The sequence below is a fragment of the Crocodylus siamensis genome, chromosome 2 (assembly GCF_052110815.1).
Source record: "Crocodylus siamensis isolate JL-2025a chromosome 2, ASM5211081v1, whole genome shotgun sequence".
NCBI lineage: Eukaryota > Metazoa > Chordata > Crocodylia > Crocodylidae > Crocodylus > Crocodylus siamensis.
In genome coordinates, this window is record NC_143396.1 from 260,515,587 (window position 1) to 260,659,765 (window position 144,179).

A 144,179-nucleotide genomic window follows, 5' to 3' on the forward strand; every position below is an offset into this window, starting at 1 on the left:
TTAACATGGAAAGAGAGAACTCCATGGACATCGTAGACACTAGTGAGGATGTCAAACTAGGAGAATAAAGACCATGACTGGAGGAGCACTTGTTTTCTCTGACAGATTTATACAGCTCCAAACACCATTTTGTTTTGGCTCTGAACATAACCAGAGGACGTAAAATATGGCTTCAGAAGCCTATTGGCATAATACCACTGAAGTTCATAATGTTATACTAACAGAGATTTTGTCCCACATCCTCTTGGGAATGAAACAATTAAGAAGGAAAATTCTGGAATGCATCCTTTCATGGTTCTGAGTTAAAAAACATCTTGAGCCTGTTTTACAAGCTTTAACTTATTTCTAGAATAAGTAAACTGGATGGACATTATGGACCAAAGTGGGGGGAAATTACTTTTATTTTCAAACATTTGAAGTTTATGGTTGTGATGTCTAGTAATTTCCACAGTGTTCAGCAAGGCACAATTTGACAGAGATGCTATAATAAAAAGGAATAGGGACAATTCCTCTGATGAATTTGACAGACATACAAATATTAAAAGATGTCTCATAAAAAGAAGATATTCAACAACTAATAACAAGACTTTGTGAAGTGTGCATCTCAGAGCAAAGGCTTTCAGGGCATTAAACACTAACAACCAAAAGCTCATGAACAGATCTATATAACACACATTTCTGTTTTTTCATTACATACCTGTAAAGCAATAAGTATTGCCTTTATACTACAGATTACTGAGTAGAGGTACATAGAGGTTAAATTAGTTTTTACCTTGGAGTGAATCAACGGCATTCTGAAAGGGAGTCCAGCACTGCTGATGTCCAGTGTGCTGCTGTCTTCATTTCACAATAATCCCTTCTGCCCTCTCCAGAATTAATTACCATCTGCTGCTTCTTCAGAGTTTCTTAGCTGGCAGCAAAATAACAGTAGTAACATGGAGGCTTCAGTGCTACCTACCAGGAAATTTCACTGGGCTGCCGCCAAACTGATGGGATCCCATCTGCTTGTTTGAGCCATGTTGCATCAAATTCAGGTGTTCCCTTAATGACCTGACATATCTATTTAAACAGATATTTATGGTTATAATATATTGCTGTTTTAATTATATCAGTAAGGATTTGCTCATTGTGATTTACTCCGTCATGTTGGTTGCTCTTGCTGCAACCTTCTTAGTGTTTCTGTAAGTAAATTATAGCAGTTTAGGATCCTTTAAATTCAGCAGGCCTAACGCAGAGACAATGTTTAATAGGGTTACGTTTGATCATAAACTTGTGGGCATGAATCTATGAGGGGGTCTAGTAGCTGAAAGTTGATTAAAGAGTGCTCCATGGAACCCAGTTATTGCTTCCGGATATTTTGTCCAGCTTAGTTCTTGGTCTGGGCCCAAGTAATTTTGGGGCAGTTGCCAACCCAGTTGATAAAGATCCACAAAGGTCCTCCTGTTAGCTGAGAATGCTCATCAGCATTCTGCCCATTCTTACAGGTCTCCTTCAGTGTGGCCCAAAGCAAGGGCTTGGCCCATAAGAGGATTATACTAGTTCAATTTTAATTAAGAATGCCTCCACTCTCTGGAAGTTTTCACCTGTTCATGAAATTCTAGACACTGTGTCAATAGAGTCGGAATTTAGTCCAAAGTCAATGACTGAGCTGAGTGACTCATATGGGTTTAAGATAGAATAACATGGACAATAAGGTGTTAGGGAAAGAAATACTCACACCTAAATATTGTTCTATCTATTTCACCATAATAACATAGCAGAATTTATGTCCTATTTAGATCAAGGGAGGACAATTCCACAGGCAACCTGTATGGAAAGTGGCTTTCTCCAACAGCATAGACTCAGCTCTCAGGAAGTAAAGGGAAGGGAGTATTTGCTCCCTGCCTTTAAAAAAAAAAGTGCTTTGAATTCAGCAAAACAGGCAGATGGAGGAGAACGTTCTACACACTCTCTTCCAATAATAAATATATGTTCTGCTATTTCCTGATCTTATGCTAATACCCTCTTCCCAGAGAGTCTCTCTTTTTGTGCTAACCCACCAAGAAGGAGATTGGGAAATCTTGCATCAATATCTGAACATATTTGTAATGGCCAAGCATGCCAGGCACATCAGTCTGCTTCTCCCAATGATTATTAATTAGGTACTTATGGTGTATTGGAGAAATAGATAACTACTACATCATAGCAGTTTCAGCTGTCCTATAATTTGCTTGCAGGTAACTATTAACATAATAATGCATGGATGTCTAGAAGAAAGGAAAAATCCAGTAACATTAATTTCAGGAATCTGTCTATATATATGATATTGCTTGCATACATAAAACAGTGGTTAAATTAGGATACTCCAGTTCTGTCACAAGTACAAGTTTCATTCAGAGCATAAATATGCAATGAATCCTCAAGAATAAATGAAAGGAAACTTCAACAGGAAGAAAAGGATGAAAACTGCTTGGTTGTTCGGTGTCACATAATGATCTATCTTTACGGCGAGTACATTTTCCTAAAAATGAATAAATAAACATGCATTGTGACAGTGAGCACAAGGCTTCTTTAGAGGAATCCTAAGGGACATAGATGTATGTGTGGACAAGAGTAGAGCTATATTTTGTAAAGGAGACAGAATAACAACCAACTAGTCTCTCAGGTACTCAAGAGAAAATATTACCAAAAAACCCACTAAAATACAAATCTTCATGCCTTACTACTAAAACTTCCCTTAAAATCAAGAAGCCTTAAATACATGATACAAGCCAATATTGCATTTTCACAACCTTTCCTAGCATGCCTCCTCCTTACAATACTTTCCTGGCCTTAAGCAAACAGAATAACATTTGAGGGAATAAAAAGGCCAATGATGAGATGATATGGCTTCAAAAGAACACTTTCCATGTTCAGGGGTGTATTTGCTAGCCGTGTTGGTCTGAGACAAAAAACATACAAAAAACTAAAACTCTTGGTTCCAAAATGATACGTTTTATTAGACCAACCAGAGAATGACAAGAAAATTGCCCTTTTCTGCACGCTTTCAGGATAAAAGTCCCTTCTTCAGGCTCTGGGAAAAGTCTAGATGGTACAAGATGGTAAAAAGTCCCCATAGGTAGGAAATAAACTTCATTTTTGCACAGAGGGAGCTGAAGATGGAAGGCTGTCCCTCTGGGTCCATGAGAGTGTCTTGTGAGCTGTGTTGAGTAGCTCTTTGATGTGTTGGTCAGGTAGAAATCCTTCCCTGGAGGTGTCAGATGGCACGCAGGGAGGTAAAAAAAAACTTCATTGTTGTTCTGCAATGAAGTTTAAAATTCAAAACCGGCTAAAATTCGGTGTCTTCCAAAATGTGCAAAAATGTGCAAAAATGAAGTTTATTTCCTACCTATGGGGACTTTTTACAATCTTGTATCATCTACACTTTTCCCAGAGCCTGATGAAGGGACTTTGATCCCGAAAGCTTACAGAAAAGGGCAAGTTTCTAATAAAATGTATCATTTTGGAACCAAGAGTTTTAGTTTTTTGTATGTCTCTTCATGTTCAAACATTTTGATCTCTCTGACCCAATGCTACCATGGTATTTGTTCACTTGTAGCCATTTTTGGCCATGTTTCATTGCTCAAAGAACAACCAAAATTATTAGAGGCCTGGGACACATGACTTTGGAGGAAAAGTTGGAAGAATTCATTTTCTTTTCATCTAGAGAAGAGAAGATCTTGAGGTGATTTGATAACAATCTTCTAATACCTGAAGGGTGGTTATGAAGTGGATAGATATAAATTTTTCCTTGTGGCTTCAGTGGGCAGGACAAGAAGCATGGCCTTAAATTGCAGCAAGACAAATTTAGGATTGATATTAAGAATAACTTTCTAATTTTGAGAGTAGTTAAACACTTCAACAGGTGACTCAAACAGGTTACAGAATCTCTATCCTTAGAAATTATTAATAGCAGTTAACCAAATATTTGATTAGGATGGTTTAATCAGTGGTGATCATGCCTTGAGTGGGAGGTTGTACTACATCTTCTGAGTTCCCTTATATCCCTACTTTTCTGTGACTTTTTATTCTATGAAAGCCTCCAAGATGTGCTCAGATCATCAGTCTTTGAACCACAGAACCAACTGTAACACATGCTAAGAGCATTCATGAACTAGACCACTCTCCATGTTGTAATGTTTTATATTTTATTGTTAGTTCTGTTATATTTGATGAATTTGCTCAGCAGTTTTTTTAAGAATAAAAAATATGGATAACTAAGAAACAAAGGGGAAAAACCCCAGCCAAACCCAGTTATATTTCAAACATTTTAGAAGTGATGATAGGAGCATTGACAGTTAAGCAAAATCCTGGAATAATATTTGCCATTAAAAAGTCAGGCTATGTAATGGGAAGTGACTACTGGTTTTGCATTTTTGTACATTTGACTGCCCAACTTCATACATCTGAGTTATTTCTTTTAAGGCACTGGTGCTGATTTCTTTGAAATTCAAAACCTTACAAAGTGTTTTGAGTTGGGCAAAAATGCTCAACACACACACAGTCACTATTGGTTTTGAAAATGTTACCTAACATTTGTCAACATTTTCTTCTATACCTGCAATAGGCAATAACTGATAAGATTTAGAACTGACAGGAGGGTGACAGGTCCATTATGTGCTACATTTCAAAATGTCATACTTTGTTTTTCTTCTGAGTTGGACCAGATCGAAGCCTTCCTCCTTCTCTTCTTGCTCCTCATCCTCTTCTTCCATCATCTCCTGCTCCTTCTCCTCCATCTTCTTCATAAGAAGAAAATTATGTCAAACTATCTCTTTTTGATAAAATCTAAATATATTTATTCAAGAAGAGAATTGGAGATGTGAGCCTTGATGCCTGGGATGGTATAACAGCCACTTACAGGAACTTACCTGGAATGTAGGAAAAATAGACTCAAGACCCAGATCTGCCTGAGAAGAGTTTTTTACAGACCACTCTGAATCAGTTGGAGCAAAGCACTAAATTAGCTTCTCTTACCTAGATGATTGGCTGAACTACTGCATAACTTGGTTCTTTTGTCACAGAATACTCTTTATGCTGAAGCAACTAGATATTATTTTATTTAAATAACTCTAATAAAGATGTTGTGCTTGTTGGTAAAGGTGAGATTGTGATGGGGTCAGTGTTAGTATAATGTAATGTGAAAGTAATGTGTGTAACAGCAGGTGGAACCAGGGGTAGTCTGCAGAGCTGTCATGGCTGTATTTGGACTATGCAACCCTCAGGGGTTGGGTGGGGAGGGAAAAAGAAAGAGAAAGATTGAGGCTGGAGTATGGTGAAGAGAGAGCAGTGTGCAGGTGGAATCTGGTCAGCCCTACACGGAGGAGTGCACAGTGGAGCAGGAGATTTTACTGGCTCAGCCAGCTGGGACTCTGAACTAAAGGAACTGAACTCAGACTGTTTCACTTCTCCAGGGACTAAAGACTTATTTGGGGACACATCCAGGCATGTGGGGGGAAAATAAACTGCTGAGTATGTTACCACACTGTTGATGTTTCTTTATCTTTACCAGTTCCCTCCCTTTGGCCTGTTGCTTGTGACCCTAACCTAGGGATGGTTAAAGTCTGGGCTATAGGCTGGATCAGGCCCATGGGGGACTCCATTTCCCAGCAGCCCCTTCCCACATTGCTGCAGCTGGTTTTCATGGAAACCTCAGCGGCAGCCATGCTGTGACAGTGCAGGGATGGGGTTTCCATGGAAACCAGTCCAGCAGCACTGGGAGGGTACATGGCAAGGCAGGGAACTGTTCCAGGGCTGGGATCTTGTGGTGGTGACAGCTTGGTCTAGAGCTGGGGTACAGCTGTGATCCACTGCCTGCATAACCCAAACAAGGACATTCAGACAGCATAACGTGGCTCTGCCTCAGCTCCAGACCATGTTATCACCACCACAAGATCCCAGCCTTAGAGAAATTTCCTGCCCTGGCCACAGAGCATATCCCCATCCAGCTGTGTGCCCTACCAGCACTGAAGTGGCTGGTCCCCATGGAAACCCTGGTCCCATGTTGTCAGGGTGCTGCGACTGCTGGGGTTTACATGGAAACTGGCCACAGCAACATGGGTAGAGGCTGCTGGAAAATGGAGTGCGGTTGCTGGCTGGATCTGCCATTTTGCCCACCTGTGCCCTAACCCCTATATAAAAGTGGGAATTCCACCTTGTTTCTTGTGCCAGATTCTGGGGCTGCAGGGTTGGCATAAATTAGTGGTAGCTGTAGGATTCTGAAGGCAGTCTATCCCATAAGTAAGGCAAATGTGGATTGGTGGTCACAGGCCATCGGGTACAGGGCAAATTGTTGTAATGAATGTATAGATTTTGTTTGTTGTGTGTGCATGTGATTAGGGAAGGTGATGGCCATGAAGAAGGCCGTTAAAAGGTACTAGCCTAGGCCAGCTGAGCCTTAAACAAAACTGAATGCTAATATGCAACTACAAGAAAGTAACTGATTGCTATGGTGACCTTTACCAAACATTTTTGACACTTCCTCCTGTGGAGATGCTTCACATTAAGAACTAACTACCACTCTCTCAGGGAGCTACACAGTTTCCAACAACCCAGGGGACACCTAGCTAGATGGTTAGAACACCTGGTTGAGTTCAACTACCAAATAGTAAGTCACCCTGGGAGACAAAATGTCGATGTCTTGTTCTGTAGCCCTCACATAGTGGAAATTAAACCTAAAGCTTAAGCAGTGGGGATACAGCCACTGTGAGCAGTAGTGGCATCCAGGGCTGAACCAACCCTGAATACAGGAGAAGCCAGAAAGTTGGCAGATTGGTGTACAAGGCAATGAGAAGATGTTAACAGAGAAAAGCTAATAAAGTAGAAGAAAATCAATAGTGAGTGTTAGAGTAACTATATTTGGATCTTGGGGAGCACTAGATTTGCAGCTGAAACAAGGCTTTAATCTATGGCCCAGCAAAAGCTGCTGAGCACAAGGCAAAATAATATATTAAAAGTAACATTGTGAGATGCTTAGGCAAGTAGGTTTTAACCATATAGTAGTGTTCTAAAATATATAATTGTTATATAAAAGAACCAAGTTGTAAACCACTGGTTATTGTTAGATGGAAAAGTAGATTTTTTTTATGAATGCTTATGCTAAGTACCCATCTTAATTGTGTCAACCATTTTCTGGAAAAAGCAGCAAGTAAGTCTGTCCTGTGAACCAGCTACAATAAGGAACAAGATAAGATACAGGGGCCTAAGGAATGTGGAGATGGTACAACCTGGGACAGAAAAACAGATTGGAATGTGAAAGATAACACGTAACTGGTAACAGAATCCAAAATAAACAGATGGGAAAAGGTGAATGGTGATTGTTAAAAAAGCCTCCAAAGTCCACCCAGTGACTGAAAGAAGTAGGTTCATGGCCTTGGACATGTGCTGATAACAAAAAGACATGTAAATAAATTAAATGCATAGTCAATTCCATGCTAATGAAGCAAACAGTAAACAGAGGTAGAGCTTGAAAGGGGAGAAAACATGGGTGAAACTGAAAGAGGGGCGAAGGTGGAGTGAATATTAATGAGCATGAAGCAAAGTGTATAAAATGTGGAAAGAACTGTTGTTTAGGGCAGCTCCCCATGTTCACAGGCTGCATGCCTGTGAGGGAGCTAGTCTGAAGCTGTCTCCATTCTGAATAAAGCTGTTGCGAGCAATGTGTGCTGGTGTTTGCTCCCGGCTTGCTCTGACTAATGAGTAACAGGATTCATGAGCAATTGGGTTGTTGTCTTCCTAGTCATTGGGCACTGCATGGAGTCAGGGTCTAACCGTAAGGAGTTATCTAAAGAAGGGCAATACCATCCATGCTTGAAGAGCCACTAGGGACTGTGGCCTAAGTAAAGCAGTGGGCAAGGAGTACTGGTGCAAAAACTTCCAGAAGCTGCCCAAAGACCCAAGCTTGTTTAGATAGTGGTACCAGAGAAAAAAATACCCAAAATCTGGCAAGCTCTCCTTGATTCCAATACTGGGGATTATTTGGACCTGGAGGTCCAAGCAGGAGACCTGTAGGAAGCATAAGGCAGAGCAGGCAACAGGGGAGGCATCCTCAGTCTTTCTGAGAAAGTAAGGCAATCAACTACTTACCTCAGGTGTCTGTACATAAATGCATGGAGCCTGGGAAACAAGCTGGAAGAATTGGAAGTCCTCATACAGTCAAGGAATTATGACATATTGGAATAACAGAGACTTGGTGGGATAGCTCGCATGACTGGATCACTGTCATGGATGGATACAAACTGTTCAGGAAGGACAGGCAGGGGAGAAGAGTATGAGGCTTTGCTCTCTAAGTAAAAGAGCTTTATGATTGTTCGGTGCTTCAGAATGAAACTGGAAATAGGCTTAGTGAAAGTTTTTGGGTTAGTGACAGAGGGAAGAGCAATAAGGGTGATGCCATGGTGAGTGTCTGCTACAGACCACCAGACCAGAAGGATGAGATAGATGAGGCTTTCTTCAAACAGCCAGTGGAAGTTTCCTGATCACAGGCCCTGATTCTCACAGGCATCTACCATGATATACTTTGATCCCTTCAATTACCTTGGCATCTGCTGGGAGGGCAATGCAGCAGTGCACAGGCAATCCAGGAAGTTTTTGGAGAGTGTTGGAGACAACTTTGTGGTGCAAGTGCTGGAAAGAGCAATGAGTAAGGGGTTGGGGGGGGCTGGAAGAGGGGGAGGGAACCATGGGGGGGGGATCCCTGATGGTCCAGCCCGTTCCCCCAGCCCCAAGTTTGCAGTGAGGGGAACATTTTTTTTGTTCCTGCACATGCCTCTTGACCCACTTCAAAGGAGTTTGAGGCGGGGCAAGAGGCACATGTGCACTCATGTGTATGTGCCCATAATGTCCAGTATTTCATGTTAGGCTGGATAAAATGTGTTAAGGACTGGTGCAGGTCATGGAAGTGTGTAGTGGCCAAAGAGGAATGAAGAGCAATCCCAGAATCCCATGGTTTCCATGCAGGCTGTATGACCCCTGGAAAGAATAGCAATGGGTATCCTGAGTTCCCTGCCCATTATACCACATGGAACCAAATCTGCTTTTTTTAGTGGCTGACTATTTTTCCAAGTGGTCAGAAGTGTACCCTTCTCCTTATTGAGAGTCTCAGACTGTGGCAAAGGGGTTTGTTGAGATGTTTGTGTCCTACCATGATATCTTTGATCCCTGCCCATTGACTAAGGGAGAAATTTTGAATCTCAAATAGTTCATCATATATGTGAACTTTCGAAAACACCTGCACCACATCATATCACCCTCAATCTGCTGGATTAGTGGAACAATTCGATTGTACCCTGGTTGACATTCTGTCTTCCCTGATCAAAGACAATCAGATGGAGTGGGATGAGATATTCCCTTACGTCACGATTGCCTACCAGACCAGTGAGCAGTCATCTGCGGGATATACATCATATATGGTGTTGTTTGGATGGGAGATTTGCTTACTCATTGGTGTTGTCTCTGGAATAAATGTATCATAACATTTTAACAATTCATCTGACTATGTTACAGATATGGCAGGGAAATTAAGGTGGGCAGTGGAGAGGAGCCCATCCACTGCTGTAGACACAGAGGCTCACAGAAGAAGGTAGTGATTGTTGGTGTCTCAGGGTTGGTATACCACCTGGAGGGAAAGCTAGGAGAAGTTTCATGCTAATGCATTCAAATGAAAAGCCCAAACACTCTTCCTTTACTGTTAAGTATTGGCAAAAATGTGACTACAGAATCTTTTTTTAGGAAATAAAATCTTCTGGTTAGTATAGGAGGCCAAGCAACTGAGCTTGCTGGGAATCTGTTTTCCACTTCTGCCATGGTTAAATGCATTCACTTCTGTGTACTTCATCTTATCCATATGTAAAATAGTTCATATCCTACTTACCCCCTCAGCATGTTGTATTAGGCATAATTCATTCATATTTATAAAGTCTTTGGTGATTCTTGAAAGACAAGTAGTTTATAAGTGTAAATATTGTTAATTATGATAATAAATCTCCATACTAAATTGCCTCTTAGCTATGGATTTTGTAATCCTAGAGCCAAGGTGCTCAACTTCCTGTCCAAGGAGCAGATCCATCCCACAAAGCCATTTCCAGGCTGTGGGGTTCCCAAGGATCCAGAAAGTTGTCAGCTGGGGAGTGGTGGCAAAATTAATTGCCGCTGCTCTGCTGTCAAATGTCCAGCCCCATAGTGCTTGCCATGGGCTGGATGACATGGCCCGGCATTCTAGCTCACAGCTGGATCTGGGCATGCAGAGTCAGGTCAGCGCACAGATGGATCTAGGTGTTCAGGATCATGCCAGAGTGCAGGGTCAGGCTGGTGGTGGCTGGATATGGGTGCATGGTCAGGCTGGCATGCCATATTGCACCCATATTGCACCCAACACAAAGTGCGAACCCCATGGAATGACCCTAAACCACCCATCTAGCCTGTGGGGCCAGAAGATTGGGAGCACTGTCCTAGAAGCATTAGCTTTAGTGATGGAAAATATTTGTCATTACTTCACCTGGTCCATTTTCATATTGAAATTATACAATTTCTGTTTTCTTTCCAGGAGGCATAATTATTTCACAGCATTTACTTGGTATTTATGAATTACCATAATAGAAGAAGTTCTTGTTTCATGGTCATCATCGGCTTTCAAAGCAGGACCTCTAACTAATCTCTCTTTAGGAGAAAGAGGGAGGCAGGAATCACAATGATAACATTATTTATTAGGCCTCAAAGGGTCAATAGACTTACATACTGTGTACTTATGATTAACTTTTCTGACTGACATTTTAATCAAGAGAACCATTCTGCCACACCTTTGAGCATCCCTTTTTTCTGTTCTTAAATATTTTTTTGTTGGGAATACTGTAATTAATAATTCCATTGATAAAATGTTCTGATTTTGAATATACGGAGTGTTTTATGAATGGATGGAGGGAGGGATGGATGGACAAGCAGAACCGGTGTGTGTTCAGTTCATGTAACCATATCATCAGAAAAAAACTAATTAGCCACCAGAAAAAGGATCACTGTACAACATACATATATAAAGGCATTGCTATCTCATTAGAGGTTATTAGCTCACGGAAATGGAGCGTGAGAGAAAAGCACTGTTTTGTGGAGAGGAGGAAGTCAATCATTTATTATCCAAAGCCTTAGTCTAAAAATGTTTTCAATCTCAAATTCACCTTTTCTACACACTGAAACTCTATGAAATATGACATCATTTCACTGCTGTTTTAGTTCAAATGTTTCCCAGACCTCAGTGTCCTCCCTATAATTTTTCATGGAAGGAGGAAGCCATCACAGACCTTTGGAAAGAATGAGACTTTATCCAAGGGGAAAAGGTTTCTTGTCTCCATCCTCTTCTCTCTATTGTGTTTTCTAGAGGAGACTTCAGCATAAGCTTTGAAAAATTCTAGAAATGTTTAACTCTTTGCAGTCCATCTAGCTGCTGATCATATGCAGTACTACACTTAACCCAGAGTTCAGACGTCATGTGAATCAAATGAATCCATCATGCCCCAGAATGAATAAAATAACCCTTATTATTGAAATGCACCTTGAGGTGACTGACTGGGTGCATACTTGTATAAAATCAAACTTCATTTTTTGTGAAATCTGTTTTTGATTTTTGCCTTCATTGTTACTTTTATACGTAATTTCACTGTCCTTATTTAGATCAACAGCTAGTCCAATGACTGTATACTACATTTAACATCACATGCAACTTTTCCCTAGTATAAGGTGGACAGAGAGTATTTTAAAAGTGACAGCTGCTTTGAATTAGTAACAAAGCACTGCTACTGCAAAAAGACTACAGAAAAGGGTGAAAGAGAGGCAATCCTCAGAAGTGGAAGAAATCTAGGATTCACAGGAGGAATAAGATTAGATTTGGGAGGATTGTATTCAGGATTTTGTTTTGTTTCAAAGATCTGTAGCTGTCAAGTATGCTTCTCAAGAGTAAAGGATCTGTGGCTAAGAAATGTCTGTCCTGAGAGGCCAGCAAGTGTCTGCTCAGTACTCTAACTCAGGAGACTGAAAGTACATGAATCCAGTTTACCTCAACTAAAAACAAACTAAAATCCTTCCGGAAGACAGGACAGGAGAGTTTTGATACTTTGCTGATCATCTTAGTCCCTGAAAATTTAGCTGCCAAAGAACAGAACTCCCCATTCCCTGAAAATTATTGAAGACCAGTTTTCTTCAGTCTGCAGGAGCTTTTTTGTGTGTTAACTTTTAAAGAAATCCACCCAAGAAGGAGAAGGTCATGAAACGAGTAAACCCACACCTTACAGTTTAGTGATACAAGAACAAGAGTCTGGTAGGGAAGTGCTGAATCTCTGCCTTTCTGAGCCCAAATATCTGGGAAACAGACAGATTAATGCTATGAGGCAATTCATATGAGGATACACAGTATAATCTGAAATGCCTTTCTGAACATTAGCTTTTTTCTTTGCTTAAGTATTGACAACATTCCCTGAAACTATATCATGGTAAAGATAAATCATGTATTATATACTTACTTTTTAACTGACCCTTTGCCTTTCTCTCCACCCACTAGTGTCTTACGGTTTGCAGTATGCCTCCTAAATCTCTCCTAGTTTTGAATAAATTGTTCTGGACCACCTGAAGTCTCTACCACCCCCATAAGATAAATGCCACAGGATAAGAAGCTCATCTACTGGGGCTCCAACTTCCTTCCTAAGTCACCTATAGAATTATGGATTTCTGCTTTTTCAGGAGAGCAAACGTTCATGAACTGTATTACTCCTAGACTTTCAAGGGGGAATACACAACAGCTTACATGTACATAGAAATATAATAGGTGAAATGAACAAAAAGTTGGCTTAAAAGAATGAACTTCTTCCAAAGCAATGCATGGTTTAACTTTGCCCTCCAAATTTTACAGGCCTCATTTCTTAGATATACTGCTGCCTGCTGGATTGATTACACTAGACTAACCTAAGTTATATGATCTGTTTTTACATGTGACAAACAGCAAAGCTGAATTACTTTGGAGTCACTACCTTAGCTAGACTGTTATGCTACATGTCACAAAACAATTTCAACCTTGTGATACGATGAAAGAAATAATTGAATTTAATAATAAATTAGTACAAAACAAAACAGCATACTTAAAATAATAACATAGGATTTATTATAAACTACCTGCTCCATTCACTTTTCAATATGTATCCTTAGCATTCTGGTGACCTGAGTTATTTATGGGTATGTTAGCATCTCCAGTTCCAGAAAAAAAAAAATCATGTCCCTGCAGACACCAAAGCTTCAAGGGGTTGGACAAAGGGTCCTTTTTAAGTTTCATATCATCTTTAGCCTTTCATGCACCAGCTGTGAAAATCAATTAGCTTTGGTGGAAACTGAGCTGCTGTATGTTCTCAATAGCAAAAAATATCTACTGCACACTGGCAATTTTCTGTGTCTGCTGAAGAAGATAGATGGTGCCTTTGTATCCCTTTCGCTCTCCCTACTCCATAGAATTGCCTTTTTACTTATGTTTTGCAAATTACTAAGTGTGCCAGATAGATTAACAAAGGAGATTCTTTAGAGAGGCAGGGAAGTTATAGCACATCACACCAGTGACATTTGTGACTCCCCAAGGCTAGTCTGCAGCCAACTCTCAAAACAAATACCACCTGACTAGATACCAAAGCTGAACTTCCCCTAACTTGATAGAATTTCAATGTTCAATAGCTCCTTAGGGATTTCCAGGACAAACTATCTCCAAACAAATGACTTTTGCTTCTTTCTTTGAACTAAAGAAAGTGGGATAGCATCTTAGGGATTGCTTAACCTCGGGAAGTACACAGAAAAAAACTTGGGAGGAAGCTCTTGTTTTGCACCAGAAATTCCAAGGTACAAATATCTAGCTAGAAACTTAGATGTTTGGGTGGTGAAGATGGGTGGTACAATGCCCAGCACACTCTTCTTCTCCAGCTAGGTCTTTGATTCTGATTAAAATGGCATAATACACATTTGGAACAAAAGAGGAGGAAGAGTAGTGAGGTTTACTTAGTTGGAATTTAAAAACTACCAGCTCTCAAAGCAATCTCCTCATTTAGTTTTAAAGATTCCTAGTAGGGAGGTATCATGCTGTATTGATGGAGACTTATGTTACACTAATGACCCAGCTTGTGTTTGGACAGTCAGACCCCAGTATCCATCTTGGTTCTTATGTCATCCTTACTTGGACTTTGAGGGCATATATTGACATGAATGTATGTCCTGGATAAGAGTGACATACCACTTTCTTTCAGTTATCTGGATCTGAAGAAAAAAAGAAAGTAATGGGGCAGTTTAAACTTTATGCTACTGAGTCAGGACATTTAAAATCTCTTCAGCAACTCAGTGTCCTTTTTTTCTTAATTATAAGCCCTAGCAATCCCTATAGATATGACATAATGCTATTTCATTTGTTTGAGATCCACATATATCACCCCTAATTCATAGAATAGAATACTTTTGGTAAATAATTTTGATGTGACTACATTTATCACTCTTACTGATTAGTCAGTGAACAGTGTCATGGATTAAAGCTGGAACCAAATAAATGTAATAAGAGTATAGGGCTGGGAGGGGCCTCCCAACAATGGAGTCTGATCACCTGCATTCATAAGGAACCATTTTTCCAAATGGGAACACAATAGCTTCTACTCCAACTGATTCTGCACAGCCACAAAAAGAAATGCAATATTTTCATTCTATAATTTGCCACAGGTACTTGCATGATCAGGGGACAGCAGGGCAGGCCCTATGAGGAGAGGCTACGGGACCTGAACCTGTTCAGCCTCTAAAACAGAAGGCTGAGGGGGGATCTAGTGGCCTGTTATAAACTAGTCAGAGGGGATCAGCAGGCATTGGGGGAGTCACTGTTCCCCCGAGCACTGCCAGGAGTGACCAGGAATAATGGTCACAAGCTGGCAGAGAGTAGATTTAGGCTAGATATCAGGAGGCGCTACTTCACTGTCAGGGCGGCTAGGATCTGGAATGAACTTCCAAGAGAAGTTACCCTGGCGGGGTAAGAGGAGGCTAGATGAACACCTTGCTGGGGTCGTTTGACCCCAGTACTCTTTCCTGCCATAGCAGGGGGTCGGACTAGATGATCTACTCGGGTCCCTTCCGACCCTAGAAACTATGAAACTATGAAACTAGGTAGAAATCAGGGAAGACCAGAGCATCACAAGTGCCCTGCAATGGTAGTATTAAGAAATTAGGTAGATATAAATATGCTTAGATACTCTGAGAGGTAAAGATGAATCATACCCCATTACAAAATGGGTTCGTCTACACGAGACAATAACTGCACATTATCCTAGAAATACTGCACAGTAGTGTGTCACAGCACAGACACTGCTAATATGCTACTGTGCAGTAGCATCAAATAAAAAATGTTTGTTGGTGCTACTGAACAGCAGCTCCAAATACTGTACATTTATTTAGTACCTGCTAATACACATTCTAAATAAAAGTGCAGTAACAACTGCGCAGTAGTGTCTTGTGTAGACATGTGCAGTATAAGGTAAATATATATAAATAAAGAGCCCTCAGTGACCCTTGCCAATTTGACCTGTGTAAAAATGTGTTCCAGACTTCCAGTCTGATGATTGGCTTAAACCTGGGATAGTGAAAATGTTCTATGACATTTTGTCTAGACATTTTACTGGAAGGTTTTCATCCTTATACCAAGAGATTGCCAACAAAAGAGCAATCAAATGCCCTCTCAGTCTTCATTCCCATAAGCTAAATTACAAGTCAAGCCCCTTTAATCTCCTCTCCTAGTTTGGATTGCCCATTCTTCTAACCATTCTAGTAACCCTTCTATACCTGTTCTAGGTTAAACTAATTATTTTTGAGTATATATACCATTTGGAATAAAAGGAGAATTCCTGTTCACAAATGCAATATGCTGTAATATGTACAAAATGTATACTGAAGGAAACCATAACAATAACCAAAAGAAAAATAAAAAAAGAAGTTTATAAATGACATCATCTGATCCCCTCTTCTTGTTCAACTGCACCTTGCTTTTAATGGTTATTGTATGAAAGGGGTGGAGAGCAGGACAACAGTGAAGTTTATACCCCATGAGGAGCAAGTGTCTAGGCCAGAACCACTCTTTTACAAAGTCTCATCCATTTCAATGAGCCACACACTTTGTAGCTTATTTACTTCTGCCTAACCCCTCATATATCTCCATTTTGGCTGTATGATGGGGCCAGATTCCAAAATACATGGGGAGAAGTGACTTGATGATGCCTAACCTGTGGCCTGCTGGCTACAACACTGTATTGGGAAGTCAGAGATGCAGCTTTAATCTCTGTCTGAGTGAATGGGGCTTTCCTCCTGGGTCTCCTGTTTCTTTATCATGTACCCAGAGCTGCTAGGCTAGAGCGGTGGAAGCTCCCCAAGTTCAGCTGGGGAACAGGTTTGATGCCCTGGCAACTGTGACGGAGGAAGATGGTGGAATGGCCTCTGGCAAGGATGACCACTCCCCACACAACAGGGAATGGGCAGAGAGCGAACACCAGGAGGAAGAAACACCGGGTCCTGGTCATTGGAGACTCCATCCTATGAGGACTGGAAGGTCCCATCTGCCGGCCCGACCCCTGGACATGAAAGGTCTGCTTCATGCCTGAAGCTCGGGTCAGGGAGATCACGGAAAGGATCCCGGCCTACATCCGACCTGCAGACCAGTACCCCATGGTTGTTGTCCATGTGGGTATGAACGACATGGCCGGGGCAATCCTGACCGCATTATGAAGGATTTCAAGGCTCTGGGAGACAAGCTGAAGGAGATGGGGGCACAGGTGGTATTTTCCTCTCTTCTTCCGGTGAGTAGGCGGGGACAGCGACACGAGACCTGCATTGGCGTGGTCAACCGGTGTTTATGCAGCTGGTGCCGCCAGGCAGGCTTTGGGTTCCTTGATAATGACCCATGCTTTCGGGCGGGGGACTTGCTGAGGTGGGACGGGCTTCATCTCTCTCTTAAAGGCAAGCGTGTCTTCTTTTCCAGGTTGGCTGATCTCATACAGTGAGCTTTAAACCAGCCTCACCGGGGGAGGGGGCCGCAGGAAGATGCAGAGACGCCATCTGAGCAGGACAGGTGACAAAGGCAAAGAGTGCTAAGGTAACAAACAGGGGTCCAGACCATCTCCCTAAACGAGTGGTGGCACACACAGTCTTGCAAGGCCTTAAATGCCTATATACCAATGCTCGCAGCACGGCAAATAAACAGGAGGAACTCACCCTCAGAATAACTAGTTCAAACCCAGATGTCATAGGGCTAACAGAAACGTGGGATTCGTCCCATGACTGGGCAGTCAGCATTAGGGGCTATTGGCTTTACAGGTGGGATAGAGAAGGAAGGAAAGGTGGGGGTGTGGCACTCTATGTCAAGGCGCACTACACATCCTCTGCCAGCAGAATGGGGTCAGAGGAAGGGCAGATTGAAGTGCTCTGGGTTAAGATTCAAGGGGACCATGGGGAGAGCGATTTGACAGCGGGGGTCTCCTACAGACCCCCAACCAAGGGGAGGAGCTGGACCGGAAATTTTCGGGCCAACTTGCAGAGACACTTAAGGCAAGGGATGTAGTTGTCATGGGTGATTTTAACTACCCCGACATCTGCTGGGAGGAACAGTCAGCCAGGACAGACTGTTCCAGGAGGTTCCTAGCTGAGATACAGGACCTCCACTTAATCCAGGAGGTGCACAGTCCCACCAGAGGAAACGCCCTGTTGGACCTGGTCCTGGCCACAGGTGATGACCTGGTAAGGGGCCTCCAGATTCTTGACCACCTGGGTGATAGCGATCATTGATTGCTTGAATTCACCATCCAGCTCAGGGTGTCAAGGACCTGCAGCAAGATGGTAGCCCTAGACTTTAGGAGGGCCAACTTCAACAAGTTGAGGAGACTAGTGGGTGAGGCTCTAGGGTCCTTGAGGGCAGGGGAACTCAGTGTCCAGGACGAGTGGTTGTTCCTTAAGGAAACGATATTCAGGGCCCAAGGGGAGTCCATCCCAACAAGATGCAAGGGGGGCAAGAGTGCCCGAAAGCCCCTCTGGATCACCAAGGACGTCCAGGAATGCCTGCTTGCCAAAAAGGTGGTGGACACACCATGGAAGGGGGGTGCTATCTCCAAAGAGGAGTATACCTCCTCTGCTCGGGCCTGTAGGGGGGCTGTCAGGAAAGCTAAGGCGGACATAGAGCTAGGACTAGCATCCAAGATTGAGGATAATAAAAAGTCCTTTTTCAAATACATAGGGAGGATGAAGAAGGCACCGGGTAATGTAGGGCCCCTGAAAAGTACGCTGGGCAATCTGGTGGTTGTGCCAGAGGAGAAAGCGGAACCCTTTAACCAATTCTTCATGTCTGTTTTCTTATGCAGGGACCGGGACTTCCCTGCTGTGATGCCAGATGGACTCTAGGGGAACGCCTCCAGACCTCAGGTTGGGGAGGACCAGGTTAGAGAGCTTCTGGAGGGACTGGACGTGTTCAAGTCAGCGGGTCCAGATGCTCTCCACCCCAGGGTGTTGAGGGAGCTAGCTGGGGTTATTGCAGGGCCCTTGGCACGGCTCTACGAGCGTTCGTGGAGCTCGGGCCAGGTGCCAGATGACTGGAAGATAGCTAACGTGGTCCCCATCTTCAAAAAAGGGAAGAGAGAGGACCCAGGCAACTATAGGCCTGTCAGTCTTACCTCAATCCTAGGGAAACTCTTTGAGAAGATCCTCAAGGAGCACATCTGTGATGGGCCGGCTTCAGGGATGATGCTCAAGGGCAACCAGCACAGTTTCATTAGGGGCAGGTCATGTCAGACCAACCTGATTGCCTTTTATGATCAGGTCACAAAGGCAATGGATGCAGGTGTTGCCGTGGATGTAGTCTTTCTAGACTTCAGCAAGGCCTTTGACACCGTCTCCCACCCCATCCTCATTAAAAAACTAGGCGACTGTGGCATTGATGCCTACACAGTCAGATGTATTGCAGATTGGCTCAAGGGTCGTACTCAGAGGGTGGTGGTGGACGGGTCATATTCAACCTGGGGGGAAGTGGGCAGCAGAATCCCCCAGGGCTCGGTCCTGGGGCCTGCACTGTTCAATTTCTTCATCAGCGATTTGGATGACGGGGTGAAATGCAACCTGTTTAAATTTGCTGATGATACCAAAATTTGGGGTGAGGTGAGCATGCTAATAGGGAGGGAAAGACTGCAACAAGACCAGGATAGGTTACAGGAGTGGGCTGACATAAACAAGATGCCTTTCAATACTGACAAGTGCAGGGTGCTGCACCTAGGCAGTAGAAACCAGCAGCACACTTATAGAATGGGAAACTCCCTTCTTGAGAGCACGGAGGCAGAAATGGATCTTGGAGTCATTATTGACTCCAAGATGAACATGGGCCGACAATGCGAGGTCACGGTTGGCAGGGCTAACCGCACCTTGTCGTGCATCCACAGGTGCATCTCAAGTAGATCCAGGGAGGTGATCCTCCCCGCCTATGCAACGCTGGTCAGGCCACAGCTGGAGTACTGCATCCAGTTCTGTGTGCCTCATTTCAGGAGGGATGTGGACAACTTTGAAAGGGTCCAGAGGAGGGCCACCCGCATGATCCGGGGACTACAGGGCAGACCCTACATTGAAAGACTGCGGGACCTAAACCTATTCAACCTTCACAAGAGAAGGCTGAGGAAGGACCTGGTGACTGTCTCTAAACTCACTAGAGGGGACCAGAAGGGTTTAGGGGAGACACTGTTTCCTCTTGCACCCCCTGGCATAACAAGGAACAATGGACACAAATTATTGGAGAGTAGGTTTAGATTAGACATCCGCAAGAACTACTTCACAGTTAGGGCAGCTAGGAGCTGGAACCAACTTCCTAGGGAAGTGGTGCTGGCTCCTACCCTGGGGGTCTTTAAGAAGAGGCTTGATGACTACCTGGCTGGACTCATTTGAGTCCAGTCTTTTCTCCCACCCAGGCGGGGGGTCAGACTTGAAGATATACAAGGTCCCTTCCAACCCTACTTCTATGATTCTATGATTCTATAACCTAGCCCTAGGTTATTGGGCTAAACTAGACTTCTCCTCCTCCAGTGTCTAAGTAAAATAGGATTATTCCCTAAGCATATCCAGAATCAAGAACTACGTTTATAGAAAAGCTCTCCTCAGTATAGCAGACACCTATATGATTTAAAATAGCTTTTTTTTTTTAAGTCAGGGAAGGGCACTGTAGAACTGAGTTAAAAGTTCAGATCTTGGTGTAAAGAAAGCCAATAGACATTTGTGATGATTCAGTCATGAGAAATACCAGGGATAATGAATCAGAGCCATTCTTTGCTCAGTCCCAGACTATGTAACCTAGAAAACGTATCAAGTTAGCATCACTGGGTAACTATAGACATGCTCTGATACGTTCTAATTAGAACATGTTGGAGCGGACTCCAATCTAATTGGGACATTGCAGTGTGCCTCACTGTCATGCGTAATAAGTGTCCCACAGTTCAAAATGGCTCATGAAATGAGCTTTAGCTAAAGCACTCCCACAGCCATTTTGAAACACAGGATGCTTAATATAAGTGACAGTGAGGCTTTTTAATTAGAGCAGCTCTCCAGGAACTGTTCTAATCAAAACGTCGGTTGAGGCTAAATTATTATGCCCGACCACTTCTGAATTCCAAGCCTGAATAACCAGGTACATAACCTATTTACGTTTTATCTGATTTATGGCACCATGTTCCCAGACTAAGGCTTAAAGTTAAAGCCTCTTAGTACTTGCCTAAGCAAATGACTGAGCAGTAACCAGTGTTACTGTGCAATAGCTTATTACTATTGCACAGTAGCATCACCACACAGATCGTGGCTGGCAGTGCTACTGCATGGTAGCAATGAGCTACTGTGAAGTAATGTCTCATGTAGATACGCCCTATGGGGAATAAATTCCCCTAATTGTCCCTGTTCAAATTGTGATTCCAGATGTGGAGAGGACATCATGGTTGCTCTCATGGCCTACTGCACATCCAAGTATACAGGCCAAGGATTGTTATAATTACTCACACTCATAGTAGGCACCAAGGTACTCCATAAAGAAGGACCTTATGCCAAGAGAAAAGGGGGAAATAACTTATTCCCTCCTCAGATAAAGGAAGATGATAAGAAGAAGAATTGTAACGAAGAGTATGTCTACACTACTGTCACAGTGCTTAACATAGGTAACTGCTCATTTATATTCAGAATATAAAAACAACAATATTGTGCAAGAGTTTCCATCCAGAATGGAACTTAAAACATTCTGGCATAAAGCTTTCCTGCAAGATTTCCAGTTTTAAATTAGCTATACGTGCTGAAAAAAGACAGATTCTGCTCTTAATTGCAGTAGCGTAAATCAAGAGTAACTCCATGGAAGTCAGGTGCAGCATACCAGGGCAAAGTGGAAAGAAAAATCAGGCCTACAATTGAGAACAGTCCTTTCATGGTAATTTCACTTCTGTCTCAAATCAGGAAATCATAGAAGTGTGAAAATGTGATGATTTGTTTATCATCATTTAAATTCCTGTTGTTTTCCTGTTCTCCCTGGCACATGTTGCATCTATAATCCTTGATAAAATAAATTGAGCCAGAATCATCTATGAGGTTTATTCTAAAAAAATGGGATTATGTACAGTATTTACTGGAAGGGAGAGCAGGGGGGCAGGGTTAGAGACATATAAATTATATTCTGCTTCATCTACCAGCAGGTTAATAATAGGACTTTATTTTTGTTTTTATATGGGACTTAGTAAATACAGCGATGAGTGCATTAGAAACACAAAGATGATGTTTAGTTAGAAAGTTAAAATAAAGTGTATTAATATTAATTTCATTATTTTCTTTTAAAGAGGGAGACAGAATAATAATGTCCCAATATCTTCCCTTCAAAACAACCCATAAGAGCACAAATGCACATATCCCTTCTCCAAAGTTCAACAGGTACTAAAGGTCCTATAGATATGGGCAGTAGTTGAAATTCTGGAACAGCTGGACATTCTTTCTGGAGGGACAGTTTCTTACATACTACCAAAGTGTACTTTGCACAGGTCCATCTATGCTTCTGCATTTCAGTGTGCTGGCTATAACAGGAGCAAGGTACATATGGTGTATCTATGGGCCTTGTTACATGGTAATTTTAGGTGGCTTCTGGTGGACTTAATCCTTGGATTAGCTGTATTTGTTTGCATTTGCCCCAAAGTACATAATGGTTTAAAGCAAAATCACTCAGAAAAATCAGCAGAAAGAGCCGTATGGGGTTTTTTTTTAACATAATGAACTACAAAAGTAGTGAAATTAACCTCATTTGAAGTTATGCTCAAACTCAGTAAAGCATCTTTTGTTGACCACATTCTGTGCTGAGGCTCTAGAAAGGCTGTTGTGATTTTTAGGTGAAAATCTATTAATATCTCATGATTTTGAACCCGAACCAAGTAAAATTCAGTGGTTTCTGCTGCATTTCATTTTAAAGCCTTGGCTGGTTAAACCCAAAAGACAAGGTGGCACACAGATAAGGCAATCTTCATTAAAGTGAAACAGCATTTCTATATGCTCCTGATAACAGTAGTAGCATTAACATAAAGATAAAAGCCAGTCCAAATATTACAATTATTATTTATTATGCACTGTTATCCAGGGCTGAACTTTCATGAGGTTCCTGAGTATCCAGTAAGATAACATGGGCTGTGATTTTGAAAGGTAAATGTCCAGCTCTGACTGACTTAATAAAGATGCTTTGAAAATCCTAGTCATTGCCAATCCCATTAAATTTCCAGCTTACTTACACAACAAAGAATTAACAAAGGAGTGGGTAGACATTGTGAGGAGAAGGAGATTATGGTAAAACAATTACATTCTACCATTTGTCAGGCAAGGATTTTTGTGATAACTTTTATTGGGTCAACTCCATAGTTAGAAGAGCTGTTGGACAAGCTTTTAAGCACCAAGTGCCCTTCCTCAGTTTGTCAGCAGAGATCTGGACACAGCCTTGGGGCGAAAACCCAAATTAGTGGGCTAGGTTTTCTTCTGAGTTCCATGGAGTTGCATCAACATAGAATATGGACATCCTTCTTATTACCATCATCCTTATTACCTAAAAAAAAGACAGGCTGCAGTTGATATCCCTGCAATACAGGTTTTGTGCATCATGACTTAACAAGGTCTTAAGTACATAATGCCTCACAGCACATAATCTCATCTCTTTATCTGTCCCTATGTACCAGTCAAATAATATAATAATAGAGATTCCCCAAAAATATTTCACAGAAATGTTAGGCTCTTTACTGTTTCTCATGATCATGGTGACTAATGCAGAGGTGGCTGGGAGCCTAGGGAATTAAGTCTAAATAATTTTCATTTATTCTTGGATTTTTGCCTCTTCACAGAATTTAATAGTCCCAGTTAGTCACTTAGTCCGTCATTTACCTTGCTGTAGCATAAGAAGAAATTGCAATATAGCAATCTTCCCATCCCATTTTACCTTTCATTACTTTCTCCCTGCAAGTCACATAAAGTCATTTCTTGATTGCTTCCCGTCTAAACACACTGTTAATTTTGGGTTCCACTTTGTATCGTGGATCAAGACTTCTTTTGTTTTTCTGTTTTAATCTTCTTTTCGGAAACTGAAAACCAAACTTTAGTTTCTGTTGGCATAATCCAAAACCTATGGAAGCCAATGAAAAACTTTCTTTTGATTCAGGCTATTAAATTATACTACCTAGAACTGTGGACATTTGTTAACAGGGAAGTGACTGAAGATTATTACACACAACCCATATAAAACACTGAATAATCACATTTTGGTTACAGCTTTTGGGGATCAATGAACCACGCTGATTTGGACCTACATATGAAAGTCTGTATCTTTTCTTACTGAGCTACCTTATTCCCAATATTTGTTTTATTTTAAATGCATTCAGTGGCACGATGGCTAGGAAAAACTGTGCTTGCCTTTATGAGGGTGATACAGAAAGAAGGAATTCAATACTTTATTATTCACCTTATTAAATCATAAATTCAGACACCAACCCATTCCCACCTTTATGGAGGAACATCAATTACATCATTTGAAATTTTAGGTTTTTAGTTTTATTAGTTTTAGTTTTTTACCCTCTAATTGACAAAAGACCAACAAGCCACACAAAAATCAACTGAAGTGTGTATCACCTGTCATATTAGAAAGATGAGCAGTTCATTTAACTTTTTACTCTGTGCATATAGAGAAAGTTGTAGAATCTCAGCATACAATGAAAGCAACACTTCAATCAGAAAAGTGAAGAACCCAAAACATTGACTTATCCTTGCCATTTTTCTTAAAAAGTAAAACACATACAGAAGTTCACTATCTTACTCTAAGTTATTTCAACGCTAACTGTAAGGTTATGTTGGTAACTCTGTAAAACATTCTGAAAATGTAAAACAAAACAAACATGAATCAAAACACCTCTCTAAAACACATCCCTTCGTCTCTTCTAATACTTTCACTAAATATCCCTTCTTCTAATATGCAAACATGATCATAGAACTCAAAGGTAAGAAACAAGATTTGTTTGGTAATATCTTTTATTGGGCCTAGTTTATAGTTTTTTAGTTTACGGATAAATACAGACATTTGGAGAGATTAAAGGGGAGTTAGATCAAGTTAAAAATAGCCACTTGGTTTATAGGAAGTTGCATATTGGTGTGGTGGGGGGAGGGGTAGCTGTAGGGGTTGGGAAGATTGGGGGCCAACCAGGTCTGGGGGAGGTGATCAGGAGGTCCACAGGAAGATCAGGGGGCAGGCAGAGACTGTGGGGAGATCAAAGGAAGCAGGGCAAGTGATTATGTACTTTATTCGTATTGTGCATAATAATAGCAGGACAAGTGGAGTACATGGCAGGGGTGCAGGAATGAAAAAATGTTCCCCACACTATTAAACCACAGGTCAAAAAAAAAAACAAAAAACAGGGGAAAAAAGCGGGGACCATGCCCTGAGGCAACCAGAGGCTGGGACCTCCACAGAGATGCTCTGGTAGTCAGCCAGAGCATCTCTATGGTATGGCCCTCACCCCAGTCCTGAAGCAGGCTGCCTGCTGGTGCAGGGCAGGCAGTGTGCCAGGTACAGGGAGCTGGACCCAGGCTCCTGCTGGTAAGTAGGAGGTGGGGGGGCTGGAGGAGGGGGGAAGGGATCATGGGAGGTCCCCCACCAGCCCCACCCACTCCCCCAGCCCCCCGATCACTGCCTCACCTGGTCCCATCCCCTGCCCACTCCCCCAGCCTCCCCAATCACTGCCTGACCCAGTCCCAAGCCCCACTTGCCCCCAGAATCCCCTGATGGCTGCTCCACCTGGCCCCAGCCCCCACTTTCCCTCCAAGCCCCCCAATCCCTGTTCCCCCAGCCCCAACCCCTCCTTCCCTCTGAGCCCCCTGAGTCCTGCCCTACCTGGCCCCATCCCCCGCCTACCCCCTAGGCCCCCTGATCCCTGCCCTGCTCTGCCCTGCCCTGCCCCAGCCTGCATTCACTGGCAATACAAAGATGCCTTTGGGATTAACGGGGCCTAGTGGCAGAGCCCCCACAGGAGCACAGGACCAGGTGACAGCCAGAGCAGCCCCAGTTGGAGCTGCATGATGCCCTGTCACCTGAAGTCCCCCACGGCCCCTGCTACTGCCAGTGAATACAAGGAAATTTTTTTTGAGTGCTCTGATGCTGGGGATGGGTGGGTCAGCCATCAGGGGGGTTCAGGAGCAGGTACCTTGGCATGCATGCATTGTGCACAGTGGGGGATGGAGCCAGGCAGGGCAGCAATCCAGGTGGCTGAGGGAGCAAGCAAGGGTGGGACATGTGGGCCCTGCAGGGGGGTAGTAGCCCCTGCGGAAAGAATGTGGCCCCTGTTGGGGGAGCTGTAACCCCTGTGGGGGGCTGTAGCCCTGTAGTCACACCTGTGGGGGCACTGTGGCCCTGTGGGAGGGGGGGCAGTCTGTGAGCTATGGAGGAGGACTGCGCCCAGCAGGAGGCAGGGGATCTACCTCTCCTAACCATCCCCCCATACAGTCCTCCATAATCCACCCACACACTCTACAGTCCCCCATATCCCATCTTTTCACAGCCACCCACATCCCCCCACCTTCCTTCCCTCCCCACTCCGCAAAGCCCACATTCCCCCAGCACACACAATGCATGCCAAGGTACCAGACAGGATGAGACCTGCTGGCAGGACCTGTGGCTGCAGGGGCAGCTATTTCCACATCCTGGTTAGTGAAGCAGTCACAGGGAGCTGTAACTGCTCTATGGTAAGAAAACCAAAGGCAAACAGCAAAACCTATAGGTATTTAGAATTCATTGTATTATGATGATACAGACACTTCTAGGCTTCCAAATTGCTCCGTCTGTCACTCTCTCTCTTTATATATATAGTGGTCTTTGTTTTAATTGTGGAGCAACATGGATTTCAGGGTATTTTACACAGTGTTTTAGGGATTTTTTTTTATCAGGGATTTTTCTGTTTTCATATAGGGAACACTAGAATTACTACAAGGGAGGCAAGTGGCAGGACCCAGGCAGAGGAGCCTGCTTGGAGCTGGCACTTTGGACCCAGCTGAAGGTGGCTGACCTCCTGGCCAACTGGGGCCAGGAGGACATGCTCTGACAGTTCAAAGGAGGCCACCATACTGGAAACATCTTCCAGGCAATACCTTCCCAGATGGCTGGGGCACACTTGGCAGTAGTGCCGTACAAAGGCCAACTCTGTAGCCACAGCCCACTGGCAGCTGGCCTAGAGGGGGACCTGGTGCAGTCCCCATCCAGGTATGGCAGGTGCACATCAGGTTGCAGCCAGGTAGCAGGCCCCACTGTCAGACTGCTGCAGTGGGTAAAGGCTGCAAGGAACTCTCGGGGCTGCTCCAGCAGCCCAGCTGGCACAACCGGTAGTGTCCCCAGGTACAAATTGGCTGGGCCCCAGAAGCTCCTGAGAGTGAGTAGCCCTGAGCTACTTGACAGGGCAGCTTTTTATACTGCTGGGGACAAGATAGGTGCTAGCCCCTGGCTCTAGCTCCCTCTGGCTGCAGATCCAGGAAGAGTCAGGAAGGGTTATTTTGCCCCAAGTGGCACAATTTGCTCCACAACAAAGTGCATGCCTGAGCACGTGCACTGAGGCAAAAAAGCCCTGGCTCAAATTTCCACTGCTTCTATATGAGCTGCTGCAAGAGCACATGCTTGCATGTATGGACACTCCCTATTATCTAGTGTTCTGCATTCTCAGTTCTTATTTAAAAAAAGAAAATCCAGGAATTTTCAGGGTTTTCCAGTTCCAAATTATGAAAGTATTTATAAAAATGGTTAAACCTGAGACCAGACTCTTCTGATTTCCCCACCAGAATGATTACTTTGGGAAAACAGGAAAGTAGGGAATTCCTGGGAAGGGATGGCATCCATCTCACATAGAGGGGTAAGTCCCTGTTCTTGGCCAGGATGGTCAATCTTCTAGATAGAGTTTTAAATTAAGATTGCCAGGGGACGGGGAAACACTGACTGGAGCATGCCTGAAGACCAGCACAGAAGAACAGGCTGACACCCTCATATGCCAAGAATCAGTTCATCAGAGCAACAATAACTACAGTCAGACACAAGCACACAGCTAAACAGAATACTTCTGAATCTGGCTGGGTGTTCAGATGACACCCTCATGGGCCAGCATTCAGTTCATTAGGGCATGTCTGAGCCAAACTGGGTTAATCAGCCTGTAAAAGCTGATCCCCTCATGTGTTCCAAACTCAGTATGTTCCAATCTTTTAGCCTCTTGATGAGCAGACCCCACAGTATTTTTGGGCTACACAGGGATCTTTAGCTTAGGTAAAAGGAGCGTTGCTGCAGAGCAAGTGGGGAAAGAGAAGTAAAGAAGGAAAAATATACCCAATTACCAGCAGTTTGACTATAAAAGTTATTTATTGCTAAGTAGATGAAATATATATTGACACTAGTAGTAATAGACATGCAAAGGAAAAACAAACACAAACAGTCACAGTATACCCTGGTTTCACTAAGTATTTGGGGAAACTTAGCTCAAGCTTAACTAATACAGTTCAAGTTCAGAAATCTATGCCTAGAGAGAGAGAAGAGAAAAGAGAGAGGGAGCTGGGATCTCACCAGTCCAAGGCACTCGGGTTGCAAAGCCGACAGGTCAAAGTTCTCAGCACGATCCTTGAAGGGAGATGATCTGCCTCCTTTAGCCTCTCCAGATGAAAGCAGGTGGTGTCAGCACCCACACTGCTGGTTCTTTTACAGATTTTTATACCCTCAGTTCAGCTTCTTTCAAGCATTCTCAATAGTGTAAATCAAATTGTCTTTTCTATTGACAAGGGGTTATTTGGGTGGAACGTCTCAGGAAACTGATTGATACTCAGGAAACACATACTTAGGAGCCAGCTTGACATTCCTATGGTTACTTGATGGGATATCTCCTGGTGTCTTCAGAAACAATAAATATCTTGCAGCATCAGAGTTTTGGATTTTTACTTGGTATGACTTTTCCAGATCTTACTATAGTCTTTTAACAGACTTAAGGCAATTATTGGAGTGTTCATCATCTGTTGTGGAGAGGATTTCCACCAGTCATCCCGGGAAAAGTATGACAACACTTGTGGACAGGGCTCTAATGGGCTGGATGCTGTGATGAACCCTGTACCATTGTTCAAATGTTATCCATACCCCCTCTGACTCAGTCTATTTCCTCAACATTCCCTAACCCAGCAACCAAGTTTTAGCCAATTAAGTTTACATAGGCCTCCCATAGTGGGACCGGGGAATGTACGGCCCAAGATGCCTAGTAAACTTACTTTTGCTTAGAGGTGGGGGGGGGGGAAGGAAAAGTCCTTTGTAAATCCAGATTAGAACTGGTCTGATAACTGCTGAGCTGGGTGTGAGGGTTGATTAGCATTTGGAGCACAGATCCCCCATCATGCAGTGCTCCCCTGCTTCGCTGATCCCAGAATTCACTGCAGTCTCTGCTTCAGGCTTTCTGTTCTCCATCTCTCATGTAAATTAATGGTCAACTGTTCCCATCTCAGATGCAAATGAGATCTAGGACAGTTGTTGCACTTTTGTCACCCTTATCTGGAGGGTTTTAGGTGAGTCTCTCACTGCATCTTAATCAGTTTCTGTTTAGGTGGGGGCGGGGCAATTCTTTGTGAGTCAGATAGTCTGCATGCTGTGTCAGGGTTCCCCAAGAACATGGAGCTGACAGGTAACAGAGCTGTCAATGTGATGCTGTAGCCAGCAGGGCAAACAATACTCCAGCATGCATCAATCAGTGCATCTCAAGCAAAACCAAGGACTTGATTCTTCTACTTTACTCAGCATTGGTGAGACCACAGCTGGAATACTGCATCCACTACTGGATGCTGCACTTCAACAAGGATGTAGAAAAGCTTGAGAAAGTCCAGAGAAGAGCCAGCAGTATAACCAGACTTTCAAGGCAAGACATATGAGGAAAGGCTGAGGGACTTGGGCCTCTTCAGCCTAAAAAAGAGAAGGCTGAGAGGGGACTTTGTAGCAGTTTACTAAATCAAGGGTTCGCTGAACAATGGTTTACCAGGATACCCTTGGGGAAAACCAGGAGTAATGGCGGCAAACTCCTGGAAAACCATCTCAGGCTTAACACTAGGAAAAACTTCTTCACAGTTAGGGTGTCCAGACTGTGAAATAAACTCCCTCCAGAGGTGGTGCAGTCACCTACCCTGGAAATCTTCAAGAGGAGACTGGACAGTCACATGACCCCAGTTGTCTTTCCTCTTTAGTGCAGGGGAGCTGGACCTGATGATCTTGCAAGGTCTCTTCCAGCCCCTTAGAATCTATGAATCTATGAATAGCTTCCCTGTTTATAACAAAAGCCAATGCCACACTAATCAATATGATTTACAGCTGAACCAACTGCACAAGTAGAGATGGCAGTCCCTGGATATGAGGATGACAGAAGATAAAGATGTGTGAGGAAAAGGCTGATTACAGTCCTAGTTAGAGGATTCACTCAAATCTTTAGCTCATTATAAAATGTTTCTAGGGGAGTATGGCTTTGCCAGGCCACTATACTATTACTCTGTGGTCATTATGGACAAGTATTGCATTAATACAATAGAATAGTCATGTTTGCACATTTGTGAATATCTTGCTTCCACGTGGCAAGATATCCCACATTTCCTAAGACTATTCAAGTTTTATGAGTATATAAGGAAGTTTCCTTTCCTAGCAATAAGCATTTTAAGCACTGTTCTCAAATATAAGTACTGTTTGCTGGTTAGATCTCTTTTGTATTCAGTACATGGCTTTTAATTTTGTATGTTTCATGAACTCAAGATTTCTGGGCTTCACTACCTTTTCTCATCACCTTTCTTGGCTCAAGGAGGTGGGGGGGGGGAGGAAATTCAAGGCACCAAAGAAAATCAAATTCATCATTTCTTGAAAGTGCATTGAAACCCTAGACAGACTGCTTACTTCTTTAAAAATGAATTTAAATAAAAGTAATTAGTTTTATCTTAAGGAAAAAAAGACTATTTAGATCTGCAAAGTATTCCTTCTGGAGATTCAGAACTCATCAGCAATTGTCCCTGGAGGTGTTCCAATAATACAAGAATAAATGCACCATTAACCAATTATACATAATGACTCCAAGACCTGCCGATAGCGGTGTAGTTCAGGTGATTTATAAGACTTACTACAAATAGCTTACTTACAATTCACATTTCTTATAAAAACATTGTGTATGCTGTATTTGTACGCTGCTCAAATTTAACTCCATGTATAGTGATGAAATACATTACATTTCTTTATTATTTCCCATGCAAATGAAAAATACATGCCTTTTCAAACGAAAAGTGGAACCTTGAAAATGCTGTTCTCAGCTACCCAAATCTCATGATTCTTTAACCTGAAGGCTTGGTGAAAGCAGATTCAAGACTAATTGGTCTATTTCTAAAAGGAGAGGCTGAATACTTAGGCCTGTTAGCTAAATTTTGTCAATATTCTCTGTTCTTTTCTTCCTGCAGTTGGGCTTGAAATACCCTAGAAAAAGGTTCTGTCCCCCACCAAAAAAAACCTCTGAAAAGTGAGAGACATGAATTTTTCTTTGCTAAAAGAAAAAAAACCTATAATGCCATAAGAAAGCTGTTAAATTTTCAATTCTTCATACATATAGCGCTGTATATAAACTGCCTATATACCATGGCTTTATGAATCATTTTGCAAAAAACCGAGGAAATAGATACAAAAAGGCTATATCCAAAACAAGGCATGGTGATGATGATTTTATGTCATATGGGTAATACATTCTAAAATTAATATACTTTTGGTCTTCAGAAGACAACACAGAACAATCAGTCTTCAGCGAGTAGGAACTGCTGCAGAAGCAAACCAAAACAGTGGCTTTCAAACATTCAGAGAACATCCTAATGTTCTTTTGGGACAGTCTATGCCTTGTGCTGAATGACTGCTTGTTCCAGTCTTCTTTCTCTCTTCTGTATCCACTCTGATTTTCTGCATCTCAACTCCATGCTTCAGCTGGCCATTTTAGCTTCTTTTCCTCTGCCCTTTCTTTCCTTTCCCTTCCCTTTCCTTTTCTTTCCATTTAGCTTATGCCTTTCTTAATGAAGTACCACCTTCCCTCTCACAAAATTACAGAATTAACAGCCCATTCTTCTTGGAGCAATGTTCTATCCCATTCCCCTTTCTCTCTGTCTTGTCTATTTAAACTATAAGCTCCTCAGTGACAGAGACCATCAATAGATATTGCTATGGTCTTCAATGTAATAGAGTCCCATTCTTGGCTAGTGCTTGAGTATTACTGTATTAATTACAGTGGAACATTCTTTTATGTCACCTACCCTTGAATGAAGCTGTGATCTATAATACCTTTAATAAGTAATTCTGTTGCATTTCATAGATGTAACTGTGCTGAGAAACTAGCATTGTTTTTTGTTTGATTTTTTAAAAATTTTCTTTTAGTCCCTGAGAAACACTAATATTAGGCAGAGGAAGATCGCAAAGGAATGTCTAAGGGCTGAATTCTGGCCCCATTAATACTACTGGAAATTAAGACTAATTCATATAAATTAGGTGTCTATAATATTGAAGAAAAAAAGAGGAGAACTGGGCCCCATTTTTAAGATATATGAATTATTGGAGCTAATATGGACGTTCAAGTGAAAGCTACATTTCCTATTCCCCCTCTCTCACTGAGCCTCAGAACAAGTACAAAGAGAACAGACAAGGAATAGGTGGATCCTTGGCTTTCCTGCCAATGCATCAGCCAGTGAAAAAAGTGAGAAACTGGAGGAAAAGTTGCCTCTTAGGCCTTTGCTCCATGGGAAACTTATCATGACAGGCAACAACTTATTATGCTCCTTTTTAATTTTGGGACAATGGATGTGGAGGGAAGACTTGTAAGACAGAAGCAGTATAGCCACCTCTGTATGTACTTTATGTGGGCTAATTAGCAGTGATGTGTAACAATGTGAATTAGCCCATCCTCATGTTAATTATACTACTTCTGGTTTGAGGCAGCCTACCTAGAGCAGTGAGGTGTTCTTAAAGATGCTGCTACTAAAGAAAGTAAGCTTCATCTGCAGACATGAACTCAGGATACTCTGCCTACTCTTAGGATGCAACAGCCATGTGCCAACCTCACACACAGTATTTAAAATGTACTCCTGTCTTTTAGTAAATCACCATTGAAGTGATTCCTGAGTGATGTGAAAGCTTAATAACGTACCTCAAGATTTCGACAAAATGTAGGCTTTAACAGGAATATATCTAGACACTAATAAGTTTTAGAGTTTATTTAATAAAAATGATGTCCTGAATTCCCCAACAAAATTTTTCATAAGTGACATGTTGGGCACTCATCTAGTTTCACTGAGCTTGGAGCTTCTACTGGTTTTCTTTCTATATTTTTAAATTGAAATTTAATTGTACATAAAATGAAAATCCTGTTTTCTTTTTCACACTATGGCAAGATACTGTGACACTGGAAGTTAAAAAAATGTTGCCTTTTTATCTTCCGTAGTTAACAGTAGGTCAAATTTGCTGTTATGTTTGTGCTGGAGTTTAGAAATTAAAAGTTCTGATCAGAGCCTTAGTTGTTAATATATATCAGTGTTAATATACTCAATGAGGGAAAAAAGTAAGAATCTGTCCGAAGGCATCCTCATTAAAGCATCTCCAGAGACAGGTAACCCTTTAGTATACAGTAGTGAGACTGATGAGTAATAGAAAGCAACAAGTTAATGCACTGGACTTTTATTGCTGGAGATCTAATCTGCCATCCTAATAATAGTTAATCTGATGGGGGGGTTTTAATCTCAATTACTATTTTTGGAGAACAGAAAACCACTAATCCACTTTGGGACATATGTCTCTCCTAGATCTGCAACAGAATAGTTTACAATTGTTTGACATTGTGGTGTAAAAGAAGATTGTTGGATTTATACTAGTGGCATTAGGCCATCTCTATTTTGCAAATCAAGTTCAATGTTTAGAAAAAAAGAAGGTCAGACCATTTTTTCCCTTTTCTTTGGTCCTGTAAATAGTTCTATGTATGTGTGATTTTATTTCTATCTACATTCCACTTGGTTTCCAAAGTCATTACATTGAGCTGTGGTAATGAGTAAAGTTAAGTGAGAACATAAATGTTAAGACCATAAAACATTGATATATATGTTAGATAGATCAACTTTCTATCTGTTTGATTGCAGTTTGAGAGTCAAGTGATGTTAATTTTCTTGCCATGACTGTCCTGGGAAGTTTAGGAGAAAAAAAAGTTTTGTTATAAACTTATCAGTACTTCCTGCTTCTGTTGCTCTGTGGGGCCAGACCAACCATCAGAATCTCAATATTGCACTGTTAGACAGTAGGGCGTGGTATACAATTGCATGTGCACACACTCAAAAATCAATTAGGTGCATACACACACACACACACACACACACACATATACACTAGGTGTATATACACACTCTAGGTGCATGCACCCCCACCAGGCGTGCACATGCACACTACCAATCCAGGCACACTAACAATCCAGGCATATACACATCCAAAATTACCAGCCTAGGCAAATTCATGCCTATCACCAATTCAAGCACCTACACACACTATATAGATGAAAAGAAATTAGACCAGAATCAATTATCAATACCTGTACACACAATACACATACATGGATCACTACTTTGTATACACAGATAAGTTCCTAATTTGGGTGTTGTGATGTGTAGGTATGTATGTGCTTGGTGTACTTGGGATACCTGAGGAAAAGTTAAGATAAGAAAGTGGAAGTGTAGTGAGTAAAAGTTACTGGGACAGGACGGGGATTAGGACTGGTAGACTAAAGAGATCTGGGCTGAAGAACTGAGGCTTGGGGTTACTTTAGGTTAATTGACCTTAATAGATTAAAGGGCAATGCCCAAAGCCTGCAGAACAGGGGAGTGATGCAGGAGAGAAGCTGGCACAGAGGCTGGGACCGAAGCCAGAGCTACAGGGGAGCCAAAAGGTAAACAAGGAGAGGGAAACTGGGACAGAGGGTGCAGGGAGCTAGAGAGGGTGTATAGGAAACTGGGGGCTGGCTCCAGGAACCAGGGGAGGGGCTGCTGGTGCTGGGAGATGAAGAAGGGCTCTGGCTGCCAGGAAACCCATGGGAAAGTTGGTGGCAGGTCAGAGGACTGTGGGGGAGAAGGGTCATCTAGAGACGGTGTGGGGGAAAGCTGGAGAACACAGAGGAAAGGGGGAAAGGGGCAGGAAAGGTTGGGAACAGAAGGAGGAGAGAGAGAGAGAGAGAGAGAGATGGGGAAAGACAGCAGGAGGCAGAAATGAGCATGGCTGAGAGGCAAAAAGTGGCAAGAAGAGCTGCAGAAACACATGGGAAGGGGGCAGTGGATAGCAGAAATGGGGCCAGGAGGCTAGAAGCAACAGAAATGGTGGGAAGGGCTGGAAAAAGACATGGGAAGAAGGCAGTGGACAGCAGGAATTGGACTGAGAGATGACAAAGCAACAGCACCGAGAGGCTGCAGCAGGGGAACAGAGAAGGAACAGATAAGAGCAGAGAGGTGGCAGGAAAAGGGGGGCGGGGGAAGCTGAGAGAAAGAGAGACTGGAATTTAAAACAGGGAAGGGACCAGGGCTCAGTAACATACAACCGAACTCAGGGTTACTGTGGAAGAGCCCCAACCCCAGAGAGCCCCAGGGCTGACCCGACCGGTCGGAGCACGCCCGGCCAGGGCCGACGGCGCAGGAACGCGGGGCGCGAGAGTGGTAGCACGGCCGCAGCCGGGACGAGAGCCCAGGAGGCGAACCCCATGCGGGGCTTGGCGGCACGCGCCTTAATTAACTTCACCAGTTGTGGCAAGGAGCTGGGCAGCTCAAAAGTGGCGCCAGCGCAGGGCTGCGGGGGACCAGAAGAGCCGGAGGAGGAGGAGGAGGCACTTCCCGGTGGGGAAGCGGCACGACAGAGGACGGCAGATCGGCACCCGGTGAGGGTCTTCTGGAGCCGGGTAGAGCCCCGCAGGGGCAGGACAGGAGGGATGGAGGGCCCTGTGGGCCGTGGACCAGATTGTGAAGGCTGGGGAGGGGGAGCTCCCCATCCCAGCCCCAAGCAGCGCAGCCCGTAGCCGGGAGCAGCAGAGGTGGGCCAGCCCGTGTGGTACTGGGCAGAAACAGAGCCCAGGCAGGAGTGGCGTGCTCTGGCCGCACAGAGGGAACCCCAGTCGGGGAGCACAGGCCTCCGGCAGGAGGCGGACGGGACCCAACAAGAGACCTGAGCCAGCCCCGGCAGGGAGCTGGCGGAGTGGCTCGCGTGTCGCTAATGGGACAATTTTCTTTCGAGGGACTACCCCACCTCAGCTGAGGAGAGGGGGGCACCCCTTTCGACTCACAACGGAGGCCTGGGCGAGGGTGTAGGGGAGGCAGGAGCCCTCACAGACCCCGGACCGGACTGGACAGGAGGTACCGCTTTTGGACGTGTGCGCGCCAGGGAATTCACTGAACCTATTAACAGCAAAGTCATGGCAGGCGGACTTGGCGAGAGCATCCCAGAAGTGGGAGCCATCCCGTAACAGGAGGGCAAGCCCCACAGCGATCCGTGGGCACCCAAACTCGCGCCATTGTGGGTGGACCCGCAGACAGTTACAAATGACAGTGGTTTTATTGAACAGGACAGATGGTGACACTTTCTTATTGGTTCCTACACACTCACACGCACACGCACACATGCTTGGTGCAGAGGCTGAAGTCCGGGAGGAGAGAGAGAGTCCAAGTTGGAGGTGGAAATGTGTAGGTGGTATCTACCTATCCCAGGCTGGAAGTTGGTCTTCAATGGCCAGTCAGGGTCTCCTTCAGCTCGATGTTGTCCAGAGGGGGTCGCCAGCAGGGCCTGTGGTGTGGATAGGCAGCATGATGTGGAGCTGATCTGGTTCAGATAGAAATGGCATTCCCACTGGGTCTGTCTTCACTGCCCCTTTTTATAGTGGCAGACCTTATGTGAGCCTGGTGACTGGAGGCATGCTCAGGCAAGCGTCAACCTCTGGTGTACTAAGAATGTGTGCTGAATGCAGGGATGTGCAGTTTTGGGTGTCTGTAATGGTGGGGCACCATGGTAGAGTTGCTGGTTCTGCAGGGTCTTTTGTCTTTCAAATGGTGGGTTCTTGTCTCTGTTCCTGGGTGAGGTCCACGGTTCCTGGATGAATCAATGGGAGGTGATGGCCTTGTCATTACAGGCCATTCAGTAGAGGCCTGCTACCACTGTATTTCAGTCATTCCCAATTACTCTCATTCATCTGGGAACCAATTTACATGGGAGGGGTACATGAATTATACAGTTGCAATACAGGGGATGCCTGGGCAGAGGACACAAGATGGAAGCTTCACATACAAAATGGAAACTTGACGTGACTTACACTAACTTACATATATAGGACTAAAACAGTAATCACATAGTATAAAAGCAGTACAAACACAATAATTATCACTTATAAAACAGTGGGTATCAATCAAAATAGTGGGGAACTTGTTTACAAAAAGGGGAGAGAAAAATAAAACTTATTATCCAAAATAAAATGTTAAAGCTTATCCTATATCTTAGCTTACTTATAATTATCTGTAGGGAATAGTGAGGGAGAGGAAAAGTCAGAAATAGTTGGGAGAAGGGAGGGAATGCGTATCTATCTATCTATCTATAAAAGAAAAAGAAAGAAAAGAAAGAAAGAAAGAAAAAAAGTGGGGGGTTATGTTACACTTCAGTCCAAGCAAAAGTATGAAAACTGGCACTTATTTTCACAGATTTTCTGCTCTTCTTGGTGCAGTCCTTGTAGTGAAGGAAATGAGAGAACTCTGAGTGGGGGAGAGAGATGACGTGGTAAGCAAACTTGTTCAGACTTCTTAGAGTTGAAGGGTTTTCTTGAAATTAGGGTGCTGACCTGGGATTCAGTAGAACTAGAGTTAACTTCTAGCCTTGCAACAAATGTCTTTTGTTGTGGTGACTACTCAATTTGGATTTTCTGCAGTTGCAGTCAATAGGAACATTCTCATGGAGTTCATTGGAACAAAGAGTAGTTTCTTATTCTGAGTTTTAAAGTACAATCTGTTAAATGGTGAGATGGAAGTATCATCTCCATTTGTTGTGAGAGGAACTAAGATACTGTGGAAAGTATGGCCAAGTTAGTAACCAGATAGCCATATACCTATTTATCTTTGTGAACTTCTTTCAATCATATAAAAGTATTTTCACTGGAAAATATTCCCTGCCTTTGGCACAAGACCATTACAAGAGTCTGAATTAAAATGATTATAGGGTTTGATTAGTCGTTATTCTAAAATCAAAAAAGGAAATACAGGACGGAACTGCATTTTTAGAAAAAAATATTTAGGTAAATTAATTACCATATTTACTCAAATATTAGACAAGGTTGTTATTCCCCAATCAGATGGGAGGAATAGCTCTTTGCCCTACATTTGCATACAAATAAACCTCATCAAATACATTGGAAAGCAATAAATAGCAATGGAGAGCAGCTATGAAGCTGATTAAATACAGCCAACATTTGGTGTGTCTACAGGTTCAATAATGGGCCTTAGGAAATGCATATTCAATCTAGTACCTCCATTGTGAGGTACTAGAAAAAATGTGCATTAGCCTATTTTAATGCACATTAGCTAAAGAACATGGATTTTTTTGTTACCGTAATGTTCATTATAATAGGCTAATGAACATTAAAGCACACATGTAGATGAGCCCACTGAGCATGACTATAAAATATGTGGCCCATATTGGGCAGACATACTGATAGGAACCTTTTTTATTACTGCAAAACAACTAAAAGAAACTATGTTAACACACAACTTGACAATCTCCTCTACAACAATACCTTGTTCTTATTATATCCCTTTACATCATTAAGAGTAACCTCTCATGAACCACCCTCAACCCAGGAAAACGAAACAACTTTCATTCCACCACTTTATCCTTTGGGAAAAAAACACTGCCATTTTTCTTTTCTCCATCTCTTCTCTGCCTTCTTTGTTCCCATCTCAGATGCATCTTGGTCCACATAGTATTTCAATTCATATATTGCCAATTCTAAAGGTTCTCATCTGGTAAAAGTCAGCCCCTTGACCAACAGTAGGTTTCTCGCATTCTGTATTGCTGTTGTCACACATAGTGTGGTTCTCAGTCTCTGTGTCTCCAGTCCTTTGGGCATTAATCTGTACAACACCATTTCATATGTTAAGTCACAGTATATATCTGTCACCCTTCCCATAACCCTTGCACAACAGGGCAGCCCTAATATACATGAAATACAGATTATTCAGCCCCACATTCCTGTCTTGGACATGCTGCTGATCTTACCAACACCAACTAATGCTGAATCCCCCTCACAGGAGGAATATGAACACCCATGTGATATCCATATATTCTCCTTTCAATCTATTATCTCTCATTTCTTTCCACATATTTGCGATCTGCCCTTCTATCAAATCCCCAACTATTGTTATCATGTCTTTCTTTCTTATCAAATTAATCACCTTTTACACAGGCAAGTTTCTTTGGGTTGATATGATATATTTTATTAGACCAATGAAATAGTTCGGAAAAAGTTCTTTGTAAGCTCTTTCAAGCACTCTAATCTCACTCCATCTATTTTATTTATCCTTAAGAAAGTCTCCATCTTTGCATAGTAGGCCAGTGGCCTACTATCTCCCCTGTATATGAGCCATTTTCATAATATGCTTCCTGCTGAGTAATGGCAGAAACATGCAGTCTTCCCCACCCCATCCATTGCCTCTGTACAAAAGATGCTTATAAAAGTAAGTATACATAAAGCTTTCCAAACTTGGTATTCCCCAATCTCCTAATTCCCTGGTTTTATATAGCTCCATTCTGGCTACCCTTTCTATCCTTTTCTCTTTTACTCCCCTTCCAGAAAAAAAACAAAATACATATCTGCCTTTGTACCCTCCTTATGTGCTGCCATGACAATCATTATATGACTCCCATGTAAATGATGGTTGACAAAAGTACTGTTTTCACCATAACCACTTTACCCTTGGAAGATAACATTCTATCACTCCAGAATCCCAAGATCTGCCCCTCTCTTACCTCTAATTTCACCCACACCTTTGTTCCTTTCACTGTGACAGCCACTGGGATTCCCAAGATCTTGATTACACCTTCTACCACTCACTACCTGAACTTCTGGAAAGCTGTGAGAAAGGGGAAACTTTCTTGAATATCAAAGCAATAAAGCAACTGGCAAAAACTATGGAGATGTAAAGAGGGGGAGTATTAGAACTGATTGCATCAAGCAGCATCATAAACGACTCATAAAGTTGTTTTGTTTGGCATCTTCTTTCTGTGAGCAATGTTGGATATTGCAGCCTATGACATAGATGATTTGCGGTGTTTCCTGTGACTGAATAGTCCTATCCAAGATTTGTGTGATCTGTGGCAGTGGCTGCAAATGTATGTGTCATGGTTGGGTGGTTCAGGAGCTGCTTGCTTCCTAGGGACTCTTTTTTCTTCAAGCTGTTAGAGCAAATTCTTGCCATGGACTTGAATGCTCTGGTAGAGATGATGATGCCACTTCTTCCAATCACTTGCCAAGGTTTCCCATTTTCCCAGGATCAATTCCAAATGCCTTCATATCTCGCTTTCATGTGGCTTTATAGCAAAGCTTGTGGCATCTGTTGTCTCATTCCCTCCAACAGTTTCCCATATAGAATGTCCTTAAGCATATGTCCATCTTCCTATCTTCTCAGGTGGCCTAGCCAGAACAGTCATTTCTCTTTGAGTAGGTCTGTCACACGTGATAAGTTTTCCCTTTGAAGAATCTCTGCATTTGTAACTTTATCTTGCCATTCAATGTTGATCATGTGGCTTAAACAGCACAGGTGGAAGCTGTTTAATCTTTTCTCTTGATGTGCATAAGTTGTCCATGTTTCCCCATCATACGTGAGAGTGATGAGTATGAAACCTTTGTACCTTTTGTGCCTTTTGGTTTTGATGGTAAGCTTTGAGTTGTTCCATGCTCTTTTAGTTAGTTTACTGATAGTAGAGGCAGCCTTTCTGACATTAAGTTTTTCATCCAATGAGAGGTTGGTGGTCACTGTAGAACCTAGGTAGCTGAACTTTTGGACTACTTCTAGCTGGTTCTCATCTGACAGGCCAGCTGGCAGTGACTAAGCCCAGTGGTTTTGAAAGGGTAAAAGATGATTGGAGGACTTGGGATTACCTTTCCTTACCAATCAGGTCCCAGAGACTCACCCTCCATGTCCCCGGATTGGCCCCTTGGGTCACCTGGAGGGGGATAAAAGGGGCAGCACAGCTGACTCAGGGGAGATCAGCAAGGGACCACAAGGAAGCAGTTTCAAAGAGCCGGCAAAGAGCTGGCCCAGCGGGGTGGGACCGGTTGCCCCAGAAGAGCCTGAAGGAGCAGGACCTGCAGGCAGCAGTTGGACCCTCCACAGCGCGGTGTGCAGCCAGCAGGAGAGGCTCCCCGCTGAGCTCCAGGATACCCTATGAGAGGCTATGGCCAGCAGGAGAGGCTCCCCCCATTCCAGCAAGGGTCTGAGCAGTGACCTGAGAGGTTCCCAGCTCTGCTTCCAGCTATTCCAATTAGAGGCCAGGTAGCTCAATGTGAGACAGGGGTCCTGGAAGTTCAAGAGCCCTAGAAGCTTGGTACAGAACTAGCATTGGTGGCTGTATGGTAGAGTTTCTGTCTATCATGTAGGAGATCTGAGCTCTAGTCCCAGCTGGGGTCACTTGGGGTGAGTGAGCTAATGGGGAGAAATTCTTCTTGCAGTCATTGTATTTTCCCCCTTTCTCTCCCTCCAGGTACCTAGGCCCTATATTTCCCTTGTCATTTGACATTTTGTATTTTGTACCTTTTATATTTCACCAACCAGTATTGTTTGTTCTGCTGTTTGTGCTATATATTTTGGTTAACCTGTCTTTTGTCAACTGGATGAATATGTCTAATATTGTAAGTGTCTAACCTTTGTTGAATCCTGCCCCTAGGGGCATTGTAGTGTCCCCTATACTCCCTGGTTTATACTGGTTATGTTCCCAGTACTGTTCTCTCTTTAAAAGGTATATGGTTAAGTCCCAATTGGTGGTCTGGCTCTGCTCTATAGGGGGAAGGAGAGTCCCTACACCTCCCACAGTGCTTGTGCACCTGCTTTGATCCCTTCAATTGGAAAGGGGTTACCTCTTGGAGTCCCACCTGGGTTACACTCATTAAGGGTGATTGATGGATCTTGTGGAACTCCCTGTCCTAGTACAACTGTTTTCTTTATGCTGATAGTGAAAGCAAATGCCTGACAAGTTCTTGAAAGGTGATCCATGAGTTCTTGTAGTAGGTCTTCATCACGGGCTGTAAGAGCAGCAGCATCAGTGAATAGAAGATCCCTGATAAGCACCTTTCTACCTTTAGTTTTGCCTTGATCTTGTGTAAACATATACTCCACCTTTCATATCTTTAAATGCACATTTCAGGAGTAACAACAAGAAGATTCCAAGCAGTGTAGTGGCAAGAACAAATCCTTGCTTTATTCTGCTTTTCATCTCAAAGCTGTCCAAAGTGAGCCCATCCAACTGAACAGTTGCTTTTTTGTTGTCATGGAAGGAATGTATAAGACTTAACAGAATTGGTGGGCATCCTATCTTTTCTAGGACTGCAAATAGGTCTGCTATGCTGATGGTGTCAAATGTTTTGGTTAGATCCATGAAGGTAATGTACAATCACTGGTTTTGCTCTCTGCACTTTTCTTGAAGTTGATACAAGGAAAATATGAGGTCTATGGTTGATCTTCCATCCCCAAAATCTACAGTGAGTTTTGGGGTAGATACAACTCACCAGCTGTTGTAGGTACACCAAGATGAGCCTTGCAAAAGCTTTTCTTTCTATACTTAGTAGCAAGATACCTCTGTAGTTGTTGCAGTCACCCTTATCTCCTTTATATGTATACAAAGTGACAATGTTTGTGTCATGCATGTTTTGTGTGGTACCTCACCCTCATTCCAACATTTGAATAGCAGCTGATGAAGATATGGTAGTAGGCTTTCTTTCCCACAGTTGAGAATTTCCACTCTTTTCCGGGTACATTGCCACTTGATAATGAATCAATGACCATGCTTAGCTCTTCTACAGTGGGTTCCATGTCTAACTCTGGAATGACCTTTGAGCTGGTATTTGGTTCCATGATTTACTGGTGATCTTTGTTTTTTGTGAGTGTAGGTCTGAGTAGTGTTCAGCTCAATGAGATATCTGATTGCTTCTATCTTTAATGGCTTCACTGCTGCAAGATTTTAGAGAGGCAATCTTGTTGACAGTAGGGCCTAGAACTTTCTTCAGAACACTGTGCATAACTTTTAGGTTTCCTGTGTCTGAGGCTGTCTGTATCTCTTCACAGAGCTTAGTCCAGTATTGACTTGCACAGTGTCTGGTTGCGCTCTGTACCTTGTTTTATGCATGTCAAAATCTCACTTTGGTGCTCACTGTTGGCTTCCTGTTTTGTTCCAGATGGGCTGTGTTCTTGATGTTGATAAGAGGTAATAGTTTTTTTCTGCATTTTCTTTGAACCAGTCCCTATTGGATGGTCTCTTTCCCTCAAATGTAGCTTTAGGTATCCATAGTTTGCAGTTCTTAAACCTTTCCAAATTCTTCTGCCTTCTCTGGTACTGAGTTCCCAAAAATGCTGAGTTCGAAAGCCTTCTCAGACCTTGGCACGTCTTCTGGTTCTTGGTGTTAGTTGTATTAATTTGGGGCTTGCTCCTAGGTTTTGTTCTAAAAGATTCATGAAGTGGTAGAGACGTGAAATTTAAATGGACAAGCGTGACTTTGTGTATTGCATCTATAAATATCAGAAGCTTGTTATTGAGGAGAAGGTGGGATAAGATATGCCAATATTGAGTGGGCCAAAGTTTACAGGAGTGTCGTTCCTATGGAAGAGAGATTACAAGTGTTTTGTAAAGAGATGGGGTCCATCATGGAGGGTGGGCTTGGATATAAACAAAGTAGCTGGAGTCTCTATTTTACTAAAGAGTGAGGAAGTGGAAGTACAGCTGAGCTGTCAGGTCACCATGACTTGAAATGTTGTTTACTCTGCTGGGGCCCAGCCCAGTGAACTATAGGATAAATACTGTGTTTTCTCAGGCTCTTGTGAGCTAGGATCAAGTGTATTATATACATCTAGGTACAAAACTCATGCTTAAAAGTGTGTTTATGGAGTACCTTTTCTAAAACTTGAAGCAGTTTCAAAAAAAGATCTTCCAGAATTGATGTGTTTCACCTAAGTTACTATAAGCATGTTTATTTCAAAGTAAGTGGTTGCGGCTATGCATGCCTGGGACTGTGCATTTGGTACTGTGCAGTCTCAGTGGCACACAGTTATTTTTAGGTGCTACATTCCCATACCAATGAGCTATGGTGATGCAGCTTCTCGCTCCAGTGATGTAGCATCAGCATCGTGGTTTGTACCTACTGATGTTATGTTGCTATAGTGACATGCTACGGTGCTCTAGCTCATTGCTATGGCAATATAGCATCTTGTGTAGACATGCCCAGAATTTTCAGATCTGCCCCTCACTTCCCTCTGCTCAGGAACAGAAGGGTTTAATAATAAGGGAGGGGAAGGATGGGAAGAGACTGCAAGGCAAAGAACTTGAGGGGGGCAGAAGGCAGGGGGGCCACTTGACCCTCCCTCCCCCAAAATTTATTTCCCTGATGTAACAGTGGAAGAGAGAGAGCTACTAGGCAAATCTCCAATAATTAGGCTCTATACCTGGAAAGCTATAACACATGTATAAAGTTTTTATATATAGAAACTTAATTATTGGTGGGTTTTCTTATATTCAAGTAAATATGGTAACTTGGTGCTACCACAATTTTTCTTCACTGCTATTTTCAAGTTGTGTTTTCCCTTTAACTTTTAAGCTCTGGCTCTTCCAGAGAACTGCTGCAGTGCAGACATTTTACTAGCATCTCCACCCTAATTTAGCTTTCCCTTGGGAATAACACATGGAACAGACTATATCATGCTTGTGAGGTCTGGCTAAATTTCAGGAGGATACATTGATCTCCAAAGCTAACTTTCTCCACATGAGAGCACTCTTACTTAATAGCAAGTTTAGCATTATTACTTCTATGATCTTTTGTTATGGCAACCTACAGGAGGGGAATAAAAGATTTTTCCTTTCTTTTGCAGTTTAACATTTATTCCATTCTTACTTGGTGATGTCTGTCTGAAGTAGTAATGTTGCTAAAACAGCTTCAGAATTTTTTAGGGTTTCAGAAGGGTTTGATAGAATGACTATGATTTTTTAAAAATCTGTTAAAATGTGTTTTCTCTGACATTTCATCTTGGCTCAAAGTTGGTCTATTTGACAAAAAAAGAAACTTGACAAAGAAGGAAATAATATATATGTAGTGTGTGTAGATGTGTACAAATGTTTATATTTCATAAAACCATTTAACTTCACAGCCAGAAATAGTATAGTGGTATATTGCTAGATTGCATCAGGAAGCTATAATACTAGAAAAAAGATATATTAACAGCTTTATGTTGTTTGAACATAGATCAGAATGCAAAAGAATAGTGCACAAGAAGAAAGTAAGCATAATTTAATATGGCATACTTCCTATATTTTTGTGTGTCAGAACAAAATCCATACCTCATGGAATTTCAGTTCTCTTACATGGTGTGTGTGATGACCTGTGTAATATTCCAGTTTTATGAAATTTCCTACATTTTTTTTTCCAATTTTTCACCTGGTTTCTGACCTACTAATATTATACTTTTCTCCATCATCATTTTAGATGGCATGTCCACCCATCTAAATGTTCAACTGGACCATCAACTCAGAATTTCATGCTGTATGATGGAGTACTGTTTTGGGTTAGCCTGGTCAGTCATCCACCAGTAGCCTTGATATAGTCAAGTTGTTAATCTTAGAATGATTGGCATCACCATAAATTGCCTTAATTTGAAAAAAAAAGAAAAAAAGAAATGGCCTAAGGAATGGTAACTTCATGAATTTTCCACTGATAGGAACCAATGTTGTCAAACCCCCGGACAGTTCCAAAATTAAAAGCAAGAATAAGTCATGAGACATTTTAGTATTGCACTGAAAACATTTTCATGCAATCAGTTAGTGTTGGTATCATATAATTCATAACCATATCATCTATACTTTTGTGGAGAAAATCATTATGAAATAATAAACCATAAATAAAAATAATTGCTGAGGACTTGTTACATTATTTCAAATGAAGATGTTATATCTCAGAAAAATAATCTTTAATAATAGTAATAATTTCTGCATGTTGAAAAGATCTTTTAGTAAACAATACTACATAATAACTTAGGATACCAACATCTTTCTTTACAAGAGAAGTGAATATCAGTCCAAAGATAGACCTGTGAAGGCTTCTGGGAAACAAGGGAAACCTTCATCTAGAAGAAAACCCCCATCAATTAAAGCTTGATTTGAGATCAACATTTTTTCATGGACAAATTATTCCATAACTTTGAATTGCACAGTTTCTAGAACCTGAGCCTGAGGCACCTGATATTTTCCATTATTGGGAGGTGAGAGGAGAAGGCCAGCTGGAATGAAAGGACAAGTGATTTTATCCAGTATGGTAATCACCTGTTCTTAACACAAAAATTGGCATGGAAATATGTTTATACTCATATAAGTGATAGACAAATCTAAACAGGGGCAGAGTTATGATTAATTTTAAATGCATATATAAACTTTAGACATCATTATCTTATGAAATCTCTGAAGATCATAATTTTTCAAGGTATATCTACTAGGCAAGATGGGCTGAAGATTCTGTGCTGATTCAGAGAATCAGCAGTTCGGTCATAGACACAGCTTTCAAGGTTTTTTTCTACATACCTCAAAGTACCAGGTGCAGCTTGTGAATGTTGTGATGGTGGGGTGGAGGGAACATCCCACAGGAGTGTGGGGGGCCCTCCCTGTGTACTTGGCGGTAAACCCAGAAGTATTTCCAGTCCACTTCTGCTACTGAGCATGCTGGGGGGGACCGCACCCCCCTGGTTCAGCAATCGGCCATGGGGCAAATCCAGGTGCCCCGCAAACCCAGTAGGCACCAGTCACTGAACCAGGGGAGCATGGAGGGGCCCCCGACGTGCTCCCCAGCAGACCCAGAAGTCAACTGGAAGTGCTTCTGGTCCAATTCCGGGTCTGCTGCCCAGTGCGCTGGGGACCATGCCATGCTCCTGTAGGATGCTGCATCTGCCCCAGCATCTCAGCATTCATGAGCTGCCTGGTACCTTGAGGTATGTAGAAAAAACATTTAAAGTTGTGTCTATGTCTAAATCATCAAATCTTTCTGGATCTCTCCAAATCAATTTTGAGGGTTCTGATTCGATTCAGAGAGATTAAAAGGTTTCCTGTTTTGATTTGGATTTGAAGATTTGACTACCGAATTGGGCTGAATCTCTGCCGAATTAAATCAGGGACTTAAGCTTCACACAGCCTTAATATCTACTGTTATTAACTGTTAGTGGAAATCAGCTCATGTGCATAGATGTGATGCTGAGAGCAGACAATACAGCATCTGCTACATTAGCAAAGACCCTACAAAGTAATATGTATGTTTTCACACAGCAAGAAGCTAGGTCCTATGTCTCTGTAGACCGGAGAGATAATAAAGAGCAGGTATTCTAAATTTATGATTATGTTTGCTTTTCAGACTGTCTGTTTACTATTTTTTCTTCCTACAATAGTAAGGCAAACAGCGTTGCATTCTCACAAAAAGTTGCACTTTACAACTGCAGGGGATTGTTTTTATTGAAAGCTCAAGGTTCAAAGAGCTAAGGACACCCAGCTTGATAAAAGACAGGAGAATGTTGTTGTATGTCTGGTTTAGATTTCTTATTCTTCATTACAAAAAACACAGCTTCAGCAACATTGTAATGACTTTCCTGAACAAACAGATCTCATCTACATGACACAGCTGAGGTTTCATGTTTTATTCCTTGTAAATGAATTAAATGTGACAAATAAATTCTCAACGTATGAATGTGCTGATAAAAATCTCCATCCACTTATTTGCGAGGGTTGGCTAGAGGGTTTTTTTTTTTCCTTCCTCCATCTTTTCTGAGTGTGATTTTATACATGTACACCTAGTAGGAAGAAAAATTGTCAAATTTTTGTACTTTTCAAAATAAGTGGCAAATTGACTTAATCTCATGAAAATGTATTCATTTTAGCAATCCTGATTCATCATTGTTAGTTAAATCATGCAAGAATCCTAGTTAGTAAACATGATGTGTATAATTCATTCAGCAGGTACACACACACACACACACACACACACACAAATCCCACAGGGAAAAAAAATACCTTCAAAAGAGAAATTATGGAAATCCTGCAGTCAACCTCAGAGAGAGGGTATGTTTGTAGCATAGAAGATGTAGCTCAAACTTTCTCAACACTTGGTAGAAGTTCCTCAAAACATCCCCCATGCTGCCACATTGTTCTCCATGAAATCCCTGCTTTAAAATTCTCCCTTGCTGTTATATCTACAAAGAATCTTTACAGGATGGTCTCCAGAGATCATAGGCTGACCAATACTGCCTCTTTTTTTCTGCTTGTATTTCCTATTAGGAGTGTGTGAAGCAGGCCATATTCAATTTGGATCTGGATGGCAATTCAGCCTGATTTGGAGGACAGTGATTTGATTAGTTGAGTCAGAACACTGTCCCGATTTGATTTGGCTGAATCCAAATCTGAAGATTCGATGCTGATTTGGAAAATATGCAATTCAGGCATAGACACAGCTTTAAATGTTTTTTTCTACATACCTCAAGGTACTACGCGCAGCTTGTGAACATTTAGATGGTGGAGTAGATGGAGCATCTCACAGGAGCATGGTGGGGTCCACTGCCAAGCACACAGGGGACCCCCCATACCTCCCTGGTTCAGCAATCAGCTGTGGGGGGCCCCAGTGCCCCCCCCCAGACCCAGGAGGCACCAGTTGCTGAGCCAGGGGGGTGAAGGAGGGGGTTCTGCTTCTGGTCCACTTCTGGGTCTGCCACTGAGCATGCTTGGGATTCCCTCATGCTCCTGTGGGATGCTCCATCCACCCCACCATCTCAGCAGTCACAAGCTGCCTGGTACCTTGAGGTATGTGGAAAAAACATATAAAGCTGTGGCTATGTCTAAATTGTCAAATTTCTCAGATTCAATTCAGAAGGTTCCAATTCAATTCAGAGAGATTAAAGGGTCTCTGGATTCAATTTAGATTTGGAGATTCAGCTGCTGAATTGGGCTGAATCTCTGCCATATCAGATCAGCAACTGAAGAGTTGCACAGCCCTATTTCCTATCTCTCTATGTCCTGCCTGTCTCTTGTTATGTTTAGATATGATCTGGTTACAACAAAGACCAACTTTCTTCTGTGTTTCTACAGCCCTTAGCAAACCAGAGGGTTTGTGCATAACTAATCTTCATATACTACCTTAACAATAAAATTCTGAATAAACAGATTGACTCCTCTTACAATTGTTTCCTTCTAAATTTGTTGTTTTTCATTTACTGGTCTCATAGTAAAACCCATACTCACCTATTCATATGAGACAAATAGTCTTATCAAGTTGCCAGTGTGTGGTAGGGTCCTTGTGGCAGAACCTGGGGGAAAAGGGTCAGTCTTGCTACCCTGCCTCTTTCAGAAATCATCCCATTTTCCTGCTACGCCTTGCTGGCAAAAAAAAAAGAAAAGAAAAAAAAGGGAGTTGATTTGAGAGGTGTTTCACCTCTGCCTAGAGCAGAGGGTGGAAGGTGAGGCTCTTGGTGTCTGTTGGTTTCCATTCCTCGTTGTTGCTTTGGAGCCTGACATGTTCCAGGACCTGGCTGCTTCAATCCTTAGTTCTGTGGCTTCCTAAACACTCTCTCTCTTATGGAGGTAGGACTCAGGACCTTGGGCTTTGCCATTTCCCTGGCCGATGCCTTGCACTAGTGCAGCAGGCCCTTGGGCTATCTCACCTGTGGCTCTAGCTTTTCCAGTTGGAAGTACATTAGGAGGGGTGCTAGGCTACCTTGCCATGCAGCCTCCATATCTTCCCTTATAGACACTCCTTTGTCTCCTGAGTGGCCATTAAACAAAAAAAATGGAAAAGGATTTCTCATCTTAAAGTACTTTCCCCACCTCTGGCTGACAGACACAGTTCTGTCTCTAAGGTTTTTCTCACAGGCCTATCAATCGAACAAACCAGGAAAAAAAGAAAAAGCCTCAACAAACTTCCTTCCCTTTCAGGGCTATTTACAGGGTCTAGCAAGGCCCTCTCTCCTTTGGGTGTGGCAAATCCAGCCCTCTCAGCAGTCAAGGCTATACTGACCCCTCTCCTTCTGCTGACCTTGCTTTTATCTGTCCCAGCCACTCCCCACTTCCAGTCATGTGGCCCACTCAGCTACACCTTGTTAGTCTTAAAGGGACCAGGCTCCCTTTCCAGACTTTTCTCTCCATTCTTCATAATAGGGACTCCAGTCCCACAAGTAGCCCACAATTGTTCCATACAATCAAGAGTGAGCCCATGATAACTATCAAATTTTAAAAAGCTTGGAACTCCTAGATGAAATTGGCAAATGACTTTGATCAAACACTGGAGAATCTAAGCAATTTAGTATGGAAGACTACATGGAGTGGAATAGATTGAGCTTTTTATATTGAATCAAAATAGAAAAGGAGCCTAAGCCACTACTCAATGCCTGAAATGACTAAAGGAATTGTAAGGCATCTAAAATGTCTTGACTTGGCCTAAAATGAAATGCACGAATGTAATTTCAATGCCATTCAGCGGATGTAACTCACCAATTTTCACATTATGGACGAGAACTGTTTTCCAAACTATGGTTTAAATGCACACAGGATTTGCACAGAGATAATATGAAATGTCATTCAGATTCTCCATCTTGTTAGGTATTCTTAAGGATAATATGTGATAAATTGGCAGGGCTGACCTTGTTCAAATAAAATAAATAAACAATCCATAATTTGACCTAAAATTTCGTTAAGAGTCTAAAAATTAAAACATTTAAATTTTCAAGCAACACAAGAGTGACTTTTTTATCAGACTTCCATCCGATGAGAAGAAAAGCATCAGATATCTCATCTCAGACATTCTGTCCAAGAGCTGTACCTTATGAACACATCTTTAGAGCTGCAAAGGATTATGGAAATTATGGCATATGGCACTTCACATCAGAACAGGATCCGATTTTGCAAATGGATAAATTGCATATACAATCAGAGTGCTAATCTGAAATTATTCCCCAGTCCAGACTTCCTGAGGTTCCTCATTGTCTAGTGCCACACCAAATTACAGGATTTAAATTATACTAAAAAATTACATTTACCTTTGAATGGTCTCCATATATATTCTTGCTAGGAAAGTGACTCTTGGTAGAGACAAGTGACCCTAAATGATATCCCCCTTTCCTATTGCTCCTTTAGTAATTTAGACGTACAGTACAGTGAAACCCATAGCTACTGAACATTTTGATTTTAGAACAAATGAAGCATAAATAAGACATTTTAGTATCTTGAGCATTAGCTATGCCACTATGTCTAAGCTTTCCTTGAAATCAGATCTTTACTTAAAATATTATCCATCTTGCCAATTGTCACTAATTCAACACATTCTTTCCTATTATTACATTATTTAGCAGCAGCCATCATTGTCCCTCACTGTTTAGCATGAAGAATAATTGGACACAATAGGATTAGAAGCAAATTTACACTTGAAACAGGAGTTACATATTGCATGGAACTGAAAGCATTATCAACTCCACAGAGTCCTTTCTTTTCTGGTCAATTTCACCAAAGTTATGATCTAAAAGAAAAAAAGCCAAAGTAGGTTTTCTTCCATCACTATGCAGATTAAGAAAAACCATATACGAAATGCAAAATTTAAAAAATAAATTAAAATCCTTTGACTTATAATAGATTATGTTCTGCCAATTAATACTTATTTTTACTACGCTGTCCATAAAGACATGAAGTAAATAAAGGGAATTTCCCTAAATTCTCCTGATTTTAACTTTAAAAAATGATTAATAGAAATTCACCAGTTTCCGTCAGATCCTCTGTCTTCTACAGTTGTAAACAAGAATGAAAAAAGATCATAAATACTAAAATCTGTGGATTTTCAGAACATACATTTAGGAAGCTCTTCCTAAGAACACCAAGTTTAGTCCCCTGTTATTAAAGGCAGCCATATTATATAGACCTCTCCTTCCCCTGTTAAAAACCCTTCTTGTAAGCTTTTTCTTTATGAAAGTACAACTATCAAAATTGTTTGGAATTCATCAGTATCAGTTTGAAGATGAGGGTGTTTTGTTTTGTAGTTTTTTTAGGTGGAATTGGTTCAAATGTGTTGGTAAGGCTGATGTGGATGTACTTCTCCCCCCAGATACAAGCAAAACAGCCAAAAATTCAGAAAATGATGTGGTTTCACTAAACTAAAGGAATAACCTCCTTTTTCATTAGCTCTGAGGCAGTAAACTTGTGCTTGAGAATAATATGAAAAGCAAAAAAGTATTAAAAAAACTATTCATTTGAAAGGAACCTCTGCTAATATGAATTTGGCAGGCTAGTTTTTCTCAGTGATTAGAGGTTTTCTATACAACTTGTTAGCTCACTGGTAGTAGCCTGTTGACTGACAATTCTGTTAGCTGATGCTTAAAGAATGGTATTAGTGGATCCTAATGATAGCTGTCTTAAGGAGCTCTTGCCTAACTTTCCCTCAAAGGAAAATAAATGTTTTCAGATGGTCAAAAGAGTCTAAGCAAGCTGAGTGGTATGGAATGTATACTGATATCTGAACAAATGTCTCAAGTCATGTCAGTGGAGTTTGGTTGAATTAGAAAGGGAATACCCAACTTCTGAGAGAGAAAGGAGACAAAAGAGATCTTATGCTCTGACATGCTTCTGCCTCAAAGTACATAGAGGGTTGTGCCAGGATGAGCCGAGGCTTTCTCTGCCTCTTATTAGCTAACAAAACAGTAGGGCAGCTAAGAACATAAAAAACCATACCTGGTCAGATCACAGGTCTATCTAGCCCAGCATTCTGTATGTCACAGTGGTAGAGTAGACGCTAATGGGAAGGATATTTATTTATTCAGTTTTATTCAGATTCATTTTTCCTCTGCCTGCCCCTCTTATTTTGCAGCTTCCACCATTTAGAGGCTTTGGAAGTCTTAATGATTTTATAGTGACCTACTACTATTTTCTCTAATTGTGTTCAATTCCCTTCTTAGCTTTTAGAAGTTACTGAGCACTGGACCAATGTTTTCAGTGAACTCCGGACCAGTTAGCTTCACCTCAATACCTGGGAAGTTACTGAATCGTATCCTAAGGAAGGCCATTAGCAAGCATCTGGAGGAAGAAAGACTGATCACAAGCAGCCAACATGAGTTTATGAAAAATAAATCATGTCAAACAAACTTGATTTTTTATGACAAAGTAACTGTGGAGTTAGATGAAGGGAATGCTGTCAATATAGTGTATTTGGACTTTTGCAAGGGTCCTGTATGATCTTTTAATAAACAAATTGGAGAAAGGTTAGCTGGATAAAAATACTATTAGGTCAACAGTTAACTGGTTCAATAGACACAAGCAAAGGGTAATTATTAATGGGTCCATGTCAGAATAGCAGGATGTTTTGAGCAGAGTCCCAAAGGGGTCTGTTCTGGGCCTGGTGCTACCAATGTGTTTATTATTTGGATTTTGGTATAGAAACCATCTTGAGCAAGTTAGCAAACAACATGAACCTGGGAAGGATTGTGAAAATTTGGGGGGATTCAAGTGCAATTCAGAAGGATCTTGGTATATTGGAAAGCTGGGCTAGAGATAACAGGATGAAGTTCAGTGTGCACAAATGAAAAGTTCTACAGCTCAGGAGGAATAATGAAAAACACAAATATAAAATGGGACACCTGGCTGAATGGCAGCACTATGAAAAAGGATTTGGGAATCATGGTAGACCACAGACTCAATATGAATCTGCAGAGTGATTCTGCCATTTTTTTGCAGTTTTGAGAAGCATTAGGTGCAAGACATGGAAGATGATAGTACCTCTCTACTTGGCTCTTGTTAGGCCTCATCTGGACTACTGTGTGCAATTTTAGGCTCCACATTTTAAGAAGGATGTGGAGAAGCTAGAGAGGGTCCAGAGGTAGGCAACAAAGACGATCAACGTCTTGGAAGGCAAGTCATACAAGGAGAGGCTGAAGGACCTAGGTATGTTCAGCTTACAGAAAAGGTGCTTAGGAAGGAACATGATAGTAGTCTTCAAATATTTGATGAGCTGCCATAAAAAAGAAGGACAGCACCTTTTCTCTCTTGCTGCAGAGAAGAAGATAAAGGGAAATTGTGGACTATTCATGGCTGGAGGTATTCAAGAAGAGTCTGGATAGCCACTGATAAAGGATTATCTAGATGTACCTATTTCTGTTTTTTACCATAGGTATTTCACATGCCTCTGGGCTTTGCTGGTTCCTCCTGTCCACTCCCCTCCCTTTTTTCTGCTATATGTGTCAGGGTGATTTTAAGCCTTCCTAGACGTATTGGGATTTCACTACAGCTAAGGTTGGGGACTCTGACTGGGGTGTTCCATGTCTCCTGCTAGGATTAAAGCCAGAGGTTGTTGGCTAGAGGGTATTACCCTCTGCTCAGGGTCAGACCGATTGCCATATTTAGGGTCAGGAAGAAATTTTACCACATGGTTAGAATGGTACAGACTATGAGGGGTTTTGCCGTCTGCTGTAGTGGAGGGTGTGGCCCTCTACCTGGGACCTCTTGAGCATACATTGACCTCTTGAGTGAACATTTTGTAGAAGTTGGACACTATAGATATTGTGGTTCCCATGCTTTACCTGTGGCGGGTAAATGTGTTAGTTCTATCTTGTATCATGGTTAAAGGTATTCTTAAGTAGAGTTTACATTATGGTTTGGATAGGGATGAACCTGCTTCAGGCAGACTGATGAGATGATCTCTGAAGTCATTCCTCCTTTTCTATGGCCCCATGACCCTATGACTAAGTAGAAGATTATAGAATCATAGAAAAGTAGGACTGGAAGGGACCTTCAGAGGTCATTGAATCCAATCCCCCACCAGAGGTAGGATCTTCCCTATCCAAACCTTCCTGCACAAATCCATTGTCTAACCTATTAATAAACCTACACAGTCGACTCTGACACCACCACAAGGCATAACAACCTAACCTGCCACAGGTAAGGTAAGGGAACAATGATGGCCAGGTTCCTTCTGTTGTGAGGGTGGTTAGAATGCACTCAGGTGATCTAAGGAAAAGGGTCACACTCCCTGCTAAGGGCGAAGGCAAAAAACCCTATAGTTCATACCAAACTGATCAGGAGGGGAAATTCCCTCCTAACCCCAAATATGGTGATTGGTTTGACCCTGAGCAAAAGGGCCCAGACCCTCTAGCTGGAAACTCTGGTTTCTCAGTCTTAGCAGAAGCACAGGCACGCCACAGCTGTATTCCCCAGGCCTTGTTTCAGTCAAGACTCATGCTTCTGAGAAAAGTGGGAAAAAACCCCCTCAAAACTTCTGTCATGTATAACAACAAGAGGGGAAAATAATCCCTTCCTGGAACCATGTGGCAACCAGCCAATCCCAGAAGCATGGGAAATGCCCATACTAGATCATGAGCATAGCTACTCCTAGGTTATTCCTGACCAATGCTTGTTCAACAACTTCTTGAGCATCTCCAATAATGGAGTTTCCACAAATTCCTTAAGAAGTCTATTCCATTGCCTCACAGTTAAACAGGTTTTTTCCCCCAAATATTACATCTAAAACTACTTTACTGCAACTTCAAGCCCCTGTTCTATGATAAAATATACAATACATAAATGGGCACCAAGATAAGTCTGATGGACCTTCTACCCAATAAAGAAAATAGGGATACCTTAAGTCTTTGTTAGAACAGGGATTCCCTTTGGTACCTTGTAACCCAGGGGTGGGGAAAAGGAGAAAGGTTTAAGAAAGGCCCAAGTCCTAGGGGTTAGGCTGAAGAAGGCCTACACCAAGTAATGTTTTATATATTTATATGAGATTCCTGAAACCCTCACTAGACCAAATCAAAAGTCTAGCATGTGAGTTAGGGTTGGAGCCAGGTGATAGTTCATTAAGTGAAAGTGGCAGCCTACTTGTGTTTGTCTTTCATTCACCTTTGTGTCCTAATCAATTTCTAAATGGCAAACTGTCCTTGAGAAAACAATTTATCCTTAGGCATACTAAATTTGAAAAGCAAGGGAGGATGTACCATTAACAGGGCTTATGTACCCCATGAGAAATAGGAACTGCATTTTGTGGCAAGTGCACCTAAATTTCATGGCAATGTTAATGTATACTATCTCTATGCAATAGTCTTCATTCTAAGCCTGGCCAGCCACAAACACCCACAAAGCTAAGACTTATACTTGGTTACAATAATCATTTTACATTTATTTTCAGTTATGAAAATAAAACTAGACATGATTTGACAATGCTGCTGATGTTGCTGTATTCTCCATGTGTTCCAGCTGCATTGACTTCATCAATAATACTGTGTTCATAAGTTCTGTATCAGAACATTTTGAATTCCATATTTGCTCAAGAAGTGGGATGACCATATGTCCCAGTTTTGCTGGGACAGTCCAGGATTTTGGAGGGTGGTTCCATCCAGCCAGTAAAAATTAAAATGAGCATCCTGGGCATGGGGAAATGGTATAATGAAAATCTGGAGTCTACAGGATCCTGAATGAGATTATCAGGATAGGCAGTGCCTCTTAGAGGTATTGTTATAGCCTGCTTAGGAAGACAATACTCCTCTCTTCATACCCCATATGGATCTGTTCACATTAAATTCATTGTTGAGTTTAACTCTGCAAGCATAGAGGCTATAAAATGTATCTTAAGAATTATGAAAGCCAATATTCTGGATATTATTTTTCTCTCTCAAAGGATAAATCCTGAAAACAATTGGCCAGAGAATCATGGAATTCACCAGAGCTTTTCTTAGGGAAAATGGCATCTTGGGCAACCTTGTATTTTGGAACCCTCCCCTGCCCCTCACCCCACCCTCCACAAAGGCAGAGGCAGTGAGCAGGGCAGGTAGCTTTGAAATGTATAGCATCTGGATGCAAAAGCATGCTGCTGTACTATCAGAGGCATAGGGAGGGATAAGGTTAAAATTGACTTAGTAGGGTTTATCCATTTCAAACTGAAATGTCTGTGTGTTTTTGTTGTCTGATAACTGTGAAAATCAGGGTATCTAGAAGGGAACTCCATTTATTCACATAGGGTTTTTTTACTTTAAGGTGCCCCAAACTTTTGTAAATGTTAACATATTATGGATTAAATGTACACTAGGGGGAAGGCTCTGTATGATTCTTTAACTGTTTCCTCATATTATTTCCTCAGTTTTTCCTTTTTACACCCTTTTTATTGTGAGATTAAAATACGAAGACTTGTCATTGTCATTTGACTATTAAGACAAACCATCTGCTGTCACTGAACCACAGCTGAAGTTCTACCAAGATGCCAGTCACCAGGTGTGCCTGAAAACCTGAGTGATAGGCTACCACTATAATTTAAGACCTCAGCCATTCAAGCTCATTAGATTCATAACACCCTGCACTGTAGCAGCTGGGGGAATTTATTTTATCTTTGATTTTAAACCGGTTTTCTTGTTTCCCATTTAACCTGCTCTTGTGGTTTGGTGGTAGAATCCTTGTCTGCTATGCAGGAGACCCAGATTTAATTCCTGGATTCATGTATAACTACAGCCATCAAGACACCAAATATCCAGATTTGGTTTGGCCTTTGAATTGTGTCTCAGTGGTATATAGCAGGAAATGGAAGTTCTGGGCAGTCTCCATGCCTCCACATTAGCCTAGGCATATGCATCAACAGTCCTGCTGACTTCTCATACATACACCATGACCCAGTAGGATCAATGGTTGCCTACTTATTTCCCATTTGGCCTTCTTTCTGCAACTTTTAGAGAAAGGGAGAAAAGCATGGCCCAAATCTATTTAATCTTAGACATCTAAGTGCTATTTTGTTCTCTAAAAGTAAATGTGGAAGTGGCACTTATCAGGTTGCACATGGAATTCATAGATTTCATAGACATTTGGGCTGGAAAGGACCTCGGAAGATCATTGAGTCCAGCCCCCCGCCCAAAGGGCAGGAAGTCAGCTGGGTTCATAGGATCCCAGCAAGATAAGCATCCAATTTGCTCTTGAAGGTGTTCAACGTAGGTGCTTGAACCACCTCTGATGGCAGGTTGTTCCAGACCTTGGGGGCTCGGACAGTAAAGGAATTCTTCCTTATGTCCATCCTGAAATGGTCTCACAGTAGTTTATGACCGTTCAACCTCATCATCACTTGGGTCGCTCTGGTGAACAAATGTTCCCCCAGGTCGTGGCTGTCACCCCTGGTAAACTTATAGGTGGCCATCAGATCACCCCTGAGCCTGCGCTTTTCCAGGCTAAAGAGTCCCGTGGCTCTCAGCCTGTTGTTGTAAGGTCTGTTTTCCTGACCTCTGATCATGCGCATGGTTCTTCTCTGGACTCTCTCAAGCTTCTCCACATCCTTTTTGAATTGTGGAGCCCAAAACTGGACACAGTACTCCAGTTGCAGCCTCACCAAGGCTGAGTACAAGGGGAGAATGACGTCCTGGGATTTGCTTGAGAACCATCTATGGATGCAAGCCAGTGTTTTGGTCACTTTAGTAGCTGCAGCATCGCATTGCAGGCTCATGTTCATCTTGTGGTCAATGATGACCCCCAAGTCTCTTTCTTCCATAGTGCTAGCCAGCGTAGCACTGCCAAGCCTATAAGCATGCTGCAGGTTTTTCTTCCCAAGGTGGAGAACCTTGCATTTTTTTACGTTAAACATCATCAGGTTCTCATCCATCCATTTGCTGAGCCTGTCCATGTCAGCCTGGATCACCCGCCTGTCATCTGGTGTGGATGCTTTTACCCAAAGTTTGGTGTCATTGGCAAACTTGGTCAGTCCACTCCTAACTCCAATGTCCATATCATTAATGAAGATGTTGAACAATATGGGTCCAAGGACAGAGCCTTGGGAGACCCCACTGGTCACAGGACACCATGATGAGTGACTGCTGTCAATTACTACCCTCTGGGTCCTACCACAGATCCAATTTCCCAGTCAGCGGATCATGGTGGACCCAAGGCCACAATTGGCTAGTTTTGCAAAGTGGTGATCATGGGATACCAGATCAAAGGCTTTTTTGAAGTCAAGATATATGACATCAATCTCTTCTCCCTTGTCCAGGTGATAGGTCACCTGGTCATAGAAGGAAATGAGATTGGTAAAGCAAGACCTACCCATAACAAATCTGTGCTGGCTATCCCTTAGGATGTTGGCATCGGCCAGTCCATTAAGGGTGACCTCTTTAATAAACTTTTCTAAGATCTTCCCCAGAATAGAAGTCAGGCTGATAGGCCTATAGTTAGCTGGATCCACTTTCCTCTCTTTCTTGAAGATCGGCACCACATTGGCCTTCTTCCAGTCTTTGGGCACTACACCAGAGCACCAGGAGTTTTCCAAGATCCGTGCCAGGGGCTGGGCTATGATGCTTGCCAGCTCCTTGAGTATCCTGGGGTGTAGATTGTCAGGGCTGGCTGACTTGAAGGTATCCAGCTTCTCAAGATGTTCCTTCACGAGGTCAGCATTTATTAAGGTAGGGGATCTCCCTCAGTTGCACCTCCCTGTCCCGTAACGGGCATGGGCGTTCCATGGGACTGATGAAAGACCAATGCAAAGTACTCATTTAGTAGGTTGGCTTTTTCTGAATTTAGATACCATTTCCCTCCAATGTGAGCAGACTTGTCCTTGTGATCATTATAAGAAAGAATCTACTACAGCCACTCACATACTATTCTATCTGAGAAAGTACAGAACTGTATGTTGGTTCCTGAAATTGTAGGCAAAGAAAAAACAGGTGAAACATCTATTTAGTAGAGGAGTATCCCCTCCTAATTTTAGAGCATTAACCTAATTGTCAGGGCATTTGACCAGGGAGTAGACAGCACATGTTCCAGGTCTCATCTGAACACCTTTTGTGCTTTCCAACAAAGTACTCTAACCAGAAGACCATAGATTTGGAGGGGTGATAAAGTGCTCTTTCTGTTGAAGTTAGCCCTTTGGACAGATAAGAATGAAAAAGCTGGTTGCTTGTGATTAGCCTTTCTTCCTCTAGAATCTTGCAAATGGCCTTCCTTAGGTTATGCTCTAGTAACTTCCCGGGTATTGAGATGAATATAACTGATCTGTAGTTATCCAGGTCCTCCTTTTTGCCTTTTTTAAAAGAAGGGCACTATGTTGATGCTTCTCTTGTCTTTTTGGTAACTGGCCCATATTCTATGATTTCATGAAGATCATAGCCAAGGGATCTGAGATTTCCCCTGCCAGTTCTTTCAAGACCCTGGAATGCAGTTCATCCAGATTCATAGATACATAGGTGCTAGGATTGGAAACCTGCCACTTTAAGGCCCTGGAGCTGGCAGCTACTAGGTGCCTAATGAGGGCAGCCATTTTAGGTTCAGAGCTGCCCATATAAACAGACCAGTTTAGCTGCAAGGGGCCAGGCAACAACACTGCTTGGCCAGAGGGCTGCTGAGTTTCATCCAGAAGTAGGGGATGGGAAGGAGGCTTCTGGTCCTGGGTACGACCTAAAACACCCTGCTGGGAGTAGGTGGCCTGGTGGGGCTCTCAGTGACGCGGGAACCCCCAGGAAATGCCAGACCAGTTACCACCCCGGTGAAAGGTGGGTCAGGGTGCCTTAACCCCTAGCCTTCACCCTTGGGTGGGTTTGCATTCCATCAGAGGTAGTAGCACCATGATCTGCTGCCCAGGGTGGGAGTGAGAGTCCCCTCTGAGACCCTGGGGCACCAGTCATGGTGTGAGGTACCCCAGTACCGCATGTCCAAGAAGGAGGGCCCAGAGAGGGACCCCTGGAGACAGTGAGAGGCTTGAGACTCTGACTTGAATGAGAGAGTACCTTCAACTGGCCTATGCTGGGGCCAGGACCAGGAGGGTCAAAAAGGCCAGGGGCCCATCGTGAGGGATGCCCAAGAGCCAAGGGGTTCTGACTGGTCTGGAGGTGGGCCAGGGCTGGTAGCCGAAGGTCCCAGGGGGACCACACCTGAGAGGGTAAAATGGCTTCAGGGAGCTACATAGTCTACATGAAGGCAGATGAGGCTGCCTGGTGAGCGTACCCTAGGTTGGGGTTCAATAGCTGGATTCTGGGGCCCATTGTGTGGGACTGACTGGCATGTACAAGAACATCATGATGCCATCTGCGAGGCTTGGGCTGCAGTGTAGGGGAGGAATGGAGCCGCAGATAGCCTGCCTAGCATCGGGGCAGAAAATAGGCAGCCTCCCGCTTAATTAACAACTTTATTAATCAATTAAGATCAAGGTGTGGCAGGAGAGAAAGCAGGCTGTTGGCCCAAGAACAGGTGGGTGGGCCATGCAGAGACTGGTCCTGAGCAGGCCCCCTGTTACAGGCTCATTGTGATCCCCATGTGATTGGGAGAGCTGTTCAGCAGGTAGGACTGCTGTGTCCCAGAAACATGGAGATCAGGATGCAGCAGCCGTAGCTGCCAGGACAGCTCTCTCCTGCCCCAGGGAAATTCGAACCAGCTCTAGTGCCCCTTGCCAGACCCAGGCTGGCACCCAGGGGAGCTGGAGCTCCCCCTGGCTGCTACAAAGAGTCAGAGCAGGACAGGAACAGCCCTGGACTAAGTGGCAGGGGTACGGTTTAATGTGTCTTATTTTTTCTATGATGAAAATGCTGGCACATTAATTGAATGTGTAGACTCACCCACTATGTAACAGCAAATGAGTTAACAAATATTAGTAGTTCTTTTAGGTAGTAGCTATAGTAAGCCCTTGGTAAATCCAGATGTTTGACTGTACCACAGACTCATTGGATGCATCCACACAAGATGCTAACTGTTCAGTAGCCTAATAACACTGTACAGTAGAAAACTGGGCAAAAAACAGGCTAATACACTACTGCACAGTAGTATTAGGCTACTGCACACTAAGCATCACTAAAAGCTATGCACCAGCACTACTGTGCATTAATGCTAGTTACTGTGCATTGATTTAGTACTTTGTTAACCAAGTACTAAACTTAATGCGCCGTAACTATAATACATTAGTGAATGTACAGGTGGGCCCATTGTGTGGCATTTGGCAAGTCAGGTGATCATTTTTTTGTTTCTCAGTTTACTCACCTGAAATATCTGAATAACAACATTCATTTCCTTCTTTATCACATCTGTTCACAGTTAGATGTTGTACACCAGTGATTCTCAGCCAGGGTGCCAGAGTACCTTGGGGTGCCTTGAGATCCTTGAAAGGATGCCACAGGGTGCTATACAATATTAGGGCTGTTATTCTGTTAGGTGTGCAAACATGTTTCACAAGATAAACCTGGAGATTCTATTATTCTATGTACATGTAGACATACCAACTATGTAACAGCAAATGAGTTAATGAATTATTGGTAGGTCTTTTAGGTAGTAGCTATTGTGTAGACGTGCCCAGTACGAACACAGGAAAAGAGAGTGAAATAATAAATCAGTGCATCTGGCATGACAAAAATTGGAGTAAACTTCAATACCTGTGAGACCTAAAGATTTACAATCTTTAGGGCACTCATGAAAGGAATGTTTCTCTTACTGTTTCATAATTAATTCCTGTGTTCTTCACCCGCCATATTTTGACTAGCCCCAGAAGGTGATTTTATTTTTAGTTGCAGGGAAGCAATTATAAAATGAACAATTGCAGAAGCTTTCACTCCAACAAAAATCACAAATATAGGCCCATTTTATTCTATTATCCTAGTAAAAATTTAACAGGGACTATAAGACATTGTTCCCTTATACCGTTAATATACTAAAGAGAGCTTATCACACCAGAGCCATAAAAATTAGTATTGGACTTTAGAGCTACGTGGACTAATTTTTATTTTTTTTAATCAGTCAATAACGATGCAGAGGACTGAGAATGAAGAGAGGACAATGGCACCAGGGTAGTACAACAGTGGCCTTTAATTCTCTTTTGTACACCACTTACCATTGGGAAAACCATCATCCCTAAGTACATGACAGCTAAGTGCTGATGGGCCTGACCTAACTGCCATGGTTAAGAGCTTTCACTTTCATTTTTGTGACATTTATCTTTCATGTAGGAGGTATGTTTTTGGGCACAAGAACAGGCATTCACACCCAATTCAATAGGAACTTTTGAATAACAGTATAAGGAGAGGTAGCAGCTTCAGAGTATCCATGCCAGTGCTATGCCCTCTTTAACCGGTTATGTAGTCTTTAGTGTCAGTTCTGATATGATCTAGGAGTGCCATACAAGGGTAATCTGGCCTATCAAGTAAACTCACTTTGGCTATATCCATGCAGCAACATTTGAGCAATTCAGTTTTATGAGCCTGTAATTTAAATTTACATGGGTTTATCTTAGATGAAAATTTGACCACATAGGAATAAAAGTATAGGGGAAAAACAGGCTAATAAGAGCTACTGAATATGCAGAGTGGGGTGTCTACTGCCTCCTCACTAAATAAGAGCAATGTGTTACCAAACTTCTTAAAATACTTTCATCATTGTGTTTCTTGTTATTTTGTGCATTTTCTGATTCACATATTTCCATTTCTCTTTTATGAGGTCAATCCATTAAGCTGTTTCCTTCTTGGCACTTACCCATACACAGTCCTATGTAAAACAATCTGTTTATGCGATCTTGGAGTTGTCTCTGTGGTGTTGATGATCTCATATTGCCAGTATAGACTTCTCTGCTAGGCACAACTTTTTTCCATGGTTTCATTTCTCTTATTTTGCCTTTGTGATTACTCAGCAACTGAATAGGCTTTTTGGGGCTAGTAGAGTTTATTTTGCATTTACATTTCATGAACAAACAGACAATCCAAAGGAAAAAAGGAAATAAGCTCTAACCAGAATAATTTGTATTTACTTAAGAGTGTAGCTAATATCCATTACAGATGAAATAAGAAGTAACTCAACTCTTCAACCATTATATGAAGAAAAACACAATCCAGAACTTGAAAGTTAAGTAAAATAAAATTAATTTCTTTTAACTTTCCATGTGCCTAGAACCAGATGTGAAAGGGTTGAAGGAAAGTTGCTTTTGTGTATTCACAGCCCAACAAGAAGCATGAAGAATGACTGGAAATCTCAAGAGACATTTTTTCCTTATGAAAGTCCTAGGCCAATTTTGTCCATCTTTAGGTTCAAATATTTTGGATAATATAAGAGAAGATATAAGAAAGTGCCCAGACTCTGAAGTTCATATCTGACCTGGGCTCCCAAATCAGATCATTGTCAATTATGTCTAATATTTTACTTCTGATAACATCCAATAATTCATGCTTCAGTAGGCACATCTACACGTACTTTCATGCACTTTTCCTAATGCTCATTTATTTCCTCCAATATGAGGTACTAAATAAATGTGCATTAGGCTGTACTAATGCACAGTGGCACAAGTGCATACTTTTTAGGTGACACTTAATGTAAAGTAGCCTATTCTACCATACATTAGTGTATTAGCAAGGATTTTTGCATGCCGGTTTAATGCACAGTAGGCTACTGCACATTAAAGCACACATGTAGACATGCCTTTACAATTTAATCCATACAGACTTTGTCATTGTGAGCAAAAAACAAGTTATATATTTGGCAATTATATAAATATACAATTTATTTTTTTACTTGGGGGTGGGCGGGGGAATCAGCTTTTGTGGTAAGAAAACTTTTAAATTTATACCAAGAATGAATGTGTATGTGTGTAATGGAGAACATAAGGAAAGAAAGGGCAACTTAAAATAATATTTTTTAATGCTCCTAAATGTGTTCATTCCACTATAAGCATTTGGCACTTCATGGTCCCAAACAATGTGTCATCGATTCCTGGGCGAGGTACAGACATTCAGAAAGCCTGAGGCAGAATCAACCTAAGTTACTCAGTTTTCTGTAAGTGGACTAGATTAGGCTGGTAACAAACAAAACACACATTTGCCCTTTGGTGATAGGGGGCAGGGGGTATGCAGGCTGCTTGCACTGGCTGAGGCCAGCAAGTTAGGGGCACTCCTGCAGGCCTCCTAGCAGACCCTGTAGGCTCCCTGGGTACCAGAGACTGCCAAGTGCAGTCTGGGCCACCCCTGATTGGCTTCCAGGAATGGGCAAGCATGCCCCAAGCCTGGTTTTCCTGGGGTTTACCTCACCCCAACCCCTACCACCCTAGTACTCTGAGACCTCGTAGCTGCAGACCAAAAAAATCCTTGCACCGCCCATGGCCTGGAACATTTCACTCCCTCCAACTCCCAGCTGGAACAGCCAAATGTGGGCCAAGTGGTAGCAGACCTCCCTGTGAGGGGAGGGTAGTGGGGGCCACAAAGGAGGCTGGTATATGGGTAGACAGCAACCTAACTTGATTTGCTAGGACAGCTGGTACAGAAGTTGGATTTACTGGTCTAACCTAAATCAATTAGATTTGAATGCATGTAGATCCAAGTCTCTCTCAGAGCAGGCTCCACAATTTTTAGGTCAGTCTTTGTGCACTGAACTTCTGTTTGGTTAAGAGTTTAGATTGATTTCTGATCACTTAGACCAGTATAAGTGTAAAGTCTGGCCCTGGCCCTAGTGTACATTAATGCCTTGTCCATTCTAAATTTTATCATCTTGAGAAATGGAGTTTTTTTGAGACTTTCTACAACATAATACAACTCACCATTGGAAAACTGTTCCTGATATTCAGCCTATTTTTCCTCTCTTCATTTTATTCCATCACTCTTAATTAAAGCCTCTTATAACAGCCTAAATCATTGCTCTCTCTGCTTTCACATACTTGCAGAATGTTATCATGTCCTTCATAAGTTGTCACTTGTCCAAGCTAAATAGGAAACTAGACACTCAGCTAATGTCAAGTAGTTTTGACACACTGACTTAAGCCATTTACATCTGAAGATTTGAGCCATGGTATTTAGCTCCCACAGGGCTAGATTATTGCTGAATTAAGCCATTTTATGGCATGATAAAAAAATTCATTGTGAGCGAAGTTGGGGAAAAGGAAGGCATTTTCCCTCCCCCAGGCAGAACTTCAGCTCGCCAGGAACTCTTGCCCTTACCCCAAAAGGGTGTTTTACTGGTATTGACCGTGGAGCAGACATAAGTAAGCACATATCTTAGACAATCCATGCAATTATAACACCTAAGAAGCCCCAACCTTAATCTGAAGTAGTCTTTCCATGGCAGAACCTCTGGGATAGATGCAAATATTTCTTGCCTGACTTCAGGATTCGACCCCCTAAAACAATTCTTAAAATTTCAGGGGACTGTAATTTGCACTCCCTTCAAAAGTCTAGTCTTTTTCTCCTAAACATCCCCTCCCCTGCAGTTTATGACACATATTTTCATATGAGGAAACCAGAATACATATATATTATTTAAGGTGAGGTTGAACTGTGGAGACTTAGAAAAGGACATTATCTCTCTCTGGTCAATGACATTCTGCCTCTTCTTATACTTCCTTACATTGTTTAACAACAAGTGTATTGTAAATTCCGGACTGGATTGATGTTCATTTTGCTTTCCCCCACCCCATCCTCTACTCTGGCTTCTTTCAACGGTACTACTTTCCAGCTCTCTCCCTGACATTAACTCATTTTAAATTAGTTACTAGAAGATATATTAGTGTCACATCTGTGGCCTGGGAAGTTCTTTTTTTCATACACTCTTCCTTGTGAATGCGTTCTGTCTTCTATGCACTAAAGAATGAGGAGTGAGCAGTGAAAAATGATGAATAGGTAAAACTAGGAGTGATCTAATACACATTTCTGAAATCATCAATCCATTCACATCACTAACAAGCTGGGCCTTTCTCTCTCTAGAACACAGTATTATTGAGTTGAACTCTTTACTATTGTAAGTATACCAAAGTCAGAAGATCTATATAAAGGATCTATATATATGTTAAAAATATGATTTGTACTAGCAATATTTCCTTTTCCTCCTTGAAAAATAATAGCACCATACTTTATCTACTTATTATTCCCCATTTTCTATAATTTCCATTGAGATTTTTTTCCCTTTCTAGCATTGCATTTCCAGTGATGCTGTTGGCTCATATTGTTCCCTCTTAAACACTACAGCCTATAGAACAAAATGATATTTATGTCTGTGTTACTTTTCACCACTCAATTACTTGACCAATGAAAGTGCCAACAATGTAATAACAATAGATTCTTATAGTTGACTTATTAAAGATGTCACTGCTATTATGACCAGACAGTTAACACATGCTTCAGAATCCACTGAAGGCAACAAGGAGTCTTTTTATGAGCCTCAGTTTGCTTTGGGTAAAGTCATACAGAGTACCAGTGATTGAAATACATAAATGAGACACGTTCCCTGTACCAGGAAATTTCCAATATAAGCTTGCTCTCACCCATGAACACGTACTTCAGAATAAGTTAATGCATGCAAGTAGTGCTACAGAGTTCAATGGAGGTTAATCCAAGTTTATATCAATGCAAAAAGGGAACTAAAAAAGTATCTTATAGACGTTGGATTTATGACACATCATAACCTGCCTGACATCTGACTCCCCAGGTACGTGGGAATATTATATTGCATCATCAAAGAAACATATCATGGCACATAATAACTTTTTACTAACCTTATTTTTGACTCCTTAGCATCCATCAGGATAGGACTAACATATGCTATCATGCTATATGGTTCTGAGTGGGTTAAAATCTTCAAGTTCAAGAAAATTTCATGGAGTTTTCTCTTTATGAATGGGGTGGGAGGGAATCTATATACAGAGGAAATATAAGGTCAAATTTTCTTCCTGGGCAGACAAGGGTCAACCTTACAGGAGAGCCACTGGAGTGGGATTTAGGGAACATGGGATCATTTCTTTCCTGTGTATTTCTGTTTTTGATTTCTAGACTGCCTGTTGCACTGAATCTGCAAACAGACACAGACTCATTGGAGAATCTGCACACAGATAGCTTCTACTAACATTGTGGGCAGCAGCTAACCCAAGGGCCAGAACACAGGGTCACTGTTTACATAATACCTATTCTGCTGAGCTACATTCACCATCCTTTCTTAGTTCATCCTCCTTACCATCCATATCTTCCCCTCAGAATTGTTCGGTGGGTTAGCTTTTCAAGATGAGAGCTGGAGAACACATTGCTGCCTGTTTTATGGGCTGGTGGTTAGTAGGGCTGTGTGTGGCTTCAGACAGAGCTCAGATCCAGAGAAGCTTCAGATGCTTTGGGGTCCAAAGTAGCACATCTGGGTTGAAGCGCTGGCCTCATTAGGCTTCCTGAAGCGGTTCAGAGATCCCAAATAGCTTCGGAGCCGCCTTGGAGATCCGGCCATAGGGTATAATGGGGAAACAATAAAATATCTATAATTTTGTTGTTTTTTGTTCTACTTGAATGAATTTTTCAGGGATGGTAGACTCTGCAAAAAGTATGAAGTCTGCCAAGTTTCAAGAAGATTGTTTCAGAGGTTTGGGGAGAATGGCACCCCAAATTCATGAAAGCAAAACTCATGTCACATCTAGGCATTACAACATAGTGGGATGAAAAAATTCTTGAAAGCCAAACTCATGTCACAGCTGTATGTTACAACACAGGGGGGTCAAAACTGCAGGGATGGTAGATCTTACTGAGTCTAAAAGCCTGCCAAGTTTCAAGAAGATCAGTGCAGGGGTTTAGGGGGAACTGCCCCTCAAGCTGCAGACTAGCAGAAATGGTGCCATGGGTGTTCGTGGGACTGACTGTCTGTCTTGGGGCAGGGAGGGGAGACACTGCTGCTGGCCTGGCTCCTAGGCTGCTGTGTTACCAGTTACCAGTCAATCAATCATGATCGACTCAGGGACCAAGGACTTGGGGACCAGCTAAATACACAGGACCTAGCTACTACATAACAACTTAACGAGCATCAATTAGCACCTACAAAACCAGGCTAAGGAGAGGAAAGAATCAACACAGACAGTCAATTGCCCCAAGTCAGAGACAGCCTTAGCACGAGTTTTGTCTGTCAGCAGCTAGGGGTGCAGGGCCCCAGACTCCCCCTTTACCCATCTCCTCGACAGCTGGCAGGCATCACAGCAGGGGCTGCCATCCCTGCAGCTATCACTCCGCTGCACCTTAGCACACGCAGTGTTGCCCATGGCATGAGTTTTGCTTGTCCGCAGCTTGAGGTGCAGTTCCCCCCAAACGCCTGCACCTATCTTCTTGAAACTTGGCAGACTTTGTGGCCTCAGCAAGATCTACCATCCCTGCAGTTTTGACCCCCCTGTGTTATAACATACAGCTGTGACATGAGTTTGGCTTTCAAGAATTTGGGATACAGTTCCTCCCAAACCCCTGCACTGATATTTTTGAAACTTGGCAGGTTCATGCTCTCAGCAGAGATTACCATTCCCGCAAGTTTTATCCAAATCAGACAAAAAACAACAAAGCTATAGATATTTCATTGATTTCCCCATTATACCCTATGGCCAGATCTCCGAGGCAGCTCCGAAGCTTCGGAGCCGCTTCAGCCGGATCAAGGTGGAAATCCAGTCCGGAGCTCCAGTCGGATCACAGCCATCTGACGTGGCTGGATATGAACCTGGATTCGATCGCCGCCGACTTGCACAAGCCTAGTGGTTAGGGAGCTTTGCTAGGAGGTGTGGGTTCAAACCCTCTCTAGTTAAAGAAGTCTTAGAACCTGGATTTTTGCTTCCTGGGAAAATGATCTAGTCCCTAGGATACTACCCAAAGAAGTGAGAAGGCATATATCTTTTTGCTCTGGGAAACAGTCAGTATTACATGTGTACCTTAGTGATTCTACATAGCCCGTATCCAACTTACTGAGCATGCTTAGTAGGGAAGCCATGATGAATGTAGCTACATGAAACCTAAACTCTGTTTAAGTGCTAAAAATTGCAATTATGCTGCTACTTAGCTGCTATTTGGAGTGTAAAGGTTCAACTGGATTTATTTCTTAATCACTCTCTGTCTAAGTCTGCAGAATGTAATGAAGTTCCTCCAACTGAAGTATGACAAAATTTGCTAATTTGTGCGAGATGCCTCAGTATAATTGTTGTGAGAATTGAATTAAATAATAGGTAGAATTTTGCCTTCAATCTTGGAAGTACAGATGATGTTGGCTATTTAAGTTCCTGATATACTATAGTAGTTAGGTACGTAGAACCCTCATAGTCTTCTACAAGGCTTAATTGTCTTTCTGATAATGAATTCATGCCTAAAAGGTGAATTTGTGCTACTAAATATTTCTTTAGGTGCTTTGAAAATCTAGGCATGTATAACATAAATTATACCTGTAAGTAACTGCACATAAAATTATACCTCAACTACTGAGAGGAAGATGTGTGGCAATTGTTAGACCCCCGACTCCATGTGGTGCCCAATGACTAGGGAGATGACAATCCAATTGCTCAGGGATCCAGTTGCTCTGGAAGCAAGCAGGGAGCAAACACCAGCACACATTGCTCAACAACAGCTTTATTCAGAATGGGGACAGCTTTGGGCAAGCTCCCAAAAAAAACAGCAAATGGGGGAGCAGCAGTGAACATTAGTTCTTTCCACATTTATACACCTTGGTTCATGCTCATTAACATTTACTCCACCTTTGCCCCTCCTTTGTTCCACCCATATTCCCTCCTATTTCAAACTCCGCCTCTGTTTACTGTTAACTTCATTAGTGTAGAATTGCCTATGCATTTCATTTATTTACATGACTTTTTGCTATGAGCGCATGCTCAAGACTGTGAACCTGGCTTCCTTCAGTAACTTGCCATTTCTTGCTGGCTCCTTCTTTATTCTCAAAGTCTTGCTTCTTCTTTATCTCCTGATGATATCATCCTGTTCTCCTTACACAATGAATCCTATATCCTGCACACTACCACATTGTTAGGAAACTGCTTGCCTAAGCATTTTGCGATGTTACTTTTAATATATGTTCTGCCTCATGGTCAGCACTTTGCTGAGACACAGACCTGCAAATCCAGTGCTCCCCAGGATCCAATTATTGTCACCCTAATAACAATTATTTAAAAAAATGAGTCTTTCAGGGTGCATCCTCATGAGCACGCATGTGAAGTTTGCGGTGCTGTAAACTCATTTGCAGTGCCACAAACTGCATGCATGGCATGTGCACTTGTTCACCATACTGCAAGTAGTGTGGTGGCTTTTTTGACACCCTGAGATCCCACTTAAAAATAAAGGGGGATGGATTATGTGGCTGTAGCCTGTGCCCCCGCAAAACCAGAGCCTGGCCTAGAACCATTGCAGCCCCAGGAGGCCCCCACATAAGGCTCCTGGGACTAACTCAGATGCTAGCTCCAGTCTCCCCCATCCTACCTGGGACAATTTGCTGTTTGCCAGAGAGCACATGCAGGGGCATGCTCAGCGATAACTAGCAGTAGCACAAATATGTACCGCAGCTGGTTGTCCCTGGGAAAACTCATGTTCCTGCTCATAGGGATGCACCCCCAGTGTTCAATATATATGAGTAAAGAAGAACACTGCTACATTAGTCCATGTATCTTGGCTCATGGTCATCTGTAACTACTTAACACAATTAGAGCTGTACAAGGTTGTTGGGTTTTTTTTAACAACAACAATAGTATTTTCATCAATATCTGTTTTTCATGAAAAGCAAAATGTTTTGTGAAGACTCATCAATTTCAATTGTTTTCCACTGGAAGTTTTCTGAGGCCTGTGGTTGATTCTAATTCCTTGTAAACAAACTATGTGAGGAGAGAGAGAGAAAGCTAAAAAAGAGACTATTTTGATCTGAAAATAAATGGACTGTCACAATTTCATTTCACTAAAATTGTTGTTAGGTTTTCGGTTTTTTGTTCAAATTTAGAATGAAATCCAATGTGAACCCTTGAAATTTGTCCTGAAAGGAAGTATTGTTTCCTAAATATAATAGCATGGCTCATGACTCAGAGACCATAGCTTTATGTATATGAAAATTAATGTTAAATCCTCTCCTTGCATAAACAGGTGTATCTCTATTGACTTTAACAGAATGATGCCTCTTTATACCAATAGAGAACCTGATCTTTAGGATGAATCTGATCCAAAACCCATTTAAGTCAATGATGGGTTTTCTATTTCTTCAGTAAGCCTAGAATTAGGCTCTGTGTGTGCAGCAGACAGATTCATGAATTCCTCTTTTTGATGTCAAGTGAACAGTCTGATAATTTCTTCCCTATTCCCCAATATATTTCACAGCAAAGAACCAAGAACCAAATAAGGAAAATTCTGGCTCTTGGCACTCACTGTTTCATTCTTGCCTGGCTTGCAGGTGTTGCACTGCTTTCAAATACTTGTGGTCTGGGCATACTTTCAGGGTAGATAGAACTAAGACTTTCCAGCTATTGAAAGCATAAAAATGTAATTAACATTCCAGTTTTACAATGCAAGGGATAGTAAGGAATATGTGATTGTTTTTTTTTCTTTGAAGGTGTGAAATTATAAATCACAATGGGTTACTATATGGGGATTTTCCAAACCCTGGTTAGTAGCAAGGGATTGCCTTTATTTTTCACTTTCAAAAATGTTTTTTAAGAACAAAAAAGTTTTATTCTACACTGATTTCTGTTACTCACACATAGTTATTAACAAGATCCTGATAGAAATGTGCAATAAACAGCAACCCGACTGGGCATGTTTCTTTAGGATAAAGGGGGGGAACATTATGATTGCCATTATGCATTCCTAGCATGTTTGATTGTGTACGGTGATAGAAAGGGTGTTTATCCAGTGCTGCCTATTGGGTTGTAAGCATCTCTTCTTCCAGTATGCTTTCCAAGATTTATGGTAATACTTTTGACATTAAGCTGAAGAGGTCATATTTTTAATATATAGAAATAATATAGCTCTCTTCTAGCACCATTGTAGTCCACTTCTAAGAACAGATGGTAAATCATACATAGTAAAACAGCTCTTTTTTCCAGTAACACATTCCTAAAGTTCTCTTCATGGATGGTTGGGAGAAACTAAGATTTAAAACTAATAATGTGCTATTTCCATGCTATCAAAGTATTCCTGGTTTCTCCATTCTCCATTAGCACAGTTATATTCATGCAAAGGGCAATGTGGAAGAACTAATAGAAGCAAGCAATTTATTTGTTCATTTTTACCTTTTTTAATGCCCATGAATTGTCTCTGAATGATGATGATTTCCAGCAATTTGTCTGAAATTATCCAATTCATGAGTACTGGACTTTTTCTCAGGAACAAGAAAGGTAAGGATGAATGTCATTCTCTTTTGCTCACATAACTCATCTGGGACACTCATCTGGGAAAATAAAGATCCTGGGTTCCAAACCCACCTTATCCAGGACAAGTTTGAACTTGGGTCTCTCTGATTTCCCAAGACAAAACAGCAAGGACTATGCCACAGGTGAGTTGCTATCAGTCCCTTTCTCTGGTGCTTTTTTTGGAGTTGCACCACTAAAAAAGCCATTGGAAAAGATCTATGAAGGGCAGTGCAAGAGAAGCTTCTGCTTCCCTGGAATACATAGCTCTCTCCATTTTGGTCCGGACAAGCACCCTCAGGTTACTCCTTCTGGCCCTGCATCTCTCTCTCTCATGCCTGTCTAAAGAGACAGCATCAAAGAAAGGAGGAGGAAGACACTGGCCAGTGGGTGACCTGTGGTGTGGTTAAAGTAATATAGTAAAGTAAAAAAGTCAGAAACCCAAGGTCAAACCCTTGGGTGAGGAGGGCCCTCAGCTTCCCAGGTGAGTACTTTAGCTATCTGGAGAAGAAGATAGTTTTTCTCTCATTTTTTTTCTAGAGCATATGCCCCACCTGGTCATGCACGTAATTGTTGCCTATGCCAGCAGGCCTATCTGTCCATGAACAGAAATTAAATCACTGTATAAGTGATATTTTTGGCACTTAGCTGACTATGTAGATAACCAAATCTGGACACTTAGGCTGGACCCATATGTGCAGACAAGTGCACTTTGTGGCGCTGCACTACAAACCTGTAGCAAAATTTGCTACTTGGAAATCCTGGTAGCAAAAACAAACAAACAAAACCTCTGCAAGAAAAAGAGTGGCATGGTGAATGTGACAGAAGCATGTTTTGGCAGGCATGGAGACTCAGTCCTCCTTGGAGATGCTCTGGCTACTGCCCAGAGTACCTCCCATCCTCTTGTTCTCTCCCAACTCCTCCAGCATGACAGCAACCGGAAGGACCAGGGAAATAGCAGTTTCCACAAAGAAGGACATTTATCCCTGCACCAAAGTCCATGTGCCAGGGCATGCTGCTCCTTTTTTTGCTACTGCAAGTGTAGTACCAGGAAAGAACAGACTCGCCCTTTGTCTAACTTCCCATGTCCTTGCAGAGAGAAAAAAATTCACTCAGTAATTGTTTGAATCTGAGGTAGTACATTCAGTTACATCTCAGGAGACAGCAACAACCCACCTTTTGCCCAATAGTCAGGGGGCTTACCCGGGACATTGAAAACCTGAATTTGCAGCCTCACTCACAATTCACACATCTGCTACTTCTCTGAAAATACCTTACCTCTCACAGTGCAGCTTAGACAGAGTTCAGCTTACGGAGGTAGCACACTGAGTGGGAAAATACTTGCAGGGCGCATCTACATGAGACACTACATCACCATAGCAACACGCTCCAGTGACATAGCTCATCACTACAGCGATGTAGCACCAGCAGGCATGAACTGTGATGCCGATGCTACTGTGTAGTACCAATGAGCTACTGTGCAGTAGTGCCAGAAATGACCCGTGCAGCACCAGGACTGCACGGTAACCGCAGTTAGTGAGCAGTCATTTAGTACTTGCCTAAGCAAATACTAAATGACTGTGTAGTAAAAACTGCACAGTCCACCACATGTGTAGATGCACCCCCAGAGTCAGAGGGCAGTATTTATATAGAAGAATAAAGCCTGACTTTGTGCCCTGGCGAGATAGGCATTGCCTTAGGAAAAAAGAACCTTCGGTTCTGGCCTCTGTTGTCAATGCTGGGTGCATCTACACAAGATGCTAAATGCACAGTAGATTAATTTTACTACTGGTGGTAAATTAGATAGTACTAATTTTACTACCTGGTGAAAGCCATGCTATTTCACTAATGCACAGCAGAATTAATCTACTCCATGTTAGCGTCACTTAAAAGACATGCGCCAGTACTACTGCTCAGTAGCCCTAGTTACTGTGCATTTAGTTAGTATCTGTTATGACAGGTACTAAATTTAATGCGCAGTAACCACAGCCCATTAATGCATGTCTAGATGATAATGAATTTTGCATTAAGTAGTCATTGGGTAAAATAAAATTGGATTGGATGTTGATCCTTACGTGATATAAGCACCTTTTTGCAATGTGAATTAGGTAAGAATGTTCTCACACTCCCCTGTGCCTAGTCTGTTGATAATTGGCTCCCAGTTCGGCACTTGTATCCTCTAGATGTGCATATGGCTGCCTTTTCTCAGGATAGGATACCTATGAACCTCCCTCCATGGAATAAGATTGTACTTCTGCAGAGAAAAGTATTTTGAGGTAAGTGACAATTAGGCTAAGTATCTAAAAAGTGGAATAGGATCTGAGCTAAAACAATTTTGTTACAACACCTTTGAAGCATTTATTATCATGATATTACAAACAGCATATAGTAACATTTCCTGCTTGTGGTGATGGCATTTATAATGTTGGTAAAGAATCCTTTTGACTGTTACCTACAGCCCCCAAACTGAACATTCTGGAGACATCATTGACCTCCATGACCTCCTGGAAAATGGCAGGCATCTCAAGGTGAGATAAATTTATCTTGGTTTACAGACAGAACACCCTGCAGGCACACAGGCACCCATTAAATGACATCTCTCCAGAAATAAGGTGCCCAAATCCTATTTTCACCTAGATCCTGCAACAGAACCAGATATAAGCTGTTCCCCCTCATCAACACAGACCAGACGATTAGTGGACCAAATAACATAAATTATAACATCTGAGTTGCATTTACCAATGCTGTGACTTCAGAGTAGGCATTCTTAAACAACAGGACTTTAAAAGTTGTGACATTGAGGAACAGGAATCATCCACACACTGGATTTTATTAAATGTGGTCTAATGAGGGACTACTGATTCTTATCCCATTACCTGGATTAGTTTTTGACTCCTACATATGTATGATTTTATTACTTTGATATTTGGTTTGCCTCTCTCAGCACTGCCTCTACCTCCCCCCCAACACTCCTTTACCTTCCTTCCTTCCTTCTCATGTATTCAGCTCACTCTCAACAGTCTACTTTCTGCATGTCCTGTCATAGCATCTGATGAAGTTAAACTAAATAAAGATTTGCTCATGAAAGCTTATGCATTTCTGATTCAGTTAGCTTATAAGCTGCATCTCTACCCTGCCTTCTACCTGACTGTACAACAGCTAAAGCAGCTAATTACTGCTTCTTGCTTATGTGTTTTTTTACATCTGTTACCTTCATTTAATATATATACAGGGTGTTATTAAAGTCCATGTGCAACTTTGAATTAATGACTTTGGATATACATATGATAGAAGCAAACTGTAAATGGCATTTGAAAGTATAATTCATTAAGTTTTTTAGCATAGTGTAAGCTATGCATAGTGGGTAAGGATCACAAATACAATTCATGAAATCGCGCAGTACCAACTGACAAATATTTTCTACAAGTTGCAAGATCAGATTGGATGATGTATCATGGAAGATGGTGGTTATGTTGAAGTCTAGAAATTTGAACTGCATTGTGTGAAAACTTAATGAATTATGCTTTCAATCTCCGTTTGCAATTTGCTTCTATCATGTGTATATCCAAAGTTATTAAAAATTAAAGTTGCACACGGACTTTATAAACACCCTATATATATATACACACATTTTACCTTTCATGCAAAATATTTTTTCATATTACAAATAAATGTGATTTATAATAACACAAGATACTAACGCAGTAATGTTAAAGAAATAAATGAGCTTAGAGTCAGAAAATAGTTTGAAAAAGTCAGAATACAGGCATTAAGTACAGTCCGATGAGAATATGACAGGGATGGACTACAAAAACAGAAAAGTAAAAAATCAGCAGCATGTTATTACAACCTTTGTGCTCAATCTTATTTTATCCTTTTATTCTTATGCCTTCCCTCAGCTGTCCATCTTCTCTGCCTGCTTGGTTAGTTTAGCTCCCAGAGATGATGGTGGTAGAGGATTCATTGTGTTCTTTTATGCAATTGCCATCACTGTAATATAGAACAAATCCCAAAATGTCAAGATTTAGCATAAGAATGGAAGATGGCAAACTCAGCAAGTGAGAATGGGAACATAGGGGTAAAGAAATGCCATATGTTTTAATAGTTTAGCAGTAAAACAGATTCCTAGGAGTTTCATTCTTTAGGATTTATGTGATATATGACTCCACTGTGTGGATCAAGAATGGTCTTGTATTTCATTCACATACCGAGGATTTCAAAAGCTAGAGGTCGATTACTGCCTATTAATTACTATCCATTACTATCCACTAATTATACTCCCATTACCTGTACCGACCAGAATAAGTCACTTAGGCCTAGATATTGCAATGGAATTTAGTCACTTATTTCTAGATCTGGTAAAAGATTTAAGCATCTAAAAATTAGGAGCTGTAACACTTAAGTTTTAGCAACTGCCCCTCAGTGGAATCCAGAAAACAGCCAGCACCCTGAATGGGGAACTACCTAATGCAAGCTAATAGGAAACACTGAGAACAGTGGGGTATTTAAAATCCTGCATCTCTCTGCAGTTGTTTATCCGCAGCTTAGAAAATCATGTGAACATAAACCATGTCTTTCAAAGATATGATGAAGTTTAACTCATATTAACTCTTATTGGTATTTTGTATCAGGAAATGAAAGTACCCTATAACTTGTTAGTAAGAACATTAACTTGAGAGGTGGGAGACATGTGCTTACACCACCTCAAGCAGAAAAGAGAAGGCAACCCCCACCCCACACACACACACGGTCCATAACAATCTGACCAGGGGGTAAAATTCCTTCCTGACCCATCCCAAATATGGCAATCAGTCTGCCACTGAGTGGAGGGGCAAGACCCTCTCTCATCAGAAACCTCTGTCCTTGGTCTCAGGAGGAACACTGGCACACCCCAGTCAGTCCCCAGCCTTGGCTGTAGCCAACACCCAATGCCTCTGAGGAAGGCTCAGAAACACCCTGGCCCATGTAGTGGAAAGGAGAGGCTGGGAGGGAGCAACTGGAAAAACACAGAGTGGGCATCCCAGTGAGCACATTCAGGGGTCCGTGTTTCCTGTGGTGTTTCCATATTTGTGCTGCTATTTGTCTCTGGGTACACCTTTATATGTGCACTGCAGCTCATGGCAAAATGACCCAAGTCAGACTGAGGAGGCTGGGGCCAGCACCTGTGCTCTGCCCAGAACCCTGCCCTGGATTCCCAGGCTCCCTTTTTGGTGGCACACACTACTGCTGCATGTGATGCACTACGTTTTTAGTGGCCTTTTTTTCTACACTGAGATCTCCCAGTGTCAAAAAATCCTGCCTTGCTATAAATTACCAGTGTGGTGAATGGGTGCCTGTGTGCTGCATGTGGTTTCCAGCACCTCAAACAGGTCTGAGGTGCCGCAAGCCACATGTGTGCCTGTTGGCAAAAGAAGGCAAAAAGAAGGCCAAGAAGACAAAAAACATGCCAAGTTTCAGACCTACATAGACCATGGCCCCTTAAATTATACCCTGTTCTCTGTACGGTTTTTATTCAAGTTGCCAAAAAAGTCTTCATGTAAAATGAAAGCACAAAAGATGTTCTGCTTACTTGACAGAGGCAACGGGATCCCTGTTTTTTGTTTTTTCCCCCCCAAACAAACGTCTTTCTTTATGTGCAAGGGTTGAGCACAGTGCTACATAATTTTGGTAAATGCAGGCATAATGGCACAGCCGTTCTGAAAAAGACTGCTGAATATCCTTGTAAACCAAAGGAGGTGACTGAAGTGGCAGTGTTACATCCAAGAACTCTCAAGTGGACATGTGCCTTGTCAGATGTGCTGCTTCAACGTTTCAAACTGGAGAAAGACCGTCACATATTCGGTGCATGCTACTGTAAAATGATATGGATCAAACAGTAATCCACCAGTGATATTTCCTTGAAAAGACTTACAGGAGCTTGGAATAGAGCTGCAGCTTCAGCTGTGAAGAGGAGCTTTTTATTCACTAATTAATCTATGTTTCATTAAAATTCAAAGCACCTGTTATATTAATGTAATTGATTTTCTTAGCACTATTAGAGGAGAAATTGTTTTCTTAAGATTTGTTTTCTGTGCTTCCTTTCAGAGTTTGAGAAGAAGAAAAATCAAGTTCTTTCTCTTAGGGGATAGATAAATCATACTGCACCAAGCTTCTGAAGATTTCTATGTATCCTGTTTCAATAGGGTTGTTAAAACGCCTGTGCCACTTTCATGAAGGTGATGGATGCTGACCTTTTATCCTGATCCAGTTTAAATTTGTATAATTTCTACACTGAAAACCTATGTTAACTGGCCTCCCTGGTAGGATAGAACTGTTATAAAGTACTCACCACTACCTCTGGCTTCGGAGGCATTTTGAATATTTCTGAGGATAGAGAAATGTTGCTAGAGTGCACTAACACTTTGGAAGTTCTCTGATTCCAAGAGAGCTTTGCAATGCAAAGCATAAGATGGAACAGCCTGGAGGCTTGGAGCTACATTTTCTGTGTGTGTTAAGTGCAGCTGTGGAGTAAATGAGAGTCAAGACCAAAATCTTTATTTTCTGTTTTAAATTGTATTAAACATTACTGTGAGCTGTGAAACAGCTACTGAGTTTCATATGCACTGGTGGTGATTCCAGTGACATTTGTATAGCAATATCTGTAAAGCTTGTCAAGTGCTGTGAGATCTTTTGGAAAGTCCGATCCTGTATAACCACATATTCATTATCGTTATTCCACCGCCTTCTGTGTGGGGAGTGATTTAATCTCAAGGCTCTGCCTTTAAGATTCATCTTCTTTGGGACTGGGATGAGAAGCAAGAAGGGAGAGAGAAAAGCTTATGCAGCATTTTATCCGGGACTCAGAAACAGAAGCTCAGTCTGCTTAAGGCTAATGCCAACAAGCCCCAATGGGAATGCAGAACAATGGTGTTAAACATTGTCACTGAAAAAAATTATTCTTGGCATGTTTTACAAGCAACTGTCTCCCAGAGCCACTAAAAACAAACAAAAAAGAAAAATAAAAAAAGTAAAAAACAAAAAACTTATAATTCTGCTAATCTAAATTTTCCTTGATTAAAGATGTGAAATGTACATAGACATATAATAAATCCAAATCACATTGTACATGTTTTTACATCAGGCTGCTGGTTCATTTTAGAGTGAAAGAAAAAGGAAATGTACAGAAAATATCTTGGGATCATACCATTCCTTTGGGTGGAACTACTGTAGTGTACTTCCTGGGGAAATATCATCTTGATGATATTTTCTTTCTTTTCGGATTTTTTATGTTCCCAGTTTGCCAGACATATAATTTGTCTCTCCCCCACCACTAGGGTGGCCATTATAGAGGTCAGTCCAGTGGTCCTTGGTCCTCTATGGGTACAAAACCAGAAGAGTAAAATAGAGGACATAAAGGCGTCAGGTTCCGTATCAGTAAGGGACAGAGTAGCAGAAAACCAGAATGTCCTCCATGATGGCTGCCCTATTTCCTGCTTTCTCCCCTTGTCATCCAGCCCATATCCATGTTTATTTACCCCTGTTGCTACCTGTCCCTGTATTTGCTACTGTAGTCTTTCATAGAATCATTGAATCATAGAAAGTTAGGGTTGGAAGGGACCTCAGGAGGTCACCTAGTCAACCCCCTGCTCAAAGCAAAACCATCCCCAACTAAATCCTCCCAGCCAAAGCTTTGTCTAGCTGGGTTTTGAAAACGTCCAAGAGCAAAGCTTCTGCAATTTCTCTGGCTAACCTGTTTCAGTGTTTTACTAGCCTCCTAGTAAGAAAATTCTTCCTAACGTCTAACCTAAACTTCCTTTGCTACAACATGAGACCATTGCTCCTTGTTCTGTCATCTGCCATGCCGGAGAACAGTCAAACTCCCCTTCAGGTAGTTGAAGGCTGCTATTAAATCCCCTCTCAGTCTTCTCTTCTCTGGACAAAATAAGCCCAGTTCCCTCAGTCTGTCCTCAAAAGTTATGTCCCCCAGCCTCTGAACCATTTTTGTTGCCCTCCTCCGGACTCCCTCCAATTTGTCCACATCCTTTCTGTAGTGGGCAGGGAACAAAACTGAACACAGTACTCCAGATGTGGTCTCACCAGTGCTGAATAGAGGGGAATAATCACTTCCTTTGACCTACTGGCAACACACCTACCAATGCAGCTCAGTATTGTCATTAGCTTTCTTGGCAACAAGGGCACACTGTTGGCTCATATTCAGCTATCTACTGTAACCCCCAGGTACTTTTCTGTAGAACTACTGCCCAGTCAGTCAGCCCCCAGCCTGTACCGGTGCATGGGATTGTTCCTTGCACTCCAGGACTTTGCACTTGTCTTTGTTGAACCTTATGATGGGATTCCTTTTGCTCCAATCCTCCAATTTGTCTAGGTCACTCTGAATCCTAGCCATACCCTCCAGTGTATCTAGTACTCTCCCCAGCCTGGTATCATCTGCAAACTTACTGAGGGCGCACTCCATCCCATCTTCCAGGTTACTGATGAAGACATTGAACAAAACCACCCCAGGACCAACCCCTGGGGCACTCCACTTGATACTGGCTGTCAACTAAACATTGAGCCATTGATTACTACTCTCTAAGCCCACTGCACCAGCCAGTTTTCTATCTGCAGTCCATTCATCCAATCCATATTTCTTTATCTTGCCTGTGAGAATGCTGTGGGAGACCGTATCAAAAGACTCACTAAAATCAAGGTACACCACATCTTCAAGTCTCCTTGCATCCACAGAGCCAGTCACCTCATCATAGGTTGGAGAAGCATGACTTGCCCTTGGTGAATCCATTCTGACTGCTCCTAATCAACTTTTTCTCCTCCAAGTCCGTAGAAATGGATTTCTTGAGGATCTGCTACATGATTTTTCCTGGGACTGAGGTAAAGCTGATTGATCTGTAGTTCCCTGGATTCTCCTTTTTACCTTTCTTAAATATGGGGGCTATGTTTGCCCTTCTCCAATAATCCAGGACCTGGCTCTGCAATCACATCAGCCAAATCCCTCAGCACCCTGAGATGCATCCCATGGACTTGTATCCATCCAGCTTTTCTAAGTAGTCCCTAACCTGTTTTTTCAGTACTGTTGGCTGCTCACCTCCTCCCCAAACTGTGCTGCCAGGTGCAATAGTCTGGAAGCTGACTTTGCCTATGAAGACTGAGGCAAAAAAGGCATTGAGCACTTCGGCCTTTTCTGCACCCCCTGTCACAAGGTTGCCTCCCCCATTCAGTAAGGGATCCATGCTTTCCCTGATCCTCCGCTTGCTACCAACATACTTGTAGAAACCTTTCTTGTTATCCTTCACATCACTTGCTAGCTGCAACTACAATTGCGCTTTGGCCTTCCTGCCTTCATCCCTGCATGCCTGAGCAATGCTCTTATATTCTTCCCTAGTTATTTGTCCAAGTTTCTGCTTCTTATAAGCTTCCTTTTTGTGATTTAATTTACTGAATAGCTCCCTGCTAAGTCAAGCTGGTCTTCTGCCATACTTGCTGGTCTTCCTGAAGGAGAAGGGTTTGTTCCTGCACTCTCAGTAAGGCTTCTTTGAAGTACAGCCAGCTCTCTTGGACTCTTCTCTCCATCAGTCTGGCTTCCCAGGGGATCCTGCCCATGAGTTCCCTGAGTGAGTTAAAGTCTGCTTTATGAAGTCCAGGAATCCTTTCTATCATCCCTCAGGCTTCAATACATCCTCATCTCCAAAAGTGATACCCATATTCAACTAGGGTCATACTTAAAGAGGCAGCCTTTCTGCCTCTAATTGGGAGGGGGGGGCAGTACTTTAATATATACAACCTAAAGTAGACTCAGAGATCAAATGGGATGCATATTCAAATGTGCATAGCTCTAAATAATTCCCTGTAGCTTAGCTATTGCTAAGCTAAGTAAGAACAGGGTTTTTTTCCATGGTATTTTCAGTACTTTCAGTCCTGGTTAGTACCGGCTGGAAATAAGTTTGGCTGCATTCAGTATGTAATGGGTTGTTGGGTTTCTCCTTATTTTGCCCAATCTATATTCATCAATCTGTAACGAGTTATTAATATTTCTTCCTTTGCTATCCATTCCATTTTACTGGTTCTTATAACTATTAATCTCTGGGCTCTTTGGGTTCTTCAAGAAATGGCATGAGAATGGAAAACACTGAGTGAGCTGTTTGTCTCTTGCTGTCATTGATCCACAGGCTTTTCAGCTCTCTGACAGAGTTTTCCAGAAATAAGATAGCTTAGTGCTGCCAGTTTCTGCTATATTTCTATCTATAGATGATAAATCTGTGGGTATCATAAAGCCTACATTCATAGAGCATTTTCAAAAGTCTGTTTTTGCTAATCATTATTTTTTCCATAAAAATGTCAAGCTGTCTTGCAACCCCAATCCCATATGCACTTGATCACAATCTTCTGCCTTTCATCAAATGAGGCCCTGGATAAGTCTGTCCTTTTGCCCCGGAACAGGTCACCCAAGTTCAGGGATAAGTTGTAATAGGGCAGAGAGAGAAGCCTGCATTTTATCTGTACCTTTTTCAACCCCAAAGTGGCATCAAGCATGATAGATTAAAAACAGTGTCTGAACTTACGATCTCTTAATTTTTAAATAGGAAAGAAAGGTGAGCCTCCTTCTTTCAGTTTTGTTTATTTTAGTTTATTTTATTTATTATTTTTACTTTTAGCTCTTCATTTCTAGGAAATCAAGCTTCACACCCTTGCTCTACTCTGAATGGGTTCTCAGTTGCGGGGCAATGCTAAGAAAACTTTGGAAAAAAATCAGGCCAGTCTCAGTATGTCAGTACTGTGCCTGTGAAATGATGAGAGACAGCTCATGTGTGATTCATGTAAGGGCCCTTAAGTTACACAGGCCAGCCAGTCTGGGTCAGGGCAGAAATAAGACTGAGAGCACTAAACTTCCTTTGAAATCTCCAGTGATCTCAACTGTGGCCCTCATCACTTCTATTTTTTTTTGTTACTGAAGATATTCTGTTGATAGCTAAACATGATTTTTTTTGTGCATGTACATAGGCAAGGAATTTGCTTCTAGTAAGAAAATTCAAAACCTTCCTTGTGGGGTTTCATTGTCCAGAGCAATTTACATTTTGTGTTTTTTCCCCCATAGGTTTTTTTAATCTAATTGTCAAACATAGTGAAGGACAGCCACAACTGGTGTAGCAGGAGTCAAAACAGTGTGAGTACGTGTGAGTGTATGTGTGTGAGTTTCCTGTTAAAGCACTGTAGGTTCAGCCATTGTTTTGACAATAGAACTGGTTTGATCTGGCAAAATCAAATCCATTTTACATGGGTTAAAGACAGATCTCCTGAAACAAAAGGAGAGTCAGCTGCTACGGACAGACAGTGTTTATCTTGAAATTATAACTGGACAGATGGAGCCAAATTAACTTTCAACAATGTCTCATTCCTGAGAAGGTTTCCATGCATTTCCCCCTTTAAAACTTTCAATTATATGTTATTTGTTTAGTCTCATTTGCTTCATTTTATATCCACTTAGGTTAGGATGATGTTGAAGCAGGAGTGGACTGTGTATACCAGAAATTATAACTTTTCCCTGAGAATGTAGCCAGCAGAAGAAATTGAATTCTATTTTTCATGTACCCTAAGAAAGGGGAAGAAAACTTCCATGGTAATATTCATGAAACGTCTCTCTGTTTTGTTGTTGCTGAAATTTTAGGGGTTTAACAAAACTACATATAAAGATACTGCAGGCCTGAGATTGTGGAGGTTTGGTCAGTTACAGCAAAATTATTCAGGAAACTATAGCTTGAACAAACAAACTTCAGACCATTTTAAAATAAGCTGGAAGACTTGTACCTCAGGAGTGCTGTTCAAATGTAACCATTATGTCTGTCCACCAAATGTAAGAGGTTTAAAGTCAGAGTGGTTTAGATATACTCATGCTGCTATAAGAACAGACAAACATAACTATTATATCATAAAAGTGGGATAATTAAATAATGGTATAACTATTACCTCTGTCCACATCCTAATTTTGCATAATACACAGCCTGAAATCAAGCTTAGATGTCCAAGTTCTGATCTTAGGACACGTTTAAATAGTTCAATGGATTTATATCAGGATAAGAAACTAATATCAGGTGTGTTTCCTAAGGCTTGCAGTCTCATCTTGAGATGTGATGGGCACGTATTACAGGATATACTTTTTTGACAGGCAGAGGTCAAGCATTCCTGTTATTGTCTCAGCTCAGAATCAAGACCATGTTGTGACTGTAATTCCCAGGGGAATGGGTGGGAATTGTAGGTGTACTAAAGGGGGAGAAAAAGAAAAAGGAAATTCAAAAGTGTTTTATATGAACACGACTTTTTAGGGCTTTATTCATTGTATAATGTGTTTTAACTTAGATTTCTTTAAAAAACTTTAATTTTCGGCATTGAAAGATTAATGGAGCAATTCCTGAAAAGAGAGTAGGAGTGGTGGACTGGAAGCAGATGCCTGTGCTGTTGAAGGTAAGTGAAATAAAGGAGTTCTGAGGAAGGAAGTAATAGGGAAACAGAAAGATTGTACTATTTGAGTGGCAATGTGGGGCATATACGAAGTGTAAATGTAAGCTGAAGTCATTTGTGACTGGGCTCAAGCCAACACAAGATACTACTTTTCTACTACATCTGGATTAATAGCTAGGTTAAAGGGTTTTAATTAAGGTTCACCACTAATTACTGTAAACCACTTTGTTTAAAAGGGAAAAATATTCTAAATATGTGTGACTACTTAGTATTAGCTCATAATTTACCACCTCTTCTCACACTTCTAACAAAGTACAGCCATAAAACAGTTCAACTGAGCTGCAACTGAAACAGAGGGTTTTTTTCCTTTGCTGAATTTTGATTTGAGTTTGGGGTTTGAACAATTATCTCAACATGAAATTTAGCCAAAACTATTGATTTCTCTTGGTTTCTAGTAAAAACAGCCTGAGTCTTCATGGGATGCTACTGCGCAGTAGCACTGGGGGGTCACTAGCTGTAATGCAACAATACTGTGCAATAGTAACATGCTACTGCACAATAGCATCAGAAAAAAAGCCATGCAGGGATGCTACTGCACAGTAATGATGGTTATGCGAGTACTAACTGACTGTGCAGGAACAAGTTCACTGTCCTCTGCTTGTGTAGACGTGGCCAATAAGTAGAATAACTGAGTTTCTCCTAGGGCCGTGTTAGACATTAATTTTAAATGGCTCCTGGAGCTCTTAACCACTACTGGATTTGTCCACACGTTAACACCTGAAACTAGTTTTAGGCACACTTTAGGCAGCTTAAAGTTATGCCACTCCAAGACAGGTTAATCACTGATCCATGTTACCCAGCTTATGTTCCATTAGTATGTGGCCATTTCCCATAAGTTGTTGTCCTCCAGCATCCCAGGATGCAGTGTCCTGTCCCCTACCCTCCTGTTTTGTATGGACAAACTTTCTACCTGCTGCACTTTACTGACTAGTGGGTAGTTCTGGCACCCAGCCAACTCTCCCTCCCACCCGTAGGGGTGTGACCTTCTCAACCCCAGGGATGCAAACCCATGTATACAGCCTGCAGAGCACACACTACCTAGCCAGGTCATAGAACATGGACAGGTCTAGGAGTAGAGTCTAGGTGGGGTGTGGGGGGAAGGAGGGAGGAACGAGGTAGGGGGCAGATTGTAATCCCAAGAGCTGGGGCTTCCTTTCCAGGTCAGGGGCAGTAGCTCCCCCAAAAGCACCATCTGTCACCACTCCCAGCCACCCCAGGAAGGACAATCAGCATCCCTCACACCTCAATTCCAATCCCAGTCTATTAAAACATGTAATTTACTTCTTTATTTCTTTTTAAATTACTTTTTTACTTCTTTTTATTGTATCCTTCAGTGACTGACTTCATTTCACCATCCATCCCCCATCACCATTTCATTACCCAGCCCTATCCCATTAACTCTCTGCCTCCCAGCATCTTTCCCTTCCCCCACCCCCTTCCAATCCATTTATCACCACCCCCACCCCCCCCACACACACACCTATAGCAGGAATAGAAGTCTTTCCTGGGTCACCAGCCCTCTAGTAGCAACTTATAACTATAGCTCCTGGTCCCACCCTGACTCACCAGGCCTCTAGTGGTAGGCCAGAGACAGTCAGACAAGGTTTTTAGCTGTAAGGTGTGACTGCTCCAAACTCGAAGAAATGAAGACTGTCTGAAATTTTAAAAAGAAAAAAAAAAGGGAGAGAGACCTAAACCCATCCTAAACTTGCTGGTGACCTAGCTATTAGGGCATTTACCCAAAATGTGTGAAATCCAAGTTTCAGTCCCTGCTGAGAATCAGTCAGAGCCTTTGCTTCCTATGTGAGTACCCTCACTTTGGTGCTAATAGCCATGCAGGGGTGGCAGATATTTTGGGGTTTTTTCTTCCTTTCTTTCTCTCTTTAATATTTTGAACAAAGCATGGCATTTTCACGACATTATATTTTCCTTTTTAGTTGTTCAGAAGTTTCAGTTTTTCAGAAGCAGTATCTTCCAATGTAAAAATATTTTCTAATGTCTTTTCCCTGCACAGGAAAGCCTCATCTTTTCCAGTTGAAGGCCAGGAGCTAGTCAAGAAACTCAAACCACATAAAAATCACTTTATTTCAGCAGTGGCCCTGGAAATAAAAACAATTTGCCACTGAATTTCTTCCTTGGACTTTCTGTACACCAGATACAGGGAATCTCACAAATTTTAAAAATGATTTCATATGCCTGTATAAAAATGACTGTATGAGATTTTGCTTCCTCTGTTTCTTTTTGGAAATGTTCATGCTTCTGAAAGGGCTAGATTTATATGACATTAATAATTGTGATCTAACCCAAGTAATTTTGTCAGTTGTTTTCACAAGACCTAAAAATTAATTTTGTTTGTAATCGTTGGATATGATCTAAAGTATGGCACTGTGCATTTCTAGGGCAAAATCCTCCGGTTTTGTGAGGTATCCAGCATATTTTTTTTCTTTTTTCTTTTTTGAATTTCAGAAGGTCTTCATTTTCATTGAGTTTGGAGTAGTCACACCTTACAGCTAAGAGATCTAAGAGCAACTAGGTTGACGTGCAAGTCAAAGATAGCAGAAATCCAATCTTGGGTAGGGATGGAATGGATACTGATTCGAAGTTTATTTCCACCAAATTGTAAAAGCTCCCCATAGGTCTTTACTCCACTATGGGAAACATTGTACTCCAGCTCCAACTCCTTTGGCTGTCAGAATAAGCCCTACCTGGTGTGGCCTCTAAGCCACCCAAGTCAGGAGGGAATGGAGTAGAACTGGCTGTTTCATCCTTAGTGAATGATTGCCCCCTTCTCCCCCCGCCGACATTGGGCAGAAACAAGATTTTTTTACATCATTCTGATAGTATAAACTTACTTTGAATGGTCCGATATTTGGCTTTTAGTGAACCTATGTCTGTAGCGTTTGTGGTTTCATGTATATACAATTATGTATGTATAACATGAAAACAAATAATGGATCCTAACATGTATACCAGTATTTGACTAAGTAACTGCATGGTCTTATAATTCTCACTCTTATTAATATACTTCTTTTCTCTGTGTTATTTGTCTATGACCTTCATTGGTTGTGTAACAATTAGTTTTGATTGACACTTTGCACAGGAGCTGTATTTTTGTTACCTGGTTTTGTGAAGTATGCAGCACATTTTGGGATCCTTAAAAAATAGGAGTATAAGGCCAGACCCTCAGCCAATTTAAATTTACACCACAAAATCTGATGCACATTCACTTCAAGTGAGGATATGGCTAATAACATCTATATTTCTCATTGTATTATACGATGTCTTACTATCTTCGTTGATGCCTGAGTTAGTTTAACAGACATCTATGAGGACTTTCCATTTTTTTCAATTACAGAAGAGGTCATTAAGGGTATAGTCTTGAGAAAATACAGAAAGAAGTGCAGGAAAAGCTCCTAAGCTCATAAATGTTCTTAATTATATACTCTCTCCTTAGTGTAAAGAATTACTTTCAGGTCATTCTGTCTCTTTTATCAGAATAAATCACCATCATCATTGATTCACTTGTGCATTCAACTCATGACATAATGGTGTCAGAGGTGGCACAGAAAATACACATATACACTCAAATTCCAACATAGTGACCCAAATTGTGTCTACAGCTGCCAAACAGACTACCATAGACATTTAGCAGAAAAGGCATATTTTAGAGAAGACTAGGTTCTACTGTGCAGAGGCAAAAGGAGTAATGGCTTAGTTAAATAGCCTTTCATCTCTCAAGACTGAGTTCAAAAGCTATTCACATCACAAATAAAAGTGAATTTGACCCCTTCATCCTAATCCCTAGTTCATGTTGGAAAAATACTACAATTTTTGGGCAAATGGGCAAAGTCTGTTTTAGAGAGGTAGAAGGGTTGGAATATCAAAGCATGTTGAGGTGTATCCCCAGAATTACAGTTTGTTGCAGGTAAGGAATGAAGTATGTGAGATACAAAAATCACACAGAAGAAATTTATAGAATCATGCACATTCTACAGAGATATTGCAAAGACTGTATGTCACACCCATGAACACACAGTCTGATCTCAAACTATTGTTTATAAAAACATATCCTTAAAAAAAGTATATAACTCTTACTACCAAGAAGAATAGCTTTATGCTTGTGGTACTAAAATGGGGTTCTGGCTATAATGCCTGGATTTCCTATGAGACCATAGTCTTGAGCTACATCCTATTTCACTTTTACACAGCTAAGTGGCAACTACAATGTTTGGCAGTTCTCTATCACTAGGATTCTGTTTCCAAGGGGAGCTCCAGGGGCTGTGAAGTGGTACAGTATCACCCCCTTTGATTCCTGCTCCACCCAAAGTTTAAAACTAACTGCCTGGCAGTGTCAGAAGCATTTCTATTCAGGCAGCAGTGAGGGAGTCATGGCTCGTTGTGATCTGTTCGATCCCTTCTAAACTTTTTCATTCCACTGGTGTTAAGGATCTTTTCTCATTTTTTTATGTTTTGATATTCCACTAATTGAGTTATCCTTTCTTCTGCAACTCTGCTGTTTGTTAGCTGCTCCATGTATTGTAGCTCCTATTTAAGAGCCTGGCAGACTATTTTTAATTCTATCTAAAAACATTAACTTAGGTGTAGAAACATTAACTTAGGTGAACATTAATTCAGGTGTGGAAATAACTTTCAGTGAAGCACTGGACGCATTGTCAAGATGCTCAAGAAAGCTAAATTGTTTTCTTATGAACATGAAAAAGAGATGCACATTTATTTCTAATGACTACGTGACTAATGAAACAACATTTTTTGAGTATCTTTGCCTAGTTTGTTGTGGTTTTATACAATATATGACACAGAAAACTAATATGCATTCCAATAAAGTAATATTTGTTTTTGCTTTGATGTTAAACTGAATAATATCACCCCAGGCCCTTAGCTTTTTAGTGAAATGTCTAGTTTCTTTGTAATTAGAGAAAAATTGTGCTGTACTACATGTGATGATGCACCACACCATCTGCACTCTCTTTTTCAAAATACTAGATCTGCCCATGTCAGTTTATACTTGTGCCAAAATAGGATTGCACAGGTATCTGGTTACATTTTGGAAACAAAATAAAGGAGAAAGGTCCTCCTATTTTTTAGCCCAGTAAATTAGTGCAGTGGTTGTTAACCTCTGGCCTGCAGGCTAAATCCAGACCATGAGGTTCAGAAAGTTGGTGGTAGGGGAGTGGTGGTAACTTTATTTCTTGTGGCTTTGGAAGTCTCAGCAATTAATGCTGCCACTGCTCCCCTGTGGCTAAATTTACTGAACCCTGGAAAGCCTATAGGCCAAAAGACTTGGCAGTGCATGGCAGATTGCACCTGTGGCTTGGGGCCAATAAAAAGCAAGAAAGGCAGAGGGAGGAGGACTGTGTGACATGGAGGCTGCCCTGGAAGACAGAGACCTTGGCTTTTCAGCATCTTGCATTTAATACTTTGTGGATAAGATAGATAAACAGAAACTATTACACAGCAGGCCTCCAAATTCAGTTGTGGATATATGGGGCTATGTTACATGAATATTGCATAGGTTAGTCAGTGCTCCCATTCATGCTCAATAGTAGGTAAACCTTTCAGCTCCCTGCTCCTTTGTATTCAATAATCAAAGAAGGATTAGATATTGAAGCTGTGAAATGTCCTGCTTCAGAGTTTTTCAAGAAGACGCTGGATAGAAATAGGTGTGGGTTGGTTTAGAAACAGCAAATTATGCATTTGTGCAGGAAGTTGGATTAAATGAGGTTTCTTCCAACCCTGCATTTCTAAGGTGGTCCTTTTGAGAAATATTTGGCAATGTTGTTTCTAGAATGGCATGGTAACACTCAGCCTGCTCCTCTCATTGTACCATGTTTCCCAAAAGTGCCACTTCTGAGAAGCATTTATGAAACATGAACTATAAAATACAGTCACAAATAATGATACTATATAAAGAGTTTAGATTGAAAGTTTGTGGTAAGAAAGCAGACTTAATATGAACATATCATATTACTCTTCGTTTTTTAAATGTCTTTCTTAAAAGAATAATGCTAGGACATCAGGAAATGAACAGTGAAAAGAATCTTGTTTCACATTGACATATAATACATTATTATTCACTATTAACTACCCAAACTTCATGCATTTTCCCTTCCTTTTATTCCTGAATGTAAATATGCTCTTGGACATACATTTTTTATTGATTTATTGCTTATTAAATGTCTATTAATGATATTAAAATAGAGGAAATCAAGAAAATAGACATAAAACCCTGTTCTCTAAAAAGAGATCAGAAAGAAAAGATCTTTTTAATGTGGGAGTAGAGTATAAGTAATTACAGAGAAAAAGAGCAAGCAAAGAATGGTTTGCTCCAGCCATTGCTAAAATCAAACCTCTTCTTCAAAATGATATTACGCTTAAAGCCTCCGTCAGGATCAGGAAATGCCAAGATACAAAAATATTTCCTGATACTGACCCTTCTTTAAAGTAGTTTTGCTGTTAAAGACTAAGTTGGGGATCAGGAAATGCCAAGGATTACAAAAAAAAAAAAATTCCCCAGTATGATCAGAATCATAAGGAGAAGTTTTAAAACTATCTGAACAGAGCAGTTTCCTCCACGCCAACTTAGAAGCACAAAGTACCAGCTATCATTCAAGTAAATCTACTTACAGCCTAATGTCACAGCCCCAAGATGTGCAGGTAATGCAGAAAGAATCTAGTATTTAGGGTATCCAGACTGAACCTTTTTAAATTCTCTCTTCTACTAATTAAATTATGAATGAAAGAATGAACTGGGCAAGCAGCATGTGATGGTGCGTGGCTTATGTTTCTGAATAAGAGCACAGATTGATAATTAATTTTAACTACATGGAGATAGGAACAGAAAGCTATTAATTTTGGGGAAAAAATAGCAATTCCTCCTAATTAGGAATAATTGACTCAGAATTACCTAATCAAAACTTCTAAAATTATCAGATTTTTCCTTAATTTACCAAAACTTAGACAAGATAGAAAATTATGTTTGGCAGCTTCACTTAGGACCAAAATCAGCTGAAGTAAATGGGAGTTTTGCACCCTTTGGAAGGCAATGAATCAGGTTAGTGCTCTTTGATGGTGTTGGTCTTTGATGGTGTTGGCTTAAGTCCTTGATGGTGTCAGTGCAGGCCACCATCTCCTAAGACTCAATGAGCTGATATTCCAGTGTGTGAATTCAGGACACTAGATCAATATCTTCATCCTGAACTGTGGTTCTCAAACACATGAAATAAGCTCATAGCAAGCAATATGGTGTGATAGCTGATTTCCAATCCCAACTACATTTATCTATTTAGACAAATCCAGAAAACAGCACAGTGTTATTTGATTTATTTTTATAGGGCTTATTTCAGGATGGCCAGCTGAGTACAATCTAGGGTGCTAAGGCTATTTGGGCCAAAGGAATTATTTAGCAAACAAGAGACAATAAATAATAAAACTATTCCCATCGACTCTGTGAAGATCTGGTACACAATGGACGAGTTCACTTGACCAGTGTAATGGGCACCTTACCAGGACTAGTAATTTGCTTCCTGTTCATACTTGTTTACTCTCTTAACATGTTGAGTTGATCTACATTAAATTCATTATGCTTAGATTTTTGTTTTTAGTTTCAGAGATGGGATGATCAAGGTTTGCCTCTGAGTAATAAATAAATAAAATAGCAAATATTAAAAATAAAATAATTTCCTTCTGGCTATGATTAGATCAAGCAAATTCTGTGTTACAATGAACATTGAGGCCATGTCCAGATGAGTGTAGCTGTGATGTATGTGGCGCCGCAAACACATCTGTGGCTCTAGATATCACACATTTAGATGTTCTCCATGCTGCAAGGGTGTGCTGCAAGGTCTCCTTGCATGGGCTTCTCTGCCTAATGGCACAACCACACATGCAGGCGCATGAACTCACAGCAGCTAAAATAGCTGTGGCACAAATTTGTGCTGGAGATTTGTTCCTCAGCACACGTGCCTGAACATGCACTTTTGTGTGGGTCAAATTCTGCCACTGGGGCAGCAGGGGCACGTGGCAGTCATAGAGATGCTCTGGCTGAGTGCCAGAGCATCTCTGGAGGAATCAGTCTCCAGTTGCCTCAGGGGGCAGCCTCCAGTTGCCTCCAGGCATTCCTGTGCCACTTTTTTCTGGTGTGATTTTTTGTTTGTTTTTTTTATACTGGGATTTCCTGGTATCAAATTTAGAGTCCACACTGAAAATAAGCAACACAGGGAACATTTTTTTCATTCTTATCACACCTCTTGCAGCATCTCAAATTGCTTTGAGGTCCTGCAAGAGGCATGTGTGTGCTCATCTGGACACACCCTAAGAGCTCAATTAGAAATAAATAAAATAGCTCAGATTTAAAGCTATGGTTCTTCACTTTCAACTCACTCCATTGTACTTAAATTACCACATTTCAGGAGTCTGGGAAAGTTGCTGTTGTACCTCTCACTGTTGCCTTTTAATATATATATCTGTTTTGAAAGATTGATCTTCACGAGATTTGGATTGTGTCATTTCTATTTACAGTGACTTCCATGCCCTGGGTACTGGGAAGGGAATTATAGCTTAGTAGTTAAGAATGGTTATGCATATATAATATTACCTTTCCCATGATGGTACATAGGACTTCAGCCAGAACCCCCATAGAAATTATACATGTATACCTTTATGCATTTTTATAATGATATACCTTTTAAATACTCACCCAAAACAAAGATGAGAGCATAAGACTAAGCCCCCAAAGCATCCTGCTTTATTTTTAATGATGATGATGATGATTACCTTATTCAAAACTCAAACATCCAAGCAAGGAAATTGGACTAAAAAGAAAACAGGTCCTTGCTGAAAGCCGAATGCCATTTGTGTGCAAACTTTTTGGGTAAAATAAATTAAATACAAAATATGACTATAAGACATCTGCTTGGAAGAAACGATAATCACATATAAGCTGTCAACTTGGATGTTGATTTTAAACCTGATGAGACTGAAAATAACCAAGGCACAACACCATGCCCCATGAACTGGTGTCTGTATGGCATGAAATATGTGAGTGGGATTAACCTTTAGCTAGATTTAATCAGTCTTATACAAAAGGCCTGTGCAAATGTTTTTGAACTCTACTAGTGCTTCCAGCAAAGCTGCACTTACAAATCCCAAGAATGGAAGTTCAATATCTGTTTGACTTTTGACAATCACACTCTTCAAGGCTTGTACTTATGTGGCTAATGCATAAAGTTGGTGAAGTGGGAACTTGTTAGGCTTGAAAACATTTATGTTTCTATTTTTTTCTGTAAGTAATACCAGCTTTCATAGCTTAGAGGGGTAGACATTTTAGCTCATTTATGCCATCATATCTTCACTAGTCCTAAATCCCATAACCTGAAATTTGGTTGACAAATTGAGGGGTGAGATTTAAACTATTTTTTTCTCTACCTGATTCAGGTACCATTCATGTGCTGAACTGGAATAAATTAAAGCATTTTTTTTTCTAAATGTGTTAAGTTGTCCACATTCCCACAGTGGCTATATCAGCAACTGAGAATCCCAAAAGCATGCAGGAGACTGAACAAAGCCCTTCGATGCTCCCCAAATAAGGAATGCTGTACAGTGGATATATTTTCCAGTAACCATGAAAGGTGATTTGGGGGCAGCTTTAACAATGAACCAATGCTCAGTTCAAATTTTCTTGTAGGGTAAATCCCTAAGAAACTGAATGTAACAGACTAAGTTTTATCTTCTGAATGGATGATGTTAGAGTAATGGACTGATACTGAATTTATGTTCCAGTCTTTGCCCACAGGAGAATTCAAAATAAGTTTGTTTTTAATTTATTCAGAACTTGATTTACTAACTGTTCCATAGTTTGGATGTAAAAGTTAAGGATTAAAATTCAAATATGGCTCCTATCAATCATAGTGCTGTAGTTATGTTTTGTATTGCTGAGGAATCCATGAGTCTCAGTCATGGATCAGGATGCAGTGGACTAAACACTGTACAGAGACAAAAAAAATATATGGTCCCTGCCATAAGGAGCTTACAATCCAATTATTCTGTATATGCCAAATACAGAGACATAAGGCATTGAATTCTGTTTTACCTAGTAGAATCAAGTTCATTTTGAATTTAAATCTGAGTTACCAAGCTACAGGAGCATTGTGTTACTCCTTCTGGGTGTGTAAACATTCCTAGAATAGAAATAGAGATAAATCTGCATACATCTCCTACATTGGAAAGATATGTAGAGTCGGAAAGTGGAACGTAAGTGAGGAAGGATGGCTCAGTGAGAGACAGCTTGTCTTGGAAAAATGAGGGCTCTGAATCCTTGCCCTGACTAGGGCAAAAATTACCTCTCCCATGTTTATCCATTTTATCTAAATCCTTCTCCAGCCTTCCTTTTGGGCAGCCACTAAAGAAAGGTTTCTTGGGCTAGGAAAGAGGGAACAAAGCCAGAAGGAAGATGACCTATTGAGATGGATCTGACCCTGGTAGGATGGGAGTCCTAGGCTCTACCCTGGGGCCCTGTCTACAATAGGGCAGGATCTAACCCAGTGCTGTTTGTGCAATGGCGATTACATGCAAAGAGAGTTGGGCCAAGTTTCAAAAGGAGGCTAGAGATGACTACAGGCAATAACCTGTGGCCTGGTGGTTGGCATACTTTACTACAAAAAGGAATTTTTCATGTTCAAACTCCAATTTGTGGAGGGGCCTACATCTTCTGCTGTTGGGCATTTGCCATATGCTGGGAGGGATACTTTCCATTTGTCTTTGTGATGGAAGGTGATTCTATTCCATCCAGGTGAAAATAGAATCCAAACTGTGCATAAATGTCAAATATTGCTTCCATGCACTTATGTAAGTGTCTCTTAGGCATGTAAAGGCAAAACAGATTTTGCACGTAAGTAACAGAAGTGGTGCTGTGAAATTCTGGTTTCTTCGAAGTCTGTAACTGTTTTGTTCATGTCTTCTTTGGGGCCAGGAGTTCATTCCTGATTCTGTTCCTAGTCAGCTACTGATGAACTGCAAATCTTTGGAAAGGTCACTTAATGGCTTGGACCCCCTATCTACAAAATGAAATAAGTAACTGTACACCATTGTTTCTGGGCTTCGCAAATACAGGTTTTAAAGGGTTTGAAATCCTTGAAGGAAAGCTACTCTGTACACAATGCACAGAACACTCTATACATAATTAAATAATTACTTGATGACTATATATCTGTTCTTTCCAACACTAATAATTCTATAATCATTACTTTCCAAACTAATTGTATTTAGATAAGATAGTGAAGGTCACTCCAAAAAATGTATCTAAAGAAGATAAACTAACACAAGATATGGGGAGGCATTGCATCAACATAATGACAGCCACAATAAAGCAGTGAAGCATCCTTGCTGACTATGAGCCCAAACCCTGTGATTAGCTTTTAAATGGAAATTCTCTGTCTCAATGGCAAAGTGAGCTATATCATCATTGTACTTTTAAGTACCAAGATGTGGTTAAATCAAAGACAGAAGGCAAGTTAATTTTACTATCCATGCTGACTATATTAAAGCATGTTGTGATAAAATCTGTCCCAATGTTACTAATCCAAACTATTTCGCATGTAAAATCCATTGCCCTTAGCATAGTTTATACTAGACATAGATTTGGCCCTGGATGTTAAAAATCAGTGCAGTACAACAGGAAAAAAGGCTGTCTAAAAGATAGCAATTTAATTTGTGTGCAGGAGGATGGATAATAGACATCTGGCTTAGCAGGAGAGAGCAGCAGCAAGCAGCAGCATGAACAGCAAATTTTGTTATTATTAGCAATTCAAATTCAGGTATCAGATTGGTGTTGTATTTGAATCATTCATCAGGGTTTGCTTGGAGCCTAAAACTTTCTCTGTGAAAGTTCTAATAATTTTCAGTCAAAACAGCTTTTTTCTCACTGCTGAGTGAACAAAAAGGGGGAGGGGGGCAGAAATGGAAGCAGACAAAAAGATATCTAAGGAGATTGTCCAAGAGAACTAAGATTTTTTTTTAAATGTTTAAGCTATAATTGTAACGTTATTTACAATCTAGAAAAGCAATGCATTCCCAAGCCTAATAGAAATTTCTAAAACTAGTATTTCTCAGATGTATCTCTGAGTTTAAAATACCGGTGGAACTTTCAGTGATGTGTACACTGGAAAGAATCATTGGCTTTCCATCTTTGCTAGTAACAGACCAGAAACCCTCCTTTTAGAAACTTTATTCTGTGTTAACAATGACTTACCCCAAATGGCCACTGCTGGTTATTCAAGATCCTTTCTTTATTGAATCCTACTAAGAAAACTAAGTCCAAGCCATTCTGCCTTAGTCATAATAATGAAGCATTTCTAGACTTGAGATATCTATGCTTACAGCTTCAGTTTTAATGTTGAGAGCTCCCCTTGACCTTCAGAAACCCTACATCTTTATCAACTAACAGCACTGTGCAACATTACTAATAAAAGAAGCACTCTTCATTACTATTATTTATTACTTTCTTCTGGTAGCATAACACACTTTCTGCATATAACTAAAACACTATCCATTACAAGAAGGGCTTGTGGTCTTAAAAATAAAATAAAACAATAAATAGACAATAAATAAATGGAAGAGTAAAATGATTCATCATTCAAGAAAGCAAAAAAGCTGATATCCTGGCCAGGTTTATGCCTTTGGTGAGAGACACAAGATGACAATGTCATTTCCCCAAGGTACAGTGTGGGTTGATAAGCATGTATAGAGCGTCCCTGAATATAAAAGTGAAAAGGGAATGGAGATTGCCAAGAAGTTTGTAGAACCACTTCCCCAAATCACTAGCAGTCAAAGCTGAGCCAGCCAGGAGAGTTTAGTAATCTACTGCTCTAGCTTTTGCTATATTACTTGCTACCCTTCCCCTCAACTAAGGGGAGGGTATCAAGGAAATGTAAATGCCCATTCTTCTCCAAAATATTCTGAGAGCAGAAGCAATTTTTTCTTTTATTCAGATTCAAAGCTAGATGTTTCTTCCCTTCTTCTAAATAGTAACTGCTATTTCAGCAGAAGCTCTGGAATCAGGAGGATTGCTCACAGAAGTCAGTGTCAAAGTTTTGATCGATTCTGCTTCATACCAGAAGCACTCACATTGTGGCCCTGTTAGATTTTAATGAATCTGCAAATTCTGCCTACAATCTCAGACAAGACATGGAAAGTAGTAGTAGCGGTTCAGGATTGGAACCAAAGTGGATCAAGACCCAACATGAATAAAGCAACTGAATGTGCCCTTTATGTCATAAATATATTATATTCAGATTATTTCACACTTAAATGTTCATTCTGATTTAGGTATTTGTAGGTCTAGAGAATTTATTGGGGAAGTGGGAGTGGGGAGATAAGACGAACCAAAACCTTATATTCTGGAATAAAAACATGCTGGAAAGTTACAATAATCTGATATTACAATTTACATGCCCACATAATCGTATTACATATGGGCTGTAACATTACTATAGAAATAAAACAGCACCTGAGCTATTTATGAATTGGTAGTTATGTCTGTTCCTCATCTATATTGAACTACTCTTGAATTAATTCAGAATCCTGCATTTCAGCTACTTTAGCATTCTACTCTGTTACCAATACTTATTATAAGGCTTTTCATAAGTCAGCTCCATTCATGCATAGCATAGCATTACTACAAACAAGAAATATTTGCTTCCCAGTCACTGTATATCTACTAAGCATGTACTGTTCACTTCCACTCTGAGATCCTTTCCCACATTGTTGATTTTACTTTGTGTCTCAAGACATATCTCTGAAACTACTTGAATACCTTATGCTTCTGTGATACTATCAATTCTTACATCAGAACAACATTTTTCCAATTGTCAAGCTGTATTTAGTGACAGTTGGACTGGATCCTTGATCTGGCCACCTCACTTATCCATTTCACAAAATAGCTGAATAAGCTGGTATACATGCAACAACACTAGCAGTGTTAGACCCACGAGAGGCCCAGGTGGACTAAACTAAACAAGGGGGTGTTGTAGGTCAGGAATGAGGCAAACTGGTGTTTGACATAATGCCACATAACCTGGCATTTATTGCAAACATGAATTTGATCAGCTTTTTCATAATGTACAAGACAGTACTGTACATTTAGGTAGATGCACAATGAAATCACCTGAGTCTTGAAGCTATGTTACTCATTCAGTTTATTTACCAATATTCCCACTTCTTTTGTGATTATCACCTATTTCTTTTTTTTTTTTTTTACTGAAAGCAATCAAAACATTCTGTAGATTTATCTCAGCTTCCAAATGGCTTCTTCTGTTTTATTTCTAATCTCCAAATATAATATTTTGCTTAGGGTACAATTCCCCACTTGCACTTTGTAGGAGATACACAACAAGTACCCTCATACAATGAGCCCTGGGAATTTTGCCATGAACAAATAAGGGAGGAAGTGAGTGTTTTCTCATCTCTGCAATCACCATATCAACTTTCTGCTTTAAACTGTATCAGGCCCATTCATAAAAAAAATGTTCATAGCAATGCATTGGCAGAATGTGGAATAGACTGAGCAAATGGGAAAATAGTTGAGATGTCTGAGATAAAAGATCAGAAATGAATGAATGAATGCAATAGGTATATTTTAAAAGTGAATCTCAAAGCTGCCTTTACCATAGAGACTCCACAATATTTTTGTTATGCGTAAATATTTATTTAAATTCTGAACATTTAGCTGTGAGTAGATGTGGTATCTTTTATTGGACCACCTAAATAATTGGAAAAAAATGTTCTTTGCAAGCTTTCAGGCACAAACACCCTTCTCTGGGCATAGAGAGAGTTTGCTTGTGTTTTGCATGCTCTCCTAGGTAGAATAGAAGCCAATATGCAAAATGTAGGTATGTGAAAATGCAAATACATGGCAGCGAGGATTAGAGGCCGTGGGAGAGAGGTGCGTGGGGGATTAGGGGAGGAAAAAGGGAGAATGTTGACCTGGTGATAAAATATACAGTAAAATCTCTGTATGCTGAGATTTACTAAAATATGCTGGTTAATTGAAAGGCCTGAACAGGTGTCTTTGCCTGAGGGCCCCACAGGACAGGAAGGTGGGCATCATGCAGCCTGCATGCAGCATGGAGGCACTTCCGGTCTCACTTTACCTTACCAGTTGGCATGCCGGTTAATAAAGCACACCAGCTTGGAAGGTGCCAGTTAATGGAGCTTTTCTGTAGCTGGTAAAATGCAGACAGGTTACATGGGGTTATTGGATATCAGGCAGGTTATAATGTGCTATAAATCCAATATCTATAGTCCATGATTTTTTGTATCCAGTAGATTTATGAAGTGAAGTTTCTCAGCTTATCTAAAGGTGTTTTGTAAATTCCCTTTGAGGATTAGAACTGAGAGATTGGAGAGAGAGTGGTTGTCTTGTGAGAAGTGTGCACCCACCGGGAATTGGGTCTTTTTGTCTTTGATAGATTTTTGGTGTGCATTCGCTCTGGTAGGCAATTGTTGTTTGGTTTCTCCTACAGATTTTCCATCAGGGCATTTAGTGCACTGCAGGAGATGTATTACATTTCTGGAGGTGCAGGTGTAAGATCCAGGAATGGTGATGGTTTTGTTGTGGGGTGTAGTAATTGTGGGGGTGGTGGAGATGTGTTGGCAGGTTTTGCATTCTTTGTCCCGGCATGGTTTGGAACCATTTGATGTGCTCTTGGTCATGGGAAGTTTGCTTCTGGCGATGAGGTTGGCAAGGTTCAGTGCTTTTTTAAAGGCTAGGATAGGTGGTTTTAGCAAGATCTCTTTAAGAATTGGGTCATCTTCTGGTATGGGTTGCAATTGTTTGAGGATTTTCCACATGGATCCAGGGAAGGATGATATGTCATAAATAATGGTGTGTGATTCTTGGGGATTTCCTTTTTGTACTGCAGCAATTCTTCTGCAGTTAGTAACAACCAGCAACCCTACAGCTTTATGCTTATTACATTTAAAGGATGAGAAACCTGCTTTAGATAACATATTCACCAGAAACTCAAATCAAGCTGGACATACTGGGAGGTTCCAAAAATATTGGTTAACAAGTGAATTCTAGGGACTTTTTAGAAGGATTTTTTTTTTCTGGACTCTACAGGAATCATCACTAAGCCAAAACTTCTTGCATATATAAGGTATCTCTTCACAGCAGTCATGGGTGTGAACACAGCAAAACTCACCCTGAAGCCTGAATAAACAGACAACATTTCTGAGTCCCATGCCATGGCAGCTACTTTAGTATCATAACCTGAGTTAGCTAGTTTACTACAAGTATGTCTACTGAAGCTGCACCCTTACCTTTTATAGCATTATAGATTAACTTTGTGTGATTCATTAGTACATAACATACAAACCAATTGCTCAGTGGGCACCTTCCTGTAATCCTTATCCAATGAACAGTTCACTGCTACCAGTGTGAGTGCCAGTAGAAGGGTCTTAGGGATAAATCTTCCTTTCATTTTGTCTTCTATTATATAGTGGGTGGCATTAGAAGAATGAATATTTAATATATCGTGCTCCTTTATGGAAGAATTGTATTCTATATTCTAGGAGTGAAAATCCCATCGTCAGGTTAACTAATGTCAGTGATAACTGCCCTTTTTTCTATATCAGGAAGTTGTGTGCACTGACAACTAGATGCATAGTCAAAGTTGCTACTTGCTTCTATCTGTTTTTCTGAAGATGCTCACACTGACTCTGGAAAAAACACATTCCTCTGGGGCTAAACCTTTTCAGATATTTAAATGATGTAGATATGCACAACTACATTAAGCTACATCAATCTGGACTAAGCTAAGATTCTGACTCAGGCTAAGTCTCCAGGCTAACGGTGATTTACATTAATATAGATATTAGTACACACTCACATCTACCCTTATACATGAACACAAACACACACATGAATGTGTACATAGAAAGAGGCTGTTGGGTTGTCTGGAATATTACATTACGTTGTCTTAAAGTTCAGGAAAGCTAAAAAACAATAAAATGTTTACAATGTAAAGAAGTATTTTTTAACTCTGGCTACAGCAAGCATAACTGAGGTTTCAAACCTTAAAGGCAAAATGGGATGCACATTAAAATATTAATAATAAATGTTATAAGCATTTGGAAAATCAAGCTTACTAAGGTTTTTAGCAGTCTGATAAATTTCCCACCTCTTTTGATATCACATAGGAAATTATATAGTCTCTCTGTCCTTCATTCAGACAGTCACAGAAACTAATGCTTTTAAACTACTGCTTGAACAATTTGCATGATGGGGATTGTAACTGCCTCTTTGCAACTTACACAGCAATGTACTTCAAAAAAAGTACTTTCATATCAGGCACAAGAAAAAATTGAAGGTAAAAGAAAAACATAGTTCCATGATTTTAGATTCTCTCCACCTTTTTTTCCCTCTTTTTTGCTACATTCAGCAAATTGTGCACTTTCATTATTAACAATGTTTCATTTGTGTCTTGTTACATTGCTTCAATACAGCCATCCAAATATGAACTGATGCATTTAATACAGCCTTGCTTTTTATATTGGTCTCAAACGAAACAATACCAATAAAAGAAAAGAAAAGAAACCACTCCACTTTTCACTCCCATAAATTTCAAAGCCTAACTGAGAGTGTTGTAGCAACAAACAATATTAAAACATAGCTACATACTCTATCTTCTTTTTTTCTCTACCTTTGTCTTGCCTCCAAAAAAGTAGTTTAGGACAGGCCTTATCAACATGACTAGCTAAACAGGATGCAAATTTTACCAGTTTTCTAACAGGAATGTAGGTGGTAGCTGTGTTGATCTAAGGACATAGGCAGACAAGGTTTTTTGGGTGAATCTGATATCTTTTATTAGACCAACTTAAATAGTTGGAAAAAAAAAAATTAAAGCAAGCTTTCAGGTTTAAAAATCCTTTGTCAGGCTGAGGAAGCCTCTGCAGTTGGTGTGTGCTCTTCCTGGATGCATGAAAAGTAAAGAAGCCAGAGGCTGGTATGCATGCAATATAGGCAGTCAGTGAAGATGTAAATTGAGAAGTCAGTGGGTGAGAGAGAGGCTGGGTGCAGGGGGAGAAGGGGGTGAATGTAGCAGTTAAATAGTAGAGAGGTACCTGGGGAGTCAGATGTCAGGCAGGTTATGATGTGTCATAAATCCAATGTCTATATTTAGTCCATGATTTTTAGTATCCAGGAGGTTGATGAAGTTCATAGGCTTTTCTGTGAGAAGTGTAGGTTTCCTTTGAGGATTAGAAATGGAAGATTGGAAAGAGAGCAGTTTTCTTCTGAGAAATGTGCCCCCCACAGTTAGTTGGGTATTCTTGTCTTTGATAGATTTCCAGTGTGCGTTCATTCTGGTGCGCAGTTGTTGTTTGGACTCTCCTACATATTTTCCATCAGGATGTTTGGTGCATTGGATGAGATATATAACATTTCTGGAGGTGCAGCTGTAAGATCTGGGAATGCTGATGTCTCTGTTGTGGGGTGTAATAATTGTAGGGGTGGTGGAGATGCGTTGGCAGGTTTTGCATTACTTGTCATGGCATGGTCTGGATCCATTTGGTGTGTTCTGGGCCTGGGCCCGGGGAAGTATGCTTCTGGTGATGAGGTTAGCAAGGTTTGGTGCTTGTTTGAAGGCTAGGATGGGTGGTTCTGGGAAGATCTCTTTAAGATCTCTTAAGAATAGGATCTCTTTCCTATATGGGTTGTAATTCTTTGATGATTTTCCACACGGGTGATATGTCATAACCAGTGGTGTGCAATTCGTCAGGGGGTTTCTTCTGTAGTGCAGCAGTTCTTCACATGGTATCTGGGTGGCTCTTTCAAACATACGATCTGTCTCTCTGGAGGAGTCCCCTCATTGAGTGAAAGCTATTTTAAGATTGGTGAGGTGGCAATCCTGGGTGTTCTCAGTGAAAATCCAGGGGTATCTGAGGGTTTGGCTGTATATCACAGATTATTTTGGTATGTTTAGGGTGATTGCTGGTTCTGTGCAGATATGTATGTTGGTCTGTGGGCATCTTGTATAACATGGTCTGTATTTTACCATTCTGGATATTGATCATCATGTCTAAAAAAAGAGATGTTGGTGCTGGAGTATTCAAGAGATAGTCGAATGGTGAGATGGTGATTGTTGAATTTCTAATGGAACTCAATCAGAGATTGCAGGTTTTCAATCCAAATGATGAAGATGTCATGAATATATCTAAGTATATATCAAAATTCAGTACAGGTCTGCTTGCAAATCAAGTTAGGCCACTGTCCACCAGCATCCCAGGCACTTTTGTGGGTACCTGCCAGCCCCACCTTGCAGGAAGCTGTGCTTGGCTGGTGCACCCAAGTACACAGCCAGCTGCAACCCCAGGCTCTCGCAGACCTGAGACAGCACCTTGGCTAATGCTGACATAGGAGGGATAGAAGAAGTGCTCAGCCATTCCCAGTTCTCTGGTGCTGCACTGGCTCATGGGGGGCTTGGGGAGCCTTGGGTGGGTGTGCGGGAACCCACTAAAGGATCCCCATGCCTCCACAAGTAGGCACAGTGATGGGGAGCAGACCAGGGTAGAGATGCCTAGCACTGGCTCTCATGGCTGATGGGGGATTGTGGGGGGGAGGGCTGCTTGGTTGTGTCCAGCTCCCTGGTGTGGTTCTGTGCCAGCTCAGTGGAGGGCATGGGGATCTCTGTGTGAATGTGTGGGAGCCCATCCAGAGATCCCAATGAGCAGGTACAGTGACATGGAGCAGACTGGGCTAGAGATGCCTTTCAGTGATGCTAACCATTGACGGGGATTGGGGGAGGAATGCTTGGCAGCACTCAGCAATCTCCAGCAGCCTGGGGAGACCATGAATCATGTTGGGAGGTGTGCTCGAATGCCCCCAAGCTACTGGCCTTGACCAGTGCAGGCAGCCTGCATGCCCCGCACCCCCCAAAGGGTGAATTTCTGTTCTGTTTGCTCCTGACACTTACAGAAATCCATGTAGGTTTGAGTGATTCCACCATGGGCTTTTTTACCACCATGGGCTTTTTTACCATACCTAGTCTAAATTTAACTAAGCCCCATCTAAATTCAGATTATACATTATTCAAGAAAAACATATCAGAATATATCTTCCTGACCATTTATTTTTATTTGCTGAAAAGAAAAATAAAAAGGAAAAAGATAATATAATAACCTACAGCAACATAGTATTAAAACTGAGTTTTGAATAAAGAGCTATTAAAGCAAACAAAACTCATGTTTTCTGTCCTAATTATTTTAACTCTAAAACACTAACATTTTACTAATTTGTTAAAACAGTCGGGGTGGAGGGGCAGTGATTGTTTTAGCATGGATGTTTATTTAAAACTCGTGTATGAGTGGCATTCTGTAATTCTGAGGCCTTCATTTAATGATCAATATTTTTTCTTTTCAAAATGTAGGCAAACACTTAAAGAGAACATAGACATGCATGTGCACATATACCTACACACATATAATCCAATAGCACCATAAACCCAAAGGCCTTTGCTTCTGTGAGAGGAAAAAGTAATTCACTTTTATCAAACTTAACACTAATCTGTTCCTTTAAACAACTCATCACTTTGCTAGTGGTTTTAAATGATTCATGTTAAAGCAGCCATGTATGCACAATCCAACATAAATGCAAATCCAAAAGAAAATAAGGTACAGCATTGCTTATAGGAAAAAATCAACATTTACATTTAACCATTACTAGTTACTTTCTTCCCTATTTCTCTCTCATGATTCTGTATTATATTACAAAGATAAAAAAAACTAACAACCATGAGCAGGATGTGCATAGTTACACAATGGAAACTGTCTGACAACACAAGCAGTCCCATTCTGTTAAACACGACTATAAAAGTGTTAAGGTCTTGATCCATTAAAAGCATGAGCACCTAGAATGGTATCTAACATGGGTATTTAGGTTCCTAATTCTCAAGTTTCAATCTCGAAAATCTTGATCAAGCTGTTATCTACCCTTTTTTTGGTTGCCTTTGGGTTTTGGTTTGTTTTTTTGGAGGGGTGCGGGGGCATGGTATGGCAGGAATTGGAGGGAGGAAAGGTAAGAAATTCACTATAATTCCCTGTACTAGGTACCTTGTGACAGGAGTATTGCTATTGGAGCCTTTCTCTTGGTGGCTCCGCCCTCCTGTAATGGGCCAACCACCTGCTTACTCTCCTGCCATGCCTTGATCTTGATTGATTGATTGTAATTAGTGGGAGGCTGCCCACTTTACTTACCCCAGTGCCAGGGGGAGCTGTCTGCGGCTCCTTTTTCTTCCTTTACACCACAGCCCAAGCCTCGCAGATGGTACTGACGTGGTCCTTGCCTTCTCTCTGGGGCTTCTCGCTGCCCCTTTTACTCTGGGGCTTCTCACTCCTCGCAGCCCTCTCTCCGGCTCCTCACCACCCCCCTTGCTCTGGGGTTGGGGCCAATGCACCCCAAATGCTGTGCCCTCTCTGGCACCAGGATCCTCACGCTACCGTGGAGTCCCCTATGAGGCCTCCTCCAACCCCTAATAGCCTCACCTGGTCCTCCGGTTTAACAACAAACACAAAAACACAAAGCCCCTGAGCTATAACATAAAAAGCTAAACCGTATGGCGAAAACAACATTCAATCCCTACCAGGAAATACTCCAACCCATGGCAGCAATCAGGGGATGCTCATGCCATTGGGCTTCTCCCCTCTTTCTGCACTGGCCAAGCTCCCACTTCCTTGGCCGTCAGAGGGGAACTGCCCCCCTGGCCTCATGCCTGGGCTTAAGAAGGGCCAAGCCCTGCCCCTTCATGTCAGCTGGCTCCACCGGCTACCCTAGCAACCAGCACCTGTGCTGCCCTGGTGACTGGCAGCTGAGCCTCCCCCTTCTTGCCACTAGGGGTCTCTCCCAAGCCATTTCTGCGCTCAGGCACAGGGCACCTGAGTGCTCTGTGACATACCTACATTAGCATTATTTGCAATGTCCAGAACTTCCCCAGTCTTGATCCAACTAAGCAGTGCCAGTTAGAATCCAGAAACTATGACCCAAACCCTGTTTATCCTAAGGCAAGTAAATCCCACTTACACAGGTAACCATTTAAGTTTATTTTGGGCAATGTGTGTTGATTTTATGTCTTTCTTATCATACCGTCCTTCTGAATATGCCCAGAAGAGACTTCTTCAGCTATATATTCTCTATATTGATCATATTATATTGGGGTATATACAAAAATATTCCATGTACAGGTCTAAATTTGCACCCTAAAATCCACAGACAAGGGAACCCTGGCAGACCTATCATATCCAACCACAGAACCCTCACTGAGGAAATATCAGGTTTCATTGAATCAAACCTAAAACATCTAGTCACCCAAAGAGAGAGTTTTGTCCAAGACACAACAGACTTTCTACAAAAACTTAAACACATTGACCATCTTCCCAGCAACACCCTCCTAGCCACCATGGACATTACCAGTCTATATAGCAGAATCCCACACCTGGATAGCATTCAAGCCTGACTTACATATCTACAAGAGAAAGATTACAACTCAGAGTACAGACCCAAAGATATTACTGAACTTATACACTTCATCCTCACACATGGAACCTTCACTTTCAATAAGCAATGCTTCCTCCAGACCATGGACACAGTTATGGGCACCAAAATGGCCCCACAGTATGCCAACCTTTTCATGAGCCATTTGGAAGAAAACATGCTCAAGGACTGCACCATCAAACCCTTGCTATAGTTAAGATATATCAATGACATCCTCATCATTTGGACTGAAAACCTGAAATCTCTGATTGATTTCCATCAGAAATTCAACATACAGCACCCCTCCATCAGACTATCTCTGGAATACTCCAACACCAGCATTCACTTTTTAGATACACTGTCAGTATCCAGAATGGTAAAACACAGACCACCATATACAAGAAACCCAGGGACCAACATACATATCTTTACAAAACCAGCAATCACTCTAAACACACTAAGAAAGCTGTAATATACAGCCAAGCCGTCTGATACCACCAAATCTGCACTGAGGAGAACACCTGTGATCATCACCTCACAAATCTCAAAAGAGCCTTCACTCAACAAGAACACTCCTTCTGGGAGACAGATAGTACTTTTGAAAGAGCCACCCAGATATCATGTGAAGAACTGCTGCAATACAGAAGAACCCCGCCATGAATCGCATACCACGGTTAGGACATATCATCCCTCCCTGGAACCTATATGGAAAATCCTCAAACAACTGCATACTAGAAGAAGACCCAATGCTTAAGAGATGTTTCCAGAACCACCCATCCTAGCCTTTAAACAAACACTAAACCTCACCAACCTCATCACCAGAAGCAAACTTCCTACAGCCCCAAACACACCAAGTGGATCCAGAACATGCTATGACAAGAAATGTAAAACCTGCCAACACATCTCCACCACCCACACAATTACTTCACCCCACAACAGAACCATCAGTATTGTTGGATCTTATACCTGCACTTCCAAAAATGTAATATATCTATATCTCATCTAATGCACCAAATGCCCTGATGGAAAATATGTAGGAGAAACCAAACAACAACTGTGCACCAGAATGAATGCACAACAAAAATCTATGAAAGATAAGAATACCCAACTACCTGTGGGGGCACATGTCTCACAAGAGAACCACTCTCTCTCCAAACTCGCAGTTCTAATCCTCAAAGCAAATTTACAAAGCACCTTTCACAAACAAGCCTATGATCTGATCTGATCTTCATCAATCTAATGGATACAAAAAACATGGACTAAATATAGGAATTGGGTTTTGATACATAATCTGTCTAACGACTGACTCCCAAGGTAAACCCTCCACTGTTTACCAGGTATTCTCATTCCCTCCCCCATTCCCCCTTGTCTCTCAGCTACTGACCACCTCAATTTACATTTCAACTGACTGGCTTTCTTGAATATGTACTAGCCCCTAGCTGCTTTACTACTCCATGCAGGAAGAGCACAGATCATCTGCAGAAGCTTCCTTAGCCTGATGAAGGGGATAGATTTCATAGACATTAGGGCTGGAAGGGACCTTGGAAGAACATTGAGTCCATCCCACCACCTGAAGGGCAGGAAGTCAGCTGGGGTCATGGGATCCCAGCAAGATAAGCATCCAATTTACTCTTGAAGGTGTTCAATGTAGGTGCTTGAACCACCTCCGACGGCAGGCTGTTCCAGACCTTGGGGGCTCAGACAGTAAAGAAATTCTTTCTTATGTCCAGTCTGAAATAATCTTGCAGTAGTTTATAACAGTTCAACCTCGTCATCCCAAAGATCCTTGCCAGAGGCTGGGCTATGATGCTTGCCAGCTCCTTGAGTACCCTGGGGTGTAGATTGTCAGGGCCGGATGACTTGAAGGTATCCAGCCTCTCAAGGTGTTCCTTCATGATGTCAGCATTGATGGAGGACAGGGGATCTCCCTGTCCCATGGTGGGCATGGGCATCCCATGGGACTGATGGAAGACCGACACAAAGTACCCATTTAATAGGTTGGCTTTTTTCTGGACGTCAGTTGCCCCATCTGGTTCAGCAGGGGTCCACTGTTGCTTGCTTTTCCTCCGGCTCCCCACAAATGTAAAAAAGGACTTTTTATTGTCCTTGACGCTTGAAGCTAGTTGGAGTTCAGTTGCAGCCTTGGCTTTCCTGGTTTGCTCCCTGCAGGATTGGACCAGTGCAGAATATTCCTCATTGGAGGTGAATCCCGTCCTCCATCCTTTGTAGGCCTTTCTTTTTAGCCTCAGATGGTCTTCTAGGTCCCTAGAGAGCCAGGGGGACTGTACCCAAAAGCTTGCAAAGAAGAGTTGGTTTAATAAAACATATCAGATTTACCCAAAGAATCTTGTCTGCCTGTGTCCTTAGACCAGCACAGCTACAACCTACACCCATGTATACATCTGAAATCTTAGTGAAAGAAAACACAACTATCAACTTTTTATACACTAAAAGGAAGAAGACCTTCCCCACTCTTTACCTACTTACCTAGGGCAGTGGTTCTCAAACTTTTTGGACTCAAAACACTCGTCACTCGACCTGAGCACCTCTCAGTTAACTCCAAGACACCACTCCATTATTTTTGTGCATTGGGTGGCACACAATTTAATAATTTATATATTACAGTGGCCACTTCCTCAAAGAGGGGATGGGCAGTGGGGATGGGGAACTGCTAGACAGGTACAAGCCTAATTACATGTTTATCTGCTTAATTTATCTGCATATCTCCTCATATCTTGCTTATTTCCTCAAACCTCATGAAACCTTTGAAAGAGTCTGGAGGCATCCCAGGTAGCTGTGGCACCCTGGGTGAGAAGCACTGATCTAGAGGTTAGGATTTTGTTTTTTTTCCCTTAAATATATCATTATTCCAACTGGTAAAGAATTTGACCCAGTATGCAAATTTTAAAAAATGCAGTTCAGCGTTTTAACCCGTGTGTAACACTGGCAATTTGAATGTTGTTCTCTTGACAAATAAAGATAGCTAAAATTTTCCAACATTGGATGTTTTGACTGTTTGTGTGCATGTGTGCCCATATATATGTAACAATATTTATTATTTACGACTCATGGAAGATTTTAACATTTCAACCAAAGATGTGAAAGAAAAAAATTGACTGAATTTTCACAAAATTTGCAACCCTGAGCAAACAAGCTGAATCTATCTGATTTCCATAAGACTTTATAATAATTCCCCTAAGTTGCCAAACAAAACTGTTGACAGCATTTAAGGCTCCCTACTAAGGGGCTACAAGAGTTTTAAAAAAATAGGCCATAATATACTGATGCTAATTTATTTTCAAGGTGCAGACTTAGTAGTACAGATGACAACACTTCCAAAACAGAGACCCAAAGAAGAATGTTTTGTGTTGAAAAGCTAATCTAACTTTATCCCAACTCTACAGTTGGTTCAATAAAAAATATCATCCTAAAAATCCTTGCTTCCAAGACATTTTTACTGCCATAATGATTCATCACATCTTTAATCAGGTTAAGCAAGGGGAAGGAAAGGTGAATTTTTACCATATATAATTCAGGCCACATTTAAATGTACAGTTGGTGGGAAATTTTCAGCAACAAATGAAACACTCTGAACAGTATTGAATAGGTTCCCAGCTCAAGCCTCATATTATATCCAGCTCTACTTAAGTAGCATGGACTCTGTATTTATACAGGAGAGAATAATGTTGCTTTTTATTCTGAATTTGTATATCAGTGATGTAACCTTCTAATAGCTCTGGGTTTCAATAAGGGTAATGTAATTCTTTACTGGTTTGTATTACTAATAGCAAAAGGAATTCCCCTTTGGCTCATTTGGTTCAGACTTACCTTTGCTCTGTTATGAATGTGTGTGATTTCTCTAGCCATTCTTGTTGGATGCAGCACATGGTTATGTTAAAATAGGGCCTTGTAGGAGCTCTCTGAATCTGTATTTCATTTTGAACGGGCAGGCAGCTGTTGACTGTGAGTTCTAAACTATTCTTCTGTATACAAAAAATCTTTTTTTTCCTGCTTTCTGTTCAACCACCACGACATTGTGATAACATTTTCTAAGACTCAAGTCTTTACACATAACGAGAGAGTGAACAAAAAAGTCCAGATGGGCAAAAGGTAATGAACACCTTGTTTTTAATCTGCAAGATGTAGGCAACACTTGAGCTATCAGGTTATCTATTTGGGGTTTAACAGGATAGAGCTGCTTTGAACTATAAGAACCTCAGAAATTCTCTTGTGCTCATAAATCTTTCACGGCAGCATTTGTTTTGCTGTCAAAGTTCTGGGAGTTTTCATTTCCATGAGTGTTTGTGTGTGACAGGTGGTGTTTGGGTTGAAAATTAGTATGTACTGTACTAGAAGGTTGGAGGATGGGGGAAAAGTGAAGCAGAGATAGAATAGGGATTTTTAACGGGTTTTTAAAGCTCCCTTATTTTGATTTGGGACTTGATATACAGCATATGGCATGCAAAGCAAAAAATCCAAGACAAAAATGAATCCTCGGAGATATGGGGACTGTTAGTCCACCTCAGCAATGAACGTGCTTTTTCCATGTTCTCTTTCCCATGGATTGGCTGGGTTTGCTTATTAACAAAAGTATGTTTTTAGTAATACAGGGTCTAAAGCCCACATTACGAGAAGGATGCTGAAGTTCTCAGAACCTCTGAGGAGCCATCCTTTTGTAGGGGACTATCCCACCAAAAGGAGTTAAAGAGAGAAGAAGCTCTACTGTATTCTGAACAGGTTGCCTGGGGAGTGAAGTTGGGCAACATACTTGTGAGAGTTTACTGGAACAGACAGAGTTAGAAAGTGGCTTATTCTATGGATGTGTTTTTGCAGTGTTGAAGGGTTTTGTATAGCTTGTCTTGTTTCTTACATCTTTTAAAAGTGCTGCAAGACCTTTCTATTTGGGCGGGCATCACTAAAACTAGGCCAATTTGTTGTTTAGCAGGTCTCTTTTTGTTTTTATTTATTCTAGTTGCCCTTTTATGTTGCTCAATTTTTTTTTTTTTTTTTTTGCTGTAAACTGCCTCAGCCTTTGTTGAAAAGGGTGGCATATCAATCGCACAAATACATAAATATGTATCAGTTATTCATTATATCCAATCCCAGTTATTTCAGACAATATGGATTGTCCTTCCAAAGCATGAGATAGGCTTTAAAATGAAGACATTTAAATATGTCATCACATTTGAGGCCTTTTTGCTTTTACTTTCTGAGTATTTAGGATTCACTCAGATCACAGTTTTCAGATATTCTCAGTATCCAAGTGAACTGGAAAATTCTTGTGGCATCAAGGGCATCAGAAGAAAAGAGGGTAGAACACATTTTCCTGTCTCTCAGAGAGCTGGAGACAGGAAACTCTTGGTTTCAACTTCCATTGAAACTAGTCCTTTTTTAGAATCACATCCACCTTGAAAACAGTCTAATATGACTGGAAAGCTTCATAGACTACCTTTAAAACTGAATGCTATGAGTTTAGGCATAAATAACAATAATAATAATAAAATCCCTACATATTACCAGCCTCAGTGTAGTGACCAGTGTGGACTTTGAAAACAGGAACACAGGTTTGTAGGAGGAGACAGTTTGGAGAAATCACCAAGAAGTTAGATTTAAGTTAGGTACAGACATTCAAAAAGCCCAAGGCAGAATCAATCTAAGTTATCCGGTTTTCTGTAAGCGGCATTGTTTAGATCATTAGTGAAAAAAACACATATTCATCCTTTGGTGAGGGGAACAAATCTTAGACCAGGTTCTGTCATTTTTAAACCAGACTATGCATGCTAAACTTCTGCTCTGTTACAGGTATAGACTGGTCTCTGATCAGTGATCACTTATAGCAGTAAACGTGTTATGTCTGCACCTGGCCTTTATGTATTGCCAACTCTTGCAGTTTTTCCTACAGGCACTAAGAATCTGGACAGATCTGAAGCCAATCTGTTGCTAATACAATAAGATCCAGCACTTCTGCAAATTTCAGTCCTTTCTAGGAGAAAATCCCCTCTGACTGCTATATGGCTTACTTGCATGCCTCCCAGGAAAAAGGAGATCATCATATCTGCTACAGAGCTACCTTCCTCTACTCTCAGGCACCCATACCTTTCTCATACACTCTCTGCTTCCTCCAGTGAGCAGCAGGATGATTTCCTTTTTCTTCCCTTTCCCTTTACCCCATTCTCTAGACCTCATAAATAAGGATGAAGAACCCTAGAAGCATGAGCAGGAGCTATTTCTCTGTAGGACTAAAAAGTGCTCAGAACTGCTGTGGGGCATGGGTTCATAGATTTGACAGATTTGAGGGGGGGGTGCTGATGTCGAAACTGAGATGGCAGAATCAATATGGAGATTCAGAAGGAAGACTTCATTCTCAGCAGAAGAATTATTAAAGCTTCCTCAGCAGGGTCCATCATCATCTTACAGGGGCTAATATCAACTTCCATGTGGAAGAAGAGAGACTACTAATTGTGAAAGAACAAATACATGTAAATTAACCATGGATAAATTTAGACTAGAAATTAGAAAAACCTCATCAGAGTAATGAGATCCTAGAACAACCTCTCAATGGGAATAGCGGGGTCAAAAAACTGACAAGCTTTAAGTTGGAGCTTGATCAGCTCATAGAAAGGATTAAATGCTGTAGGTTCATTGACTCTGGAGGCCCCCTATATTCATATATCCCTAAAACCACTGGGGATAGGTAACAGGAATTTTTAAAAAATAAAAGAAAGTATCCCTACAATCCTAAAAATCGTTTTGGAAAAAAATCGTAATTTTGGGCCTGCATCATGATTTTGGATGTCTCACTCATGAATACTGAATCTTAGGGCTTGAAAATATTGTAGACTCTATGAAAATTAAAGGCTGTTAGCAACCTCTCTGGTGGCAATTCTCTTAATAAAGAATCAGTTTAATTTTACTCACATTGAGTCATTTCATGTCATTTTCCAGCACAGTGCATAAAACACTGATTATATAAAGAAGTTGTGGGAATGCATAAACAGAGTGCAGGCACCGATTTTTTTAAGAGTCTAGCCCTCGTGTTTGAAAGGTGCTCTCAGGGTACCATCATGTTTCAGCACCTAAAATTTCTAATTTATGAAAGCCAAATGCCCCAGACAAAACCACTCCTATAGCATTTGATTGCTTCTGGATAACAATACTAGAGAAACAATCTGCCCTATGGGTTGCTTTTCAGCTGTGGGAGCAGTTATGAAGAGTTTGGAGAAGGCATGTGAAATATATCTATACCCTTATAAAAAGGAAGTGATAATAAGAAGAAAAGTGCAGTACCAGTAAAAATAAACAACACTGTATAAAACTTCATTTAGTTTAACTTTTTTCATCAATCAGAGTTTCCCCTAAAGAACAGTAATAAAGTACATATATCATCTCTGCTATGACTAAATAAAGAGAGGGAGTCAACTTTCTTTAGACTAGGCCAAGGAATTTTGGAAAAGTGTTAATCCTGATACATGACATATATGTTTTAAATAGCATTAGAGACAGAATTTTGTAACAGAGGATAATGCTATTTATATAGCACAGTTCAGAATCAAAGTCCACTCCTTCAGCATTTTGCAGGTAAGGTATGTTTTCTCCTTTGATATTCTTACTCTATATTTATAATATTTGTTGTAGCCTGGATCCCACACAGACATGGGCTGACCATAAGAATAGAAGAACTGACATTTAGTGGGTTATACCATAGGTTCATCTTGTGTAGGCCCCGTATCTTGTGTTACACATCATTCACATTTCTGGGTGGAGTTTCATTGGGCAGTGTTCACTAACTCCTTGGAATAATTTGAGGGACTGCGGGTACTGTCAGGTGTTCTCTTCTTTCTGTCTCCCCTTGGTGCACTCATTTTGAATCTTTGACCTTCACTCCCAATCCCTGTTTTGTCATTTATTTGTCAAAAGCAACCAGTGATGTACCCTTAGTGGCCCTCCTCATCAAGGAGGGCTTATAGCTGTATTTGGTGGACTTTAGCCCGCATTTTGGACCTACATATCAAAAGGCCAGTGCCATGCAGTGGAAGAGAGTGGGTGCTGAAAGGGAGAGTGGACAGGGTATGACTAGGGTTTTTCACCTGTTCCTTCCCTACTTGAAGCCTTCAGCATTTGAGGTCCAAGGAGTTCTGATTCGGAGGGTCTACCTTTAACTCCCATGTCCACCTACTAATGCACCTTTCCTCCAAGAATTTGTCTAGTCTCTTTTTGATCTGGTTAAACTGTCAGCTTTCACAACATCTTGTGGCAATGCATTCCACATTTTAATTACAAAATGAGTGAAAAAGAACTTTCTTTTGCTAGTTTTAAACTTACTACCAACTAGGAACCTTAGTTATTTTATTGTGAGAGACAGTAAATAATAATTTCCTACATAGTTTCTCGTCATCATTTCATTTTTTTAAACCCTTATCAAGTCCTCCTCTTTTCTAAACTGCATAAGCATAACCTCTTTTATCTCTCCTCATATGAAAGCGCCTCCATACCACTAATCATCCTAGTTGCCCCTGTCTGTATTTTCTCTCATTCTTCTATATCCCTTTTGAGATGTGGAGACCAAACGTGGACACAGTATTCAAGGTGTTGGTGCACCATGGATTTATAAAGGGGCATAATGATACTATCCGTTATATTTTAAATTCCCTTCTTCATAATCCCTAGCATTTTATTTGCCTTTTTGACAGCTACTGAGCACAAAACGAATGTTTCTAACAAACTGAATTTCACAGTTAAAGGTGAAGTTAGAATAAATCATGCAGTAGGCTCTGTGTAAAAGGTGCTGTAGCTATTATAGGAGGAGCAAGGACAAGGAATTGTGACCAGAGGCATAGATGCTTCTCTGCTTCTCACATGCTTCTCCATACAAGGAAAGGCAAATAAGTAATTTGCTATAAATACCAACCAATAGTAGAATGTCGTTCTTTCCTGATCCATCTTCCAAATTTTGCCATTCCCACAAAACATCCCCTGCTTGACACCAGGCATGAAGCTGGGGAAGGAAATGTTTGGCAAACATTAGCCTCATGAAGATCATGTTTAACTTATGGTCCATGTACACTCACCAAGTCTGCCTATGTATTCTCTTCTGTTCACAACGAACAGTAAAGAAAATGGGACTGGGTGCAGAAAATACTTAAGACATACTACTACCAAGGCAGAGAATTACATCTACTGATTAACTTCGTATTTCCCTATACTTCATCCCTTCTCCTAATTGTGCTGGAGAGCAGCAAATCTGCACTTCTGATACACGTCAAAAGTATATGCAATATCAAGAGCAACTGAGAGATGCAAGTTATATAAAATGAATATAATAAATATCAAAACAGAAGGTGAAATCATTCAAGAGTGAAACCCTGATGGTTAGTTGTAATATGGAGCTGCAATGTATAAGTGCCTTCTAACTGTGAAGGGAAAACAGCTAAAAACAGTCTGCAACTATATGATTCTCCACAAAAAAAACATTAAAAGAACATTACAACTGCTTCAGGAAATTCACAGTTCAGGGTGAAATGCGCCATATGTCCTTCAATACCTAGGCACTACAGGGTGTATTAAGAAAACCATTAAGGTGGTTTCCCATTATGACTGGGTTTAAGAGAACATATGGTACCTTTCACCCTTGACTAACACTTCCTTTCATTCCTTGTGTTCTGCAGCCATCTTAAACTTTCTTTGAGTGTAGTTTTTGTTTCTAGTGACATGCAAACTGGTTTCTTCTAAAAGCTTATGTTTTCCCTAAGGACTGGAAGATGCTGTCCTGAACTGGGCAAACCACAGAACTCTATGATCTGGGAATGAAGTGAATCTATAACGGTGTGTGTTGCATCAGTGCAAGTTGTACAAAAGCAAAATGGAAGCTGGTCTATGGTTTGGGCTCCTAGAGGTTATTATTATAATAATGCAAATAATAAATAAAAATAAAGTCATGAAGCTCTCTCCAGTAATGAGCTGTCAGGGGGTTGGTCTAATTTGTTGGTAAGTGAATCTTTGTGTCTTTGCAGCTTGTATACAACATGGATGATTTTCCCCTAATCTGAAGAATTCTTGATGTTTAGTATCCCTCTGAGAAACCACCTCTCTATTTTTCATTTCTTTTTTAGTTTGGGGAATCTGATAAATTGAATATAAATTAAAGGCCTTACGGTACTTTAATCAAATGGGTCCCTAATGGAAGTAGCTAAGAAAATTTTGTATCTCATCGCCATAAGCCAGTGGAAAATGAATCAATTTTCTTTGTGTCTAAGAATAGATACTTGTAGATGGTCCCATCACCTCAGTTTTTAACATGTTTATTCTCATAGCACTTCTGTGAGGTAGGAAAGAACTGTTATCCCACTTTACAAATGAGGAATAAAAGAAAAAGAAAGCTAAGGCTAAACCTAAGCACTGCAGCATTGACTCCACTAATGATCTGTTTAAATCTTTGGCTTATGTAAGGCACTTAGGCAAGGTACAGACATTACTCCTATTGTGTTTTAAGTACACAGAAAGTAATCTAAAACCATAACTGAACAAACATTCACAGCTCTTTGAGCGCTTTAAAAAATGGCGAATCATGCTCTAAATTAACCTTTGATGGAGGAGGTATTAAACTAAAGCACTGTCTGTTAGAGCATTTTATCAAATGCCTTTGCCAGATCCCATCAATGGTTAACTTACAGTGCAGTCACCACCATTCCAGGCAGCATTGCACTGCCTGATAGCTGGGCCGGCCCCACCCTCTTGGCTGTCACTGACTTGGATCACTGATACCTTCTGATCCCAGCCCCATTTCCTCCATCTGGTCCCTGCAGCAGCCCCAGCCCCAGCCCCAGCCCCAACCCTACAGCAAGCTGTGATGTGGCCAGGACTGCTGTAGGGACACAGAGCCCAGACCCTTTCCCCCATACCCCCGTACCCCCTGGCCAGGCAGTGTTGTTATTTAAGGCTGGGGCTACTGCAGAGAAATGCACCCTGGATCCCTCCCCCGCCGCCACCACCACCTCCCAAGCTGGGCAAGTCTGGGGAGGGATATGGCACAAAGGGGTCTGGCCTCTGTGTCCCTGTAGCAGCCCGAGACCTGCAGCATGCCACTGCCTGGCTATGGCTGCTGCAGGGACACAGACCCCGGCCCCTTTCCCCCACAGTCCGTGGCGAGGCAGTGGTATGCTGCAGGGTTGCTATGGGGATGCAAAGCCCAGACCCCTTTCCCCTACAACCACCCTAGGCAGGCTGGAAGGGCTGTCCAGCTTGGGAGGCCATAGGTGAAGGGGTCCAGGGTCTCTCTCCCCACAACAACTGTGGCCCTGCAGCATGCTGGTGCCTGGCTAAGGGGAATGAAGGGGAAGGAGACCAGGGTCTCTTACCCACCAGTCAGTGATCACAGTCACCACTTTGTGGCGGGGGGGAGGGGGAAAGGAGTGGCACTAGGATGAAGCCATTCCTGGGAGGCATGCAGTACCCTCAGTGGCCAGTGTTGTCATGTCTGAGTTTTACCTGTCGGTTAGAGTGCCGATGCCAGCAAAGCAAAAGACCATAGTAACTTAGTAAGGACGCAGGCCATAAAGACCCCTCAGCACTAGTAGCCTTTATTTCTTTGCTAAAAGAAGCATTGCAGTTGGAGTTTGTTAGAAGTTTGTTCTCCACACTTAAGGAGCTTGTTGTCTGCAATGATAAGTATTGCAGGTGCCACTCATAAGGTTGACCTTTTGAACCTGCTGAGGGCAGCCAGATGAATAATGTATCTGGGTCAAGTGAATAGGTATCTAGGTCACTTGAATATGTATCTAGGTCACTGGTGTAAAAATGTAATTGGCGGTCAATAATTATTCACAATTGACATGAAGGGATTGGTCAATGCTGACTATAACTAAGAGCAGATTCCCACCATTAAGCGGAGAACTCCGAGCACACCAAGGAGACACAGTCAGCAGATTGGCCACCTGTAGACATCTCCTCGCCACCAACCTTCATTTTGGCATATTCGTTTCTCACCGGTTCGTCTGTCCTTCTCGTCAAAGAGCTCTCGGAAGTTTACTGATCGAAAGTGCATTATAGTTTTTTCCTGTGCATGAGCTGTTGACCAGTGCTGGGACTATTGAGTCAGGCAGCCGCACCTAGCCTCCGGGTTAGAAAGCAAGGGCTCGGCTCAGGAACCCCGTGAACCAACAGACCGCTTTAGACCATTCTGTTTTATGCACTGTAACTGAACAAGTCAGCTATCCGGCCTATGCTACGACCATCAGTAGCGTAGGTACAATAAACCTTTCATACAGCAATACACTTCAAGCCACCTGACTCCTACTTGCCGCTACTCCCCACCTGTCCGGTCATCTAATCCTTCTGCGCCAAGCCATTCGTGCCGACCCAGGTTCGCAGGTCAAGGGTACACCGGTTATGTGGTGCAACATAGCATCATGAACAGGATCCTGGGGAGATGAATTGGAGTCAGAATTAATACGCCACTGCCCATGGCATGAGGGAGACCACAATTGTGCAGATTCAGATGATCTGTGGGCTTACCATCAAGCAGATGGTCTCAGCAACCCATTAATCACCGGGTATGTGTCCCTCATAGGGGACAAAGGGGGCAAGGAGCGGGCCATTCAGTTGGCGCCGAGCTCCTTCGGATGCATAATGAGCTGGAAAGGAGTCATCTTTTGGCCCAGAGATGAGGTCAGGAACTTATCTCTGGCACACGTGAAACCTGATGGTGCGGTGAACCCGACACCCACCCAAGAATTCTCATGCTGCATCCGACATGTACGGGAAGGGGGAGAAGACACCCCACCCAACAAGTTCAATTGCTCAAACTTGCCACCTGATTCATGCGGACATGAACTGTTAACGCAGCTCCGCGAAGCCCTAGACTCAGAAGGTGGTACGGCGACAAAGTGGTCTGGTCCCAAAAGGGACAAAGGAAAAATAATTAATATCTTGTTCCATGCTGTGACAACTTTACTGCACGAAAATGCAAATCTAGAATCACAACCCTCCATCACGGAAAGTTCTTCAGCAAATGATGAGATGAATCAATTGGCTCCGACACTATATCCAACCACAGAACCTCCCAGTACTCGACGTCTTTGCCATTTCTGACCTCTCACCCCTTGGACCTCAAAAAAAGAATCACTGGTCCGCTTCATGGGAACAACGCTCAGTGACTTCGCCCAAACCTTGGACACCGAAATTCCTGCCAGATGAACTTATTTGGGTCACCACTCCAGATCCGAACGACAAACACCCGACGCCAACCAAAGGGAAAATTATAACTCCGGGACAGTATCCGAATACCTCCTGGGTTATCCAGAGCCTTGACAATCCGGACGTCCCACACTTACTCGCCTACCATAATTAGTTATCTAGGCGCGCCAAACAGAAAGTTATGTAAAATACATAATACCTTTTGATACTGCTGGTTATTCTTTTTCTTGCAGGTAACAGCTATGAGATCCCTTATAGTCACCACCCTGTACTGTGCTGTATATCTCACTTTGGGCGCAATTCAACAAAACACGTTCCTGACCCTACTAGCTGTCTCTACCACCGAATGCCATGATTTTGAGGAGACCGGAGAATCCACATATGACTACCAACTGTGTTTCCCGAAGCTCTCAGCAACAATAGACATTGGAATCATTATCCACCTTGGACGACCACCTTCTAGTATAGTAGTATTATGTATTTTTTCTTGTCTGTTTTACGTAATCAAAAAACGTATAAGCACACTGTCTGCTTTTGTATATGCACGCTTGCCAATTGTTTATGACTTTGATGAGAAGGAAGACAAGATTTAGCAGTTTTGTTTCGCTGCCATTGCCAAGGGGGCATGTCATGTCTGTTTTACCTGTCGGTTAGCGTGCCGATGCCAGCAAAGCAAAAGACCATAGCAACTTAGTAAGGACACAGGCCATAAAGACCCCTCAGCACTAGTAGCCTTTATTTCTTTGCTAAAAGAAGCATTGCAGTTGGAGTTTGTTAAAAGTTTGTTCTCCACACTTAAGGAGCTTGTTGTCTGCAATGATAAGTATTGCAGGTGCCACTCATAAGGTTGACCTTTTGAACCTGCTGAGGGCAGCCAGATGAATAATGTATTTGGGTCGCTTGAATATGTATCTAGGTCACTGGTGTAAAAATGTAATTGGCGGTCAATAATTATTCACAATTGGCATGAAGGGATTGGTCAATGCTGACTATAACTAAGAGCAGATTCCCACCATTAAGCGGAGAACTCCGAGCACACCAAGGAGGCAGTCAGCAGATTGGCCACCTGTAGACATCTCCTCACCACCAACCTTCATTCTGGCGTATTTGTTTCTCACCGGTTCGTCTGTCCTTCTCGTCAAAGAGCTCTCGGAAGTTTACTGATCGAAAGTGCATTATAGTTTTTTCCTGTGCATGAGCTGTTGACCAGTGCTGGGACTATTGAGTCAGGCAGCCGCACCTAGCCTCCGGGTTAGAAAGCAAGGGCTCAGCTCAGGAACCCCGTGAACGAACAGACCCCTTTAGACCGTTCTGTTTTATGCACTGTAACTGAACAAGTCAGCTATCCGGCCTATGCTGCGACTATCGGTAGCGTAGGTACAATAAACCTTTCATACAGCAATACACTTCAAGCCACCTGACTCCTACTCGCCGCTACTCCCCACCTGTCCGGTCATCTATCCCTTCTGCGCCAAGCCATTCATGCCGACCCAGGCTCACAAATCAAGGGTACACCAGTTACGAGGTGCAACAACAGTCATCCGCTTTGTGGGGCGGGGGGGAAGGAGTGGCACTAGGATAAAGCCACTCCTGGGAGGCATGCAGTACCCCCAGTGACCAATGTGAGCATGCTCCAAGCCTCCTCACCAAAGAGTGAATGTCTGTTTGGCTGACTCACACTGCAACTTACACCTCTTTAAGTAAAGCACAACAGTGAGAATGCGTGTGAGAGGGGCTTTTTGAACATCTGTACTTAGCCTTACGCTTTATATACAATGAATAAGGATAACTAGGTATCCAAGAATGGGATCCATGAAAGGCAGCATGCTCAATGGGAGGCCATCCAGTGCAGTAGAAAATGGTGCAGGTGCACAGATAGAGATGTGGAAAATCCTGCTGTTCTTTTGAACCTGAGTGCCTTACTATGGACTGTAGGAAGACTCGTATTTGCAATTGGTATTCATACATTTAAGCTCTCTCCTGAAGCAAGGTATCTATACCAACTTTTTCTCACAAAACAAAAGAGGAAGTACCATCTTTTTATCCAAGATCTTGGTAATTAGAACATTTGTCTAGCCTAGAATATAGGAAATGTAGGTTCAGTTCCTTCTTCTGTCCGAGAGTTTTTGATTTAAAACTTTTCCCAGGGGCAAGTTTAAATATCCAGGTTATAGGGTATTTCAAGGTAGGTAATGTTCAGATTTTTCTATTGAAACTACTCCAATCTGAATGGAATAATTAAATATTCATTAGACCACAAAGGGAGAGATGATCAGCATAATTCGTTGGTTAGGACAGTTACCTGCAAGGGGAGGTCTAAGACCTGAGTTACAGTTCATCATTAAAAGGAATATTTCAATCTATTTTTAGGTTATAGTAGCAGGCTGTGAGAAAGTAGCAGTCCACATGATCATATGATATTTTTGGAGTTCTATGTCCATATCATTACTTGCTTCTAGCCCCTGAGGTGAGTCTATCTTCCTTTTCTTCTTCAACTTCACCTTACTTTCAAGGCTTCAATGTCAAAAAAGTTGAGGAAAACATCCCACCCATTAGAAATACTCTTCTGAAAGGATGAGTGAATTGGATTCTTCCTTCTGAATATCTAAGACTGGAAATATAAAGTCAAGGTTTGGAATATAACTGAAAGAAACTCTATTCCTTTGACTCAGGAATAACAGATATATGGAAGATAACATTCACATTGCATAAAAAGAGGAAAACAATCCCATTACAAATAGAAAAAAAAGATAGTGTAATAATTCCTTACTGGGCTTTTAAGCAAGAAGAAATGATCCTGAAAAAATACAAAGTTGCCTGTTTCTGAAGTTGTAAAGGAATTAGGTATGAATAAACAAAGGTTCTGCATGGAATCTTCTTTTAGTAAAAACTACCTGGAAGCAAATAAAGAGTAGAAGCAACTGGAAATCTTCAGGATTTACCACCCTTTGCAAAAGACCCATGGGGCATTCAACAATTTAGTTCTGTTGACTTCAGTTGACTAATTCCAGCTTTACATAGGTGTATTCTGAACAAAATTTGGTTCACCGTATTAAATAGAGATTACTGAACAATTTATTTCAGGGAATTATAGGTAGTTTTTAGACAGAAGCAGCCAATTTGGTAGGGCTTATCAGTAGGGTTTAGTAGAACAGAAGAGGCCAATTAGTTTCGTATCTTTTACTGCTGCCTAAGCTGAGCAATGGTGAGAAAGCATGGTCAAAAAAGCATGTTGCACCAAACCATCAAAATTAAATCTGGCAAACACGCTTAAGAAAGAAAAAACTGTATCTACAGAGACCATGTTGAAAATATGGAAATACAAGATCCTTCCTACATACCCATCCACAATGGGAGGGAAAAACACTCTTATAAGAAAACAATTATACCAATATATGTTCATAGGTCCATAGTCCTCAAGGCAGTATTTTTCAGACATTTGGAAACTAAGTTTCAAAATGGATATAGGCAGACTGTTATCCTAAAGTTCCTCAATGTGTTGTTGAAGGCCTATCCATCTTCTTTTACAAATTTCCTGTGCTCCCATTTCCCCTAGTTAATCCTTTGGGTACACATCACATATTAGGAAACACTGCCTTAAGGGTGAATTAGTCTGGTTTTAAGGATCTGTCAAAGTCTATTTCCCTACATAGACATCACAGCAGGGTTGTTTCCCAACACTGTGGGAAACAATGGAGCATCTGCAAAAAGAGAGGCTGAATATTATGAAAGGGGTTTCTGTTGGTTTTGCAGGAGATGACACTGACTGAGGACTCATGAATCTAGAGAATCTACCACAATGCCGGCACAGGGCATGGACACACACAACACATAATATGGTACAAATGTGTTTTTAAACTGAAGTGGGCAGGAATATAAGTCTGTTAAACTGATTTAAATAACGTGGAACAGTTCAAAAGTACAGAGATCCTAAAACTCAAGAATAGCTGCAGTCAACTGCTGGAGTTGCAGTTACAGGTTCATGGGGGCTGAATTTTGGACTACTGAATCCTCCTTCTTGTTTGTGCATCCAAAGCCCTATTTCTTGAACTTTGAGGAAGAGAGAGAGTGAGTTTCTCTAATCACATAAGTGTACTTCCTACTTTTTTGTCATTGTTAGGAGGTTCATTCCAATTTAAAGCAGAGTTTTGCAAAACCTATATTAATTAAATCCTCTCTTTTACAGGAAAATTGTATCTGTTAGAGGCTTTAATGAGCTGATATTGTGCTATGTGAATATATTTGTATTCAGTTCCTTTGACTTATTATTCACTCTTTCTTGCTGTATTATTTATGTTTACTTGTATATGCAAAACTAAATAAAATTTCTCTCTTAAAGAAAAGGGCAGATATAGCCTTCAGCTACAAAATCATTTTCCCAACCTCAAAGCTCTGTGAAATTGAATTAATTTGAGCAGAGTTATTAACTTTGTAACCACAATGATTGGTCTTCACTTCTTTAAAAGAGGGAAGACCCATGCACAGTTCCCTGATCCAAATCAGGTAAAGAAAGGATTTGAACCTAGGTTTCCTATACCCTAGATGAATATTTTGGTCACCTTGCTATTAAAGGGAATGCTTAGAACTTGACTAGAAAATTCATCCTGGAGCTAAGATACCCTCTCATCTTAGACACCTAATACAAGTTTAATTGAAACATATATCTTGTTGGAAAATATTTTAGATTCTACAAATAGGCATTTTTCTACTAAAAATTTCCCAACCGGACCAAATTCTGAAAGACTCAACTTATTTTATTGGAGTTACTATGGATCTACATACATAAGCATGTTAGGCCTATTCTTGTCCTTAATTATATGCTTACATAAATCCATTCCATTTTTATTAAGGACAAGAGTTGACCCAACATCTTTGGGTGGGTCCAATAAAAATAAAGGATTCAATAAAAACTGTATATTGAAAATAAAAAGAAAACAAAGTGTTCCAGATAATGTTCATTTGTTTTTCCTCCTGGTTTCCAGACAATCTTCGCATTCCCCATCATTTCTATTTACAATCATTAATGTTTTGTAAAAATATATATATAATTAATTACAGGTACCAAGGAGCAGAATACTGCTCACTAAACACATAAAGTACATATTCACTGAGTTCAGCAACTTCTTTACAACATTTGTTTCAAGGGGAATGTAGCATCTGAGAAGGAATCCTGTATCAGAAGCTAATGTTTTATATATAGCATACTTCAGAATCAAAATCTGCTTCTTTAGTTTTTTGCAGATAATGCAAGTTTTCACATTTGATAGTATCATTGTATTGTAGTGTGTGTGTGTGTTTGTGTGTGTGGTGGGGGGGAGGTCTACCAGTAAACATATATATATGACAAAAACAGATCTCACTAAAAAAAACCCTTGCTTCTCATTGATTTTTCTGGATCATCACACCCACAACCACATTCCAGCCACATATTACAAAGAAAACAAAAGCCCTCACCATTTTGCATGCTGTGCATTAGCAGGAGACAAATACCACAAATTGTAACAATTAAGCTAAGACGCTTAAGTGATTCGCAAAGACATCACAGACAGTAGGAAAAAAAAAAAAGTGTCAAAACACGATTCCTGGATCATCACAGCTACTACACTCTAGCCCTACTAGAAACTAGATAACAGTAAAGGTCTGCATGTTACCAAGAAACATGCAAAAAAGCAAAACTACTCTGAAAACTGAATATTGACCAGGTACTAAATAAACAAAATACGTATATAGCCCCTCCTTAAACTTTCAGTGCAATCTTGATATTCCTTACCTATATTTGTTCCTTATTTATGATATCACTTATTATCAATACAATTATACTGGTTAGAAAAAAGCCATTATGAGAGAAATTCATTTTCCTTAAACATGTGAACAAGCTGACCTATATTCTAAAAGCATCTGGATTTCAGAACTAGCATCCATTACCATCTCCATTTTGTGCAGTAAATATGGAAATTCATAATACTCTATACTGTATTAAAATGCTGTGGATCAGGGTCAGATCCTCACCCCTGATCCAGCAGTGCAGTAAAATCATTAAAGATTTCCAATGTTCATTAGTACAGATCTACTGTTGAAGGGTTTGAGGTTGTTTTAACCAACCTCTCCTTGACCCTGGTAAAAAAAAAAGGGGGGGGGGTTGGCTAAATTCTGTACTCGTTTGCAAGAAAAACCCATTGAGCCAAAGGCAGCAGGAAATAAATTATTGCAGCCCAGAAACTCCTCTAGGTTACACTGTTTTTTTCAGGATGGGATAGTCAAAGAAAATGTAGGCAGCTAGGCCCACAAAATCATATTAAAAGTCACTAAGTCTTAGGTATCCTAGGATTATTTGAAAGGCCCAACCTTAAATTTAGATTTCCTACTGGAATGTTAGAAGGATTAGAAAAAATTTCATTCCAGTTCCAATCCTTGTGCTTGAAGAGAGAACTATTTCTCCTTGCTTAATGCCAATTTCCAGTAACAATCTTTAGTACGTATGTTTTATTATAATATAGTATAAACCTCTCTGATTAAAAACAAAACCAAATCATAGAAATAACTGCAGCCTAAATGCAAAGGTTATTATAATCCAATGAGCGTCATTGGTTTTTGAGTGTTTTTCATATATATAACTGGCCTGATCCTTTCCTTCAGTTGATTTCTTCCTTACATACACATGTTTGGACTTGTCATCTCTGGAAATTTATATTATTCCCAACACTGATCCCCCCAATCTCCTTTATCTTCTTGTTCCCTTGTTTTAGCATTAGCTCTTTGGTGCCATGACTCACAGCAAAACTAAACAGCAGCAATAAGAAAGCAAGCATCCTTCTCAGTGGTATACATGTCTGCTTGATGGTGCAAGATCACACTAATTCCCTTGCCTGGGTTTTTATCTTCCTTTAGGGGGCAACAATTCTAGAGGCTTAACTCTGTCTGGGCTGCTGAAAGTTGAATCACACAGCTGATGGCTGTGGCTGTGCAACACTTCACAGACAGGCCCCTGGAATTAAATCACAGCCTCACAGCACTTGACAAAAGCAACATGTTTCAAGAAAGTAGCTATTGCTTTGAGGGGAACAGGGAGATTTGGGTGGTAGCGACTTTATTTCTTTTCTGTGTGTGGACTTGAGGGATTCCTTCCTTTAAGAGCAGAAATAGACAAAGCAATAAAGGCAAAGCTTGGACAAGACACTGAAGGATGTCAATAAATTTCTGCTAACAGCTTTGCCCTTTGCATGCATTTATCTTTATTGACTTTTGGCTTTTTAACCTACAGTTAAGTTATTTTTGATTGCCTACCAGTTGAGCTAGCCCCAGTAGTGAAGGGTAAAGCAAAATGTTCCTACTAATGCAGCTGATTATGCCAAAATAAGAAATGAGACAATGTTCAGTAATCCACCTGGCAGTCTTTATGTGAATAATCCAGTTGGTGTCAAAGGCACAAACTGAGTGAATATCTGTAGTAGGAGCAAATGCTTGAGGTTAGACCTCAGCTGCTGCAAATCAGTACCCCTTTGGTGTAGGTGTAGGAAAGGAAAGTAAGCAAGAGCATTGAGTAAGGTTCTGAAAATTCAGGTGATACCTTTTTCATCCCTTAAAACCTTCAGAAGAGTAGTCGATGATACATTTGCCCCTTTTGGATTTAGTTGGTTATCCACATTTCTGAATTTGGTGGCTTGTTGCTATTAGAATGAGAAACTGATAACAGAATCAGATACTTCCTTGATGTAATCACTTTTATTTTTGAAGAATGTACAAAGTCCTGGTTCTCTGAACAGAAAGTGGGGTGGGGGGGCACTTTACGCAAAAGATTTTTCTGGGTTTTTTTTCCTCAGGGTCAGGTTACTAGGGTGTTTCTGGCTCTGTTAGGCAGAGTTCTCTGTGAGTTCCTGCCACTTTTTTTACACAGAAAGGCCAATAAATAAATGCCCCAAACCCTACACGTACTATATCACCCTCCAGAGATCTTCCATGGGCCACAAGGTGAAGTTTCTCCTCAAGATTTGCCACAAGCCTATATTTTTTGTAATGGCTCCTATTTCAACTGACTTGTTTCCATAAAGGAGCTAGTCTACTTGTTACGTTTACTGTAAATTCAAGACAGTCATTATGGCTAGGTATAGATGTTTAAAAAAACTCAAGGTAGAATTGATCTAAGTTACATTTTCTGTAAGCAATGTAGTTTAGATCAGTAGCAAACAAAACACCCATTTGTCATGGACTGGGGAGCAGGGATCTTGGACCAGGTTTTGCCATTTTTAAACCAAACTGTGTGCACCACACTTCTGTTCTGTTATGGGTATAGACCTGTTTTCAATCACTTAGACCAATAAAGATGTAATGTCTATATCTGGCCTTAGTCCATCAGCTTCAACGATCAGGTTTTGCCCCTAAACATACCAATATACTTTAGTCAAGCACAAGTTATTAGGCTCAGTAGATAAATCATACTGATTGAGTGGGTTAATATGGTTAAAGCACACCTGTTTCTGCAACAGCACGCAAGAGAGCCATGTGGCTATCACCACATCTGGCTTATGTTGATTCCCTGACCAGAATGAAAACTTACAGCTGTGTCAACATGGTGTAACCTTTGATACAAATCCACAGCTAGATTCACACTCATACCCCTAAAGCTATATTAATACTTCTTAACTGCTTTGATGCCACACCCTGCTCAATTTCTTTGTAATAGAGTGTAATTCTTTGTCCTCTGTTATAGCAGAAATCAGGCTGGATCTCTTCAGTCCTTAAAATCTATTTGAACTGTCCCTAAGTATCTTCTATGTAATATCCTGTTCAATTGTAGTTCAAGGCCGTATGCTCTGGTTGTATTAATGCTTGACAAAAGGGGAATAAGTAGTTGATATCAAATTAATATCATGTTATAACCTAAGTGTAATTTTAAATGATTTTTCCCTAGAAGTATAACATTAATCCTGTAACTCATGGCCCTATTTTGGAAGAGGTGCCACTATAGTATATGCTATTATTTAAAGGTAACCTATAAATGTTAACATTATATATTTTAGAAACAAAATGTGAGCTGCTAACTGCTTAATCTTTCATCTTTCTACATTGTTGGACACATTAAAGTCTTTCCCTTTGGATGGAATGTCACAAATCAACCCAATGAATAGATATCTTGAGTGACTTACTGAATGATTAGGTCTTAATACAATAAGGTGCTAAATGTCTCCTATGGAATCTCATGTACTCTCAACATACAGTTTACTAGAGTTTACTACATTTATCATAGAGGTGGACCCCCAATAGTAAAAATTATAATATTACCCCATTTATCAAGATACAAGGTTATTGAATAATTGGTTGCTAAGTGGCTTTATTGACAAAGGGCAATTGGATTAACTAATATGGTTTTGACTCTGTTGGAAGTTAGCTCATGACAGCACTAATTTGAAACATTGACACTGTGCTTTGGTTTTAGAAGAGCAGACTGACTGTGAGGACCAACACAATAGAAGTGGGATGAAATTTAATATTATAAAGTCCAAATCATGCAACAGAGAACAAACAAGAATTTTATCAATCATTTGGGAGCTCATCAGTTTTAACAACAGAAAAGGAGAAAGACAAAAAATATAATTGCAAGGCAAGCCATATGAGGAAAGGCTGAGAAAAAAGAGAAGGCTGAGAAGGGACTTGGTAGCAGCTTGCCATTACATGACGTGAATACATCAAGGGCTTGGTGAACAACTGCTCACCAGGGCACCCTTGGAGAAAATGTAGAGTAATGGCCACAAACCCCTGGAAGACTGCTTCAGGCTCAACTCTAGGAAAAAAACTTCTTCACATTCAGGATCTCCAAACTGTGCAATAAACTCCCTCCAGAGGTGGTGCAATCACCTACCCTGAAAATCTTCAAAAGGAGACTGGACAGTCACCTCACTGGGGTCACCTGACCCCAGTTATTTTTCCTGCCTAGTGCAGGAGGGATGGACCTGATGATTTTGCAAGGTCCCTTCCAGCCTCTTATAACCTATGAATCTACTATTCAACCACAGATTGAGTATAAACCACCAACATGATATGGAAATGAAAATGCAAATGGATTCCCAAGAAATGCCAGGTGAGTTGTATCTAGTAGAGATGCAAAATATTTCATACTCATCTGGAATACCATGTATATTTCTCACCAGCCATGTTGAAAAAGTATCATTCAAACAGGAACAAGTATAGAGAAGGGTTATTAAGATCACAGGAGGTTCTAGAATAGCATTGTAATAGGAGTAGTGGAGAAAAAGAACTAGTTTTGGTATGAAGCTTGATAAATTCGTTAATGGAATTATATGATACAGTGGCTTGCACCAGAAGATAACGAGACTTGATACACAGAAGATCTTTATCATATTTGATTATCTCTTCATACAACTGTTGGGCAAACAGGTTATCAAATTTTATTTGACATACATGTTTTGGGAAATGTAGTAAATAGACAAAAATAAGGTTGAACAAAAGTAGAGGGTAAGCAGTTTTATGTTATTTATATGGAAGTTTGCCAGGACATGCAGTTGATTTAGGTACGTCTATGGCCTCCATCACAGTAGTATCTGTTGGTGCATCTATGACTGCAACTGCAAGGGTTGCCAAGGGTGCCCTGTCACCCTAGTTGAAAATCACTGTCCTAGAAGTTCATGGAGGTGTTGAAACAAACAATTAAGGTTTAGTTTTGGTCTGATTCTGAATGAAAATTAAAAATGAAAATTTACTGTAATTTGAAAACCATGGTTTTTTTACTAGTTCTGCTCACAGCACATCTGTAAGGTAGTGAATTACTGTTCCTAGACAACTGTTCTAATTAAAATGTCTCCCCATCATGTATGTTGAGCACCCGCTGCCCCCACATTTCAAAATGAATGTGGAGGCATTTTAATTAAAGCTCATTTGATTAGGTTCAGGTAAAGCAGCTTCATGACCATTTTGAAATGCTGGGGGGCTTAATACATGTGACTGTGAGGCAAGACTTGTGTTTTAATTAGAACGCAGAGTTGACACATTCTAATTAGAATGTGAATGAGCACATCTATTGACAGCCCTAAGTCACAAAAAAGCCTAAATTGTTCCAATCAGTGACTGCAAAGTCATTTAGGCACCTAGATTCTTTAGGTGCCTCCATTTTGGCCTGAGAAAATCTTTAAGACCCTAAAGTTAGGCTACTGAGCATGCTCAGATGTGATCCAGATGGGGTGCCTAGACATCCAACTTCTGCTTATCCAAAATGCCATATAAGTTCTCAGTTCCCTGGGTCCTCCTTCCTTGCTTTCTTGAAGATAGGCACCACATTAGCCCTCTTCCAATCTTCAGGTACTTTGCCTGAGCACCATGAGATTTTGAATATCCTTGCCAGCAGCTGCATGTAGGTAGTTGCACTTGTACCCAATCAGTGTATAGCTGAGTGAGCATTCTCAGTCTAAGTGGACACGCTTATGTGTCCACACTTCAGGGAAATTAGAATTGCAACCTGTGTGTAATGGGTTAAAATGCCACTTATGTAGCTAGAAAGTTTCAATTTACAGTTCATAGATGCATGATGTAAAATAAAATTCTGCTATAGGTGATTTGAATAAGTCCTAGGAAACATATAGGTAAGAACCTACTGAATTCACAGTGGAAGAAGAGTGCATGGAAGTTCTCCCATGTGCACCTTGTCCCCTGCCCTCTCCTCCTGGCTGCTGAAGAGTGGAGGACTCCACCACACCCTAATCACCAGGGAAGCTAAAACTGCAGTTTTAAACTTGGTGCCATTTTTGCCTCCCTGACAGACAACAGCAAATACCAAAGCCATCCAGGGCCCCTCAGCCAATCAGTGGTGGGAGGCAAAAACAGTGCCATATTTAAAAACACTTTTCACTTCCCTGATGATCAGGAGCAAGCCACAAGCAGGGCCCCTCTAACCATTAGTAGGGGGAGGCAAGGGGGAAACTGCAAGACTAAAGGAGCACCCCACTTGCACTATGAATTTGGTAGGTTCCTACATATAGGTCTCACCATTCATGGTACAGGAAACAAACCTGTCAATTTAGATCACCCCCTAGAGACAAAGTGCCTAACAGCCAAAGTGGAGGTGCCTTAGACCTTAATTAGGATCTAGTTGTAAGTCAAGGAATTTCTGGTGAAGTAAGAGATTGAGATAGGTTTCCTTTATACTAATGTAGCACATACTAGATCATCCTTCTTCTACAAAAAAGCATAGGTATAATGTGGTAATGCTAACCATGACAAAAACAGGCAGGATGAATACTAATGCTTAAAATTATAGCCCTTGTTTAAAAGAATGGTTTAGCTATTAATTCATATTTAATAATGAATAACTTTGTAGAAGGTGGCATCAATACAGCTGCTAAGATTACAACATGCTCATTATCTTTTTATTTGTTTTTGGGGCAGATTTGTCAACTTATTTTCTTTACTCGATGTTTAGTTGATTATTTTAGCTATACCATGAAAGTAGAATTTGCTGGGGATTTTTTTTCCTCTATTTCATCCAAATTTCTATGTATTTTGTGAATGCATGTATGTATTTACAAAAATGTCCCACCAAAAGAAAAGGCTTGATGTTAGCTCCTTCTTTGGTCCATACATTCTCCGTCCCTCCAACCACTACCCTATGCTTCTTGTCCATGTGGGCATGAATGACACAGCTTGGAGCAAGTCTTGGCCATGTCATGAGAGTCTACAGGGCTCTGGGAGTGGGACTTAGGGGGTTGGGAGTGCAGGTGGTCTTTTCTTCCCTCCTACCGGTTGTGGGTCATGGGCTGAGAAGGGAGAGACGGGTTGAGGTAGTCAACCAGAAACTGTGGTGCTGGTGTCATCGTGAAGGCTTTGGCTTCCACAATCACAGCCCGCTCTTTGGTGAGGGAGGCAGTGGGCTGCTGGGAAGAGACAGCCTCCACTTCACTTCACTGGACAGGAGGCTCTTAGCCAGACTGACTGACCTGCTTAACTGGGCTTTAAACTGAGCCTGCCAGGGGATGGAGGGAGTACCACCACTGCAAGCCCACTGGGCAGTTTTTGTAAACCCAGCAGGCTATGGCACTCAAGGGAACCCATCCCCATCCCCAGAGTGATCTGTAGGAAAGGCAAGGGCCCCCAGTGGGGACACATATGTGCCTAATATGTACACCAATGCCAGGAGCCTGGGGGACAAACAGCAGGAACTGGTCCTTGTACTAAACCAAAAGGATTATGATCTCATAGGGATAACAGAGACCTGGTGGCACTCCGCCTATGACTGGGCCACAGGTATGGATGGCTATACCTTGTACAGGAGAGGTTGTGTGGACAAAATGGGCAGGGGGGTAGCTCTCTATGTCAAGGAAAGTTACATGTCCCTGAAAGCTGACTTCAGCACCTGGGGGGACAATTGGAGATTCTCTGGGTCAAAATCTGTGGCAAACAAGGCACAGAGGATACAATGGTAGGGGGCTACTAGAGACCTTCTATCCAGGATCAAGAACTTGATCAGGAATTCACCAGGGAGCTAGCTGAGGCCGCACGCTCCCATTGCATGGTTGTCATGGGAGATTTCAACTACCCATACATCTCATGGGAAGACCACTTGGCCACATCTGAATGGTCACAAAGCTACCTCATGTGTTTGGATGAGCTCTATCTGACTCAAGAAGTCTATGGACTGATGAGAGGCAAAGCATTGCTTGACTTGGTACTGACAATGGAGGATGACTTAATCAGCAACCTAATGATCGAAGGGACAACAATGAGCTGATCACCTTCACCATCCGCTATAAAGCAGACAAGTCAGTCAGCAAAGCAGAAGTCCTCAACTTCAGGAAAGCTGACTTTGACCAGCTCAGGAGGCTTGTTGGGATGGCCCTAAGGGACCATGACCCAAAGTGGAGGGGAGTTCAGGAAGAGTGACTGTTCCTCAAAGGAGATAATCTGAAAGCACAAGCAATGTCTATCCAGTCTCGGAGGAAATGCAGCAAAAGGGCACAGCAGCCCCCTTGGCTCTGCAGGGAAGTAGAGGACCTCCTGCAACAAAAACTAAAGGCCTATAAAGGATGGAAGGCTGGATCAACCCCAAAGGAGGAGTACTCTGAACTGGTCCTGACCTGTAGGGAGTGAGCCAGGAAAGCCAAGGACAATAAAAAGTCTGTTTTTAGATATGTGGGTAGCCAGAGGAAAAGCAAGGGTAACATTGGACCCCTGCTAAACCATATGGGTCAACTGACAACCAATGCCCAGGAAAAAGCCAACCTGCTCAGTGAGTATTTTGCATTGGTTTTTCACCAACCCCAAGGGATGACGCTGCTCAGTATGGTAAGGGACGGTCAGGCTGAGGCAGAACAGTTACCCTCTATCAGTGTTGACCATGTGAAGGAAAACCATGAGAAGCTGGTCACCTTTGAGTCAGCTGGCCCAGACAGCTTCTACCCCAGGGTACTTAAGGAACTGGCAAGCATCATAGCTCAGCCACTGGCACAGATCTTTGAGAACTCGTGGCACTTAGGTGAAGTGCCTGAAGATTGGATGAAGGCCAGTGTAGTGCCTATCTTCAAGAAAGGTAGGAAAGTAGATCCAGAGAACTACAGGCCCATCAGCCTGACCTCCATCCCTGGGAAGATCTTGGGGAAAATCATCAAAGAGACCATTCTTGATAAACTGGCTGAAGGCAACTTCTTGAGGGATAGACAGCACAGGTTTGTTGTGGGTAGGTCTTGCCTGACTAATCTCATCTCCTTCTATGACCAGGTGATATATCACCTGGACAATGGAGAGGAGATTGACGTCGTGTATCTTGTCCTTAAAAAAGCTTTCAATCTGGTATCCCATGACTGTCTTATAGAAAAAGCTGGCCAACTGCAGCCTTGGCTACATCACAGTCCACTGGCTGGGGAATTGGCTTTGAGGTTGGACCCAGAGAGTGGTAGTTGATGGAAGTCAATCATTGTGGTGCACTGTGACCAATGGGGTTTCCCAAGGCTCCATTCTTGGGCCTATCCATTTCAACATCTTCATTAATGATATGGACATTGGTGTGAGAAGGGGACAGCCAAGTTCGCTGATGACACCAAACTTTGGGGAAAAGCATCCACACCCAAGGACAGGTTGGTGATCCAGGCCGACCTTGACAGGCTCAGAAAATGGGTGGATGAAAACCTGATGGCCAAAAAATGCAAGGTACTCCACCTTGAGGAGAAAAACCCACAGCATGCTTATAGGCTCAGCAGTGCTTTGCTTGCTAGCACCATGGCCGAAAGGGACTTGTGGGTCATCATTGACCACAAGATGAATATAAGCCACCAATGTGATGTCGCAGCCAGCAAAGTGAACAAAACTCTGGCTTGCATCCATAGATGCTTCTCTAGCAAATCCCAGGATGTCATCCTCCCACTGCACTCAGCCTTGGTGAAGCCACAGCTGGAGTACTGCATCCAATTCTAGGCTCCACAATTTAAAAAAGATGTGGAGAAACTTGAGAGGGTCCAGAGGAGAGCCATGCACATGATCAGAAGGCAGGAAAACAGACCTTATGATGAGAGGCTAAGAGCTACAGGACTCTTCCTCTTGGAAAAGTCTCAGCTCAGGGGGGACCTCGTGGCTGCCTATAAGTATATAAGGGGTGTACATCAGGAGCTGGGGGAACAGCTGTTCACCAGAGTGTCCCATGAGATGACAAGGTCAAATGGTCACAGACTTCTCCAAGATTATTTCAGGCTAGACATAAGGAAGAACTTCTTTACTGTCCGAGCCCCCAAGGCCTGGAACAGACTGCTGCCAGAGGTGGTGCAAGCATCTACTCTGGATTCCTTTAAGAGTCAATTGAACATTTATCTTGCTGGAGTCAGCCCAGCTGACTTTCTGCCCCTCAGGCAGGGGGCTGGACTTGATGATCTTCTGAGGTCCCTTCCAGCCCTAATGTCTATGAAGTCTATGAATGTATTTACATCTTATTGGGCCCTCTCAGCTGGTGGAATCATGACATTACTCCAGTTGGCCCTCTGTATATATCCAGCAGCTGAAGTAGTAGTAATAGTACAGCTCCCTCCTCTGTTCAGAACAAAAAGGGGCTCCTGTTCAGGCTTGGACACACAAAGAAGGAAAAGAGAAGCAGGGAGTTGCAGAGTGTTAGCTGCTCTGCAGTAACTGCTGACATACTTGCTCTTAACCCAAAGTAAGTGAAAGCTCACTCATAGTAGTTTAGCCCTTAGTGAGAAAGAAGTAACTTATTGCAGGTCAACTTTCATTTGCTGCAGGATAAGGGCATGGAAAGGTCAGTTACTATAGACCAGCAGATGTTCTGTAATCCTTTGCCCTTCTTAACCTTATGGTAACTTGCTGATGTGCCCAAGCCCTTATTATTCTTATGGAAAAGCAAAACTATTATAAAACTCCCTCACTTCCTGGCTGGTGGAAGGGTTGTTCCCCCAGTTCAGTCTACTTCAACCACCATGTATATCCTCATGGCTTCTCTCTGGATACTTCTACACACAATCCATTATTGGTAAACCTCAAAAGGGTTGGAAGTTTCTCTACTGAAGTCCCTTAAAGATTATTAATTTTCATTTAACCTTCTTTATGGTAATAATTATGAAGTTTTTAAATTTCTGAATCTCTTTGGGATAGTTATCATTTAAAGCTGGAACACACTCAAGTACAGGCTTTTTGAAAGATTTATAGTACTCCTGCATTTTGACGGGGTTTGATATTCTATGCCAATATTTTATTAGTAGTATTTTATCACAATATTTTATTAGTATTATTTTATTCCTAAGGCAAAAGCAGCCAGCTGAAAATAAAATATGTAATATATATATTTTACTCACATTGTTTTCTCTCTCTCCTATTTGTTTGCTCCCTAAGCACATACAATCAACAATGAGCCTTATAGTTTTTTATTTCTACAAAACAGAATGAACTGTTTGCACCATGAGCCAAATTGCATTTTTTTTTTTTAACTTTTACCTTTGTCCTCTTTACTCTGCCCAATATTCTCCTAAGATTCCAGGCTTGTTACAACTTCTCTTATAACTCATTTTTTAAAGAAAATTAATCTTCCCAAAACACACTTTTCTTCCATGCACCCACTTGTACAGGTGGATCATGTGAAAAAAAAGAAGTTACAAATCAAAGCTCTTCATTCTATCCTGGATCAGTGATAGTTGCAAAATCTGCTATCTTGTGCTACACAACAACAATAGAAAAGAAAGCAATGTTATGGGAGAAACTGGGATGTCAGACTGTCTAATGGTAAGGTCTAGCCATTGCTTGTGGCCAGAAAATCACACAGAAATTGTGACTTAATACATTTTTACAGAATATTTTAGGAAATATTAGAGAACTACATTAATCTATCCATTGACATGATTTCATTGTAAGTAAATCAGTTTGACTTTGGGGGGGGGTGTGTATATATATATAAAAAAATATATGGATATACATGTATGCCTTTACATGTTATATTATCTTGTATTGTATTATATTACTGTAAATACTAAATGATACGGTAATTTAGAATGCACAGTACTGAATTTGCTTATTTTTTTTCAAAAACATCTTTTCTCTCAAATCAGAGGATTTGAAAGTATGGTGTTATACTGACCTACTTGGACACACAAATTTAGCAACTATGGCCAGGTACAGACTTTCAAAAAGCCCAAGGCAAAGGCTTTATTCTAAGCACCCTAGGTTAGTTTGGGAGTGAACAGGACGCACATTCATCCACTGGTTGGGGAGGGGGAACACAGGCTTCCTGCACTGGCCAAGGTGAGCAGGTTGGGGGCACTCTCCCATGCCTCCTAGCATGCCCTCCTGGCTCCCTAGGCTTCTAGAGGCTCCCAAGTGCAGCCAACCAGATGGGCTAACCCCGATTGGCTGCCAGACATGGAGGATCAATTCCCCCTCCCACTGCTTTGTCAGCCACAGGAATTTGTCAGCTGCAGCCAGGTGCGGGGGGAGGAGGAAGGGAAGACTTGTGTGTGAGTCCCCGTATAACAGAGCAGCAGGAGGAGTGGGGACTGCTCCCCTGAGCCGAGCACAGGTTCCATGATTTCCCCCAATCCATAGAGTTGCACCTGATAGGGGGCCACAGGCAGGAGGTGGAGCTGGGCACAGGGGCTATACTGACTTCTCTTTGTGACAGCCCAGGGTCAGGGCCAGCTAGGTGCTTGGCCAGAACCAAGTGTAAGCCAAGTTCCAGTTGGTCTTTCATCAGTCCCATGGGATGCCCACCATGGGACAGGGAGGTCCAGGTGAGGGAGATCCCCTGCCTTCCATCAATGCTGACCTCATGAAGGAACACCTTGAGAGGCTGGATACCATCAAGTCAGCCAGCCCTGACAATCTACACCCCAGGGTACTCAAAGAGCTGGCAAGCATCATAGCCCAGCCCCTGGCATGGATCTTTGCAAACTCCTGGCACAAATCCCGAGACATCATTCTCCCCTTGTACTCAGCCTTGGTGAGGCCACAGCTGGAGTACTGCATCCAGTTTTGGGCCCCACAATTCAAAAAGGATGTGGAGAAGCTTGAGAGAGTCCAGAGAAGAGCCACGCACATGATCAGAGGTCAGGAAAACAGACCTTATGATAACAGGCTGAGAGCTCTGGGACTCTTTAGCCTGGAAAAGTGCAGGCTCAGGGGTGATCTGATGGCCACCTGTAAGTTTATCAGAGGTGACCACTAGGATCTGGGGGAACATTTGTTCACCACAGCGCCCCAAGGAATGACGAGGTTGAACGGTCATAAACTACTGGAAGACCATTTCAGGGTGGACATAAAGAAGAATTTCTTTACTGTCCGAGCCCCCAAGGTCTGGAACAGTCTGCCAGCGGAGGTGGATCAAGCACCTACATTGAACACCTTCAAGAGTAAATTGGGTGCTTATCTTGCTGGGATCCTATGACCCCAGCTGACTTCCTGCCCTTTGGGCAGGGGGCTGGACTCGATGATCTTCCAATGTCCCTTCCAGCCAATGTCTATGAAACAATTAGTTCATTCTAAGTAGTACGACAGGCTAAGGAACACAGTGGTTTCCTGGTCACAAAAAGGTTCAGAGAAACAGTAGTTCCCTGGCTATAACATATTCATTAAATCAGAAAAAGTTGAAGTGTCTCCCTCAGAAGCTTCCAAACAGGACATGAGGGACAGAAATAAATTTGATGTGAAGTCCTCGTGTGCTAGACCATTCAACTTAAGTGTGTACACACTCCCTCCTTTTCTCTTTCAAATGTTTTAGTTTAGGTACAATTGTTGTTATCCTTTTTATTGCTTCCCTTGCCCTCATTCCAAATGAGAAATTCTTGTGCTAGAAATAAAGTCAAGAGGAAGAAAGAAAAGAAAATGTCTCATATAATTGATTGAGGGAGTATATGTGGAACATGGGCCAAAAGTTTCCAATTAGCTGTCAGAGCTAGTCTGATTTTCTATCCTGATGATAATATTTTGTGGCAAATTTAACAGCATGAATAATCAACCAATGCTGGTTAATTTCATCTGTTGCATGAAGTGACTCCATAACCATGGCATTTTCTATTCATCACTGAATTTTGTGTTTGTGCCAAAAGTTGTTATTTATTTGCATAGCACCAAAAATGGTCAAGGCACTTCTATAAGCAAACATAATGAATGAGCTTATTTGCCCCAAAGTAGTTTAAAATCTAAGAGGCAAGTTGTGATTGAATGTCACAGCCCTTGATCTAGACCATATGTGGATACCTTGGGCAAACTGTTCTGGCAAACAAATGTCAGGGATTACATACCTGAGAGAAACACATACCTCTTTACTCTTTACTAGGCCTCTAGAACAAGGGCCAGGGTCAGAGACCCTCAGGCTTTGTACTTAAATAGCTCATGAATGAGAAGGTTGTCTGGGTCTGGAACATGAATATAAGAAAATTGAAGCTCCGTGCACCTCTTTGATAGCACCCCTCACGTGTGTCCCCAGTGCTAGACTGCTGTTATGTGCTGTCAAATAATTACAATTGGGTTAAATAATAATTAGATGAACATAAAGGGACGGTGATAGTAGCAGGCAGTAATGTATGTACTGAGATAGGGAAATGAGGTGATATGTAAATTACTGAGCTAGGTTATTTTACCACCGCCTTTCAGGAGACAATTTCTGTTTTATTTATTTTGGTTTCTAGGCAGGGAGCAAGTTTGGGGTACAAACAAGCTTCTCACAGATGGTAAGAGAAAGCATCTGTTTTCAGAAATATTTCAGCCACATTATAAAGGCATATTATCTGCATATACATGAGAGCTCTAAATTGTAAGGTAATTACAGAGCTCAATTTTAATTTGTACCTTTTTTATAACATTGATTGTGGCTTTGTGGTTTTCTTGATTTTTGGGGGGGACAAATCTCTTCTCACATTTAAAAACTGCTTCTGTGATATTTACACATTAAAGATTCATTGTGAACTGCTCTTTATCTATAAAACAGAAGATATTCATTAGCAGATTCTGAAATGATTACTTGACTGAAATGAGCAGTCAGCAAAAATGATTGTTTGACATGGAACTGTTAACCAGAATTTATAAAATGTGTATGCAATAATTGACAGGGGTAATAATGTGGATGGTCTAGTGAATCGTCCAGAGTTTAGAGAGCCAGAAACAGAAAGGCTGCAAGAGTTGATCTTGATTAAAGGCCAGTTTTAGATAACAACCCAATATTGCATGTTGACAGTGAAGCTGATAATAATAATGCCACAAACAATAAACACTTTGGATTTATATTGGAAGATTTTTTGTATTACTACTGCCAACTCTCAAAACTATTTAGTAATATGATGCAGGAGATTCAGATCTGCTTCCTCATTCTGACAAATCCATTTTCATGTAATCCCATTTAAACCAACTGGATTAATAGCAGTGTATGACACTATTTAATGGGAATGTCTTCACTAGATGCTTTACTTCACAGTAGACTAATCTACTGCACAGTAAAGCATCACCATTTACACGTGCATGGCATTTACTGTACAGTAAATTAGTCTACTGTGTCTAGCTAGTACCTGTAAATACATGTGCTAAATTTAACTGAGCAGTAGCTACTGTGCAGTAGTGCTTATGTAGATGCTGACCAGGGCCCAATCAGTGCTGGTATGGGGTCATTCTGCCTCCACCCTGTCCTACTTCTGTGTGGCTCCCAGCTCCCCACTGGGAGCTGAGCAGTGCTGGGACTGGGGCGCTGTCTGCTTCCCCAATCAGCCAGAGACTCACCGGGACCTGTCCCACTCCTGGGGCAGCTGCCAACGAGAACCCAGCTAGGGTACAGATTTTCTGCCCAGGTGAGACAGCTCCTGGCGAGACCCCTATTAGGCAAGGAAGCCCCACTGGTATGAGACTCAGAGACAGATTTCCATCCCAATGTACACAGGGCCAGGAGAGCTCTGCCAGCCACAGCAGCATCTGTGTCCTGGGCCTGTGTCCACATCAGAACCCTCCCCAATGTTCACAGAGCCAGAAGACAGCTGGTGCTGCAGCTGGCATAGCTCTCCGGTCACTGTGTGCATCAGGGTCGGCCCCTGTTCCCCCTGCCAGGCCCCAGGCTAGCATCCCAGAGAAGCATGGCGCTCCCCCTGGCTGCTGCAGGGGGGCAGAGCAAGGCAGAAGCTGCTCTATACTGGGCTGCTGTCAGTGGAGCAGATTTGCTCTCAACAGGGTGCACATGTAGATGTGGTCCTGAGGAAGGTTTACATTACAGGTTACTTTACAGTTATATATTATAACTTTAGATTTGGTTACATTGAGGAACAAAGGAATTATGAAACATGTGCAAGCCAGAACCCTTTTAAGAATCCAGGATGAACAGACCTTGTCTCCCGTGTAAGAGCTCTGTTCCAATCTGTCCAAGACCTAGGATACTTAGCCCTAATTCTCCAACCCACTTTCAGGTAGGCTCATCAATGTAGTATGAGTAAATTTTCCCTGTATGAAGAGGTTATCATAGAGTTTCCTAATATTTTCCTTTGCTCAGTTATGGGAGAATATATCTGGGGAAAAAATATCTTCATTTACTATCTTATGATTATGGGGCAAAGATTGTGGCTTTTATAGCATGCTCTGAAAGTAATCTTATTAAATGAAGGACATCGCTCACATTCAATCTGCAAGTTTGCGTAATCAGATCATCTTTATTAAACAGATTTTTAGGACAATAGCATCATCACTTTTAATCGCAAACTTACAATAATTAGCTGATATGACAGAGCTGAAAAATGTTCAGCTACTTAATCCTGGGTCTTAGCTAGACCATTTCAGGCATCATCAGTTCCAGGGCTGTCTCTTCTGAGAGGATCCAGTTTTTTCTCTAAATACACTTGTCTAGTGTACACACACACACACACACACACACACACACACACGCACGCATGCATACACACGCACACAAAATGCATAATTTTCTATGATTCTATATTCTATGATTCTATATTCTCAGGGTATCTTGTTCCAGGGTTTTACTACCCTCCTAGTAGAGAGTTTTTCCTAATATCTAAACTATAGTGTTGGTTATAATGCGGCTATAGTGTAACATGTCTTTGAGAACCAGTCAAGAGCTGTAGTAGATACCACATGAAGTTCTGTAATTCTTCCAAGAAATAGATTGAGCATTTATTTCTTATGAGATCAGTTGTTTGAAGTTTTTCACATTCACAGAACAGTGTTTCTTTAAATTATCACTTTTACATCATGTATGTGCATAAGATTTGTAATATCTTGATAAAATTAACAAACACCCTCAACTGTAAAGGGAGACAGAAACAAGAAAGTTACACTGTAGGATTACTAAAATAAGTTTTGTTTCTTACTTTCAGAACTTTTGTCAAACTTCTTCTGTGATAACATTAGTTGCTATTAAAGTTTCATCCACACTCCAAAAAGTCCAATGCAGTTCACCATTACTTGAAGGTAGACATTCAAGTTCTTGATTAATAGAATATTTGAATAGATGGTATACTGAATATATAGAATACATTAATCAATTTTCCATTTGATCCAATCAGTAC

At 41.4% G+C, this 144,179-nt stretch overlaps 1 long non-coding RNA gene across 1 annotated transcript; it reads left to right on the forward strand.

Moving 5' to 3' along the window:
• The first annotated feature begins 35,050 nt into the window (after positions 1 to 35,050).
• LOC149872104 (uncharacterized) lies at positions 35,051 to 88,229 on the forward strand. The gene is made up of 8 exons (XR_016440581.1): positions 35,051 to 35,528; positions 37,333 to 37,408; positions 75,415 to 75,484; positions 79,041 to 79,171; positions 84,046 to 84,114; positions 84,436 to 84,567; positions 85,341 to 85,409; positions 87,481 to 88,229. It is a non-coding gene; the product is annotated as an uncharacterized LOC149872104 (long non-coding RNA).
• The last annotated feature ends 55,950 nt before the right edge of the window (positions 88,230 to 144,179 follow it).